General features: G+C 45.8%; 1 protein-coding gene and 3 long non-coding RNA genes across 4 annotated transcripts; 1 reads left to right on the top strand and 3 right to left on the bottom strand.

Annotated features, from left to right (window-relative positions):
• Positions 1–8,309: 8,309 nt before the first annotated feature.
• LOC142862555 (uncharacterized) lies at positions 8,310–34,604 on the bottom strand. The gene is made up of 3 exons (XR_012913628.1): positions 34,087–34,604; positions 9,230–9,440; positions 8,310–8,964 (listed from the first exon to the last, which is right to left on the bottom strand). It is a non-coding gene; the product is annotated as an uncharacterized LOC142862555 (long non-coding RNA).
• Positions 34,605–47,059: 12,455 nt separating this feature from the next.
• Positions 47,060–51,046, bottom strand: LOC105884760 (uncharacterized). Its single transcript, XR_001160350.3, has 4 exons — positions 50,921–51,046; positions 48,627–48,761; positions 48,333–48,524; positions 47,060–47,451 (listed from the first exon to the last, which is right to left on the bottom strand). It is a non-coding gene; the product is annotated as an uncharacterized LOC105884760 (long non-coding RNA).
• Positions 51,047–51,154: 108 nt separating this feature from the next.
• Positions 51,155–112,616, top strand: N4BP1 (NEDD4 binding protein 1). The gene is made up of 7 exons (XM_012788979.2): positions 51,155–51,535; positions 89,254–90,944; positions 98,531–98,661; positions 99,985–100,081; positions 103,106–103,213; positions 105,122–105,229; positions 108,290–112,616. Exons 1-7 carry the CDS (start codon positions 51,338–51,340, stop codon positions 108,645–108,647), a joined length of 2,691 nt encoding a protein of 896 aa, XP_012644433.1. The 5' UTR covers positions 51,155–51,337; the 3' UTR covers positions 108,648–112,616.
• On the bottom strand, positions 105,226–110,711 carry LOC142862601 (uncharacterized). Its single transcript, XR_012913664.1, has 3 exons — positions 110,654–110,711; positions 106,754–106,861; positions 105,226–105,534 (listed from the first exon to the last, which is right to left on the bottom strand). It is a non-coding gene; the product is annotated as an uncharacterized LOC142862601 (long non-coding RNA).
• Positions 112,617–144,179: the final 31,563 nt, after the last annotated feature.

Below are 144,179 nucleotides of genomic sequence, written 5' to 3'. Positions count from 1 at the left end.
CCCTTAGCCTGGAGGAAAAGTCTTCTTGTAATTTCAAAAATCCTCTTGCTCCCTGCCAAATCTCCACCCTGATGCTCCCTTAATCCAGTAGAGACAGAAGTGATCCCTCTCCTTGAAGTTAATTTAAAACCTAAACATGAATCCAATCTGATGCACCAGTGACACTCGAGGCTCCCTCTGGGCAGCTTCTCCATTACTCCTGATGGCCAGCCTTGGAGTGGAATTACTTCATTCTGCCCAGTAAAGTGCAGGGAGTTTTTCCCTCTCTGAACAGCAAGCACACACTGCAAAGACATTCTGCTTCTATAAATATGCGTCTCTAAATGTTAAAGGGTTAGAGCAATTTCCAAAGGTCTCTGCCTCAAAGGAGCCCTCAGATGATATTTAATTTAACTACTTTTGCTTTGAGAAGTGAGGAAACTAAAATGTAAGAAGTGGAAATGCTTCTTGGTTTTATGTCAAAATATAGGCTTCTAGATAAAATAATGTAAAGAGAATTTTCTGTTATTAAACTCAGGAAAATGAACACAAACAGCTCAGCCAAGGAGGGCACAGTATAGGATTTTTGTAGGGCAATTGGAGGAAAAACTATCTCCTTTTAAACCCTTAGCAACTGTCAAAGACACTTTTGTTGATAAAAATCACTAAAAATCTCTCTCTTTCCTTTGGCATTCAAAACTGAACACTAAATATAAACATGTCATGGCAAGTTTAAATATTAACTTCTTTCATGATGCCCCCACGGTGTTTCCAGAGCAAATCCCTCTGAACAGGGGAAACAGAACTTTGTAAAGATTTTAAAAATAAAGAGAGCTCACCTAAGTGAGGCAAAGTCTGAAAACAGGCAAATGATCGGCTTGTCATTTTGTATTTGTAACAACATTTGAATGAATTGACATACTTTCAACCCAAGTCACCTCAAGGACTTTAATTGCTTAACCAGCAATTAAACCATTGCTCCTGTTCGATGTATTTGGCGTGTTGGTATAATTCTGAATCTGACTCAGTATCTCCGAAGACAAAGAATGCTGGGGACAGCTGTCTCAGGGTTCACAGAATGCTGAATAGAGAAGGTAAAAGCATGAATGGGGTTTGGTAACTCCACAGTCACAGGTGCTATACCCTGCAGAGCTCCAGTGGACGCTATTCATTTAGACCACAAGGCAAATGGCGCCCCCTTGCGTTCTACAGTGCACAGCCCGCGCGACTGTGCTTGGCACATTTTGTAGTAGGTTGTTGTCTTTGGTTAGGCTACCCAGCATGGAAATATTCTTCCAATTTGAGGGGAACCCAAACCACAGGGAGGCAGGAGCCAAAATCCCATGATGGTAGCCAAAGAGGATGTATATTTCGACTTCCCCAGTCCTTGGATCGGTCCCAGACTCATTCATTCAAAGTAAGCCAAACCAGTGTTCTTGCCCAGAACTCTAAATCTAAGAGGGGTGATGCAAAAATGCAGGCACAATGGAGATAATCGAAGACAGCAGTATGGAGCTGACAGCCCAGCAGTGGCGGGTGGGGCAGGACTACCATATCACTGTCCCAGGGTGCCTAGGTGGGGAGGACAGAATCCAGCCCACGCTCCCCTCGCCAGCTCATGCACCTAGCGTGTGGTGGCAAAGCAGGCGCCTTGCACCTTTTTCTAATTCACATAAATGCACAGCAGTGGTCCTGAGCTGGGCTCAGGTGGAGCAGCGGCAGCACCGTCTACTCCAGGGGCATAATCCTGGCTGTGTCTTCAGCCGCACAGCCTCCCTAGGTCCCTGCCCTCCAGCTCTCCAGCGGAGTCTGTGACCTCCCACTCTCTTCCATGACTTCACTCTTCTGCTCAGGTTTGCAGAAATCAGGGTCTGCTGTTTCATGTCTGTCACCTGCCTAGAGGACCCTGACTCCACACCCTCCTTGCCAGCCAATCCCATCTTGCTGTCACCTAAGGGCCCCTAGCAAAGCCTAGACTTAACAGGGTGTGTGAAATTATAAGGGAAAGAACATGTTGGATGAAATGGTTTCTCCATTACCCAGGATCAGTTTATACTGAAGTTTCTACACAGACAAGGATTAGAGACCATCTATCCCAAACCCTTCACTTGGCAGATGAAAGCCAGAGGAAGCAGGTGAGTTGTCAAGGTTGCCTAGCCAGTGAATAATGGCTTCCGTAAGACTCGCTATCTCAGCTTTTTAATTGCATTATTTATGTGGGCACCGAGATGTGGCTAGAGCTAAACAAAAAAGGGGTGTCAATTCATCTCACCAAGCTGTGCCCAAATGCTTGCAGCATGCTTTGCTAAAATCAATTTTGCCTCCAAACTGTAACGCTGGCCCAGAAGCATAACCCTGATTTATGAAATCTTAAAAACAATGTTCTGAGAGATTTTCACTTTAAAAAATTAATTACGATTTACAGAGTGGAGACACCTCCTCTTGTAGTCACAGAAGTGAAACAGTCACGATCCCACAGGTGGAGTTGGTATATGCACGAGTGAAGGCAGCAGGCAGCAAAGACCTGGCATAGGGACTGCCACAGACACCCACAGACATCCATATACAGCCACATACAACCACATATAGCCACATACAACCAAAGACAGCCACATACAGCCACAGACACCCACATACATCCATATACAGCCGCATACAACCACATATAGCCACATAAAGCCACAGACATCCACATACAGCCACAGACAGCCACAGACATCCACATACAGCCACAGACAGCCACAGACAGCCACAGACAGCTACAGACAGCCACAGACAGCCACAGACAGCCACAACATCCACAGACAACCACAGACAGCCATAGAGAGTAACAGACATCCACAGACGGCCACATACATCCACAGACAGCCACAGACATCCAAGGACAGCCACAGACAGCCACAGACATCCACAGACAGCCACAGACAGCCACAGACATCCAAAGACAGCCACAGACAGCCACAGACGGCCACAGACATCCAAAGACAGCCACAGACAGCCACAGACAGCCACATACACCCACATACAGCCACAGACAGCCACAGACAGCCACAGACATCCAAAGACAGCCACAGACAGCCACATACACCCACATACAGCCACAGACAGCCACAGACAGCCACATACACCCACAGACAGCCACAGACATCCAAAGACAGCCACAGACAGCCACATACATCCACAGACATCCACAGACAGCCACAGACATCCACAGACACCCACATACACCCACAGACAGCCACAGACATCCACAGACATCCACAGACATCCACATACAGCCACAGACACCCACATACATCCACATACAGCTGCATACAACCACATGTAGCCACAGACAGCCACAGACAGCCACAGACAGCCACCCCTTTTGGAACAAGCGGAGCCTGTGTCCAGTGAGTCTGTGCATGGTGCAGGAGTGAAGCAGTCGTGGAAACAGAAGTGGCTGATGCAGGTGATTGTTTGTCTCAGTGACTTAGTTCAGAGGATAGAGGGCACCAAGGTAAGAAGGAAAACATATTTTCCATTTTCTCAATTATGCAGTTTGTGTTTCTTAGGGAAAAATTATACAAAATTTCATTGAAAGAATTTTCAGCCACTAGGTCTCAGAAAGAATAGGAAATTTCAGCTCCAACTTACAGATCTAAAGATGGAGGCCTGGAAAGAAGGCCATAGAAGCCAGAGCCCCTCTCAAGCTTTGTCCAGTAGCCCACGGTGTCCTTTTTCTACTGAGAGACAGATGGCAAATATTCAGGCTGTGCAGGCCACACAACCATGGCCACGCAGCTCTGCCATCGTGCTGAAAGCAGCCAGACACTCCAACTAATGGGCCGGATGTATTCCGATAAAACTTTACTGATAAAACAGGCAAATGGCCAAGTTTGGCCCACGGCCATAGTTTGCCAGCCCTCTATGGTTGATCAGAGCATGCTGTTCCCCATCCTCCAGCACCGCGCATTCCATTGTCACAGACTCTTTAACCACTTCGGTACCAGCGTCGACGACAGCCGACTGCCGCAGATGGACGGCACAGCGACTGCAGCCGACAGCCGCGATAGGACTTTTCTAATTTTTCATTTATCAAAATAAAATCGTGAACATTTAAAAATAACGTAATGAAACATACGTGTGTGTGTTACCTATTCTGATTTCCATGACAAGGAAAGCTGCCCGTGAACTGAAGCCGCCGTCAGTGCTGCCAAGCGCTCCTCGGCCGCAGGAGCGAGCCGCCCGGCCCGCAGCAGACCCGGCCCCGCGCGCTGTGGGCAGGGCCGGCCGGGAGCCCAAGTGGTTAGACTCGGCCTTGAACACCTTTCAGTTGGTAACATCGTGTCTCAGATCCAGACGCGGTAATTACTACAGGAGGAGGCAACATCCCGTTTTTCTAAATTATTACAGGAAAATAAACCTTCCCAACACATGCAGGGCAATCTTCACTTACTGTGAGGGCAAAGCCTCCCTCGCTGCCCCACGCGCCCCTCAATGCGACAGTGTAACGTTGCGGTCCCATCCACAGAGCTAGCCGCTGACATCTCACCCCCGGCCAGCCGTCTCGCAGTGACAACGAGAAAATAACTTGTCGTTCTGGTAATGGACTAACTGCATATAAGTGTCTGTCATGATGAAAATTAGTCTCTTCCATTTCAATTTATTTTGTCAACAATCCAAATGAAACCCAAATATATTCTAACACCACTGCATGCAGACAAATACGGAAGAGAACTTTAAAATGAACCTCATCATCATACGACTAAATATTTACATTAAAAAAGATTCTCTCTTCTGGAAGACATCCCAGCTCTACTGTTCTCCCTGCCAGTACACCTGCAGCTTTTTGTAGCTAATTAAGGAACTCCAGAAAGCACATTCGAAAGGGCCCCAGCAAACAAATGCACACGCCATTAATTAAACAAGCAGGAGCAATCACCCGGACTTGTAATTGGAAAATGTGCTTCTTTTCTGCATTTTAAGGCAATTACATTGATTTGCAAATGTTTTTTGATAGTTTCTCAAAAGAGAAAGTCAGTGAGCTGCAGGCTCTGGCTGTCTCTAGCAGGCGGGGCAGATGTTTGGGAAAGGTTGGAGGTAGGAGGCAACATCACCCAGGTTCCCTGATTAGGTCCTCCGATGGCCTTCCTTTCTCTACAGAAGACTGTGCTAATGAGAAGAGGAAGTTTAAGTTAAAAAAAAAAAGTGCTAATGGTACTTAAAGATACAAAGTACAGTCTTCAGGGCTCTAATTGGGGTTGCACTGGTCAAGTGTGTGCAGAGGTAGCCTGCAACCAAGTGGTCCCCGCTTGCTGAGCTTGCACTGTCTGAAGAGCCAGTGTTGGGAGCGGGAGGAAGGTGGAGAAGGCCATTGGTGAGGGGAGCAAGGAAACAAAGTCGCCTGGAGTCTCTCCTATGCTCTTGTCCTTGGGCCGGCAGCAATGTTTTAGGGGAACGCAGTCTTAAGTAAAATTCCCTTATGGTGGGGTTATTGAGCACTCCAGCATCCCGCTCTGGGCTTCCAGACGCCATGGGCTCCAGGGGCCAGTAGTCAGGTTACTACGCTGCCACCACCCACCCTCTCCCTTCTGCTGGTACGGAGGGCGCTTGAGGGAGAGTGGAAAGCTGGAGGGAGGAGAAAGGACTTGCTCTGTCTGCTTCACTGGGTCCTGCTGGCGTCACTCAGGGATGGCGCTTTGCCCCAGCAGCAACACTTGGCCCCATTCTCCACCTCCTTCCTGCGCTTCTAGAACTATCCCCATTGCATCCTCTTCCCCCACCCAGATACACCTGCACCAGCTGGCAGCAGCCCTTCTCAAAGTTCTTTTCCTTTTACACATAAAATAATAATAATAATAAGGAAAACAAAGAAGTGGACAAAAATACTAGGCATTTGAAACCCAGGAGAATAAAAATGGCAAAGTTGGCACTCTCCCTCAAGCGCCCTCCGTACCAGCAGCACCCAGCAGGGAGCCGCCGGCAAAGGAGAAATTACTTTGCAGACTCTCAGCCCCACATCGCAGAGGGGAGGGGAGAGGGTGGGTGGTGGCAGCGTAGTAACCTGACTACTGGCCCCTGGAGCCCATGGCGTCTGGAAGCCCAGAGCGGGATGCTGGAGTACTCAATAACCCCACCATAAGGGAATTTTACTTAAGACTGCGTTCCCCTAAAACATTGCTGCCGGCCCAAGGACAAGAGCATAGGAGAGACTCCAGGCGACTTTGTTTCCTTGCTCCCCTCACCAATGGCCTTCTCCACCTTCCTCCCGCTCCCAACACTAGCTCTTCAGACAGTGCAAGCTCAGCAAGCGGGGACCACTTGGTTGCAGGCTACCTCTGCACACACTTGACCAGTGCAACCCCAATTAGAGCCCTGAAGACTGTACTTTGTATCTTTAAGTACCATTAGCACTTTTTTTTTAAACTTAAACTTCCTCTTCTCATTAGTACAGTTGGCTCACACCTATAATCCTAGCACCCTGGGAGGCTGAGTGGGAGGATTGCTTGAGGTCAGGAGTTCGAGACCAGCCTGAGCAAGAGCAAGACCTCGTCTCTATTAAAAATAGAAAGAAATTAGCCTGGCATGGTGGCGTGTGCCTGTAGTCCCAACTACCTGGGAGGCTGAGGCAAGAGGATGGCTTGAGCCCAGGAGTTTGAGGTTACTGTGAGCTAAGCTGATGCCATGGCACTCTAACCCAAGCAACAGAGTGAGATTCTGTCTCAAAAAAAAAAAAAAAAAAAATGGTAAAGTTATTGTCCAACAAGTTGGGATTTACATTTAAAAGTACTAAAGAGGATTAAGATGGAGTGGTATACACATTAAAAGTACAAATGAGAAAGACAATATTATAGATATAAATACACATGAAACAGGGAATGGTTAAAGATAAAACAGAAAGTACTAGAATATAACGGTTAGAAATATATAAAACTTAAAAAGGGCAAATATACTTGTCCTTCTCAAAGTTCTGCTTCCCAGCTCCACGGGCCTCTCCTCCAAGACTCTAGGTTCCAGTAACCCCATCCTCTTGCCTGTCTTTCTCAAGCCCCATCTCTGTCCGATCAGCCTGCTATTCCAAAACGCCTCCACCTGGGTAATCTACAAATAACAGGTTGGTCTGCCGCAGCTCTGGAGGCTGGAGGTCAGGGTGAAGGCCCGGCAGAGGCCGTGCCTGCCGAGGGCTGCTGCCCGCCTCAGGGTGGCGTCTTGTTGCCCCCGTGCCTTCGGGGGCCAAGCGCCTGCTCGCACTCGGTGCCAGCGCCGAAGAGCAAAGAGGACAAACTCTCTCCCTTGATAAGACACGGATTCCATCGTGGGCTGGAGCCGTGGCCGGTCACACGCCAAGGGCCCCACCTCAGCGCCATCGCCGCACTTGCCTTCCTAGCTGCCACCTTTGATGTCTCTGCATTTGCTTATGCCTTTTAAGTCCCGTCAAAAGAGATAATTTAGTTTAGAGAGAACTCATGATTTTTCCCCTGACTTGACTCTGACTGATTCAATGTTTGACACCAGAAGTGACTCCAGGAAATTGATCCTCAAATACAGGATTCTGGGATTGGGTTTGGTCATGTCCTTGGCCGTGAATGCAGTGCCAGAGTCCTCGAGAAATGGGATGTTAGTAACGGTCACCCATGGAGGCAGTGGCATCACGATTAATCAATTATCACCTGCAGCTGATCATGATAGATTGTCTACTAAAGCAGCTGCCTTGGGGACCGAGCGGCCACTGCACATGCCTGTGAAAGGAGTGACAAGGAATTGCAGGAGCATCACTGCACTGAAGGGGCTAAGGAAATGAAAGCTCAGTGCTTTAAATTCTTAGCTTAAGTCATGGTCAGAGACCCAGAGAGCTTCCATGGCAGCCTTAAAACAAATTCTTGGCTGGGCGCGGTGGCTCACGTCTGTAATCCTAGCACTCTGGGAGGCCGAGGCGGGCGGATTGCTCAAGGTCAGGAGTTCGAAACCAGCCTGAGCGAGACCCCGTCTCTACCATAAAAATAGAAAGAAATTAATTGACCAACTAATATATATAATATAAAAATCAGCCGGGCATGGTGGCTCGTGCCTGTCGTCCCAGCTACTCGGGAGGCTGAGGCAGGAGGATCGCTTGAGCCCAAGAGTTTGAGGTTGCTGTGAGCTAGGCTGATACCACGGCACTCACACTAGCCTAGACAAGAAAGCCAGACTCTGTCTCAAAAAAAAAAAAAAACAAATTCTTATTTCTTATAACTGCAGATCCTATCTCAACCAAAACCAACCCTAGAACCTAATTGTATAAGTTGCTGATCTAGCATTGAGTTGAATTGCCAGACTCACCAAGTCTCATATGTAAAAGTTAAGGCATTTATTGGGAAAAAGTGGGACCCTGAACTTAAAATAAGGATATCTGGTTGGACTCACATGAATTGAGGATCCTAAACTTGATCTTTCTGAGCCTCTTTTATATAGAAAAGAGCAGCACCTCCTCCTGTATCTAAAAGGCGAATCTTCCCTTGCTGGCAGATCTTATAATACTTTACCTGGCCTCTTGCAAGGGTAAGCTCATTTTCCTCAAGACCCACCTACCATTAGTTATCTACTGCTACACAATAAATTCCTGTAAAACTTAGTGCCCTAAAGCATTAATAAACTTTTATTATCTCTCCCAGTTCTGTGAGTCAGGAATTCAGAAGTAGCTTAGCCGGGTGACTCTGGGCCGGGGTCTCCCATGAGGCTGGAGTCAAGGTGTCAGCTGGGAGATAATCCAGCCGCAGGCCTGAGTGTGGCCTGCAGGGTCTGCTCCCAAGACGGCTCATGCTCACAGCTGGAAGGCTGGTGCTGGCTGCGGGCGGGGACTCAGCTCCTCATCACACAGGCTTCTCCACAGGGTCACCTGGGTGTCCTCAGGATATGAGGGCTGGCTGTCCCCAGAGTGAGTGATCCGGTGCAGCATGCAATGCAGCCACAGTCCTATCCCGAGCCACAGTGGCGGGCAGGGTAGACACTCCCCCACGCGGTGTCCTGGTGGAGAAAACTCTACTAAGAAAGGAAAATGGGGTCCATGGAGCCTGTCAGATGCTGTCTCTCAGGGATATGATCTGGAATATTTGTTGGACAGAGCCCAAGTCCTGAAGGTGCGCAGAGCAGGGGTGCCTTGAAGCAGCAGGCAGCTGTGAGCCAGCTGACGTTTGCAGAAGCAGGGGTCACAGGAGGAGGGAGATTCACAGGCGGGGGTGTCAGTGACGGCAGAAGCAGCAAAGATGAAAATTGGGAGGCGTTACATTACCTTAAGGTAGCAGATCTGCAAATTCCAACTGAGGCCAACGAGGTCCTGACAATGGAGAGGCCTCAGAACCTTCCATTTCCTGAACTATGTCCCACTCTGGCTCCTTGAGAACTCCTGGGGGACAAGTTTGAGCTTCATCTCCCTTTTCACCAGGTGCATGCTCACTGTAAGCCTCCCTGCTGTGGTGATCTTCGCAATCTATTCCTTGAACCTAAGGCAGCCAAATGAACCAGAACTTAGAAGCAAATAATGCACCTTAGAGATACACAGCTCTCAGCGCACTGACGTTCAATTCCCACAACAGTGTGGAGAGGGCGCAGCGACAGCTCCATTCCACAGAAGAGGCAACTGAGGCTCACAGGGATCAAAATAACTGGCCAAGGTCACCCAACTGGTAAGGTAAGTCAGGGTAGAGCTCAAGTCCAGTTCTGTCTCCCTGCCCAGTGCTCTTTCCGTTGTCACCACCACATGTATACACAAATGAACTGTAAGAGGCACTTGGCCACTGAGTACCCTTCACGTGCCAAACACGTCCCCAGAATTCATAAACAGCAGGGATGAAACAAGAAGTGCAGCTTCATGGAGCTTCCATTCGTGTGTGTGGTCACTGAATGAAGTGAATCCCAGACATAGGGTGTATTCTGGAAGCCTGCCAGGAAATCTGCCTCATTGTCCGATAACCTCAGCACCTCAGGGTGTGTATATATGATCATTTATTATTACATATCATTTTATTTATTTATACAAATAATTGCTATTATTGCATGTCATCATTATAGTCCCGACAGCTTAGACAATTCAAACCGGACTCCACTAACTAGGTATAAAATTTCAAGTTACTTGACCTCACGGCTCCGTTGCTTCAGGTGAGGATGTGGGTAAGAAGGGCGCCCGTCTCACAGCGCCGTTGTGGGGCTCAGGGGATGGGGGCACATAAAGTGCTACACAGCAGCATCGGCACATGGTGAGAACGTGCTTATTAGTACAAGGATGAGTGGGATTTCTATGGCTATTATTAAAATGATTATTATTGAAACCTGAAATGCAACCTTCTTTTAGGTAAATTTTAGAGACTTGCTTTTCCACAAAAAGACTGAGCCCAGGCAGAACTGGCCCTGCCTGCGGCTTGCTGTGTATGGAGTAAGCCGCTTTCCCTCTCTAAACCCCATCAGCTTACCCACACACTGCAGAATGCTAGCATCACGTCCCCAGTGTGCTGAGAGAAGCTAAGCAGTGCATTTTACTTAGCACTGCAACCAGCATGTAGCAGACATTAAATAAGCAATCCCTACTGCTGTCATCTTCATCATCATTCTTACCTGCAAACTCTAATGGGCGGTACCAAAGAAGATTTAATTTTGAAAATATGCAGATTTTATTAGGATAATAAAAATTGTGGCATGTTACATTATTAGATACTATTTGCCCACAGTCCTGATATAGCAGCTATGAGAAATGTTTAGCCCATAAGAGAATTTTAGATTAATTTAATTAATTTCAATTGATTTTAACACATTACCAGAATGAAGGACAAAAACCATATGATCATGTCAATAGATGCATAAAAAGCATTTGACAAATTTCAACATCTTTTCATGTTAAAAACAAAACAAACAAACAAACAAAAAACTCTCAACAAATTAGATACAGACAGAATGTACCTCAATGCAATAAAGGCCATACATGACAAACCCACAGCTAACATGATACTTAAAAGTGAAAAGTTGATCTATGGTCAGGAATAAGACAAGAATGCACTCTCACTACTTCTATTCAACATAGTACTGGAAGTCCTTGCCAGGGTAATTAGGCAAGAGAAAGAAATAAAAGGCATCTAAATTAGAAAGGAAGAAGTTAACTGTCTCCGTTTGCAGATGACATGACCTTATATATAGAAAAACCCTAAAGATTCCACCAAAAAATTGTTAGAACTAATAAATAGCTTCGGTAAAGTTCCAGAATATAACATACAAAAACCAACATACAAAAATCAGTAGCCTTTTTTTTTTTTGAAACAGAGTCTTGCTCTGTTGTCTTGGATAGACTGCAATGGCATCATCATAGCTCATAGCAACCTCAACCTCCTGGGCTTGAGCAATTCTTCTGCCTCAGCTCCCAAGTAGCTGGGACTACAGGCATGCGCCACCATGCCCGGCTAATTTTTTCTATATATTTTTAGTTGTCCAATTAATTTCTTTCTATTTTTAGTAGAGACGGGGTCTCCCTCTTGCTCAGGCTGGTTTCGAACTCCTGACCTTGAGCAATCTGCCCGCCTAGGCCTCCCAGAGTGCAAGGATTATAGGCATGAGCCACCATGCCCGGCCAAAATCAGTAGCCTTTTACACAGTAAAAACTATTCAAAACACAAATCAAGAAAATAAACCATGTACAATAGATACTAAAAAAAAAAAAAAAAACTTAAGAATAAACCAAGGAAGTGAAAGACCTATAAACCGCTGATGAAAGAAACTGAAGAAAACACAAATAAATGGAAATCCCGTGTTCATAGGCTGGAAGAATTAATATTGTTAAAGTGACCATATTACCCAAAGCAATCTACAGATACAATGCAATCTTTATCAAAATCCCAATGACATTTTTCACAGAAATAGAAAAAATCCTAAAATTCATATGGAACCACAAAATACCCTGACAAGCTACAGTAATCTTGAGAAAAAAGAACAAAGCTAAGGCATCACACTACCTGATCTCAAAACCTATTACAAAGCTATAATAAGCAAAACAGCATGGTTATGGCATAAAAACAGATACATAGACCAATGGAAGAGAGAGCCCAGAAAAAAATCCATGCATTTACAGTTGATAGACTTTTCACTAAGGTGTATCATTTGCAACAACATGGATGAACTTGGAGGAAATTATGCTAAATGAAATAAGCCAGGCACAGAAAGGTAATCATTGCATGATCTCACTTATTTGTGGCATCTAAAAACATCGAACTCACAGAAGTAGAGAGTAGAATGGTGGTACCAAAGGTTGGGTGGGAGACAGAGGGAGATGTTGGTCAAAAGATGCAAAATTTCAGTAAGATATCTATTATACAACATGGTGACTTTGTAATGACAATGTATTGCATTTCTAAAAAATGCTAAGAGTCGATTTCAAGTGTTCCCACAACAAAAAAACAAATATTCAGGCCGAGGTGGGCGGATTGCTCGAGGTCAGGAGTTCGAAACCACCCTGAGCAAGAGCGAGACCCCATCTCTACTATAAATAGAAAGAAATTAATTGGCCAACTAATAGACATAGAAAAAATTAGCCGGGCATGGTGGTGCATGCCTGTAGTCCCAGCTACTCGGGAGGCTGAGGCAGTAGGATTGCTTGAGCCCAGGAGTTTGAGGTTGCTGTGAGCTAGGCTGACGCCACGGCACTCACTGTAGCCTGGGCAACAAAGTGAGACTCTGTCTCAAAGAAAAAAAACAAAAAAAAAAACACAAATATTCAAGTATGTAAAATATTGCATATGTTAATCATCCCAATTTAACCATTCTATAATGTACACATAAGTCAAAACAACATGTTGTACACAATAAATACACACAATTTTTGTCAATTTATAAATAAATAAATAAAATTAATTGATTAATATGTTGCCCTGAAAGAAAAACATTCAAGACCCCTTTCCTTTCTTCTCTCCATCCTTTTCTTCACTTGCCCAGGGAGGAGGAATTTCCATGGACTAGTCAGATTTGTGAACATCGACTGGGCTAAAGAGTGCAGACACCTGTGCTAGCAGGTCTGTGCACGTGAGCTGAGTGCCTGGTGGAAAAACCCAGCTTCCTGCTCGCCTCCGGCCTCCTCTCCCACGGGGCACCAGCCCGGCGGCGTCGAAGCCAGCCTGGTGCCGGACACTGGGGACCCGCATTCTCTTCCTCGCATCTCCACCCCTGAGTGACGTCTTCTGGCTCTGGAAGGGGCGGCATGGGTCAGCCTTTCTTTTCCACGGTAACTGCTGAGCCTCGAGTCCTGACACGGAGGGGCCACGCGGGCAGAGCCGGCCGCACTCCCTGGCACCGTCGGGAAGAGCAAGTGGAAGGACGGGTCCACACTGCGCGGTCCGGCTGGCCGGGCTCCTCTGCCTCTGGAGGGGGTTGCCACTGTTCCTTCCCCGAGTCCCGCTGGGAGAGAACGAGCAGACTTTGGGTTCTCCTGGTTTATTGGCCAAACTTTACCTTAGTAACATCTCCCACCAGATTTCTGACAGAATAAAAATAGATGGATATAAAATGCAGTTCCTGCCCCTGAGGGGCTCACACTCTGATGGCGGGAAAGAGCTGGTCTAGAACAGGCCTCCAATGCCCTCTTCTGCCTGCGGCCCTGAGAGGGTCTCGAGCCCCAGGTGGGGCCTGGGTTGGCAAAGGCTGGCGCCCTGGGCGTCTGTGTGGACAAGAGCCCCTTGACAGCCCACGTTGCCTAAGTGACATCAGCAGAAAATACACCTTTGTCATGTCCAACCACCAAGATTTCAGAGTTGTTTGTTAACTTGGCACAGCTTAGCCCATTCCGCCTCTGAGGTTCAGGCTTAGCTTCAAAGACACGGAGCTTGAGTATCGATAAAGTCTCCTCAGAGTCTAACAATCCTAATGTCTTAAATGACATTAGTCCAGGGGCCTAGGGGCCATAGATCCTGAAGAGACAGGACCTAGTGACAAAATGTAGCAGCCATAATGCAAAACGAACTCACCAAGTCACCAAAACAGAAAAGCAGCATAACAAAAAGTGTATTTCTAGAAGACACCTCTTGCTCAGATGTGAAGGTGGACTGGAGGAGGAGGGACTAGAGGGGTGGAGAGCAAATGACAGCCTGAGAAGGACAAAGGTGTGGGAAAGGTGGAAAAGGAGAGGCCAGAAAAGGCTGCTGGAGGAACAGTAAGAATCCCGGCAGGGTTGGGGAGGACGCCCTGGAGATGCCAGGCAACTGAACTTTGGCTTTCCTTTGCCCGTATTCCCAGAGTTCTCAAGTCAGTTATCTTCCCTGTAGCCATCCTTTCCTTGCCATCCCACAGGCGCACCCAAGCACCACCTCCCCCAGCTGATAGAAATCTTACAGCTCATCACGAAAGAGTGGGAAAAACAATGTATGTTCACTCCAGGAGCCACTAAATGTTTTTGAGTAGGGGAGCAACAGGATGAAACATGACAAAACCAGGAAGAAACAAGATAAAACAAATAGCAGGGATCCATTAGGCAGGTGGCTGGCAGGTCTCAGGGGGTGGATGTTACAATAACCAGTAAGGGAGCAGTAAAGGACTAAACTGAGGGGTAGTAGTAGAAATTACAAAAAAAATAAATAAATAAGAGAGAGAAGATTCCATTTCTACTTCCAGCCATGCAGGAATAACAGTATCTAGACTTACCTTCCCACCATAAATAATTAGGAAACTGTAAAAATATATGGAGCAACTATTTTCAGATATTAGACAATAGGCAACCAACGACTGTGACTATTAAGTCCTCCATGATGGTCCTGGTGACAGACCTGAAGACCGGAAGGAATCAAACAAGGTGAACTCCATGATCACCACTGCTTTCTGCCTGGAAGGAATCAAACAAGGTGAACTCCATGATCGCCACTGCTTTCTGCCTGGAAGGAATCAAACAAGGTGAACTCCATGATCACCACTGCTTTCTGCCTGGAAGGAATCAAACAAGGTGAACTCCACGATCGCCACTGCTTTCTGCCTGGAAGGAATCAAACAAGGTGAACTCCATGATCACCACTGCTTTCTGCCTGGAGTCAATTTTTGGTGGTACAGGAAAGGGAACCCTAAGTCAGGCACAGTGGGTATTGCTGAACTGAGAAGACAGGTTGGAGTTTGGGGAGGCTAAGGTAGCTGAAATCTGTGGCGCAGCATATCAAGGAAGAGAAGCAATAATATCAAGGATCTATCAAAAAATGAGTTCCAGGCCAGGCGCAGTGGCTCATGCCTGTAATCCTACCACTTGGGAGGCCCAGATGGGAGGATAGCTTGAGCTCAGGAGTTCAAGACCAGCCTGAGCAAGAGCGAGTCCCCATCTCTGCTAAAAATAGAAAAAATTATCCAGGCGTGGTAGCACACGCCTATAGTCCCAGCTCCTGTGGAGGCTGAGGCAGGAGGATTACCTGAGCCCAGGAGTTTGAGGTTGCTGTGAGCTATGATGACACACGGCACTCTAGCCCAGGCAACAGAGCAAGACTCAGGTCTCAAAACAAAACAAAACAAAACAAAAAAAACAATGAGTTCCAATATCTGCATGAGAACTTCTTTGAATCTTTGGCTAGATACCAAACTGTGTATGGTGAGACTCCATAAAGATGGAAAAACAATAATTACTAAAGGGCTATAAGCCAGATAATCCCAGAGCTCACTCTGGGCCTAGAATTACTCAGTTCTCACCAGCAAGAGTGTAGAGACCTCACTGAATTCACAAGGTCTTGGAGAGAGGGCCCAAGAGGATCAGGACATATTAATGGGGCTAAACTAATCCTAGAGGAAAGGCCAATCAAGATTCATCCGCAAAAAATTTAACAACAAGCCTCAAAAGAATCAAGCTAATCTGCAAGTAATTTAACTGCCTGCCAGGACAAAGTCCAACACTCTTTAAAAACTCATAGCAAAATCCAGTACTTAATGATGCAAAATTTGCAATATCCAACATTTAACACAAAATTATCAGACATGTGTAGCAGCAAGAAAATGGAATCCAAAATAAGAGTAAAAAATTGAACAATAGAAACAGACCTAGAAATGCCAAAAAATTATGTAATTAACTAACAAAGATGTTAAAAGAGCTTTTACAAATATGTTCAAAATGCTAAACTGGCTTTTTAAGAAGCATAAACATAAGGAGGAGAGAAGTGGAAGTTATTTTAAAAATGAAACTGTAAGAGATGAAAAATACAACAGCTCAAGAGAAAATCTCACAGAATGGGAATAACTGCATACTAGGTGCTGCAGAAGAAAAAAATAATAGTAGAAACTAACCAAAATAAGGTGCACACACACAAAAAGAAGACTGAAAGAAATGAAGAGATCCTCGGTAACATATATAACAATATCAAACAGTATAATGCAGCCATCCCCAACCTCTTTGGCACTGGGGACCATTTTCATGGAAGACAATTTTTCCACAGAGTGGGTGGGGGATGGTGCAGAGGGGGCGGGGCATGGTTTTAGGATGATTTGAGTGCATTACATTTATTATGCACTTTATTTCTATTATTATTGCATTGTAACACATAATGAAATAACTATACAACTTGAAATAAAGCAGAATCAGTGGGAGCCCTGAGTTTGTTTTCCTGCAATTAGATGGTCCCATCTGGGGGTGATGGGAGATAGTGATACCCAAAGTGTGTTATTTATGCCTAGTCCACTCCATGATCTCTTTTTGGTTGCTGTTACTGCAGAAAGCCCTGCTTCACAAGGATAGGATGTTGGAAATGGAAGCAGATTTTTCAGTGCTTTTGTGGCAATCCCAGGATATTCTGCCTGACTTTAATCCAGGACATACAGAGATTTGAATTTGTCTCAAACACATTTCTAATGCCACCGTCATTTGCGATCTCAAGCAGTTGATCCTCTTCTAGCATGGACAAAGTCGATTCACCTGACTTATTCACAAATGGGTGGCAGATCCGTTCCTTCTCAGTTCTGGGGTCTTTGTGGTTGGTAAGCAATGCTCAAACTCTTCTGAAAGCTGAGACAGGTGATCATGCGCCAGCTGGGAGAAAGAAGGCCCTGGCTCAGCCTCTTTCAAAACCTTTGATAATGTTTAAAACATGTCAAAAATTCCAATGCTCACTCATCACCCCCATAATTCCAGTTTGAGCTAGATGCAATTGTAGCCCCCAGCTTGCTGGGGAGGGGCAGAGAAACCAGATTTCCAGCACACATCTGGGATAGTGCCCATCATCCTACAGCTGGCTGCTATAGGACTGAGCCCTAATTAAAGTGCACTCCTCACAGGTTCCTGCCAGTGCAGCCTGCCTGACAAGGGCCCCACCCTCTCTGGTCATAGGCCCAAGGTGCCATTTTGGGATTTTTAATCTGGGCAGTTCCCTGCCTTCAGTCTGAATGCAGCCTGATGCGGCCCCACCCAGCTGAGGAGAGACAGGGGACACCAAGATTTTCTACCTGCTCCTAGGATAATTCCCACTGCCCTGCTATAAGCTGCAGTGCAACCAAGATGCAAGTGGACAGCAGTCCATGTAGCATCTTGCCCATGCTGTTTGCCTGGAAGAGGCCCCACCCTCTCAGGTCACAGGTCCAAGGTGCCATTTTAGGAGTGTAAAGCTGGACAGCCAGGGAAGGGACATGAAGACAAGAATTTCCCCTCTTCCAACCACCCAATGCTGTGGACATAGCCACCTCTGCTCTCAAGCATAAGCTTTTGGTTCAAGTGAGCTGTTCTGGGCTTCTGGGACAGGGAGGGCAGGTATACCTCGAATAGTACCCTGCTCACTGCACCTGGTTTCTGCACTGATGGTGCAACTCATTTCCCTACTTTCATGAACATTCAGTGTTTTTGCACCTGTCATGACCTAGAAATCTTAGCCCGGTCTCTACTGGATGCACAGCCAACACCTCCCAGAACCCACTAGGACCACAGCAGCCTTAGGGGACCAGCGGGTCCTGGGGGAACTGTAGGACAAGGGGGAACTTGAAGACAAAGCTTTTGAATTAACCCAGTCAGTCACAAATACACACAAAAAATCAAGAAAAATGAACAAAATCTCCAAGAAATACGGAATTATATAAAATGACCAAATGTAAGAATTATAGGTATCCCTGTGGGAGAAAAAGAAAAAAGCATGACAAATATATCTAGGTGAATGATGGAGGAAAACTTCCCTGGTCTTGCTAGAGATTTAGACATCCAGATATAAGAAGGTCCATGAACTCCTAGAATATTCATTGCAAACAGGACATCACCAAGGAACATAGATATCAGTCTGGCCAAAGTCAAACTGAAGGAGAAAAGTAAGCTGCAAGATGAAAGCATCTAGTAACTTACAAAGGAAAACCCATCAGGCTAACAGTAGACTTCTCAAGAAAAACCTTATAAGCCAGAAGGGATTGGGGTTCAGAAAACCCATCAGGCTAACAGCAGACTTCTCAAGAGAAACCTTATAAGCCAGAAGGGATTGGGGTTTCATCCTCAGTCTTCTTAAACAGAAAAACATTCAGCCAGAATTTTATATCCTGCAAAAACTAAGTTTCATAAATGAAGGAGAAATAAAAGCTTTCTGAGATAAGCAAATACTAAGGAAATTTGTCACCATTAAACCTGTTCTACAAGAAATGGTCAAAAGTGCTCTAAACTGAAAAGAATAGTCAATATTCACCAGTGTAAAAAACACTCAAAAGTAAAGACTCATAGCTTTTATAAAACAGTAACATAAGGAAGAATATAAAGCAATGAGATAACAATGAACATAATGACTGGAATGGTATCTCACTTATCAATATTAACATTCAATGTAAACAATCTAAATGCCTCCACTGAAAAGATATGCATTGACAGAATGGATTTTTGAAAACACAACCCATGTCCAGGCACAGTGTCTCACGCCTTTAATCCTAGCACTCTAGGAGGGCGAGGTAGATGGATCGTTTGAGCTCAGGAGTTCAAGACCAGCCTGAGCAAGAGCGAGACCCTGTCTTTATCAAAAATAGAAAAAATTAGGTGGGCATGGTGGTGCATACCTGTAGTCCCAGCTACTCAGGAGGCTGACACAGAAAGATCGCTTCAGCCCAGGAGTTTGAGTTTGCTGTGAGCTAGGCTGACACTATGGCACTCTAGCCGGAGCAACAGAGTGAGACTGTGTCAAAAAATTAAATAAATAAACACAACGCAAATATCTGTTGTGTCCAATAAATCCATTTAACTCATAGTCACATAAACTCAAGGTAAAAGGGTGGGGAAAATATTCCACACCACTGGAAATCAAAAACAAGCAGGAGCAGCTATTCCTTATCAGATAAAACAGACTTTATATCATAAACACTAAGACAAAAATGGACATTACATAATGATAAAGGAATTAATTCAACAAGAGGATATAACAATATCATATATACAAGCACCTAACAATGAAGCTCCCAGATTCATAAAACAACTACTACTAGAAGTAAGAAATGAAATAAATAGCATTTAATAATAGTGGAGGAATTCAAAACTCCATTGACAGAGCTAGACAGATCATCAAGGTTAAAAATCAACAAAGAAACACTAGACTTAAATGAGACTCTAGAACAAATGGACCTAACAGAAATTTACGGAACATTCTACCCAATAAATGCAGAATATACATTCTTCTCATCAGTACATGAAACACTTTCCAAGATGGATCATATGTTAGGCCACAAAACAAGTCTCAGCAAATTTTTAGAAATCAAAATCATATCATGCATCTTCCCAGACCACAATGGAAAAAAACTATAAATCAATTTCAAAATTCTCAAAACTACACAAATATATGGAAATTGAACAACCTGCTGCTGAATGATCTTTGAGGCAATGATTAAAGCAAGATGGAAATCAAAATATTTTTGAATTGAGGCTGGGCCTGGTGGCTCATGCCTATAATCCTAGCACTCTGGGAGGCCAAGGTGGGAGGATGGCTTGAGGCCAGGAGTTCAAGAACAGCCTGAGCAAGAGTGAGACCCCATCTCTATTAAAAGTAGAAAAAATTAGAGGACAGAGGGGAAGGAATCAAGATGGCAGACAAGAAACACCGCCAGACAGAGTGTCTCTGCAGAAAACACAGATTCCAGCAGAAATTAGAAGAAAGACCCAAGAAGACGAGCATACATTGGACGAGGGTCAGAAGGAGGGGTACCTGAGACCACGGGAGACTCCACAGGAGGAGGTTGCAGAGGAGAACTGGAAGCAGAGAACTCCAGAGCAGCCTACAGACCAGCGGGAAGGGTAGGTGGAGCAGTCAACTTTCCCCTCCTCTGCATCTCAGACTGCTGGTGGGCTCCCCAGTGGGTGGAGAGACCTGTGGACACTAGTCCAGAGACGGCCACCACCAGTGACCAGTAAGCCAGTAGCGAACGCAGCACCAGGCTCCCAAGTCCCTCGGGGCACCTCCATGCGCACAGACCCGAGCCACGTGGCAGGCACCATACTGCCTCATTCTCCCCTCCCCGGACCCTACCCATGGCTGCTGAGAGAGACAATATAGACACCAGCCAGAGGCACCTTCAGGGAATGGGACCTTCCCTTTTGGGGCCCTATAGCTGACTGAGGGGAACTCAGATGGTCAGCTCCCTACCCGCAAGCCCTCCCAGGTACTGCTGGCATGGTGAGCCCAGGAGAACAGGGCAGACCCTGAGATTAAGAGACATAGACCCAGCTTGGACTTCCCATGGGTGAATTGGGACTGGCACTCCACTCCCTGGTGGGGATATAGGTTGAACTCTGGGGCCCAGAGGTCAGACTTGCAGACCAGATCCCATGCACCCAGGTCTCGCATTGCCCGGGGCACAGAAGGGATATAGCCGAACAGCCTACTGAGGTATGTGTGCCTTCAGGGTCAGATCAGTGTCATAGAGGGCAACCCTCCTCCCAAAGGGAGACCGTGTGCCCAGCCCAGGTGGCATTCCTGCAGGAAACCTCCCTGCCGGCATCACAGCCAGGGGAGGCCCGGTGGTGTGATGTCTGGTCTGCTGGAGGAGGCCCAGGAGTTGGGGAGGGTGGAAAGAAGCCACGGAGTTGGGGAGGGTGGAAAGAAGTGAGGCCTGCTCCAGACTGCAGGTCTCAGACAGCCCCACTACACACATAGACTTTCTGACTGAGCAGAGCCATTCCAGCCCCTCCCTGACAGCTTTTCCTGGAAGCAAAGAACAGAACTTTGAACTCTGCTAATGGCATTGGTGGTGCCTGAGGGCAGGCTTACCCAACCCATATCCACCCAGACTTACTCCTAGACCAGCCCTCACTGAGGGGGAGAAAAGGACACACCTGGAAGTCCCAGGGCCCCACCCACCACCTGAGGCACTGGAGTGCCTCTCTACAGGAACAAGAGCTGGTTACAGGACACCAAAACAACAGCGTAGCCTGTTCCTCCAAGCAAGCACCACCTACTGACAGGGAGGACACTCTGCACAGCCTTTTCATGGCACCTACTGACTCATCATACAGGGAGTGGTCAAATTTCACCCACAGACACCACCTACTGGCTCAGAAACTAAACAAGGTGTGTCAATACCCAAATGAAAACCTAAAGAAAAGAAATAACAACTGATTGACATGGGAAGAAATCAGCGAAGGAACTCCAGAAATATGAAGAACCAACGGGAATCACACCCCCAAAGAGGAGCACTAGCCCCTTAGAAACGGACACCAACCTAAATCAGGCAACCAAAATGACAGAAGAGGAATTTCGAATGTGGGTCATAAGAAAATTCAACAACCTGCAAGAACAACTCAATAACCAACACAAAGAAACCACAAAAAACCTCCAGGACCTGGAACAAAAATTCACTAAAGAAATCGATACAATGAAGAAAAGTTTAACCGAACTCCTGGAAATGAAGAATCAATTCAGGGAACTACAAAATACAGTGGAAAGCCTCACGAACAGGGTAGAACAAACTGAAGAAAGAATCTCAGAGATTGAAGATAACACCTTCCAATTAAATAAATCAGACACAGAGATAGAGCAGAGAAACAAGAGAAAAGAGCAAAGCCTACAAGAGATGTGGGATTATGTGAAGAAACCTAATCTGAGGGTCATAGGGTTACCAGAAGGGGAAGAAGACAACACTCAAGGGTTGGACAAGCTATTTGAAAATATAATAGAGGAAAATTTCCCAGGCCTCGCTCAAAATCTCGATATACAAGTTCAAGAAGCTCAGAGGACCCATAGAAAATTCAATGCAAACAGGAAGACTTCATGACATGCAGTCATCAGACTTACCTAAATATCAACTAAAGAGGTCCTTCTAAGAGCTGTAAGATGAAAGAACCAAGTAACATACAAGGGAAAGCCAATTCGAATAATACCAGACTTCTCTACTGAGACTTTACAAGCAAGGAGAGACTGGGACCCAATTCTCACTCTTCTGAAACAAAACAATGCCCAGCCTAGAATCTTATTCCCTGCAAAACTAAGCTTCGTATATGAAGGAGAAATCAAGACATTCTCAGATAAGCAAAGACTGAGGGAATTCACCAAGACAAGACCAAACCTTCAAGAAGTACTCAAAACAGTGTTACTCACAGATCAGCACAATAAACACTCATGAATGTAAATCTACTCAAAGCTAAAGATCAAAGCCCAGATACCACAATGGCTCCAGAGAGAAAACAAAGCAACAAAGTTCAACCAAACATAATGAACAGAAATCTGCCCCACCTATCAGTTATCTCAATAAATGTGAATGGCTTGAACTCCCCACTCAAGAGACATAGGCTGGCTGAATGGATAAAAAATACAAGCCAAGTATCTGCTGCCTTCAGAAAACACATCTAACCTGCAAGGACGCAATTAGACTAAAGGTAAAGGGGTGGAGAGCAATATTTCAAGCAAATGGAAGCCAAAAGAAAGCTGGAATGGCAGTGCTGATTACAGATAACTTAGTTTTTAAATCAACAAAAATAATAAAAGACAAAGAAGGTCACTATATAATGGTGAAGGGTACAGTTCAACAAGAAGACATAACAATTCTAAATATGTATGCACGCAAACTTGGTGCACCCAGGTTCATAAATCAAACTCTACTGGATCTAAACAAATGGATAAACAACAACACCATAATAGTTGGAGAGTTTAACACCCCACTGACAGCACAGGACAGATCCTCCAAACAGAAAATCAACAAAGAAATAATGGACTTAAACAGAACCCTAGAACAAATGGGCCTAACTGACATTTACAGGACATTCTACCCCAAAACCACTGAATATACATTCTTCTCATCAGCTCATGGGTCATTCTCTAAGATTGACCATATCCTAGGACACAAAGCACGTCTCAAACAATTTAAAAAAATAGAAATTATACCATGTATCTTTTCAGACCACAATGGAATAAATGTAGAAATCAATCCTAACAGGAATCCTCATTTCTACACAAAGTCATGGAAACTAAACAACCTTCTGCTAAATGATCACTTCATAAGTGAGGAAATCCAGATGGAAATAAAAAGATTCTTTGAACTAAACGACAAAGGTGACACAAGTTACCAAAACCTGTGGGACACGGCTAAAGCAGTCCTGAGAGGAAAGTTTATCTCCATAAATGCCTATATCCAAAAGTCGAAAAGATCACAAATAGACAACCTAATGAATCGTCTCAAAGAGCTGGAAAAACAAGAACAGACCCACCCCAAACCCAGCAGAAGAAGTGAAATTATTAAGATCAAATCAGAACTAAACGAAACTGACAACAAGGAAACTATACAGAAGATTAATAAAACAAAAAATTAGTTCTTTGAGAAAATAAACAAAATTGACAAACCATTGGCTAGACTAACAAAAAGCAGAAAAGAAAAATCTCTAATAAGCTCCATCAGGAACAATAAAGGAGAAATCCCAACTGGTGCCACAGAGATACAAGATATCATTTATGAATACTACAAAAACCTCTATGCACACAAACTGGAAAATGTGGAGGAAATGGACAATTTCTTAGAAACACACAGCCTCCCTAGGCTCAACCAGGAAGAAATAGAATTCCTAAACAGACCAATATCAAGTACTGAAATTGAAACTGCAATAAAAAAAACCTACCTTAAAAGAAAAGTCCTGGACCAGATGGTTTCACACCTGAACTTTACCACACCTACAAAGAAGAACTGGTGCCTATCCTGCAGAAATTATTCCACAACATCGAGAAGGACAGAAGCCTCCTCAATACATTTTATGAAGTGAACATAACCCTGATACCAAAACCAGGAAAGGATGCAACAAAAAAAGAAAACTACAGACCAATATCCCTTATGAATATAGATGCAAAAATTCTCAACAAAATCCTAGCCAATCGAATCCAGGTGCTTGTCAAGAAAATAATTCATCACAACCAAGTGGGCTTCATCCCAGGGATGCAGGGATGGTTCAACATATGCAAATCTATAAATGTAACTCACCATATAAACAGAAGCAAAAACAAAGACCATATGATCCTCTCAATAGATGCAGATAAAGCATTTGACAAAATTCAACACCCTTTTATGATAAGAACACTCAACAAAATAGGCATAGACGAGGCTTACCTAAAAATGATACAAGCCATATATGACAAATCCACAGCCAATATCATACTGAATGGGGAAAAATTGAAAGCATTCCCACTTAGAACTGGAACATGACAAGGTTGCCCACTATCTCCACTTCTGTTCAACATAGTGCTGGAAGTCCTCACTACAGCAATCAGATAAGAGAGCGGAATTAAGAGCGTCCAAATGGGACCTTAGGTGTGAAACTATTAGAATGCTAGAGGAAAATGTTGGAAATAATCTTCTAGACATTGGCCTAGGTAAAGAATTTATGAAGAAGATCCCAAAGGCAATTACAACAGCAACAAAAATAAATAAATGGGACCTGATCAAATTAAAAGGCTTCTGCACAGCCAAAGAAACTGTCAAGAGAGCAAATAGACAATCCACAGAATGGGAGAAAAATTTTGCAAGCTACACATCTGATAAAGGGCTGATAACTAGAATCTATTTAGAACTCAGGAAAATCAGCAAGAAAAAATCAAACAACCCTATCAAAAAATGGGCAAAGGATATGAACAAAAACTTCTCAAAAGAAGACAGAATAATGGCCAACAAACATATGAAAAAATGTTGAACATCTCTAGTCATCAGGGAAATGCAAATCAAAACCACAATGAGATACCACTTAACTCCAGTGAGAATGGCCTTTATCAAAAAGTCCCCAAACAACAAATGCTGGCATGAATGCATAGAGAGAGGAACACTCCTACACCGCTGGTGGGACTGCAAACTAGTTCAAGCTCTGTGGAAAGCAATATGGAGATACGTCAAAGTGATACAAGTAGATCTACCATTTGATCCAGCAATTCCACTACGGGGCATCTACCCAAAAGATCAAAAGTCACTTTATGAAAAAGACACCTGCACTCGAATGTTTACAGTAGCACAATTCACAATTGCAAAGCTGTGGAAACAACCCAAGTGCCCATCAATTCATGAGTGCATTAATAAAATGTGGTATATGTATACCATGGAATACTACTCAGCTTTAAGAAACAATGGTGATATAACACCTCTTGTATATTCCTTGATACAGCTGGAAGCCATTCTACTAAGTGAAGTATCTCAAGAATGGAAAAACAAGCACCACATGTACTCACCAGCAAATTGGTATTAACGGATCAACACCTAAGTGGACATATAGGAGTAACATTTATTGGGTGTCGGGAGGGTAGGAGGAGGGAGGAAGGGACGGGTATATACAACCACAACAAGTAAGATGTGCAACATTTGGGGGATAGACACACTTGAAGCTCTTACTCGAGGGGGGAGGAGGGCATGGGTAATATATGTAACCTTAACATTTGTACCCCCCCAATATGCTAAAATAAAAAATAAATAAATAAACCATGAAGGGAGAAGGAAAAAGAAATAAAGTGTTAGGACAACAGGGATCGTTGCCCATCCACCCTTAAGTCAGGCCACGGAGAAGGCCACACCCCTATGTGGGCTGCATTCTTGGCTCCCATCTCTGCTGGGGTCACTGCCAGGAGCTGGGAACTGCCCCTCTTTCTTTACACTACCAAGCTCTGTTAACACTGTAACACTCGCAGGAGTTACCAAGAGGATGTAAAACATGACAGAAACAACTTCACGTCAATACCGAGGGAGGACCTTACTATCTATACATTATGTGAATCTTGCTTTAGCACATTAGGGGAGGGGGAGGCAATGTCCCTGACTAATAAGGAAAGAGGAGAAGCTCCACTGTTCCCCCTTTTCCAAGTCCACTGTTAGCAATAAAATGCCCTTTTTAAAAAATTCAGAAATTTATAGTTAGAAGAGAGTAGTTTGAGCCAGAGTAGTTTGGTTTTAGTCTGAGTGGGTATTTCTCTATAGGCTCCAAATAGTTGAATGTCTGAGAAGGTAACTATCTAGGAGGATTCATGAATAAAACAAAATAAAAAATAATAATAATAATAAAAAGAAAAAATTAGCCAGGCATGATGGTACATACCACTAGTCCCAGCTACTCAGGAGGCTGAGGCAGGAGGATCACTTGAGGCCAGGAGTTTAAGGTTGCAGTGAGTTACAATGTGCCACTGCACTCTACCCAGGGTGACAGAGCAAGATTGCCTCAAAAAAAATTTTTTAATTGAATAACAATGGCAACACAAGCTACCAAAATCTCTGGGATACAGTAAAAGTGATGCTAAGAGGGAAGCTCATAGCACTAGATGCCTACATAAAAAAGACAGAAAAATCACAAATTAATACCCTAATTCATACTTCAGGCCACTGAAAGAACAAAAGCAAACCAAACCCAAAGCTAGCAGAAGAAAAGAAATAACAAAGATCAGAGAAGAACTAAATGAAATTGAAACCAAAAAGACAATACAAAGGATCAATGAAATGAAAAGTTGTTTTTTGGAAAGATAAATAAAATCAACAAATCACTGACTAGACTCACCAAGAAAAGAAGAGAGAGGATTCAAATAAGCTCAATCAGAAATGAAAAAGACATTACAACTAATATCACAGAAATACAAAACCTCATCCAAGACTACTATGTACACAAACTAGAAAATCTAGAGGAAATGGGAAAATTTTGGGAAACAAGAAATTCCTAAGCTTGAATCAGGAAGAAGTAGAAATATCAAACAGACTAATAATGAGTAGCAAAATTGAATCAGTAATAATAATAAAAAATTTCCTAACAAAAACAAGCTGAGGACTAAATGGATTCACAGCTGAATTCTAAGAGGATTACAAAGAAGAATTGGCCCCTATCCTAATAAAATTGTTTCATAACATTTAAAAAGAAGGAATCCTCCCAAATTTATTCTATGAAGCCAGTATCACCCTGATACCAAAGCCAGAAAAGGGCACAATGACAACAAAAAAGGAAAACTATGGACCAATATCTATCATGAACATATTAATAGATACAAAAATTCACAAAAAATATTACCAAACAGAACCCAACAGCACATCAAAAAAATAATTAACTATGATGAAATGGATTTCATCTAGGGATGCAAGGATGGTTCAATATATACAAATCAATAAATGTGATTCAGCACATAAACAGAATTAAAAACAAAACCATATGATCATTTCATTAGATGCAAAAAATAATTCAATAAAATCTACCACCTCTTCATGATGAAAACCCTTAACAAACAACATATAGAAAGAAGATATCTCAAAATAATAAAAGCCATACATGACAAACTCACAGCCAACATCATTCTGAATGCAATGAAGTTGAAAGCATTCTCCCTAAGAACTGGGAAAAGGCAAGGATGCCCACTTTCACTACTTGTATTCAACATAATACTGGAAGTCTAGCCAGAGCAATCAGGCAAGAGAAAGAAATAAAGGGCATCCAAATCAGAAATCAGAAGGTCAAACTATCCCTGTTGGCCGATGATATGACCTCATATCTGGAAAACCCCAAAGACTCCTCCAAAAAACTCCTAGAATTGATAAATAAATTTAGTAAAGTCTCAGGTTACAAAATTAATGTACAGAAATCTGTAGCATTTCTAATATACTAATAACTACCAAGCTGAAAATCAAATGAAGAACTCAATAACAATTACAATAACTGCTAAAAAGTAAAATACCCAGGAATATATTTAACCAATGAAGCAAAAGATCTCTACAAGGAGAGCTACAAGACATTAATGAAAGAAATCATTGCTGACACAAACAAATGTAAAAACATCCCATGTTTTCATGGATTGGAAGAATCAATATTGTTAAAATATCCATTCTGCCAAGGTGATTTACAGATTCAATGCAATTCCCATCAAAATACCAATGTCTTTTTTCACAGAATTAGAAAACACAAATTAGAAATCCTAAATTTCATATGGAATAAAACAAAGAAAGAGTCTAAATAACCAAAGCAATCCTAAGCACAAAAAAAAAAAAAATCTGGAGACATAACATTACCTGACTGCAAATTATACTAGAAGGCTTATAGTAATCAAAACATCATATGACTGATATAAATGCAGACAGATAGATCAATGGAACAAAATAGAGAACCCAGAAATAAAACCATAACCTACAACCAACTGAACTTCAACAAAGCACACAAAAACATACATGGGGGAAAGGATGCCCTATTCAATAAATGGTTCTGAATAAACTGGACAGCCACATGGAGAAGAATGAAACTGGATCCCTGTCTCTCACTATACACAAAAATTAACTCAAGATGAATTGAAGACTTAAATGTAAGAGCTGACACCATAACATTTCTAGAAGAAAACCTGGAGAAAACTCTTCTGGATATTGGCCTAAGCAAAGAATTTATGACTAAGGCCCCAAAAGAAAATTACAACAAAAGCAAAAATAAACAAATGATACTTAATTACACTAAAAAGTTTCTGCTCAGCAAAGGAAATAATCAAGAGAGCAAATCAACAACCTACAGAATGGAAGAAAATATTTGGAAACTATATATCCAATGAAAGACTAAGATCTAGAATCTGCTAGGAACTCAAACACATCAGTAAGAAAAAAATATATAACCCCATTAAAAAGTGAGCAAAAAAAATCCACAGACATTTTTCAAAAGACGATAGACAAATATCCAACAAACATGAAAAAATGATCAGCATCACTAATCATCAGGGAAATGCTATCTAAAACCACAATGAGATAGTCCCTTAACCCATCAGAATAGACATTACTAAAAAGTCAAAAAAGAGTAGATGTTGGCACAGATGAGGTGAAAAGGGAATGCTTACACACTGTTGGTGGGAATGTAAATTAGTACAACCTCTGTGGAAAGCAGTATGGAGATTCCTCAGAGAACTAAAAGTGAACTTATCATTTGATCCAGCAATTGCACTGCTGGATATCTACCCAAAGGAAAAGAAATCATTACATCAAAAAGACACATGCACTTATATGCTTATTGCAGCACAATTCACAATTTCAAAGATATGGAATCAACTTCAATGGCCATCAACTGATGAGTGGATAAAGAAAATGTGGTATGTATTAAATATATATAAATATTAATATATGTACACACACCACAGAATACTTCTCAACCATAAGAAAGAATGAAATGTCTTTCGCAGCAAGTTGGATGGAATTCTAGACTACTATCTTAAGTGAAGTAGTTCAGGAATAGAAAAACAAATACTGTGTGTACTCACTTATACGTGGAAGCTAAGCAATGGGTCATACAGAGTGGTATGACAGACTTTGTAGACTGAGGAGGGGAGAAGGTGTGGGGGTAAGGAATCAAAAATTACCTATGACATACAATGTATACTATTCAGGCAACAGGTACACTAAAAGCTCTGACTTCACCACCATATAATTTGTCTATGTATCAAAAGACCACTTGAACCCCAAAATGTATTAAAATTGACAAAGAAAAAAGAAGAATAAAACAAAATAAGTAAATCTGATGAATTAATGCCTATTGCTCAATTGGTTCCAACCCCACAGAGGGACAAAGGTTTAAAGTAAATAAATAAATACATATTAAAACACAAATAAATTAAGTATAAAAGTATAGAAAAAGATATATGATAAAAATACTAAAGATAATAAAACTGGAATGGCTATGTTAATATCAGACAAAGGAAACTTCAAAACAAGGGCTATTAATAGGAAGATTTTATAGTGATGAAGTGCCAGTCTATCAATATATAATAATTCTAAATTTTTATGCAATCTATTACTGAGCTTCAAAATATATGAAGCAAAACTAACAGAATTGAAAAATAAAATAATTCACAATTATAATTGGATATTTTAACACTCTTGTCTTAATAATTAATAGAACAAGTAGACAGTATATTAATAAGGCTACAAAACTCTTAACACTTTCAATCGACTGGACATAATTGACACAACTATTCCACCCAAGAACTGTGGATTACACATTCCCTTTCAGGGCATATGGAACTTTGAACAAGACAGACTATATGCCAGGCCATAAAACAAGTTCCAATAAAATTTGAAGAACTGAAGTTATGCAGAATATATTCTCTGACCACAATGGAATGAAATTAGAAATTAAAAACAACAAAATATCTGAGAACTCCCCAAATATTTAAAAATTTTAAAACCACATTTCTTAATAATACATAAGTAAGGAAAGAAATCAAAACAGTTATAAGCAAATATTTTAAACTTAATGAAAATGAGAGTCAGGCAAGGTTGCATACAACTGTAGTCCCAGCAACTCAGGAAGCTGAGTTCAACCTGAGTTCAAGCCTGAAGCCAGTTCAACACTACAGTTAGCTGTGATCCTGCCTGTGAACGGCCACTGCACTCCAGCCTGGGCAACACAGCAAAACCTCATCTCCACAGAAAAAAAAAAAAAAAACTTTAAACTTAATAAAATTAATAAAATTAAACTACAACATATGAAACATATGAAAATTTGATACAGCTAAAACAGTACTTAGAAGAAAAGCTGTAATTTTAAATGCTTTAAAATCAATGATCTTAGATCTCCCCTAAGAATCTAGAGCTTCACTTCTTATTAGCTCCCAAATTTAAAACGAAAATGTATAAAAATAATTATAAATCTATGATGATGGATACACAATATATAAAGGTGTCCAGGCATGGTGACTCATACCTGTAATCCTGGCATTCTGGGAGGCCAATGTGGGAGAATCACTCAAGCTCAGGAGTTTGAGACCAGCCCGAGCAAGAATCAGACCCTGTCCTATAAAAAACAGAAAAATTAGCTAGGCATGGTGGCACATGCCTATAATGCCAGCTGCTTGGGAGGCTGAGGCAAGAGGATCACTTGAGCCCAGGAGTTTGAGGTTGCAGTGAGCTATGATGACACCACTGCACTCTACCCAGGGTGACAGAGAAAGACTCTGTCCCACACAAAAAAAATACATATATATATATATATACACACACACGCGCGCACACAGATATATATGTATGTGTGTAATTTGTGACATAAATAACATAATGGTGGGGGCAGAACTGTGAAGGAGTAGAGTTTTTGTATGCATTCAAAATCAAGTTGATATCAATTTAAAATAGACTGTTATAAGTTTAAGATGTTATATGTAATCTCCATGATAACCACAATAAAAATAACTATGGAATATACACAGAAAGGTATCAAATTGAGTCATCACACAAAAAAAAATAAACACAAAGGTAGACAGTAATGGAAAAAATGAGGAATGAAATGCTGTAAGACACACAGAAGACAACAAAATGACAAAATTAAATCCTTCTCTATGAGAAATTACTTTAAATGAAAATGAATTAAAGTCTCCAATCAAAAGGCATGGGTTGGCAGAATGTGTGTGTGTGTGTGTGTGTGTGTGTGTGTGTGTGTGTGTGTGTTTAAGAAAGCCATGTTCCAACTATATGGTATCTACCAGAGACTCGCTTTAGATCCAAAGAACTCACAGGTTGAAAGTAAAAGGATGGAAAAAGATAATTTGTGCTAACAGTAACCAAAAGAGAACAGGGGTGGCTATACTAATGTAAAGGAAATAGACTTTATATCAAAAAAACTGTTGTAAAAAACAAAGAAAGACATTATATATTGATAAAGGGTCGGTTCACCAAGAAGATATAACAGTTATCAAACATCAGAGCTCAAAAATATATGAAAGCAAACACTGATAGACTTCAAGGGAGAAACAGATGGCTCTACAATAATAGAGGCTTCCACCTATATACCCACTTTCACTAATAGATAGAACTGACAGATAAATAAGAAAATAGAAGACTTGAACAATACTACAAACCAACTGGATCTAAATGACGTGTACAGAACATTTTCTATACAAAAAAAGCAGAATATATATTTTTCTCAAGTGTACATAAAACATTATCCATAATTATGTTAGACCAAAAAAAGTCAACAAATTTTAAAAGATTAAAGTCATACCAACTCTCTTTACTGATCACAATGAAATGGAACAAATCAATAGCAAAAGAAAACCTGGAAAATTCACAAATATGTGGAAATTAACACACTCTTTTTTTTTAGACAGAGTCTCGCTTTGTTGCCCAGCCTAGAGTGAGTGCCGTGGCGTCAGCCTAGCTCACAGCAACCTCAAACTCCTGGGCTCAAGCGATCCTTCTGTCTCAGCCTCCCGAGTAGCTGGGACTACAGGCATGCGCCACCATGCCCGGCTAATTTTTTCTATATATATTAGTTGGCCAATTAATTTCCTTCTATTTATAGTAGAGACAGAGTCTCACTCTTGCTCAGGCTGGTTTCGAACTCCTGACCTCGAGCAATCCACCCGCCTCGGTCTCCCAGAGTGCTAGGATTACAGGCGTGAGCCACCGCGCCCGGCCTAAACACACTCTTAAACAACAAATGAGCTATAGAAAATCAGAAGGAAAATTTTTTAAATATCTTTAAACAAAAAAAGAGAAAATATCTTTATACAAAAGAAAATGAAAACACAACATACCAAAACTTATGAAATGTAGCAAAAGCAGTGTTAAAGGGAGAAATTTATAGTTGAAAATGCTAATATTAAAAAAGAGGAAAGATCTCAAATCAACAACCTAATTTTATAACTTAAGGTTCTAAAAAACAAGAACAAACTAAACCCAAAGCTAACACAAGAAAGGAAATAGTAAAAGATTAGAACAGAGATACATAAAAATAGAGAATAGAAAAACAATAGAGAAAATCAATGACACCAAAAGTTGGTTTTTCAAAAAGATCAGCCAAACTGACAAAACTCTGGTCAGGCCTGGTGGCTCACACCTGTAATCCTAGCACTCTGGGAGGCCAAGGTGGGATTGCTTGAGCTCAGGAGTTTGAGACATGTCTGAGCAAGAGTGAAACCCTCATCTCTACTAAAAATAGAAAAAGTAGCCAGGCATCGTGGCATGCATCTGTAGTCCCAGCTACTCGGGAGGGCTAAGGCAAGAGGCTCACTTGAGTCCAGGAGTTTGAGGTTGCAGTGAGCTATGATGATGCCATTGCAGTCTACCCAAGACAACAGAGCGAGACTCTGTCTCAAAAATTAAAAAGAAAAAGAAACTTTAGCTAGATTGACTAAGAAAGAAAGAGAGAAGATTCAAATTACTAAAATCAAAAGTAAAAAGTGGAGGCATTACTATGAGTTCCACAGAATTAAAAGAAGGCTATAAGAGAGCACTATAGCTCACAGGAAGTGCAGTCAAGAGTTTTCTGTAGGACTTCCATGACAGCGTTCCTGGGACAATGATCAGTCAGCACATTGGTCACGTGAGAGAAAGTCAGTGCCAAATGTAGTTTCCCTACAGGGAAAAGCGAAGCCGGGTTACACAGGTTCCAGATGAGTAAGAAATGGAGAAGAGAGCAGGGGACAAGATGGCCAACTAGAGATCACTTGCCAGACCGCCCTGGAGGGAAGATAGGATTTCAGATAAAGGAAAGGAGACACCGAGCAGGTGAGGATCATAGAGACAGGAGCCGGAGCCTGCTAGGATCTCACAGAGGAAAACTGCGAAGCAGAGAAGGAAGAAGATACAGGAAAAAGATGTTGGAGAGAATCAAACCAGAGAGGCTCCAAGCCCAGTGAAAGGGTAAAGGGGGATTCCTGTCACCCCTCCACAAGCATTTGGTGGCCAGCGGGCTACCAAGTTTCCTGGAGGCTTTTCCACTCCCATAAGCCCAGGCACAGTGGCACACACAGCACAGCGGGGGGAACTTGCCTGAGCCTGGAGCTTGGACACCCCAGGAAAGGCCCCCTCCAAGAGGAGTGTCGGGAGCGTCTGGAGAGCTGGCTTTCTTCCGCTGAGATGCTTCCTCCCGCCGGCCCGCCGCTGCAACCGGGACAGCAGTTCTTGGCGAGAAGCTGTCCCCCGGTGAGCACGTGCTGCAGGCAGAGGCTTCCACGGAGTGGGTCCCGCACGTTTCTCCTTCGGGGTCTGCAGTGGACCCAGGGTTTCTGATTTGGGAGCTCCCTGCCCCCGGCATCTTGCAGAGTCACACACCAGCGGGTCAGACAAGCAGACCAGACCCCATCCCCCACCCCTGGACTCACGCAGGTGGCTGGGGACACGGGAGAGGTCCAGGAGTTGGACTCGGGTGGCAAGGAAGCCCACACGGACACATCTGATGAGAGAGTGCCGTGGGGCTCCAAGACGTGGCGAGCTGGGAGCGAGAGCCAGACCCAGGAGAGCACGGCTCCTGAGGCAGGGACGGCGCCCTGAGCCCCTGCAAGGCCGGCGGGGCCCACACTGGGCGCACTAGCTGCTGCAGGCTCAGCGAGGACGAGTCTGGCAGAGAAGACGCTGGGGGCCAGTCTGGATCTACCTGCAGTAGCCACTTGCCATCAGTCTGTCTTCTTTGGTGCCATATCTGTTAAGTCCATTGGCACATTCTCTTTGTCTTTTTTTACCTTTAAAAAATTGATGTTTTATTTTCACATTTTAAAGAGTGCAGTAAGTATTTAGTAAAATTATAAATTTAAGGATAGCTAAATTAAACCCCTACACACTTAAGGGTAATCAATGGAATAATGAAAGAGTATATTATGATTTAATAGTATCACCATTAATGACCTCCTTTTCTTCAACTAAAATATCTGGGGTAGCAGATCATTGGCACATTTTCTTAATCAGCTTGTTCATTTTCTTGTTGAGTTTTAAAAGCTCTTTGTATATTTTGGATAATAGTCCTTTGTCAGATGTTTCTTTTGCAAATATTTCCTCTCAGTCTGTGGCTCGCGCTCTTATGCAGACACAGAAGTACATGGACATGTCGGGATGGCCCTGCCAGATGCCATCAAGCATTAGGATGACCCGCCTGGCTGCCTCTCCTTCAAAGGTCTGCCGCCCAGGGGACAATGTGCCCGTCAGGGGGCACAGGAATCCAGTTAGCTCAATATGTTATATTTCGTATGGCTTATCCTTTGACCTCATTAAGCATGGTTGGCAGGATAGTAACTAGGGCTGACTCCAAATATTCCAGTTCTCTCTCCTCCCAAGAACCTGCAAGGATTGCACTTTCCCACTGCCATGGTTTAGATATGGTTTTCTGGGCCCACCACATCTCATGTTGAAATTTGACCCCAGTGTTGGAGGTCAGAGGCATCTGGATCATGGGGGCAGATCCCTCATGACCTGCTTGGTGCCATCTTGGCAGTGATGAGTGAGTTCTTGCTCTATTAGTTCCCACGAGAGTTCCCATGAGAATTCCCCTGAGTGGTTGTTAAAACGAGACTGGCACCTCCTGCTTTCTCTTGCTTCTTCTCTCACCATGTGATCTCTGTACACCATGACTCCCCTTCACTTTCTGCCCTGCGTGGAAGCACCCTGAGGCCCTCACCAGAAGCTGAGCCGTTGCTGGCACCAGGCTTCTTGTACAGCCTGCAGAACTGTGAGCCAAATAAACCTTTATACATTGTAAATTGCCTAGCCTCAGTTATTCCTTTAGAGCAACACAAATGGACTAAGACACCGATACCTTTGAAATTAGGTGAATCCATGTGACTTGCTTTAGCCAATGAAAAGTGGGTGGAAGGAACACGGGTCTCCTCCAGGGGGAGCTTAAAGACAGCAAGGGATTTGCTGTGTCCTCTTCGTCCCTCTGTCATGACTGAGATGAAGACTCCACCACGCTGAGTCCCTGAAAGGCAGTGACGAGCAGAGCCTCTCTGACAACCTGTGCCAGGCATGTAGCATAAATGAGAAATGCACCTTTATGTGAAGCTACTAGAGACTTGGAGGTCATTTGTTACTGTAGCAGAACTTAGCTCATCCTGACTGATATAGTTAGTGTAAGCCAGTCCTCTTGAGAAAAATGTTTGGAAAAGGAAAATAGAAGTTCTGAACCAACGAGCTGAGAACCAGACCTCGAAGCAAAGTAATCAGTAACTTTTAGTGGCTAACTAGCTTCATTCCTGTTCTTCAATTTGCAACCATTGCCATTTGAAATATTTATGTAGCTTGATTATAGCAGCTAACTCTGGGATGAAGTCCATCCTGTATCACCCCACACAAACCAGCTCTCTGTGGGCCATGTCCAACCGACTGGCATGTTCATTTGGCAGTGTTTAAAATTTTTAATTTGATACAATTGGAAGATTTTTATACAAAAATATAGGTTTCTGGCTGCTCAGAAGAGATTAGAATATCCAGCCCCCTTTGCCCTGCATTCTCATATGACTTGAAGCAAAATCAGAGCTAGCCGCTTCCGATTTTGGAACTAAGGACACAAAAATGACACAGTCCTCACCATCTCCTATTGTTTAACCCCTGTTGGATTCATTCATTTATGCCACCTTCCTGAACTCTGAAAGCATTTGAGTCTGTGACCTCTATGTCTACTGCCATCTCTTCGCCCTTACATGCACGCGTGCACACACACACACACACACACACACACACACACCCTTCCTTCCAGTCACACAATCCACCTTATATCTTCCCAAACATCCTCTTTCACTCCTCCTAGCCTTTGCAGTCTATTTCCTCTGTCTAGAATGCCCTTCAGCATCTCCACTGAAATAATCCTGTCCATCCATCAGCTGTCATTTTCTGGGGCAGTAGACACCTGCCTCAGCACCCATCCACCTTCCTGCATGTCCCAGACTTCCCTGGAGTCAGAGGTAGCCATGTATCTCAGTTCTGGCAAATGGGATGGAAGTGGACGTGTGTGGTGTATTTCCAGGAAGGCCACCTAAGAGCAAACGTATCTCCTGGGACTGGTGTGCATGCCACCTGCCTCCTCCCTCCGCCTACCCTCCCGCACAGAGAGTGCACCCTGTTGTTACTCCTGGCCTCCTTCAAGTCTCTTCTCAAATGTCACCTCTCAATGGGATATTTTCTAACTGCCCCACTTAGAATATTGACCCCTCTCCCTGCCCATCCTCCTGATCATCCTTTCCCTGCCTGTTTACCCCATGGCATTTACTTTTTAACGTATTATGTAATGCACTTATTTATGTTTATTATACATTATCTTCTCCTGCATTAGACTAGAACCTCAGTAGGGCAGGGAATTGTCTGTGTTTTTGTCTTTCTTGTTACTTGTGTATCCCAAGTGCCCAGAATGGAGCTTTGATAGACATTAATAAAGATCTTGAATGAATAAAGAAACCTCATCCATTCCACGTCATTCAAAACTCAGACAGTTTGAAAGATTCAGCATTATGTTCACTTTCCGTTAAAATTAAGTCCTCTAAACTGTCTCTGCACATCAGCTCAATTCACCCTCTCTGTTCCCCAGATACTACCTGCACCTAAGGCCCATGGTTTGCCTCTAGCTACTGCAACAGCATCCCGTCTGTTCCCAATCTTTGCCCCTCCAGCACTCCCACAGACAGAGGACTTCGCTGTGTCACTGCCCTGCTTAAAACCTTTCTGTGGCAGCCAGGTATGGTGGCACACACCTGTAGTCCCAGTACTCAAGAGGTTCAGTGGGAGGATCACTTGAGCTCAGGAGTTCAAATTCAGCCTGGGCAACATAGCAAGACCCCATCTCTAAAATATATATATATATATATATATATATATATATATATATATATATACTTTCTATAGCCCCCCATGGCCCTAATGCTGAAGTCCAAACTCTAAAGTGCCCCATGAGGCCTTGCATAATCCGGCCCCAACTCCCACCATGCTGCTTCTCCTCACCCCCAGCCCAACATCCTCAGACCCATGGGACTTCTCCCTGCTGGCCAAAGAGCTCTCCTGCAGACCCTTACCCTTTCTGTTACTTCTGCTGAAAATGCTTCCCCGCCTCTTTCACCAGGTTTGTCCCTGCTGTCCTTGGGGCCTATGTACCACCTCCAGGAAGCCCTCCCAGCTGCTCCTCAGGCTGGGTGAGCTGCCCTGTCTCTGCAGTCACATTTATCAGCCCATGCTGATCTCCGTCAGCTTTTCTGACTTTGCCATTAACCACGTGAGCCTTGAGGACCTGCACTGTCTTATCCTATAATCCCAGTGAGGGTACAGCCTCTACACTTACTTGGGACTTTGCACGTAAGACAGGAAGGGAGGTAGGAAGAAGGATGGAGAAAAGCAGAAAAGAAGGAAGGAAATTATTGGGTCGCAAGTGCTCAGCTCTCTTTCCGGGCATGTGGTAGGGCTACACCCCTCCACCCAACTGAGCTCATGTATAACATGTGAGCCGCTTGGGCCCATGAAGTAGGAGCGAAAGTGGCATGTGTCACTTCCAGGCAGAAGCTAAAGGGTCAGTCTGTGATCTCCACACACAGCCTGCGATCTTTCCTGCTAGGTCGCAGCAGCACATGTTGGGACAGTCTCTGGTGGCCAGGCCCCTGAGTGACTAGGGCCAGCACAGCCCCGGCCGGCCTGGAGTGGACACACAGCACTGATTGAGAGAGCCGCTGCTCTTTTGCACTGCTGGGCGTCTGGGGTCTATTGTGAGCATGTCTTTTCTGATTGGTGCAGTTGGTTTGAGGCATCGGGGAAGTCACAGCATGTTACCCTTCTACTCCCTGAGAATGTCAGCCCCACCTTGGCTTTCCCACTGCCACCTAATTTAAGTTCAACTTTATGTTTTCTGAGGGTCTCCTTGGGTCCTTGCAAGGATGCTCCAAGGTAAATGGGTCAAACATTGTCCCCTAACCTACAAACCCAGGAGAGGGACATGAACGACTGCCTGGCACTGCCCGGAGAGCAGAGAGGGTGCTGACGCTGGGCGCAGGAGCCCTGACCCCTCACACACAGCGCAGTGCTTGGCTCCAGTAGATAAAACAGCAGGCCTAAAAGGAGTCTGAAATGTGGGGCTGCACACTAGAAATAGGCCCTTCTCTTGTTATAGAGGAAATCCATAAAAATGGTTAGAATCAGAGACAGGCTGCTCCAATTTCTGTCCCAGCTCCAGCCTTCACAACCCAGCGATATTGAGCAAATCGCTCCATCTCTCTCAATCTCCATCCCCCAGCCCTGTAATGCGGTGATAGCGACAGCACCTACTGCACACTCTCGTTGTGAGTTTTACATAAACTCATCCACGAGGAGGGCTTGGCATGGTGTCTGGCAATCCTCATAAGACTTAGCTGTCACTGCCTGCAAGGCAGAAATGTTATCCTTAACCAGCCGCCTTCTAGAACGGTAATGCCAGGGCAGTGCCACAAGGTGGCACTGTTGACTCTGGCCACCCTTCCTAAGTCACTGACGTTTCATTTCTCCAAGCACCACATTGGGCAAGAATGGAGGGAAGACCCAGAAAAAGATGACAGGCGGGGCACTCTAGCCAAAAAAAGGTCTTCCTTGTCACATCAAAAGTGCTGAAATTGGCCGGGCATGGTGGCTCACGCCTGTAATCCTAGCACTCCGGGAGGCTGAGGTGGAAGGACAGCTTGAGGTCAGGAGTTCAAGACCAGCCTGAGCAAGAGAGACCCTGCCTCTACTAAAAATAGAAAAAATTAGCTGGGCATGGTGGCATGCACCTGTTGTCCCAGATACTTAGGAGGCTGAGGTAGAAGGGAGGATCCCTTGAGCCCAGGAGTTTGAGGCTGCAGTGAGCTGTGATGTTGCCACTGCACTCCAGCCTATACAACAGAGTGAGACCCTGTCCCACAAAAAAAAAAAAAAAAAAAAATACTGAAACGGCTTCATTCGTTCATGTCTGCTCTGTCTTCTAGCTGGGTCCGCAAACCTCAGAAGAGGTTGAAGGGGCTGATAAAACCAGGCTGTCTGGCCCCACCCCCACACCATGGTCATAATCGGGCCTGGGAGTCTGGTGGAGAAGGGTGACTGAATTCACTGCTGTAGGTCAGGTCTTCTTGGACTTTAATGTGCTTACACATCACCTGGGCAGCTGGTAAAAATGCAGATTCTGATTCAGCTCGTCTGAGTGGGGCCTGAGAGTCGTCATTTCTAGAAAGTTCTCCGCGAATGTTCCTGCCGTGCGTCCATGCACCATACGTTGAGTACCAAGAGCCTAGAGGACCTGGCCCGTTGCCTGGCCGAGGAAAGCAGCGTGCGCTTGCCGAGCACTCACTGCGGGCAAGCTCCTGGCGAGCACCAGTGCAGCCAGCCCTCACAGGAGCGCCGGGAAATCAGTGTTACTGTCCCTGTTTTGTGGGTGAGAAACAAAAACACTAAGTAACTACGGCTGTCACAGCTAATCACTAGCAGAACCAGGACTCAAATACAATGCCCTTCTGTTAAATCAAACGTTACTGTTTTGTGTTGGGTTAAAGTAAACATGATCTAGCATTCCCTCCCCGACTTCCCAGGACAAAGAGGGCAGGCCACCGAGGCAGCGTAGTAGTGGTAAAGAGGGCAGGTTCCAGAGCCAACCCACCTGGATTCACAGTCTGCCAGGACTTTGTTGAATTGCTCAAATGGAGAATCGTAAGAGCACCTACTACCGGGAGTTGTCATGAGGATTAAGCGAGTGACTGAATAAGGTGCTTAGCAGGGCACCTGGCACACGGTAAGTGCTCAGGTGTTGCCTGCACCAAGGGCGTACGACCAAGGACAAACGATCTCCACTTTGGGTGTCAGGGAGCTCACAGTCTAAGGGGGAAAAGTGCTAGTGGAAGGGCCGTCAGCGTACCCAAGGGGGAGATCCCCCCATACGGCACAGCTAGAGGCACCCCCACATGCAACTTACATGAGTTCATCTGTACGTACCTGCTCCTCTTCCCCAAAAAAGTATACCTTGAATGCCTCCATTCACCATCCATGCAAGGAGCCCAAAGAGGGTTTGGACGGAGGCTGCAGCCCTGCTGGGCTCTCTGTTCCAAAGCCCCGTGTGGCAGGAGCTGGCCGCAGTGTGGACGCTGCAATGTGCAAAGACACTCGACTCGTAAGCCCTGCTGGGCTCTCTGTTCCAAAGCCCCGTGTGGCAGGAGCTGGCCGCAGTGTGGACGCTGCAATGTGCAAAGACACTCGACTCGTACCGAGTCTTCTAAGTGCAAGCTGCTGCTTCGTGTGGCGCCGCAGCAGGGACCCATTCCAACGGTGGGGAAACAGCATCCCGTTTACTGGGAGAGGTGGCCAGTCTCAACAGATGGTTCTGTCCATTTTCAAGGGTCTATGACACTTTTTACTTCGTAGTTGCCATTTAAACCCGGGGTAAGTTGAGCTTGCTCATCTGGCTTATAGTAAACAACCCCTGTCTTCAAGAGACTGGAAACAAAGTAAATGCCCAGCAGTAGAGAGTGGTGAAAGAAATGGTGGTAGATATTGTACAATGGTCTTCTAGAACAGCTATAAAAAAACTGGGGGCTCTTGGTGTTCTGATAGAGAAAAATCTCCAAGATACAGTGTCCTATGAAGATAACATGTTGCAGACTGATATGGAAAGTTTTCTACTCTGTGCAAAAATGGAAGGGAGAGATGCATTTGTATTTACTTGTGTACACTTCAAAAAATGTGAAAAGATCCACAAAAAACAGATAGCAATGATTACCCCTGGGGGCCCACTAGGCAGCAGGGGACAAAGACAGGAGAGAACTCTTCCACTGAATGCTTTTTTAAAAAATTTAATTTAAAAAAATAACAAATTTCACCATCTTAACCATTTTCAAGTGTACAGTTTGATAATGTTAAGTGTATTTACATTGTTGTGTAACAACACTAAATGCATTTTAACACTTCTGTAAATTTTTGAACCATACAACTGTATTGCCTATTTTAAAAATTAATTTAAAAATCACTATGCCAATTAGCTGGGCATGGTGGCGCATGCCTGTAGTCCCAGCTACTCGGGAGGCTGAGGCAGGAGGATCGCTTGAGCCCAGGAGTCTGAGGTTGCTGTGAGCTAGGCTGACGCCACGGCACTCACTCTAGCCTGGGCAACAAAGTGAGACTCTGTCTCAAAAAAAAAAAAAAAAAAAAAATCACTACGCCCAAATACATCACTGATGTCTCTCTCAGTTGAGTAAAGATTTATATATATTAAAAAAAAACCACATGCTTGTAAATCACTGAACTGAATTCAAATCCTGCCCTTACTATTTACTAGCACTGGGAAAATCAAGTTAAAGTCTCTAAGCTTTCGTCTCCCTTTTCTTCAAAATGCACATAAAAGCGTTGCCCCTCAAAGCACTGTCAGGAGCATTAACTGAGAATTCTTGCAAAGCACAGAGCACAGGATCTAGCCCAAAGTATGCTCTGAGTTCACAGTGACTATTATTTTTTTCAGTGCACCAGGAAAAAGGCTGGACAAAAGGGATGGCTTTGAGCCAGGGTAGGGGTTCTCGACTTCTGGAGCACCAGAAAGAGAGCACAGTGTCCCAAATAAATTGCACCGAGTTTCTGACGCAGCCTTTCCCCGGCGGCTCTCTCCGCGTCCAGGGTCCCACTCAAACCCCCTGGGCCGGAACCTAGCAGAGGGGCCTGCGCCTGCCCTAACACTGCCCCTTAAGCTGGGTGCGTCTAGCTGAGCAGGCTGGGGCTGAGGCGTCCTGTGCCCGGGCTCTCCCCTCGGCCTGCAGCCCCGAAGCGCCGTGGCCGCGCTCGCCGCTCACGGCCCGCAGGTGCGCTCCGGCGGCGGGAGGCGGCAGACGTCGTCGCCCTGGACAGAGAGAGGTTCCCAAGTCATCACCAGAGACTGTTAAGAAAGAGCTTTGGGGAGCCGCTTCGCCTCCTGGACCGGGTGGGGGAGGCGCGGGGGCCGCCTCCCCACACTGACACCGGTCACCTCTCTGCACTCCAGCGGGGCGGCGAAAGCAGAGCGCGGTGTCCACCTAGCGGCGCCGAGCCCCGGCGCGCCCGCCTCCGCCGCCCCCGCGCAACGGGGAAGTGAGGGCCGGGCACAGCCCGCCGCCCCCGCGCCCGGTGCCTGGAGGTGCCTGTTGCGAGCTCTCCTCCCAGAGAGAAAAGCCAGCGGAAAGGGGCTGCTGCCGCCACCACCCTCCTCGCGGCTCCTCTCAAGCCCTCCGGCCGGGCTCTCTCTGACGGCCGCACTCGGCGCTGACTTTGCGGCCCAGGCGGCCACCTGCGCGCGGGTGACCCGGCCCGGTGCGCAGCGGGCGCCGCGGGGACAGCAGAGGCCGCCGCGCGACTTTCCCGGGAGAGCAGGGGCCTGGGGCGCCCAGGGCTCGGTAAAACTGGGCGCGCGCGGTGAGACCCCAAGTCGTTTCCGGTGACTCTACGCCCGCTCTACGCAGCAGGGCTGGCCGGAGGGTGAGACCGAGAACCTGTCAGTGGCGAAATGGAGTCTCCTGGCGGGGATGCCCGGGACCCCGGCGCTGGCCCCCGGACACGTGGACTTCCCCAAAGGCCTGTGCTGTTACACCCGCGCTCAGGACGGGGCCTGGGTCCTGAGACGCCGAGCGCGTGCGTCCGCGCCCCGCGCGGTTCTGGACACGCCTACACGCCACCTGAGTTATCGCGGGCTTAATATTTTCCTTACAATCAACCTCTTTTTAAAATTACATATAATGATTAGGGAAACAGTTTATTGCTATACAAACCGGAAGCCCAGCATTTCTTGCCAAAACAGAAGAGAATTGTAAAATAAATACGCAGCAGTTATGATTTCTTAAGTCTGGCTGTTTACTACTAAAAAATCATCTTATACGCCACCGGTGGTTGTGTTTTCCACGCTTTAGGAAAAACTCGGATTCCAGTAGAACCTCCTCCAGGAATTCTGAATGAAGTTAAGCAAAAGATGGGAGAGAGAGGGGTGACACTTTTGTCCCATTGCCAAAAAGTGAAGCTTGGCTGAAATTCTGTACCCTGTAGCTACTCCCATGGCCTTCCTGCAGAATGCACATACGTTCGGAAACTGCAAGTTATTTTTTACTAGGAAGCTGGAGGGGAAGGGTGGAGACCTGGCTTCCTGTACGCCTGCCTCACCCTGAGCTCTGATACCAAGTGTGACGGTATCACAAAGTAAGGAGGTCCCTAGAAGTCGCAGCCCTGTGTCTGAGGATTGATGCCCTCCCACATCCTTGTTCTGCCCCAGCCTACTGCCTGCTGTGGAGGCCACCTACGGATGGGGCATGGGCCAGAACAGCAGGCAGGATCTGGGTGTCCTCGCTAGACATGGCCCTCCCCAGACATGGCCTCAGTGGGCTTGTTGTTAAAGAGGTCTGCCCAGACCAGGCACTGGTGGCTCACACCTGTAATCCTAGCACTTTGGGAGGCCAAGGCAGGAGGATGGTTTAAGGCCAGGAGTTCAAGACCAGCCTGAGAAACATAGCAAGAACCCATCTCTACATAATATAAAAAAATTAGCCAGATGTGGTGGTGTACACCTGTAGTCCCAGCTACTCCAGAGGCTGAGGCAGGAGGATTGCTCAAGCCCAGGAGTTTGAGGTTGTATTGAGCTATGATGATGCCACTGCACACTAGCCTGGACAACAGAGCAAGACCCTATCTCAAAACAAAACAAAAAAATAGATCTGTTCACTCTAGGTTAAGGTGTAGGGAAAGATAACCATGGGACTATGGGCAAGGCACTTCCCTCTTGAGCTTGGTTGCCTTACCTATAAAATAAAGAGGGTGGATCAGACAGGGCCTTATGGTTAGAGCTATCCCTCCCCAATCCCTTCTCCAGACTAAGACTCGGAGCCGTTAGAGGTTTAAATTGCTTCCTAGCCACTCCTGCCTTCCAATGCACACAGGACTTTTGTAACAAGGTATATAGATAATCTCATCTCTTTGAGAACCAGGAGACTATGGTCAAGTAGGAGGAATACCCTCCTCGCTCTGTCCTACAGTCCTGGAATGCAGAGAGATTACTTGTCCCTCTTGTCTTAGAAATCTTTAGATCAAGAAGTCCCAGTCGTTGGTCCTGGAAAGTACTTGAACTAGCCTGGCATAAATTTGGGTGTGGGAGAGTTCAAGGGGAACCAAGGCATGCCTCTGCCCCTGTGGCTCTGCACGGGGTCTTTAATATTGCACACCTGCTGCGACAGTTCTGGCTCTGTCCCTTCCGAGTGGTGGGAACTTCAGACAAGTTATTTAACCTCCCTAAGCCTCAGTTTCTTCATCTATAAAATGGGCTTAATACCTACTTCACAGAATTGTTTGTGGGGGCTAAATGAGATGATTCATGTAGAGTCAGCTAATCAACATTTGCTGAATACCTACTATTCTAAGTGCTTGGTGCATAGCCCAGTTCCTTGTACAGGGTATGCATGCAAGGAGAATTTGGAAAAAGCAATATAGGTAGGTAGATAGATAGATAGATAATTTTTTTTCTGTGCCACAGCAATTCCATCCAATCTCCTTTCTCCTACAAGAAAGGGGTTGGGCTTCCTCTTGGCATGGGAGCTAGATTCCAAGCAGCATTGTTCCACAAGTAAGCATTCCAAGAAAAGGAACATAGAAGCTGTCAGTCATCCTAAGAATTGATTTTGGAAGTCCTGGAACAGCACTTCTACTGAATTCTGTTAATCCATGAGATCATGAAGCCAGCCCAGATTCCTGACACAAAGAGAAGCCTGTGCATGCCAGGAAGGAATGAATTGTTAAGGGCCATCTTGGGAGACTGCCGAACACAGACAGGGAATAGAATAGTCGGTCCTCTAAATCCCAGCAGCCATTCGTTTATTCATTCATTCGTCATCTGTCTTCCCCTCTATATCTAAGTTCATAAAAGCAGACACTTTGCTCTGTTCACTGGTATATTCCCAGCACTTATAACAATGTTTGGCACATTGTAGATGCTCAGTAAATATCTGTTGAATGAATGAATGAATGAATCAATCAATCAAGTAATGAGTCATCCAGTTATCCAAACCAGCCACAGGAAGTTGAGTAGGCCAAGAAGTTTTCATGGAAGAAAGCAGGACTTCAGCTGGGCTTTAAAGACAGGTAGGCCTGGCAAGAATGTGCTGAGCTAATGAGAGGCAGTGATGGCTAGTGGGCACATTGCCTAGTCACTTGCTTGGTGGTCACACAATCAACCAGGAACCTTAACCCATTGTTGTCCTACACTCAGGGGAGCATTCATTAGATTTGGGGTGTGTGTATGTGCATGTCCCATGGGGAGTCTGCAACAGGGAGGAGGAGGACACTGAATTCTCACCAGCTCAGTCCCAGGGATTGGGCTTTCTCTGAATTTGCACTGTAGACCAGTGATTCTCATCTTGGGACAATTTTGACATGAGATAATGTCTGGGAACATTTTTGCTGTCATCACATTTGGGGGGGGGGCGATTGTTACTGGCATTTAGTGAGTAGAGGCTAAGGATTCTGCTAAATATCCTACAATGCATAGGACAGGCCCGAACGTTAACTGCACCCCTGTTGAGAACCCTGCCACAGAGGGTGACAGGGAAGCTGGCATCAGAGGCATCCAGGAGCCGGCAGGCAGCAGGCAATCTCTGCAGGAGCACTTGCCCCAGAGCTGTCTTCCCACCTAAGATGCCTGAGTTTTATAAATAGCTCCTCTCAATATTGTAGCAGTTCTAGCAGTTTGAATTAGTGTTAGAGGAGTTTCAATACGAGGGATAATAAAATTTCAAAGGAAATATAAAGGGAGAGAAGAGACTGGAGCAGTCATCAGGTCTTCCTGCAGCTAAGGAGAAAAAAGCCCTCCGCACTTGGAATGCAAGATTCTATCAGCAAAATGCTCTCAAATTCCTCCTCTCAGTCTCCACTCCAACTTCCTGGTCCAAGCCATCAGCATCTCATGCCTGGGCCAAGACCTCTCAGTGTGCTTCCTGGGCTCCCTCCACACTTTCTCCCCCAGAGAAAGGAGAAGGATCTTAGAGCACAAATTAGATGACACATTTGCTGATTCAAAACCTGGCAAGACTTTATTTTTTTCTCATTGTATTTAAAAGAAAAGACAAAATCTGTAATTGTTCCACCACATTCTGGAAGATTTGGCCTCATTTATCTCTGGGAGCTCCAGGCCTCAGGGTAATCCAGCCATGGAGGGTTGCATGCAGGCCTGCTTTTCATTCAAGCTCAATCCAGCCTCCAGTCACGGCCCCCATGGTCTGATGGTGGAGATGGACCTGAATTGATCATGTCACACGAGCACACATAAAAATGGCCCTGCTGCCATGAGTGAGGGCCACAGTGCCCCAGAGACTATGGCAAGGAGATTTGGCTCATGGGAGAGACCAGTGAATGAATTCTGGACAAAGTTGCTCTTGAATGGAGTTTTGGAGGATGAGGAGTTAACTAAATAAAAAGAAAACAGGAATAAAGAACAGCATGTACAAATGCCCTGAGGTGGTACAAGCTAGGCTAAGTGGGGAGAAATTTAGAGAGAGGCCATAGAGGTGGGGTAGGCAGGAGAGAGATCTTGCAAGGGCTACAGATCAAGATAAGGAGTTTGGATTTTATTCTGAGCCTATAGGGAAGTTCATGGAGTGACTTAAGCAAGGCGCTGCCTGATGAGATTAGTAATTTGAGAAAATCACTCTGCCTGAAGCATCAATATTTGTAAATAATTTCTGTACAAATAATATTTGTAAATAATTTCTCCAAGTCTTGTAGCAGTTGCAGCTCTTGAAATTTAGAGAGATTGCGGGGCAAGGTGACTCACGCCTATAATCCTAGTACTCTGGGAGGCCAAGGCAGGAGAATCCCTTGAGCCCAGGAGTTTGAGATCAGCCTGAGCAAAAGCGAGATCCTGTCTCTACTAAAAATAGAAAAGATTAGCTGGGCATGATGATGGGTGCCTGTAGTCCCAGCTACTCGGGAGGCTGAGGCAGGAGGGTGCTTGAGCCCAGGAGTTTTAGGTTGTGCTGAGCTAGGCTGATGCCATGTCACTCTAGCCTAGGCAACAGTGCGAGACACTGTATCCAAAAAATAAAAAAATTAAAAGTAAATAAAAATAAATTTAGAGTGAGGCCATAAAGAGTATGAAGAGGCCCCACAGTCGTCAAAGGGAGAGATGATGGTGGCTTGGACTGGTGACAGGGGATAAGAGAATTTGAATGGTTTGCAAGTTTATTAAAACTTGTGTGTGGTTACAGCACAGTTGTATTCCTGTTTCTTATTCTAAAGGTCTACATGTGATTACACCAAATATACAGAACCCAGAAAGACACACCAACCTGGACACTGCTGGCCAGAGAGTATCCTGAGGCTGTTTGTCAGGTTGCGTGGGCATACTGAGCAGCATTCCATATGCAGGTCTGTCTGGTTTTGACAGCATCCCAAGGCAAGTGGGGTCCAAGCATTGAAAGGTTGGTCACGAGAACACATTATCTCCTCTTGCTCATTTTTGCACAAGGGCAGAAAGGGGGCTGGGTGCACACACAAGCTTGTTGTCATTACAGCATAGTACATAAAAGTCTCAGCAGAGTCAGACTGTCTGGATTCAAATGCCTATTCCTACCAACACTTACCAGCCCTGTGGAACATTGCAGAACCTCGCTATGCTTCTGTTTCCTTTAAGATAGGGATGGTAACAATAGCAACCACTGCTGGAGTTTTAGGAGGCCAATAAACAAACACTCTTTCTAATCCTTCTGACTTCAGAACTGAGGGAAAAAAGCAAACATAAGACAAGCAGTGATCAAAATAACATCTCTATTATTCACAAAAGCTGGACTGAAGGATGTGGTTGAGGTGAGGATTCTTCACCCAGTCACCAGCACAGTGAGAAACTACAGACAGCAGATAATAGAGCATACTCTCTGGGGGTACGGTAGCCCCACCCAGCACTGAGCCTTCTTAGAAAGTCACCAGACAGAGAAATCTTCCTTATTCTCTGGGGAAGAGGCAGATGAAAGCTAGATAGATATATTTCTCCACACTTGCCCCCCCTCGGAGTAGAGCAGGGATCCCCTCTCACCTCCCACTGCCCTTGAAAATATGAAAAGGGACAATTTGTGATTCTCTCAACACCATTTTATGGGGTTAATACAGGAACTAGAGAAAAATATAGGTAAAGTATCAGGAATACGGACTCCATAAAGTTCTCATCCCTGGTGTCAATTGTTCTGGGTTGGTAAGATCAGATAGACAGGCGAGGCTGGTTGACTGAGGGAAGTTGTGGTTCAGAAACTGAATGAAACAAGGGAGTTCTTAAAGGGGGATTTATCTCTCTCTTTCCTCCCTGTTCCCTATACTCAGGAAACCTTAAGAGTTCCCTAAAGGGAAATACTGACCAAATATGAACTGGCAAGCCTTCCAAACACAGGAGAAAAAACCCAAAGCTGTGTATTTTTGGTGATACATCAACACAGTTACTTACGAATACAGTTTGAAGGTCCAGCTTTCTTTTAATGGGTGTGTGTATGCACTACTTCTGTTGTTTTAGGGTGAGATTTGGATTAGAAGGGAGAGGGAAGGGCTGTTGCATATTTTTCACGGCGGCCTCCCTCCTCACCTCTTACAATTAAGAAATTAGGAACCGCTGCCAGGAAAGTCACTGGGAGCAAACAGGAACCAGCCCTGGGAAAAGCCCTCTCCAATTACTGAACAATGGCAATTCTATTTAAGGTGTGTTCAATGAGGAGACAGGAAATAACATGTTGTGCTGATAGCATACCTTACTGATATACTGCAGTCCTGCATGCAACATATCAGCAAGGCCACACTCACCACCTGACCCTCCTCAGCCAATCCTAGGCCATCTACCTGATGGAGCAAGACTGCAGGTTGTGTGGACATCAGGGAAAAACCCAGGGGAGCAGGAAGCTGTTGGTCTGTGAGCCTAGTGGTTCTCTTCCCTGTGCTGAGTCACCTCTCACTGGGGTACCAGGAGACCACACCAGCCTGAGTTTCTGAGACATATGGAAACCCCCGGCAGCTGGGATCCCGGACAGTTTTCACCTCGGGTAATCCCTCTTACCAAGCCCATTCCCCCTTGGCATTTCCAACTGCAAGGTCTTTAGATCCTCTTTCTACACAAATGGAGCAGGCTCCTGGGCTCACAAGTTCACTGTGGTTGCATAATCCAAACTAAGATTCTCCATGAAAATTGAGCCTTAAATATATTGCTAATTTAGCAATAATAGTTAATATTCAGTGAGTATTTACTGTGTCAGGTACTATATTAATTGTCACAACAGGAAGTAAGTACTGTTATCTACATTCCTCTACAGATGAGGAATTAAGACATAGAAAAGTAACATTCCCATGACTCCTAACTATCTACTATATCCACAATATTTAGCGCAAGGGAAGGAATCTAATACTTTATCTTCCATAATCTGTTTTCATGGACTCAGAAAAATGCAAAACCCGGAAAAGACCTTAGAGATAAGTGAGTGTAACCTTTCATTTTACAGGTGGGAAAACAGACCCAGGGAGCGGTTAGGGTTTATTCGTCCCCACCCACCTCCACTTCAGTGCTTTCCCATAACACATTCCCTGCAGAACAGATCACTCTCCTGAATTTAATCATTTTTCGTTTTCCAATTCTCCATACGTATGTCCATTTTCCTCTCTTCCTGTTACTATTTTTAGCAAGAGAAATAAGGAAGGGAAGGAAGGATGGAGGGAAGGAGAAAGAAAAGAGAACTAAAGATCCAATCTGCTTATCAGTTAATGCAAACTAGGTAATTCAATTGCTAGAACCCTGGTTTGAGCTTCAAGATGTCTGAGGTCAAATCCAATCACTGTGCGACACTGGGTCAGTCTCCTCTCCTGGCTCTGAGTCTCAATTTCCCCAACTGCAAACTCACAAACGTACATCTACCAGACCACCGGAAAGCCTTGCACCCTCATCGAAGAAGGCCTCCTGAGCCGTCGCTTTGCCCTCAACCAACATGGTGACCGCGAGTGACGTCGACTTCCGTCGCGCTCAGCCTACGGCCCCTTCCCCTAGGGGGCGGCGAGCCTCAGTGACGGCTGCGAGCGGGGCGCATGCGCGGCGGCGGGCCCGGCCCGCGACGGCGGCGGCGGCGGCGGCGGCGAAGGGGCGGAGGGGTTTGCAGCCGGCAGTTGCTAAGCTGCGGCGGCCGAGGCGGGATGGTGTAGTCGGGCCTGCGGGCGGGCGGCGGAGCGCGGGCGGGGGCGAGGCGGCGGGGCGGGCAGGCGCCGCCCGACGGGGTCGGGAGCCCGGCAGCACGCCGAGGGGGCGGCGCCGCCGCGGGAGGCCGCGCCCGCCATGGCGGCCCGGGCGGTGCTGGACGAGTTCACCGCGCCGGCCGAGAAGGCGGCGCTGCTGGAGCGGAGCCGCGGCCGCATCGAGGGCCTGTTCGGCGTGAGCCTGGCCGTGCTCGGCGCGCTTGGGGTCGAGGAACCGCTGCCCGCGCGCATCTGGCTGCAGCTCCGCGGGGCGCAGGAGGCGGTGCACAGCGCCAAGGTGAGTCCGGCGCCGCGCCCGCGCCCGCCGGGCCCTGCCGGGCCTCCGCTCGCGCGCGGTCTCCGGGCGCCGGCCGCGCGGGGACGCGGCGAGCGCGGAGCCGCGAACCCGCGCGCTCGGCTCCAGAGCCATGTGACCTTGGGCTGGCGGTTTCATCCCGGGGCCTCAGTTTCCCCAAGTGTACGGTGGCACTGACGAAAGCCGCTGCCTCCGAGGGCTGTGGCGAGAGTGATGAGCGTGTGGCGTGAAGCCGAGAGCTCGGCGTCGGGCGCGGAGCGAGCGCTGTGAAGTTGCCCGCCGTCTGCCCCCAGCCCCGATGGTGCGCACGGCCCGCGGCCGGGCCCGCGGCCTCCCTGCGCCGCCTCCCTGCGCCGCCTCCCGGCGCTTTCTCCCGCAAGGCCTCCGCTGCAGGGGTCCTGATCCCTTTGGGATTGCAGTTCCCCTTGAGACTTGAGAAAAACTGTAATAGTAGTAAAACGCTCGGCGAATATCAAAGAGAAGATACTTCATAGCAGTGTTAAAAATAGCATTATTCGTTTTATAGATGTTCTGTACAACTAGCATTTATAGAATGCCTATAGCATATCGGACGTTATGCTAAATGTTTTAGAAGGAATATGCAGCCCTGAAGAAATCTAATGAGGTAGATTTTGTCCTCCCCACCTCCCACTTCTTAAAAATTAACAGCTGGGGAAACTGAAACTCTAAATGGTGACTCACCTTCTGTCTAAATCAGCATTTCAGAGTTTTACCTTCTCAACACCTCCACTACTTCTCCCTTCCCAAGCCAGAAAACAACAAAGTTTGCCTTCCTTCCAGGTAACCAACTTTCTCCAGGTTTTCCTGTCTCCTATGTAGGGCAGTAGGATCCAGATGTAGGGAGTGTGTTTCCAGAGCCCTTGCCTCCCGAGTGATGAGCCCTCTCTTCAAGGCAGTGAAGGGGCCTCTCTTTTTGACCTCCTTCACAAATTTCACAGGGCTCTGGAAGAATCTGAGTAGTTCTATCTCCTGACGTTCTTAGATTTAACAACAGCAGCAAAATCGTGGATGCTTGTCTTTAACATGTTTAGAGGAGATGGGACGCCTAGCTGTATAATTCTTCTCCACAGCTTAACTTAAAATATTGCAGATGTTGAATCAAGTTTGCTTTCCTGTGGTTAATATTTTTAATCATTCGGATTTCAGAATGATTAAACTGGTCTAACTTCTTCCTATTCCCCTCTTTTCTTCCCAGCTATTTAATATCTTCTACTCCCTGGGGCTAAAAAGCTTGACATGACTAAGTCCTGTTAGTTCTTCTGGAAGTCTCATATACATTCATTCCTCTCCTTTCCATCACCCTTGCTGCATACAGTTAAGATCTTCATTCTTGGTGTGTCCCCTCCCTCCTGTGTTAGAGTACTCTAACTTGCATTAGAATAATCCACAAAAAGTCATTCTGCCCTGGGACATACTAGGGCCTCCTGTCACTTGTCCTAATTCCTCCTCTGCCTTCAAAATTGCTTATTAATCCAACCCTACCTTATTTTTCCAATGTTCAGTTTTAGCAGCTCTCAGTTTAAACCTCCACTGTAGTTTCACTGCCTTTGCTGTGTGTTCTGCCTGCTCCCAGTTCTGCTTTTATTCAAGATTCACCCCAAGTACAGAAAGTGCTTCCTTTGTTCTGCAGAAAGTCCTGCCAGACTCTCCAGTTGTCTTGGCTGTCCCTACCACACAGTTTAGCCTAAGCTGATTGGGAAAAGTGTCTTACAATATCATAGTAGTATTTGTCCCTGTTTATCTTTGTGATGTGTTTACTCATAATTCAACCCTGCCAGTTGCAAGAAATGCTTTTTTTCCCCCTCTTGAGAGTCATGGGTAAGAGTTGAATGCACAATCAGGGCTTTTAGTTCTCGTTAATTTGTTTTGGAGTTTGTTTTACCTTTTTTTTTTGGAGGAAGAGAAAGCCGTTAACTTGATTTTAAAAATTAAGAACAGGAAAGCAAACTTAATTTAGCATCTGTAGTATTTTCAGTTAAGCTGTGGAGAGGGAGGTTTGCAGGAAGGAAGATGTAGAATAAAAAAGAATTTTTAAACTAGCTGGCATAGTCTCAGATCAAAATAAGATGAAGTCAACTGTTCTCCCACCAAGCGGTTTACTTTGTTTTTTTGCTTTCAAAATGTTTATTCACTGCTTTTAGTAAATGCTGGAGTAGAAGAGAATGTGGAGATTTAGTTAAGTCTCCAATTATTCGGGATAGGTGAGATGGGAGTTAACTGTTAGAAGGTGATAATGCCCAGGGAGGTTGAAAAATGGCACTGCTCTATAAGGGTGGCCACTTTTGTTAAAGTGGAAATTTCTTGGAGGAAGCAGCACTTTAGCTGCGCTGTGCAGAGCCAGGAATATTCCCAGGTACCTAGCATTACAGACATGTCATGAGCAACATCCTAGAGAGAGATGAAGCCTGAGGACCCAAATGCCAGGCTAAGGCCATTGGGATATATTCAATAGGGAGTCAGTGAGGGTTTTGAGAGGGAATGGATTTGCCTGAAACTCTGTGTAGGATAATTTGGAGGCAGAAAGACCTAACAGTGGAAAGAACACTGTTTCAAGTTAGAGTTGGGCATGAATGGGCGGTGGGGTGCAGGGTTTTCACCAAGGACTTGGCAGCTGAGTGGAGGTCAGGATTTAGGGGTAGGTCTTAAGCCTGGTGGCAGGAAAAATGGTTGATTATGTTGTTTGACCTGTTGTTGGTGGTGGGACTACCAGGTAGTGGACATCTCACGTGCCAGGAGGTATACTAACTGTTGCTCCTTGAGCTGGAAGAACCTGCAATCTAGTAGGGCAGACAAACATGGAAACAAATGTTACAGTGTGATACATGTAACAGTTGAAGTGTGTGCAAGGTAATACAGGAAAGGAAGGGTTGCTCTGCCCTGCTGGGTTCTAAAGGATGAATGGGAGTTTGCCAGAGGACAGTGAGTTCCTGGCAGAAGTAAGAGCATGTGCAGAATCACAGGGACATGAAAGAGTGCGGTTTTATCACAGATTCCTCAAGTGTAGGGGGGAGAAAGGAGCAAATTGCCAGAGATGGAAAGGGACCTCCTGAAGAACATGGGTTTTACTCTGCAGGCAGGCAGTGGAGAGTCATAGAAGAGATGTCAGGACATGAGAGACTTATTTCTAAAAATGCCTCAGCGTTGACACCTCTCAGCTTGTGCTAATCAGTGTGTGCTGCTGCTAGTTTGCGATGATGTACAAAAATTGGAAGTAAGTGTTCAGCAGCTTTCCTGGCCATTTGACATTACTGCAGGGGCTAGAGAGGCAACGTCTGAGAGAGAGAGGAAACCCAGAAGAGGGCATTCATTGTCCATAGGGGACCCAGAGAGAGGGGCTGAAGTCAGTGGTGGAAGGCATCACAGAAGCAAAGGAGTTTGAGGATTAAATTTCAGAGGAAATGAAGGTACTGACTAGCTCTTGCCTCATTCACAAAGAAAGAGATTAAAGGTGCAAAAAGCAGGGTGGGATCTTCCCAGCCAGGCAGTGGTGGAAAGGGATGAAGTTGAGGAGATTCAGGGATAGGTAGTGAGATGAGTTGGAACACTTCTTTTAGATCAAAGGACCACAGACTCCGGGGACCAGGTGGGAAGGCTGTAGGAAGTGGCTGTGTGATAGGGAGGAGGGCCTGTGGTGACCTAAGGCAGTCTGCCTGTCGAGAGGGCAAATGTCTGTGCATATACTATTAGCCACTTACACAGTTTGGGCTCAGTGCTGTCTAATCCATTATCCAAGAGAAGCCAGGAGTCTGTTCCATTATGTGAAACCTGTTGTATTTTGTTCTAAGTGGCAACTAATTTATGTTTTAAAAACCATACACATTGTGAATTATATTAATAAAAGTTTTCTTTTTAAAGGATATATTCTAAAAAACAAAACAATAGCTATGTATGCTAAGCAAAACATGTCAGTGGACCAAGTTCAGCTTTTGCACTGCCTTTTTAGGATCTCTACTTTATTTATTTATTATTTTTGAGACAGAGTGTTACTTTGTTGCCCAGACTAGAGTGAGTGCCATGGCGTCAGCCTAGCTCACAGCAACCTCAAACTCCTGGGCTCAAGCAATCCTCCTGCCTCAGCCTCCCAAGTAGCTGGGACTACAGGCATGCGCCACCATGCCTGGCTAATTTTTTCTATATATATATTAGTTGGCCAGTTAATTTCTTTCTATTTATAGTAGAGACGGGGTCTTGCTCTTGCTCAGGCTGGTTTCGAACTCCTGACCTCGAGCAATCCACCTGCCTCGGCCTCCCAGAGTGCTAGGATTATAGGTGTGAGCCACCGGGCCTGGCCAGGACCTCCACTTTAAATGATAGGAAACAGGATTAGTAAGATACACGACTATTTTCCCACTTGAAGAAGAAGACAGTTGAAGACCCTGATGGCCTGCATACAGTACAGTCTCAGTAAAGTAGAATACTAGTTCATCCCCAGGGAGGGAGGGTGAGAACTTAAAAACAGTGGAATGTGTTAAGTGCAGTGGAACTGCTGGAAGTGTATTGGAAAAGAAAGACCCAGAAGATTTGTGGGAATGAAGTAAGGGCCAGGGAGGTTAGATAACATGAACTTTTAAGTGTAACTTGAGGCAGAAACTCAAGCAGCTGATATCCCCCCCCCCCAGGGGTTAATGTTGCCAGCACACAGGGACTGGAGGTGGAGGGGCTAAAGTGCTATTGAGCAGAGCAAAATGGGCCTCGGGACATGTTTCTGAATGGGTCAGCCTTCCATTAGGACAAAGAGGCACGGGAAAGCTGGAGAGGTATAATGAACTGTGAGAATGAAGGAAGGGGCAAGACCTTAGACCCTATTCCCTCCTCAACTAAGGGAGTCACGGACACAAGGTCGAGTAAGTATTGGAGAATTCTGGAGGTTGTAATTAGAGGGATTTCAGAGATCAGAGTCTTGGATATGAAAGAATTCTGAGGGCCAAGGAGTGCTTCAGTGGTTGTGGGCAAAGCGGAAGTGTTCTTTCATCTTAGAAAAGTGAGAAGATAAGAGGAGATGGAAATGTGAAATATCTGGAGATAACCCAGTACTGAGCTCCACAGCAGGAAGTTGGGTGCTAAAGTCAGAGTCCTGGAGGTTAGCAAAGAAAAGAGGAGTGATTGGCAGTAAATGGCTTGGCTACTTGTTCTGTTTGTCTCTCCGTGAACTTTTGGGGTGTTGAATTTGCTAACCATAGCTGCCCGCCAGTTGATGTTTTGTTTCAAGCATTACCTCCTAGCAGTGTATAGTCACCTTGAGGCATAGCCAGTGACCTGCCAAGAGTACCAGCTGGAGGACTTACAAGGACAGTAATTGGGAGGTTTAACTAGTCTTAAAACATGGAAATTACAGTACATCCATGAAACTAAGCCAATTGTCCAATCCACTTTTAATTTGTGAGAAAAAGAGAGGAAAAGAGGGTCTTAGAGCTAGTAATTGACCTTTTCCCAGTTTTTACTTACGTATTTGTGGAGTAAGGGAAGAAAAAATGTAATTCAAGTACTAGTGACCTGTTAGCAGCACTGACTTCGGAGGGTTAAAGTTGATTCTGTATTGTTTTTCTTTGGTTTTGGTTAGAAGAGCTTAGTGCCTGGTTTCATCAGTGAGTTCTTGAACAGTTGATTTGTTCATGAAGAAAATAATTCATAAGTGTAATACTACTGGGTAGTGACATGGAGTTTTTGTTTTGATTTTACCAGAAAGGAGTTCGTCAGCCTTTTTGTACTTCCTAGAATGATATTTTTACTCAGTACGCTTGTGAAAAATCACCTTCTTAAGAAACAATAGTTTGTTCAGTTTCTTATGGCTACTATTTGGAGGGGTGTACTGGTCTATGTTGAAATAAGGAATGCTCACACTGTGTCAAAAGTGATTGCTCATGACTAGTTTCCCTTCCTTATTTATTTTCCAGCCAGGATTGCAGGGTTTTGATTAAATCAAGGACCGCATCTTGTTCTGTGTTGGCTTTTTACTAAATTGGTATAATCATATGAGATTAGAGGTCCTGAGTTTCAAAAACAAAAATATAAGGGGAAAATCCTTGCAGTGATTAAAGAACTTTTTTAAAAAAATCAGTTTTTCGGGTAGAAACAACATGAAGAGAATTTTTTTGCTTAAAGGATCTGAATTTTTTAAAAGATTCCTTTCAACTTAAGGAAGGTTTTGTTTGGTCTTAGTGCTGACAGAATTAGTAATTTACATTAGTTGATGAATAAGAGCTGCATGAATAAATTCACAGCTGAATTTTCTGCATGAAAGTCATTTATTATGCCACCTTTTGGTTGAAACTGGTTATATACCAGTCATCTGGGATCTTTCTCCATTCTTAAACCAACATATTTAATTTGCATTTATGTTTCATTATTGACTCTCCCATTTAAAAAGTTAAGATAATGCAGTTGCTACTTTGTTGTAATAGGTTAATGCAGATTGATGTATCTATGTCAGGTAGTGGATTTGCCTGCAATAATAGAAGGCTATAAAAAAAAGGATTTAGTTTTCTTTCATTTAAGAAATTTAAAGATAACAACAATCCAGGGCTAAGTAGTTGTTAGGCACCGTACCCTCATGGTCACAAATGATTGCTACAGCTCCAGCTGTCAGGTCTCTGTTTCAGGAAAGAAGAATGGAAGAGAAAGTAACATCTTTCCAGAAAACCCCAGTAGATTTCTGCTTACCTCTCGTTGTCCATAACTATACCATGTGGCCACTACTAGCTAGTATCAGAGGGAGCTAGGAAATGTTCGGTTGTAACTAGGCGCATTGTGCTACCCTTAACAAAATCTGGGTTCTGTTATTAAAGAAATTGAAAGTGGATGTTGGTAGACAGCAGGGCTGCCACATCACATTATCAACTTTTTAACATACATCCTCAATCCTTGCCATTTTTTGTTTTGTTTTAATAAATGGGGATGTTAACAAAAAAGGTTGCTTCTTATTTTCAATTTTTTTTTTTTTTTTATTAAAATGTAATTCTTCAAACAGCATAAGGCAGGGCACCGTGTCTCACACCTGCAATCCCAGCACTCCAGGAAGTTCAAGACCAGCCTGGGCAAAAAAAGAAAAAGTAACCAACATGGTGGTGTGTACCTATAGTAGTCTCAGCTTCTCAGGAGGCTGAAGCAGGAGGATCACTTGAGCCCAGGAGTTCCCAGCTGTAATGAACTGATTCCCACCACTACACTTCAGCCTGGGTAACAAAGAAAGACTCTGTCTCTTTAAAAAAAAAAAAAAAGTGAGCATATTTATTTAACTTATTTTTGAGGGAACCAGCTGCATTGAAACTGGTTCAAGGACCATTGGGGGGAATTAGTATAGGTACTAAAAAAAGAGAATGTTTGAATAAGATTGCTAGGATGCAAAACTGGTTAATGTCCTTCTGAGAATGTGAAGTACAGCCCCACCCCTTTTAGCCCCTTAGGAATTTTGACATAGGGTTTAAAAACAGAGTTACAGTTTCTTGCTTAGGAATCAACTCTACTTACTGCAGCTGTATTTGCAGTCCTTTTCTTGTGACCACTGTATCAGGTAGGGGGAAAAATGAGGTTACGGGGAAGAAAGGAAAAATTATAGTTGATATGCCAGTATACTCCTCAAATATCCCAGTCCTCCAGACTTTTACCTTTATTCCGTCTACCCTTATTTTCCTAACTGTAGCCTCTGTTAGGACTTTATCAACAGGTTCTGGTTTTATAATAACTAGGAAGGGGAAGGCATTCCATAGCCAGAATAACATCCACTCTCCTAAAACATCTGGGTAAAGGAGATACAACTTGACAGTAAGCCTGTTTAAACACTCCAATTTATATAATCCTGGCAGCCCTTTTTATGTCCTCCCAGGGCTTCACCAGTGGATCTTGGGACCACGGTGTGTGGGGGACCCATATGGGAGAGTTTCAGGAGTTTCTCTTTAGTACCTCCTGACCATTTTTATCCACTTTGCGTCTCCAGCACAGGGGGCCAAGCAAAGGGACCCTTACTTACTTCGGCAGTCCTTATCTTGATTAGTCTGCCTGACTCTTGTCCTGGGCAATTTCTTGTCAGATTTCTCATTATATTCTTTGCCTTCTGACTTGGAATTTCTCCAAACTGGAGTAAAGTTGAGGGACCAGCAGGATCTCTCTTTGGTCCCCCCACCTTTGATAGTGTTGTATTAAGATCTTTGTTTTTTTTGTTGTTTTTTTTTTTTGAGACAGAGTCTCACTTTGTTGTCCAGGCTAGAGTGAGTGCCGTGGCGTCAGCCTAGCTCACAGCAACCTCAAACTCCTGGGCTCGAGTGATCCTTCTGCCTCAGCCTCCCGAGTAGCTGGGACTACAGGCATGTGCCACGATGCCCGGCTAATTTTTTTTTTATATATATATCAGTTGGCCAATTAATTTCTTTCTATTTATGGTAGAGACGGGGTCTCGCTCTTGCTCAGGCTGGTTTTGAACTCCTGACCTTGAGCAATCCACCCGCCTCGGCCTCCCAAGAGCTAGGATTACAGGCGTGAGCCACAGTGCCCGGCCAAGATCTTTGTTTTAACCTCATCAATTTCTATTTTATTCACCTCTTAATAACCATCTAAAGATTTCCACCATGCTGGGATGAGCCCTGTGACTCTCCCCTTTCTTCTTAGTTTCATCCCAACAATATTTTCTTCATTTACCTTCTTTCTTTTTTTTTTTTTTTTTTTTTTTTTTGAGACAGAGTCTGACTTTGTTGCCCTGGCTAGAGTGAGTGCCCTGGCGTCAGCCTAGCTCACAGCAACCTCAAACTCCTGGGCTCAAGCGATCCTGCTGCCTCAGCCTCCCGAGTAGCTGGGACTACAGGCATGTGCCACCATGCCTGGCTAATTTTTTCTATATATATTAGTTGGCCAGTTAATTTCTTTCTATTTATAGTAGAGACGGGGTCTCGCTCTTGCTCAGGCTGGTTTTGAACTCCTGACCTGGAGCCATCCGCCTGTCTCGGCCTCCCAGAGTGCTAGGATTACAGGCTTGAGCCACCGCGCCCGGCCTATTTACCTTATTTCTTAATGACCATTTTAAAATACTCACCTCTCTGGGAGGAGTCTTTTTGCTCCCCTCATTCTCTTACTAATTAACTTGATGTTTTTATTAGTATCTGTAAGAACCAGAAAGGGAAGCTGAGACAGCAAATCTGATCAGGCTTCCTGAATTCCTTTTCAGTTTTGCAGCAGTAAGATTGTGTCAGGGTTCCACATTAAAAGGGTGCTCTTAACCACAGCATGTACCATGACCTGGGAAACAGGCATATTCAGTGGGTGGATATCATGGCCATAAAGCCAGTCCCGCAGCCACTTCATCTGGAGCGTTCTACTTGGCATTTATAGGGGGAGTTGCGCTGTCCCCCTTCTCAGGGTAAACATACTTTAGGGTGGCTTTTATCCAGTCTGTCAGGCTGGCTGTTCCCTCAGGAATAATCTCCTGTGTGCCTGTATCACATAGCCATCTGTGATTGTTCCATAGTGAGCTGTGAGTCCTGCATCCACCAAAAAATGCTCTTGCACTCTGTGGCATTGTGCAGAAGCTCATATACCCTAAATCAGTTACTCTCAAAATCTCCTTTAGTAAAGGCTCTTTACTAAGGAAAGGCTCTTTTACTTAGGAAGTTCATGCCAGTTTACAAAATGAGACAATTCCTTCACACTATACCCTTGTAGGAATCTAGAGAATTCCCCCCCACCCCACACTCTGAAGGTTCTCTGAACATCAGCTGACACAAGGGCAGATTAATAGGAGAATGAGCCTACAAATTTATTGAAATAAGGTGATGGTGAGAGATCAGAGTGGTTCCCCCAACTTCCCAATGGAACATAGAAACTTGTATACTCTTTTTCCTAGGGGAAGATGGAGATAGTGAATGTGGACAGAATGAGTGGAGTTAGAACACAGAAATTAACTTGTAAATGAGTCTCTTTGGAATTCGAATGAACCTGAGGGGCAGGCATACCTTGTGTCTGAGACCATCTGGGGTGCTTGCATTCTTCAGTCTTTTCTGCAGTAAATTTTGAGATGGCAAGGAGGGGATGGAAGGCAATTGGATTTCTTTTGGTAAGATTTTCTTGATTGGATAAGGAAATTCCAGAGAGTCCTTTTAATGTTCAAAAGCAGTCAGCATGCTCAAGTGTCATATTTTGGGAATTATTTTCCTCACCCCAATACCCTGTAGTTTCTCTGTTTTGCCCTTCCCCCACATTGACTGCCTTCTTGGTAACCACGGGTCTTAGAGGTACTTTCTGTGTGCATAATTTTTCCCTTGGGGGTCAGGGTTGAGTTTGGAGGCCAGAGTTCATTCAGACTGTTACAGCCCAACCAGGTCCCTTGCCCAATGCCTAGTGAAGACGAAGGCACTGAGATAGCAGGGGTTGCAGCAGAGAAAGAGTTTTATTTCATAAGGCACCAGGTAAGGAAATGGGAGTAATTTCTCAAATCCATCTCTTCGAGAATTTTGGGTCTGAGGTTTTTAAAGGTGGCTTGGCAAACGAGGGGCTAGGGAATTGGGTCTGCTGATGGGGGGGGGGATGAACTTATAGAGTTAGGATGCAGAAATTATCTTCTCAGTTGGGAGGTTCCTGGGTAGGGGATGTCAGGGCTGTTAGATCCATTCCCACGCCTGTCTCTGGTCTGTAGGTCCTTGGAATGCAGAGTCTGAAAAACACCTCAAAGACCAGCCTGAAGATTTACAACAGCAAAGTTACCATAGAATCACAAGTCGTGGGATTTACAGTAGCAATGTCACCTATAGAGGTAGTGAGAGGAGTCACAAATCTTGCTCCCATGTCAGGGAGGGTAGTGCCATTAAGCAGTGACCAGTCACAGCATCAAGGGAGTCAGAGGACAATGGCTGGTTAACTTCTGGCATCTATACTTTTATAAAAATCAGACTTTGATTTCAATTTATACCTGGGGGCTCTACATTATTTTAACATGGATGGTTTCAAGACGGCCTGAAATCCGAGCTTTGATTAGCAGAAAGATCCATCCCAGCACTCTTTTACTTTCATTTTGCTATTACAGATGACAATAGACAAATGATTGTATAGTTTGCTTTTTTTCTTATTAGTTTGTATTACCAAACCAAACTGGGGTCTGCTCACCTGAAGCAGCAAAGCCAGACACTGAAGCCGATAGTTGCAGTGGGAGAAAGAGGCATTTTTATTGCATGGTGCCATTATCGAGTACAGACAGTTGACACTTAAGACCCAAATTCCCAGATGGCTTACAAGCCAGGGTTTTTTAGGACGGCTGGGTACATGCAGGTTATGCATTGGCCTAGCCCCAAAAGGCAGGATATCCTGAAGTGGGGGGCCCTGTGGTCATAGGTGAAATCAGAGATTCTTGGAATGTTAAGATGGATGTGGTAGCCCCGCCCCCCAGGAGGAAATGTAGAACAAAGAAGGGTTAGAGTTGAATTCCTCAGTTCTCCCTTATCTGCAGTTTCCATCTAGTTGGTGTTTCTGAAAAACTGCTCAACATATGTCAAGATGCCATCTTTTAGTTTCCATGGGGAACCAAAGCACCTTGTGGCTCTGGCAGGCTTGGAGGGCCATTGTTCTCATTAGGTTGCCCATTACTTTTCAAGGCTAGCCGGGTACCTGGAAATTCCCCTGAAGGGATTCTAGAGTTTCCTTTATTTCCGTGCTTGGGGAGGGACCAGCGGATTCTTGAGAGGTCCCTGTTCCATTTCATTTGCATCTCCTTATGCATCTGGTGAACCAGCTCTGCAGGAGTTGTTGGAGCCATCTCTTAATTCCATTGGTGACTTTTACCATTAATAATTGATTGCAGCACAATTGCTGCTCTGTACCATGAGCAACTACGTGACCACCCAGGAACCCAAAATGTTTCATCTCTAACCCTTTTATCCTTTTTCTTCCCAAACCACATTTCTATGAGCTGGAGTTGTTTTAGCAAATCCTAATTCTGACACCAATTCTGAGAATATAGGAATAAACTCAGTTTCTCCTAGTGTACTCTTAAAACATGCTCATAGAATAACACCATATGTGTGTTGGGGGGAGGGATTTCCCCATATATCAAGCAATTGACTGCAGCAGTGAATACCAGCTAGTGTCCTCCAATTCATTTCCCACACTGTCTAACTAGATATAGCATCAGATCCCACAGGTTGAGGGCTCAGACCCTCAAGAATACCTCTTACTTCCAAGGCCAACCACAAGACCCCAGTTTCACTTGTGCTTCTGACTGGCTATAAATTGGAATTCCCACAACCCCTTCTTGTATTGTTTAATTTGCTAGAGCATATCACAGAACTTGGGGAAACATGTTTACCTGTTTACCAGTTTATTATTAAGGATATTCCAAAGGCTACTGATAAGATGCGTATGGTGAGGTATGGGGGAAGGGGTGAGGAACTTCCATACCCTCTACAGGTGCACCACCCTCCAGAAACCTCCACTTGTTCAACTTTCTGGAAGCTCCTGAACCCAGTCCTTAAGTGCCACGGTCCCCAATCCCAGGGCCATGGCCTGGTATCAGTCCATGGCCTGTTAGAAAACGGGCCTCATATCACTGCCTGAGCTCTGCACCACCTCCCTACCCACCCTACCCCCACCATGACACCCCATGCCCCTACCCTCGGTTTGTGGAAAAATTGTCTTCATGAAATTATCTTCCCTGGTACCAAAAAGGTTGGGGACCACTGCTTTAGGATTTTTATGGAAACTTCATTACACAGGCATGATTAATTAAATCACTGGCATTGGTGATTGGCTTAACCTCTACGGAGGTTAAGGGGTGGGGCTGAAAGCCTCAACCTTGTAGTCCTGCTTTGGTATTTCTAGTGACCAGCACTTATCCTGAAGCTACCTGGAGACTGCTAGCCATCACCCGATTCATTAGCATACAAAAAGACACATTACTTTAAAGAGTCTAAGGATTTTAGGAGTTAATGTGCCAGGAAGGAAATAAATATTTCACAGTCCTATAGGGTAATGAAACCATGTTTTGGGGATTGTCTTTTATACCAGACTATTTGTCAAACAAAAAGTACATTCTCAGGTACGCACTTTGACTTGTGTTGAAGGCTGGGTGTCCCCAATCTATAGATTGTTTATTTTTTTTTTTTAAAGTACATTCTCTGAGAGCAGCAGTCCCCAACCTTTTGACACCAGGGACCAGTTTCATGGAAGACAGTTTTTCCATGGGAGAGTATTGGGGACTACAGTCCTAGAGCATACATTGGCAAACTTTTTCTGTAAAGGGCCAGATAATAAATATTTGAGACTTTGTGGACCACACAAGGTCTCTGTCTTATATTCTTTTTTGTTTTTACAGCCCTTTAAAAATGTAAAAATAAAAATTCTTACCTTAGAGTCTTTATATACAAAATAATCCCAGAAGTGGATTTGCACTGACCAGTCTGGTGGCCACTACCACAAGTGGCTGTTTATATTTAAATTAATTAAAATTCCATGAAATTAAATACTCAGTTCCTCAGTTGAATTTCAAGGGCTAAGTAGTCACATTTAACCAGTGGCTACCAATTTGGACTGCACAGATAGAGAACGTGTCTATCATTGCAGAAAGTTCTATTGGACAGTGCACCCCTAGAGTATCAAGTAATCCTTGATTTGGCCTGCTAGACAATACTCTGCTATTACATCAAAAGAACATGCTGCCCTTCTTTTACCTTATTTTCAGGGTTTTTGTAATTTTTGTTCATTGTGCCCCCTCGTCATCATAAATAATACCCAAAGGTTATTCTTGACCACACCCGCATACAGACTAGCCTTGTTGTATTTGGGTGAAGACAGGAGGTGGTAGCAGCTAGTAAGGCTAGAGAATTTTCCCTTGGAAGTTTCATAAGGAATCATAGATTATGCTTTCAATAGCCAGGTGATTTTTTATTTATTTTTGTTTTTAACTGTTCTTATTGGTGCCTCTATTCTAAAGCTTGGAAACCTCCAAAAATCAAGAAAATTGTCTCAATCTGTAGTATGTGTACATTTGGATGAATTCCTCTGCTCAGAGTTCACAAATGCCAGGAAGTGACTTTCTTTAAAGGGCATGTAAGGCTGAGACTGCACCATAGAACAGGCTCCAGGCCAGTTTCCTGAGCACTGGTTCCACATATGAGCTGCAATTCTTATTCTTTAATGGTGGCCTTCCCCTACCTGATTCAGTAAGATTCTTAGACTCATCATTCCAGTTATGGCCTGCATTGCACAATCAATTTAATTCTATCTCAGTAAGAAGGAGGCCAGATTCTTAATGATATTATGCAGGTAACTACATTGCCATGAAAAGGGAAGAGTCTCAGTGAAAGTATAATATTTGCAATTCCTGAATTTTGAAGGATCAAGGAGAACACTTAAATGTTTTATTTCAATTTGTAAAAGCATAGCTTACTAAATTAAAGGTTAAAAAAAATGAATGAAAAAGGGTTTCTCCATATGCCTGATAGAAAATAAACAGGCTTTAAAATAAACAATGTTCCAAATAACTGCAGTTGGATTTCTTTCATTAATTCATGCAATCTTGTTACTTTTGTTCCACTGGATCTTAGGTCAGTAGACTGCTTTTAAAATGCCATCTGTATCACAAAAGGTCCCCGAAATCCCAACCAAGTCCTTTATCACAGTCTAGCAGTTGTCTAAGGCAGCAGTCCCAGACTTTTTTCGTACCAGGAACCAGTTTCATGGAAGACAGTTTTTCCACAGACCGGGGAGGGCTCAGGGGGATATGGTTTCAGGATGATCCAAGTGCATTACATTTATTGTGCACTTTATTTCTATTTTTATTACATTGTAATATATAATGAAATAATATACAACCCACATAATGTAGAATCGGTGGGAGCCCTGAGCTTGTTTTTCTGGAACTAGGCGGTCCCATCTGGGGCAGTGGGAGATGATGACTGTAAATACTGATGAAGCTTCGCTCACTCGGTGCTGCTCACCTTATGCTGTGCAGCCCAGGGGTGGGGACCACACAGGTTTAAGGGATGTCAGCTTAAACTCCAAAGTCTGTAGCCCTATATATAAGTCAATCTCTTGAAGTATCTCATTAAGAATGTCTGGTACACAAAGTTCTGGAGGTGTCGTCCTTTGTTGTAGACCCACTTTCTAGCTCGTAGTCGATGGCAGAGCTAAAATCAAGGAAGAGAGGAAAGCAAAAAACAGTTGTCAATGATAAGACTAGATAACTAGTCAGTTTATACAAACGCCAGCAATATCAGGATGGAAGAGAGTTAAAAATCCACTGGAGTACAATATACAGCTTTGCTAAGATTTGATCAATGTTAATCTGAACAGTAAGAATATATTGTGGACATTGACAAGGCCAGTCTTCTTTTACATGTGTAGTCTCTAATAAAAGGTAGAAGTTTTTACTTGTACAAAAGTATCCAGAAAAGACCAAGCTTCCCCTTTGATTTAACACAACCTAATAATGTTAAGCTATTTAAGAAGTACAGAACACCTTACAAAAATTAATTTGTTTTAGCATTCTCCTTGTTACAAAGTGAAAAAACAAATCTTTGTGATTTCCCGGGGACTTTTGGGATCCACCAAAGATCTAGGTGTAAAAGACACACAGAGTTGCATAATAGTAATCGAAATGACTAGCTGATATATGCAGCAACGTGGTTGAATCTCAGAAATACCATGGTAAGTGGAAGAAGCCTTACCCAAAAGAGTATATACTATCATGATTCTATTTATATTACGTACTAGACAAGGGTAAACTATTACGTAATTATGGTGGAAAAAGAATAATTAGGACAAAACAACTAGAAAAAGAACACAGACCAGGTATTAGATTAAAGAATTATTGTTTATTTTGTTGGATGCAATAATTACATGATAGATATATTAGAAAGCATGTGTATGTGTGTGTGAAAACTACTCAGTGGCTGGGCACAGTGATGTGTGCCAGTAGTTCCAGCTACTCAGGAGGCTGAGTGAGGAAGATGGCTTGAGGCCAGCAGTTCGAGGCTGTAGTATGCTATGATTTGTGGCTATAAATAGCCATTGCACTCCAACCTGGGCAACATAGCAAGACCCTGTCTCTAAAAAAGTAATAAATATTTTAAAAAGTAAAATATTATACTCAGTGTCTGTTTCACCTAGAAATTAACCACATATCCAAAGAGTGCCCATTGATTAAACTTTAATATCAATCCACCCAAGGTCTTAAGGTTAATTAGGGATCTTGGAAGTTATGCTTAAGCTGACAACTTAATTCAATAAATTTATATAAATTCAATTTAGGTGAAATGTGATTTTATATTTTTATAATCATAAATATATCTGAGTAATATTAGCTTACCTGATCAGTAGTAAGCCAGTAAAGTTTAGGAAGTTTAATCTCTTCCTGAGAAAAAAATCTTATTTTGGAAATCTTATTTTAGAATACATTATATTCTATACTGGTAAAATCAGAGAAAGGACATTTATTTTTAAATTAATATTAAAATAATAAAATAAGACTGCTTTGCCTAAGAATTATTTTACTTACATGAATTTGGAATCTTAAAAACAAATGATTTTGAAGTATCACTTCTGTGACTCTGTGTGAGAGAGAGAGAGAGATTGAGAGAAGAAATGGGGTCAGCATGTTGCCCATGCTGGCCTTGAACTGCTGGACTCAAGGGATACTCCTGTCTCAGCCTCCTGAGTAGCTGGAACTGTAAGAGCATACCACTGTCCCTGGCTTGGTTTTAGGTTTTTTGTCCTTAAAAGGGTACCATATTTCATGTATTAGATGTTTCGTTTCTTTATTTTTTAGGAATTCGAAGAATATAGTGTATTTGTCTAAGAATATAGATGTTGTAATTTTCTGTCAGCCAGTTAGAACAGAAATTCTTTAACACACTGACTGCCATGAGAGTTGTTATTTAACTTACAGTAGTTTTCAGCCAGGGCCTCATAAAATATATATAACTCACATGTCTCTTTACCTATTGACAACTGAATTCTAAAACTGTGGATTAAATGAATAGAAGTCAATAAATTTCATTTTCTATTTATGTCTACCTTTAAATTACATTTAAGCCTGATAAGAAAAACACTTTACCCTTAGGAACTATTTTTGAAGTTTTCACATTACTTTTTATATAAACTGATTTTCAAGTTTTATATTTTTTATTGATGTAACAAGTTTGTCATTATATAGAAAGGATTGTTTTGTTTTCAAAGTTTTTATTCTATTTCTTCAATAAAACACCATGGTCTCAGAAATTTTTTTCAAGTGTGGCAGTCAATGTGTTAAGAAACTGTATAATCTAATTTATTAAAACCCCCAGAAGTAGGGATACATTTCACATTCACACCATGAAAAATAAAGGTTTTTGTTATTTATAGTCACAAACACTGAGAGAACTTTCAGCTTTGGTTCCACAATCTTAGCCACAGGTCAAAAGTATTAATAATTAAAAAACACATAACTGGTCCAGATTTCAAAAAAGCTGTCCTCCCTTCTCTGACTTCATTGGTCCTGAGATGATGTGATCTTGCACAAACAGAAAAGATTAAAAACAGATTTTTTTTTTTTTTTTGGAGATAGGGTCTTTCTCTCCCAGGCTGGAGTTCAGTGCAGCCTTGAACTAGGCTCAAGTGATCCTTCCACCTCAGCTCCCAACCCCAAGTAGTTGTATTACAGGCATGTGCCACTGTGCCCAGCTAATTTTTTTTTATAGTATTGGGGTCTTGCTGTGTTGTCCAGTCAGGTCTCAAACTCTGGGCCCCAAGTTATCCTCCCACTTTGGGCTTTCATAATGCTGGGATTACAGGTGTGTGCCAAGCCTTAAAAGTAGATTTTCTTGAAGTCTCATATCTAACAGAAAATAGAATCCCTATTCTCTATCTGACAGATCACCATGTGATCAGACCATAAAATCAGATTCCTAGCAGAGATAAGTTATAAGCCATACATAGACCAAATTCATGTATACAAAGGATGCTGTTGAAACTGGCCAAGTGTTCCATATCTGCTGATCTCTGGGCCAATGTGGAAAGGAACGTGGCTGAGACCCATAAAACAAAAACACAGTATCGGAGGAAAAGAAAACAACAGAAGTAAACTTCTCTAGTTCTCTTACTGGTTGGTATTCACTCTGGGAGTCAAAATGAGACATACTTGGACTTAAACAGCCAAGGAGGTGGCCTTTTTGGGCCACTCAGTTTAATAGCTTCAGCAGGTGAGTTCCTTTGGGCATGTCAGTGGGTCCTACAATATTGCCAAAGTGCAAAAATTTTTTTTAAGTGGTAACCATGAGCCAGGTGCAGTGACTCATACCTATAATCTGAACACTTTGGGAGTCTGAGATGGGGGGATCACTTGAGGCCAGGAGTTCCAGACCACCTTGGGCAAGGTACTAAGACCCCATCTCTACAAGAAAAAATGCATGTGATAGTGCATGCCTACAGTCCCAGCTGTTCATGAGGCTGAGGTGGGAGGATTTTGTGAGCTGGGCATTTGAACTTACAGGGAACTGTGATAGTGCCAGTGTACTTCAGCCTGGGTGACAGAGCAAGACCCTGTCTCTTTAAAAAAAAAAAAATTATAAGCATGACTTCCTGACAATCAGGTAACTCATGAATTAGGGGCCAGCAAAAATGTAAAAGTGATTCAAAGAGCATTTGAGATTTTCAAATTTGTTTATTTTTTTTAATTGGCAGATACAGTTTTATGCATGAGAGCACTTAACATCCATTCTCTATCATTTTTCACAAATACGACATACTATCATTGACTATAGTATATGTATAGTCACCCACTGTACATTAGACCTGTTGAACATATTTCTCCTGTGTAACTGTAGTTTTGTGTCCTTTGAACGTCAACCCTATCCCCAATTCTGCCAGCCTCTGGTAGCCACCATTTGACTCTTATGAGATCAACTCTTTTAGATTCTATGTCAGTGAGATCGTATGGTATTTATCTTTCTGTGCCTGGTTTATTTCACTTAACATAATGTCCTCCAGGTTCATCCATGTTGTTATAAATGACAGGATTTCCTTTTTCTTTATGGCTGAGTGGTATCCCATGGTGTATATGTACTACATTTTCTTTATCGTTTATCCACTAACAGACACTGGGGTCGATTCTGTATCTTGGCTATTGCAAATAGTGCTGCAATAAACATGGGAGTGCAGACATCTCTTCAGCATACTGACTTAATTTCCTTTGGATATATAACCAGTATGAGATTGCTGGATCATATGCTAGTTTTATTTTTAAGTTTTCAAGGAATCTCCATACTGTTTTCCATGATGGCTGTATTAATTTACATTTCTACCAGCAGTGCACAAGAGTCCCTTTTCTCCACACCCTCACCACACTGTTGTCTTTTGTCTTTTTGATAATAGCCATTCTAAAAGAGTGAGGTAATATTTCATTGTGGTTTTGATTTGAATTTCCCTGATGATTAGTGATGTTGAGCATTTTTTCATATATACCATTCTCCACTTGTGTTTTCAGGGCCCCTACTGGGTGCCTGAAACCTTTCATAGTACTGAACCCTGTATACATGATTTTTTCCCTATGTATGCATCCTATGATAAAGTTTAAATTATAAATTAGGCATAGTAAGAGATGAACACCAAAAATAGAAAAGTTATAACAGTATACTATAATAAAAGTTAATGTTTTTCTTACTAAGTGGAGAACTTTCATATTTGCACTTTACAGCTTCTCTTTGGCATATCTGAATTGTCAGTATCAATACTCTTGCACTTTGGGGCCATTATTAAATAAGGACTGCTTGAAGACAAGCATTGAGATAACACAGCAGTGATCTGATAACAAGGCAGCTACTAGTGACCAGCGGGCAGTTAGCATATACAGCCTGGATACGCTTGACAAAGGGATGATTCACATACCCGACAGTAGGAGATTTCATCATGCTACTCAGAACAGAGCACAATTGAAAACTTATGAATTATTTCTGGAATTTTTTTTTTTTTTTTTGAGACAGAGTGAGACTCTGTCGCCCAGGCTAGAGTGAGTGCCGTAGCGTCAGCCTAGCTCACAGCAACCTCAATCTCCTGGGCTCAAGCGATCCTCCTGCCTCAGCCTCCTGAGTAGCTGGGACTACAGGCATGCACCACCATGCCTGGCTAATTTTTTCTATATATATATATATATTAGGTGGCCAATTAATTTCTTTCTAATTTAATAGTAGAGACAGGGTCTCGCTCTTGCTCAGGCTAGTTTCGAACTCCTGACCTCGAGCAATCCGCCCGCCTTGGCCTCCCAGAGTGCTAGGATTACAGGCGGGAGCCACCGCGCCCAGCCTGGAATTTTTTATTTAGTATTTTCAGAGCATGGTTGTCCTTGAGTAAGTGAAACCATGTATGGGGGTAGGTGGGAATACCATTTGTATGTCTTCTTTTGAGAAATGTCTGTTCAGGTCTTTTGCCCATTTTTTAATTTGGTTATTTTCTTGCTGTTGAGTTGAGTTCCTTATATATTTTGGATATTAACCCTTATCATATGTATGGTTTACAGATATTTTCTCCCAGTCTGTAGGTTGTCTTTTCCCTCTTGTCGATTGTTTCATTTGCTGTGCAGAAGCTTTTTACTTTAATATAATCCCGTTAGTCTATTTTTGCTTTTGTTGCCTGTACTTTTGAGAAACAACTTAGTAGTTTCATAGTTTCTGGTCTTAAATTTAAGTCTAGTCCGTTTTGAGTTGATTTTTGTATATAGTGTGAGAGAAGTGCATACTTTCATTCTTCTGCATGTAAATATCCAATTTTCCCAATACATTTATTGAAGAGGCTGTCCTTTCCCCATCGTGTGTTCTTGGCATCTTTGTTGAAAATCAATTGGCCATAAATGTGTGGATTTATTTCTGGGTTCTCTGTTTTGTTCCATTGATACATTTTTATGCTAGTACCATGCCATTTTGGTTACTATATCTCTGTAGTATATTTTGAAGTTAGGTAGTCTGATGCCTCTAGCTTTGTTCTTTTTGGTCAAGATTGCTTTGGCTATTTAGGTTCTTTGGTTGTTCTGTACAAATTTTAGGATTGTTTTTTCTATTTGTGTGAAGAATGTCATTGGTATTTTTTTTCTTTTTTTAGAGACAGGATCTCTGTCACCCAGGCTGGGGTGCAGTGGTGCAGCCATAGCTCACTGCAGCCTTGAACTCCTGGGCTCAAGTGATCCTCCTCCTTTAGCCTCCCAAGTAGCTGGGACTATAAACATGCACCAAGATTCTCGATGAATTTTTTAAAAAATTTTTCTTGAATTTCTGTTTGGGTAATTTAGTCATTGCTGAAAGTGGGGTGTTGAAGTGCCCTCCTGTTATTTTATTAATATTGTTGTGTGTGTGTGTGTGTGTGTCTTGCTCGCTTGCTACTAATATTTACATTATATATTTAGGTCCTCTAATGTTGCTTGCATGTATATTTAAAATTGCTATATTCTCTTGCTTAATTGAATTGACCCCTTTATCATCACATGATGACCTTCTTTGTTTCTTTTTACAATTTTTGACTCAGTCTATTTTGTCTAATGTAAGTATAGCTTCTCCTGCTCTCTTGATTTCCATTTGCATGATACATCTTTTCCCATCCCTTTACTTTCAGTCTGTGTATGTCCTTACAGATGAAGTGAGTCTCTTGTAGGTAGCATATGGTTTGATTTTGTTTTTTAGCCATGTGGTCATTCTGTCTTTAGATTGGAGAATATAATTCATTTACATTCCAAGTTACTATTGATAGGTAAGGACTTACTAGTACCATTTTGTTGTTTATTTTCTAGTTGTTTTGTAGAGGATCTGAGTATCAGCGATAAAAAAGGTGTGTTGGAATAAAATTGCTCAGTTAGATGCAGATTAGCTGATATCTTACAATGTCGTCATAACCTTTCAGGTTACTTTTCTACCAGACTGAGAAAGTTGGCATCTCTACCAGATAAAAATCTGAATAATTTGTAGCTTCACAGTCCAGACCTTAATCAGTAATGAATGGTGTGTCACCATTCATTAAGGTCATCATTCATAAAGGTCTATTTCCTAGAGAATTAAATAATCTTTGGGTGGGCCAAAGAGAGTGCTCCCTTGTGATTGAAAGGCCATCCTTTTGCCTTATGTAGAAGTATTTGATAATTTCTCTTGATGTTATTTAAATTACTAAAGTGGAACACTCCCTCCTGCCTTTTTTGCTCATTTTGGCCATTCTCACTCTCTTAAACAATGTTGACCACATCGCTGATACTAGGCTGGATGTCAGCCTGTGTTCCCAAACCTCCTAATTCTGTTCTGACATGTGTTTGTTAGATATTTATTGATTTGTTCAGGGTTTCTCAACAGTGGCACTACTGACATTTTGGGCTAGGTAATTCTTTGTTGTGGGGGGCTGTACTGTGGATATTTAGGAGCTTCTCTGGCTTCTACCCTTTAGATGCCAGGTGCATCCCCTCAATTGTGGTAACCGGAAATGTCACCTGACATTGCAAGATGCTCCCAGGAAGAGCAAAATCAGAGTTGACAACGAGAGTTAGATGAAGAAGGCCAGTCCTTGCGCTGAATACATTTATAGTCTAGTAGAATTATGATATGCTGTAGTTTGATAATGAGATACTGTTGTGTGTAGAAAACAGATTAGTACACACACACTTTGGATTTCTTGGAACGTGCTTTTAGATAAGAATGGAAGGAAGAGAAGGTTAAATTAGGTTGCAGAAATAAAACATGTTAAGTCCAAATCACCAGGGCTTCAAATATGGTTCTTAGTATCTTGAACATTAATCCTACACAATGAGGAGCTTTAGAAAGTTTTTGAGCAAGGAAGTGAAATGGGTGTTTTCAGAAATATCTTTGATATTATAACAAAGGAATGGATGGAGTGTGACAAGACTTGACAGTAGAAAGAAGAGTTCAGAGTTAGTTGCAGTGTTCATATGACTGTAAGTGACTGTGCTTCATTGAAAAGTAACTTGGACACGGATGGAGTGGGGGAGAGCTGTGAGCTCTGATTCAGACCTGTTAAGTTTGAGGCACTTGTGGGATAACCAGGTGGACATTCTCAGGGGGTAGTCTTACACCCTAACAAAGTTTTAAAGGTTAGAGATGGAGATCTGGAGTTATCACCAGAACAGTAAAAGTTAGCATTAGAGCTTGAAGAGTTAATTTATGAGAGTGTAGTTGAGGGAGAGGGCCAAGAAAGAATTTTGGGAAATAACATTTAAGGGACAGTAGAAAAAGGTACCAAAAATTTTGGGAATTAATCAGAAGATAACAAGTAAAGTCAGCCAGTGGTATCTCAAGTGTTAGAGAAGAGAACTTGTCATGGAGAAGGTGTTGGACAGTATCATGCTGCTTATAGCCCAAGCAGTGCAAAGAAGGGGACTTTGGGTTTGGCCTTAATTGTCAGTGTTGGCGTTCAAGAAAGTGTTTTGAGTTTGAAAGGGAGCAGAATCCAGATTTCAAAGGTTTGACATTGAAATGGGCCTTAGACTACTTTTTTTCAAAAAGTGTGAAGGTGAATGGACAGAGATGGAATGGTCCTGTGCATAGGCAGTGGGGCCGAAGGAAGTCTTCTCTTTCAGTAGGATCCAGGAAACCCAAGCATGTTTGTAGGCAGAGAGACAGCAGTGGGTAAAAAAAGAACAATAATGCCTGGAGAAAGGTGGAATATAAGGACATGATAGATATTTTAGAGATGAAATTGAAAAAAATGAACAGAAAGCAAATATTGAAAGTATATTGGAAACATGGCTAATATGGGCATTATTCGTTTTGTGGCACTATTTTTAAAGATGACCAGATAGAGACCTGTTATAGATTTGTAGATTAATGATGTTAAAAGGGTTGTATATTTAGGTGGTACTTCTAATTCGTGTATATGCTATAGGGCTCATGTTAATATCTAAAAGTGGTATTCTTTTCTTTTCTGTTAGAGATAATATAGAACACCATTTATACAGGAGTCTCCTAAATACTAAAAATATTCTTTAGAATCCATAAGTGTGCAGCCAGAGTTGAGAAGTACTGATCTGAACCATTTAAAAAATCTGTCTGTAATATATTAAGAGCTTCTTTGCCTGCATAGTTTTTCTTTCCTCAATGATTGTGGTCGACTTGAACATCCTCTGTTATATTATAGCATGGCACAGTCATGGTCCTGGTAGCTGGCAAAGTATGTTATGTTAGATCTAGCCCTGTCAGAGCTGGTCTGGTTGCTATGGTTTCTAACCATTGTGTCTGCCTTACATTTTTTTGAGACAGAGTCTTGCTTTGTCGCCCCTGGGCTAGAATGCAGCGGCATCATCGTAGCTCGCCACAACCTTGAATTCCTGGGCTCAAGCAATCCTCCCACATCAGCCTTCCAGAGCACTAGGATTACAGGTGTGAGCAACCACGCCTGGCCCTTACATTTGTTTTTGCATCCTGTTTGTCAGGTATCGTTTGCTTTTTATGTGATCTGCAGGTAGCACCCTATCTGTTTTTGCTCTGCTTGCAGTCAGCTGCTTCTAAGAATATGTAACCTGGGAGAAGCTGACAAAGCCTCTTAAGTGTGTACTAATACAAAGAGATAGTAGATGGTGAATAGTGGTGTGGAGAAACCTTTTCCCCAGGTCAACCCTGCGGGCTTGCTGCTTTGATAATTTCTGGTTTTAGCTATGTTTTGAATGGCAGAAGTTACTGGAGCTTCTCTCTCAATATGAAATGTTGTGAGAGAGTTGAGAAAAGTTGAGTTTGAAGAAAGTAAAATAATAGAAATGAAAGGGACCTTATTTTATATCCCTCTCCCCCCTCCTTTTTTTTCCTTCAAAGCCTGAGTAAAGTAAAACAGTAAGAATATTGCAGGATGGAGGAGACAGTTTATAACTAACATTAAAAATGTTCAGATAGCAAATACAGCCAAATGCAAATGATGGATATTTGGTTCTACAGAATCTTTCCTATCAAACGAATGATGGCCAAACATCTCCTAAAATGTAATACTTACACTGTTCTCTTGTGAACTTGAGTATAATTGTTGCTGCTCATACTTCATGAGAGCAAATCATTAATGAAAACAATGAGCCTGCATCTCAAGGGACACTTTCTTGGGGGCACACCAAAAACAGGTTTTGTGCATATGAAGCAATTATGACTTTTTGTACAGCTCTTTCCCAAAACTATGCAATTAATAATGCAGTATTAGTTTTAGTTACTTGAGGGGATAATATCAGACAACTCTGCCTGTGTTGGGCATGTCTCTGCAGGTCTTCCCAGCACTTCCACGCTGCTCCTATTAAAGGAGACATAGTAGCCTCTCCTCAGGACATTCTGTAATGTTCTCAGAGGAACTGACTTTCACTTAATTTGTTTTCCCTCCAAAAGGTAGTAATCTAAACAGTATCTGGATATATCCCCTGAATATCACTTTCTGTGAAGGAATCATATATGCTATGAAAAGTAAATGCATTTGTTTGTAGATAGCCCATTGAGAATTTTATAAAATGAGTTTTTTCTAAGTTCAAATGTATAAAATTGACTTACATTGATAGAAAATATAGGGACTTAAGGATTATCATTAAAAAATTGAAATCATTCACTAATCTTTTACAGTTACTTATCTGCCTCAACATCCAGTTTAATTTTACATTTTCTTTTGGTTGCATGGTATTGAGAACATATGAAGTCCATACAATTAGTTAGGGATATAATAGTTTTGAACAGCTCTTCTTGTATAATACTCTTCAATTAAACTGATCTAGAAAATTAACAGAGAAGTAATCCTTGAAGTTTGTTCCAAGGATGAATCACTCATCGTATTTCATAACTGCTGACATTCCTTATCTCAAATATGGGACAACAAACAAGCAAAACTCAAAATTGGGGCCAAAACTCAGTAGCGCATCACAGCAAGTTATGCATTCACTTTTTAAATTTTTTAATTAAAATTAGAAGGTGGGAGTGTACCAAAATAATGTATACACATGGATTAAAATAGAAAATCATGGCCAGGCACGGTGGCTGATGCCTGTAATCCTGGCACTCTGGGAGGCAGAGGCCAGGAGGATTGCTTGAGCTCAGGAGTTCAAGAATAAGACCCCGTCTCTACTAAAAATAGAAAAAATAGCTGGGCATCATGCATCATGGCATGCACCGCACTCTACCAAGGGCAACAGAAATATCTGTCAGAGAGAGGGGGAGAGAGAAAGAAAGGGAAAGAAAATTAAGTAGCACTAAAAGGTAAAGAACAACAATCTCTTGCTTCTAACCCTCCCCAGCGTCCTAGAAGCAACTACTTTTTACTGTCTTTAGCTGTTCTGATGATTACCTAAATAATTATAAATTATGTGCAGTTGACCCTTAAACAACATGAGTTTGAACTGTGCAGATTTATATATGGATTTCCTTCCACCTCTGCCACTCCTGAGACAGCAAGACCAACCCCTCTTTTTCTTCCTTCTCAGCCTATGCAATGTGAGGATGATGAGGATGAACACCTTTATGATTATCCACTTCCACTTAATAAGTAGTAAATAAATTTTCTCTTCCTCGTGATTTTCTAAATGATTTTCTTTTCTCTAGCTTACTTTATTATAAGAATACAGTATATAACATACAAAATATGTGTTAATTAACTGTCTATATTATTGGTAAGGCTTTTAGTCAGCAGTAGGCTGTTAGTAGTTAAGTTTTTTGTTTTGTTTTTTTTGTTGTTGTTGTTTTTTTGAGACAGCATCTCACTCTGTTGCCTGGGCTAGAGTGCCATGGCATCAGCCTAGCTCACAGCAACCTCAAACTCCTGGGCTCAAGCAATCCTCATGCCTCAGCCTCCCTGGTAGCTGGGAATAAACCACCATGCCTGGCTAATATTTTCTACTTTTAGTTGTTTCGCTAATTTCTTTCTATTTATAGTAGAGATGGGGGTCTCCCTCTTGCTCAGGCTGGTCTCGAACTCCTGACCTCAAGCAGTCCTCCCAGAGTACTAGGATTACAGTCGTGAGCCACCACACCTGGCCATAATTAAGTTTTTGAGAAGTCAAGTTATTTGTGGTATTTTTACTGTGCTCAGGGGGAAGGTTAGTGCCCCTAACCCCTGCCTTGTTCAAAAGTCAATTGTGGGGGTGGGGAGGCAACACACGTAACCTAAACATTTGTACACCCATAACATGCTGAAATTTAAAAAAAATCAACTGTACTGCTGTTCCTTACCAGTTTTAGGCATTATTCACTCTATTTAAGATAGGTGAGACAAAAACTATCCCTATTTTACCAATGTAGTTTTTTTGTATTTAAAACAAGAAACAGGCCTTATATAATTATAACTTACATAAATGTTACTGCAGAGCCAAGTGCTATACTACATTATACTTTCTTTCTGGTACAGCCTTTAATTTTTCCTGGAATTTTTATCTGCTGTGTTTTTCTCCACTTGTGAAATTTGCTTCATGTATATCTCTAATATTTTACAAGTATTTCTCAATGTCATCTATTCATTTGGTCTCATTTTCTGGGAGAACACACCTTAAGAGCCCACTTCCCTCCTCCAATCAGCTGGTTCCTCAGCTTGTCTGCTGTACAGCTATAATCTTTGGACTTCTCGCTTGCTATTCTTAGATTGTAGTACTCATTACTTCATCTCCCATATTTTTGGTGAACTTCACTATCAAATATTTCCCTAAGAAAAAGGATCCATGGGAGTTATTTTCTGGGCTTTTAGCATGTTGAAATATCTTCACCCTATATTTGATATGTAATATGGATAGGTTTAGAATTATAGATTGAAAATTACCTTCCTTTAGAATTTTGAATGTATTACTGCCCCCCACCCCCAATTATCCAGAATTGCTTTTGAGAATTTGTGACTTTGATGTCATTCTTTTGTGTGGCCTGTTACCACCCTGCCCCCAGGGTTTCTCTTGTGGGTCTGTTGAAAGTAATCATGATTAGGTATTCTGTGGGCCCTTTCAAGTTGGGGTCTCTGTCCTTTAGTGCCAAAAAAGTTGTAATTTTCTCACTAATTCTGCATGAGGTCTTATGTATTTTAGTTCCAGGAAATGAGTTTGTGTTATTTCTTTTTTTTTTTTTTTTTTTTTTTTTTGAGACAGCGTCTCACTCTCTTGCCTGGGCTAGAGTGCCATGGCATCAGCCTAGCTCACAGCAACCTCAAACTCCTGGGCTCAAGCAATCCTCCGCCTCAGGCTCCCGAGTAGCTGGGACTACAGGCATGTGCTACCGTGCCTGGCTGATTTTTTCTATATATATTTTTAGTTGTCCAGATAGTTTGTTTCTATTTTTAGTAGAGACAAGGTCTCGCTCTTACTCAGGCTGGTCTCGAACTCCTGAGCTCAAGCAGTCTTCCTGCCTCGGCCTCCCAGAGTACCAGGATTACAGGCGTGAGGCACCACACTGGCCTCCTCATCATAGTCTTAATTTGCCAGCACTCCTATTATGATTTGTTTGCTTTTCCTATCCTTATCTTCCTTCCCTTCCCTTCTTTTTGCATCCTGATTCCTGTTTTGTGAGTTCACTATCATTCTGTATCTGTTTAAAACTTAAAATTTTATCTAAGTTTTCTTTTGTACCCTGCATTACCTAGTTTCCTTTAGTTCTCTTTACTCTGTGTTCTGCTTTATTGGTTTCTTTTATATTTGGGCCCTATTTCCAATATGGGTGTTCTTTATGTTTCATACTAAATCTGAAAAGCCTGTTGGAAGCTCTGTGTTGGGGCAGAAGCTGTTGATATGTAAGCTTTACCTTGGGTGAATTAGGGAATCGGCCCCTCTTTGAGAGTATTTGTTTTGGAAGTCTTTACCTGGAGAAAAAAATCTCTTCTCTCCAGCTCGGCTAAGTGTTGCTAGCAGCACACTGAGGAAATGGGATCACTTTTCCGTATCAAAGTGGCCATACAATGTCTGCCTTATGTGAATCCAACCATTCACTTAACTTTTGTGAGACGGGCAGCATCACTTGTATTAAAAGGGCAGCAGAGAGGTTCTTCCTAAAGTAAGGTAGCTGTGAAACCTGGACAGAATGCATACAGCAGCTGTTTGACAACACTGAAGAGTAAATAGTAGCAAATGGATTGGAAAAGACCAGGATTCAAAATAACCACCAAAGCAGGGAGAGTTTCCCATTTTTTCCAGAACTGAATACAACACAGCTAACCTGGAAGTGGAAATGGCTACCAGGGCACAGAAAGAGCACGAGGAGAAGCCCTCTGGTTTTGGCTCAAGGGACAGAAAAGGGAACACCTAAACCAAAAATTCCTGTGTTTTCTTTTTCTTTTCTTCATTCTCATGCACTCCAGCCCCAAACAGTCATGTGGTAGTGATGGAAGCTTGAAGAGCCAACATTCTGAGGGAAGACAACCTTTCTCTCTGATTAGTAGAGTTGTGGGACCAGTCTCCATTGATTTTTCTCTCTTTGTGTTGTCCGGCTAGACCCAGGCACAGCTGCAGAAGTGTAAAGCAGAGTGGAGTAACAAAGCCCTAGCCCAAAAGAAGAGCCTCGGGGAAACCCAGAGAGCACCAGGTAGATTGCAGAGGGAAAGGAGCTCAGGAAAGTGAGCCATAAAGTTGTTTATCATCTCCTAGGCTCATCCCTAAGCTACACATGCATAGATCTCTTTCATCAGCGTAAGAAAGGTTTCTGAGAGCTGAACTAACAAAGACCACCATCCACGTCCCAGAGTGGCCATATGGTGGCATACATATGGGACAGATACAAATAGCATTGTAGAGACTTTGAAAAACTGAACTGACACTGGAACCACAGCTCACAGAAGACAGATTGCAGCTTGCGCCTGAATCTAATTAGGTCAGCTCTCTTCTAAAACAAAAAGGTCAACATTCATAGGATTTAAACAAGACCCAGTCTCATAATATTTCAAAATAGATACAATACAAAATTACTTGGCATATGAAGAACTAGGAAAATCTCAGTTCTTATGGGTAAAAACAGCAGATACCAGTGCTGAAATGACACAGATGTTGGAATTATCTGATAAAATAGTAAAATGTCTATTATGGAAACACAACAGGCAATCAGAAATATTCTAGAAACCAATAGAAAAGTTGAAGGTTTCAGCAAAGAAATAGAAGATAGAAGAACCAAATGACAAAGTGAAAATTGAAAAGTTTAATAACCTAAATAAAAACTTACTAGATGGGCTCAATTTTAAAATGGAAATGGCAGAGGGAAAGAGTCAGTGAACTTGAAGATAGAAAAATTAAAATTAATCTGAACCTTGGAGTGGGGGTGAGAAGAGAAGAAAGTGTGTGGTGCTAATAAAATATTTGAATAAATAATTGTTCAACACTTCCCAGATTGGGCAAAAGATGTAAACATGATGATTCCAGAAGTTCAGTGAACACAAAAAGAATAAACCCAAGGAATTCTACACCCAGATATGATACAAGCACACTGCTGAAAAATGAAGACAAATTAAAAATCATGAAAGCACACACAAAAAAACACTTACCACGTGGGGGACCATGGAGGCCAGAAGGAAGTGGCATGTTTTAAGTGATGAATGAAAAGAGCTGTTAACCCAGAGTTCCCTGTCCAGTGAAATTATCCTTCAAGAATGAAAATGAAATAAAGCATTCTCAGTTGAAGAAGAACTAAAGAGAAGTCATTGCCAACAGTTTGCTCCAAAAGAATTCCTGAGGGAAGTTCTTCAGACAGAAATGGTAAATATCTGGGTAAATGTAATAGGTTACTTTCTCCTCTTGAGTCCTTTAAAATGGGTTTGATCATTGACAGCAAAAATTATAACCTTGTCTGATATGATTTCAAATGTATGTAGATATAATGTATGAGACAGCTATAACATAAAGTGAAGAAAGACAGTAAAAGAGCCAAGGATAAAGAAACCTATATGATGGTGTTCTAAAATTTGTACCCATGGGATTTGAATTTATAGAGGTAGGTGGCTGATTTGGACAGCACAGAGAGATCGGTGCCATTGAAGGAGAATTTATATTTACTCAGAGAAGGAGATTTGCCACACCCTGCAGGGCCACAAAGGAAGCATCTGGTTTGGGTCAGGAGACAGAAGCAGGGGTAAGGGAAAGCCTAGGCTGGAGACTTTATTAGGGTTTCCATGAGAAAGGCAAGGCAGGGAGGGGTAAACAGTTTAACACATTGACTGCCACAATAGAAAAAAAAAATGTTTTTCCTTGGAGCCATGGAGTTTTATTATGAAAATGGAATAAACACTTCAAAAACAAAATGATCCTTTCTAATTTAATGAAAAATTTATTATTTTTTATTGTTTTCTTTGCATGAGTTATATGCAGTTAAATTGTCAATATTAATTGTAACAATAAGAACATCAACAAGTAAGATTTTCAGGAACCAACTGCAGGGTTTTGCCCAGGGGGCCACCTACACATAACATGTATGCTACAGCATGGCAGCCCCACACAGCTCCCAAGGTAAAGAGACATGTGAGTTACATATGCTTCATAAGGCCCCAGGCTCAAAACAAACATGAGTTAAATACAGCCCACATGGCAGTTAACGTGTTAAGATTGGCTAGTTTGAATAATCCCAACAGGCTTTATAGGGACCATCACTAATTGTCTGGTACCTGGCCCTAGGTTGATTTAAAGTAAGATAATATGGGCTTGGTGTGTGAGTTAGATAAGGATCTGAGTAGGGACAGGGCACTGGATCCAACAGTCTGCACATGAAAGGCATGCTCCAGACAAGCTCTCCACTACCCCTAGAAATTAGCTAGCCCTGGGAAGGGCAGTCTCTCCCCGGGTCTGAAAGGCCTGCAAAGATGTGAGAACATCATAAGATACAGAAAATAAAAAACATGTTTAGTACAGATGGTAAGGTTTTATGAAATGATAGGATATTGATTATAAGTGGACTGTGAAATTATGGATATTGTAATTGCTAGCATGACTACTTAAAAAACTATATGAATAGATATAGTTTAAAATGCAGTAGTTAAATTATAATACTAAGAATGTTATATAATGCAAGAGAAGTCCAGATAAGGAGAACAGGAATCAAATATAGGGAACAAACAGGAAACAAATAAAATGGAAGACTTAAATCCAGATTTACCAATAATTACATTAAAAACAGATAGTAAATAAAAGAGATTGTCAGAATGAATTAAAAACATATAACCCAACTATATGGTGTCTTTAAGAAACTTATTTAATATTTCAAATACAATAATATAGGTTAAGTTAAAGGAAAAGCATATATCATGCAAACGTTAATCAGAAGAAAACTGGAGTGACCATATTACTATCGGTCATAGTAACCTTCAGAACAAAGAATAAAGAGAGAGACATTACGTAATAAGAGGGTCAATTCAGGAAGACTTTATATAACAATTCTAAATGTGTATATTCCTTACAGTAGAGTTGCAAAATATGTGAAGCAAAAGCTGACAACTGAAAGGAGAACTTGACAAATCCACAATTATAGTTGGAGACTTCAACACTCTTCTCTCAACAATTGATAGAACCATTAAACAAAATCAGCAAGGATCTAGAAGAACTCAACATCACCATCAACCAACTGGATCTAATACCCATTTATAGAACATTCTACTCAACAACAACAGAACACATTCTTTACAAGCATCCACAGAACTATTAAGATAGACTTTATCCTAGGCCACAAAACAAATCTCAGTAAATTTAAAAGAATTCAAATCACTTTGTGTTCTGATGAAAGGAATCAAACTAAAAATCAGTAACAGAAAGATACAGGAACATCTCCAAATACTTGAAAACTAAACAAGTAAACACTTGTAAATAATTCATAAGTCAAAGGAAATTTTGAAAAATGCATTAAACTAAAAACAAAATACAACATATCAAAATTTGGGGATGTTGCTAAAGCAGCGACGAAGGGGAAATTGATAACACATGCTTACATTAGAAAAGAAAAGGAGAGAGGATGCAAATTACTAATATCAGGAATGAAACAGTGTGTTATTGCAGACTGCAGACATCAAAAAGATAAGGAAATACTATACACAACTCTACATTAATGAATTTGATAACTTAGGTGAAATGGACAAATTTTTTAAAAGGCACAAACTGCCATGACTCACCTAATATAAAATAGATGATTTAAATAGCCTTATCGGTATTAAGGAAATTGAATTAATAATTTTTAAACTGCCATAAAAGAAATTTCCAGGGCAAGCTTATTTCACAGGAGAATTCTACAAAATGTTTTCAGAAGAATATCAATTTTACACAGTCTCTTCCAGGGAATACAGGAGGAGAGGACACTTCCCAACCCATGTACAGCCAGTATTAGCCTGATGCTAGACCCACACAAAACAGAACCAAAAAGGAAAACTATAAAGTCCTTTACGAATATAAATGCAAAAGATGCATAAATTCTTAACAAAATATTTACAAATACAATTCAATATATGAAAGAATTACACACCATGAGCATGCAGGGATTATTCCAGGGATACATGGCTGGTTCAGTATTCAAAAATTAATGTAACCCACCATATTAACAGGCTGAAGAAGAAGAAAAAAAATCGCAGGATTGGCCGGGCACTGTGGCTCACGCCTGTAATCCTAGCTCTTGGGAGGCCGAGGCGGGCGGATTGCTCAAGGTCAGGAGTTCAAAACCAGCCTGAGCAAGAGCGAGACCCCGTCTCTACTATAAATAGAAAGAAATTAATTGGCCAACTGATATATATATAAAAAAAAAATTAGCCGGGCATGGTGGCGCATGCCTGTAGTCCCAGCTACCCGGGAGGCTGAGGCAGAAGGATCACTCGAGCCCAGGAGTTTGAGGTTGCTGTGAGCTAGGCTGACGCCACGGCACTCACTCTAGCCTGGGTAACAAAGCGAGACTGTCTCAAAAAAAAAAAAAAAAAAAAAAAATCACAGGATTATATTAATTGATGCCATAAAGCATTTGACAAATTTCAATGCCCATTCATGTTCATGTTCCTAGAAAACTATGTAGCTTCCTCAGTGTAATAGAGAACATCTATAGATGCAGTAAAAATATGGTATAATCTTAAGAAGGAAAGGAAGGAAAGAAAGAACAGAACATCTACAGAAAATTTCCACCTAACATCATTCTTTATGGTGAAAAACTGAACGTGTTTCTCTTTAGATCATGAACACAGCAAGCATGTCAGCTCTCACCACTGCTCTTCAACATAGTGCTGGACTTTCTAGCCACCGCAGTAAATAAAGAAAATAAAAATATAAGTAATAGAAATCAAAAAAGAAGAAATATTTGTAGATGTAGATGGCATAATTGTCTGCATAGAAATTCCCAGAATTTCTGCAGACTATGCACAAAAAAATCCTTGAAATAAGTGAGTTAAGGAAGGTTGTAGGATACATGATCAACGTATAAAAATCAATTTTATTTTTTATACTAGCAATGAACACATAGGAAATGAAATTTAAAATACAGTACCATTTATAATCACTCAGAAAAATGAAATTCTTAAGTGTAAATCTAGCAAAACATGTACAGGACTTGGTATGTTCAAAACTAAAAATGCCTATGAAAGAAAGCAAAGATCTAAATAATTGGAGAGATGTACCAGGTTCATTGATCAGAAGACTCAGCAGATGTCATTTACCATCCAAATTGATGTCAGTTGCTGGCACAGTTGTCAGCACAGTTGCTGACAAAATTACAATAAGATATTTTGTAGACTGTAGATAAGATGATTCTAAAATTTATATGGAAAGGCAAAAAATAATAATAATTAAACAATTTTTAAAAGAACAATAAAGTGGGAGCCGTCACTAACCAATTTCAAGATACCATACAATCACAGCAATCAAAATGGTGTGTGGGATTGGTGCAGGGACCGTTACAGAGATTGATGGAACAGAATAGGGAACCAGAAGTAGGGCCACACAAGTATGGCCAACTGATTTTTAGAAAGGTTCAATTTAATGGTGAAAGGATAGCCTTTTTAAGAAATGGTGCTAGAGCATTAATATCCATAAGCAAAGACAACCTAAACTTTATATCTTATACAAAAGTCTACTCAAAATGGATCATAGATTTAAATGTATAACTTAGAAAACAATATAGGAGAAAATCTTCAGGACCTACAATTTGGTGAAGGGAAAAAAAATCAATAAACTGAACTTTCTTAAAATTAAAAACTTGTCACAAAGCACCCTGTTAAGATTCTGGGAAAACAAACTATAGGCTAGGAGAAAATGCCTGCAAATTACATATCTGACAAAATACTAATCTAGAATATATAAAGAACTCTCAAAATTCAATAGTAAAATACAAACAGTCCAGTTAAAAAATGAACAAAAGGAATAAGCAGACATTTAGCCGAAGAGGGTATATAGATGGTAAACTAAACATACACTTAACCATGTGACCCAGCAGTTCCCCCCCGCCCCGCCCCCCGGCATTTATCCCTGAGAAATGAAAACTTGAGTTCACATAAAAACCCACGCTTGATTGTTTATAGCAGTTTTATTTGTAATATTTCCAAACAGGAACAACTAAAATGTCCCTCAGTAGTAGATGGTTAAAAAACTGGTTCAGACGTACCATGGAGTACCATTAAGTGGCAACAAGGAATGAATTATTGATACATGAAACATAAGCCAACTTCAAAAGTCACATGTTGTGTAAATTCCATTTACATAAAATTCCTGATGTCACAAAATTATAAAGATGAAAAAAGATTAGTGGTTGCCAGGAGCTAAGATGGAAGAAGGTATGAGTGGGTAAGCATGACTATAAAGGGCTAACATGAAGGAAATGTTTGTGGTGATGGAATAGTCCTGTATCTTGCCTAGTTTCACGTAACCACACATGATAAAATAGCATAGAACTATGTACACATAATGTGTCGATATACATGTCCTGATTTTGATATTATAATTATGTAAGATGTAGTGATCAGGGGAATCACTGGATGAAGAGTACATAGGATCTTTAGGTACTACTTTTGCAGCATCTTATGGACCTATAACTATTTTGAAATAAAATATTAAAAAAAAATTAAAGCCACAACCTTAATGCAACATAACTTCAAGCAAGTGATAGCTACCTGTTGCCTGTTTGAAGATCTTCAGGGATGCTGACATCAGTGTTTAACACTGCTGCACTTTCAGGAAAAAGAGATGATAAGTTTATTGGAACTTTGTGTTTAACTCAGTTACCATGGTGACAAAAATAGCAAACTGCCTTATTAAGAGACAGAGCTCAGCTGTTCAGCACCAGTTATCCCTGTGCTTCACCACCAAGACTGCAGGCACTCCAGGTACATTCAAAAGGATGCAGGGAGCCAAGAAATCATACCTGAATATCATACTCTTAGGTAGCACTTTTTCTCTGTGACATTTTCCTCATGTATCTGGTATTGATGTTGTAGTTCCAGATTATAGATGCATAAGGAATAGGTATACACATGTTTGAATGTAAATTCTAACTGAAGAAGTGTGGCCATCAGTGTAGTAACTGTATAGTAGGTGCAAACTTATAAAGCCTCTGACTGGTCCCGCACAGGTTGAACTTTTAAATAACATCATTTTTGGTAATACTATTCTAATTTTAGTTTGTAGATCAGGTATCACCAGGCTCATTTCTTACAAATGTCTGTCCAGAATGGTTTCACTAATACATAACAATGTTATTCATATTTAGTAAGTACTTACTGTGTGCAAGACACTATTGTCAAGACTTTTACATTCATTCCCTTAAAACCCCTGCAATTGCACTATCCTTATCTCTTTTACAGTTGAAGAAACTGAGCCTAGAAGGATTAGGTAATTTGAATCATTCATATGGCTGGAATTTGAGACAAAGACACTGACTTGAGAACCAGTTGTTAACAGATATGTTTCACAGTGTGTGTGTGTGTGTGTGCATGCGTGCGTGTGCGCTTGCTTCGCACTTCTGTCTCCGGTAGCAGGCTAATCGTTAAAGTTCCCAAATCCCTTTCTTGCCACTTGCAGGCCTCTTTCAATACCAATATCTGAGGATGTCTGTAATGTCCAGCATTTTCTCGTTCTGTTAGGTCTGCATTTAATTTAAACAGGCTGGTCTTCTTTAGAAAATAGGCATAGAGTTATTATATATAGGATATAGATTGTTCCAACCAGCTGGAAATTTTTTTTTTCTTACATCTTACTCTTTCTAAGTGCCTTCAAGAAATCTGGAGACAAAGAATGGTTTTTGTTATATATGGAAATCAAGGGTAATAGTAGCAAAGCTAAAGTCAAGGCTTGTTCTGTAGTGAATCATTTGATTTGATTATTTTATCTCTTGATTTTGTCATGGTAGCAACTGGTAACAAGCAAAGATGTTTGTTTTTTGTAGATGTAAATAAATCCAACTTTGTAATTACATGTGTAACTTAGAATGTGTCGTAAGGAGCTTTTGTAAATCGATCTAATTTCTTTTTTTTTTTTTTTTTTTTTGAGACAGAGTCTCACTTTGTTGCCCAGGCTAGAGTGAGTGCCGTGGCGTCAGCCTGGCTCACAGCAACCTCAATCTCTGGGGCTCAGCGATCCTACTGCCTCAGCCTCCCGAGTAGCTGGGACTACAGGCATGCGCCACCATGCCCGGCTAATTTTTTGTATATATATTTTTAGTTGGTCAATTAATTTATTTATATTTTTGGTAGAGACGGGGTCTCGCTCAGGCTGGTTTCGAACTCCTGACCTTGAGCAATCCGCCCGCCTCGGCCTCCCAAAGTGCTAGGATTACAGGCGTGAGCCACCGCGCCCAGCCAATCGATCTAATTTCTTATGTTCTCTTTCTTCATAGGAATATATTAAAGGAATCTGTGAACCTGAGCTAGAAGAAAGAGAATGTTACCCCAAGGCCATGCACTGCATTTTCGTTGGGGCAGAGAGCCTGTTTCTGAAGAGCTTGATTCAGGATACTTGTGCCGACCTCTGCATTCTGGATATTGGCCTGCTTGGCATCCGAGGAAGTGCCGAGGCCGTAGTCATGGCTAGGAGTCACATTCAACAGTTGGTAAAGCTCTTTGAGAATAATGAGAACCTACCCAGCAGTCAGAAAGAATCAGAGGTGAAAAGGGAATTCAGACAATTTGTTGAAGCCCGTGCAGACAATTATACAATGGATTTATTAATTTTGCCCACTTCATTGAAAAAAGAACTTTTGACACTCACACAAGGTGAGGAGAATCTATTTGAAACAGGAGATGATGATGTTATTGAAATTAGAGATTCTAAACAAACAGAGTTTACACAGGATGCTTCCATAGGGCTGAATATTTCCAAAGATGAAATTGTTTTGCAGGAAGATGAAAGAAATAAAGCTGGGACTCCTGTTACTGAGCTTACAAAGCAGATGGACACAATCTTTTCCAGCTCACCAGATGTGCTTTTTGTTCCAATAAATGGTCTAACCCCAGATGAAGAAGCACTTTCCAAAGAAAGAGTTTGTCACAAAAGGAGATCTTCTGATTCTGAAGAAAGACATACCAAGAAGCAGTTTTCTTTGGAAAATGTTCAAGAGGGGGAGCTTTTACATGAGGGTAAGACATCAGTCGGAAATGTAATCATTGACCTATCTGATTCTTCTACTGATTCTGAAAATTTAAGTCCAGATGTAAAAGACACTACTGAGGAGATGGAATACAACATCCTCGTTAACTTTTTTAAAACCATGGGCTATTCCCAAGAAATTGTTCAAAAGGTTATTAGGGAGTATGGGCCATCTACTGAACCATTATTGCTCTTAGAGGAAATTGAAAAAGAAAATAAAAGGTTCCAGGAAGACAGAGAATTTTCACCTGGTACTGTGTGTCCAGAGAGCAACAAAACCAAAAATAAAGGTGTTTGTAACAGCATAAAGGAGTTTACAACAGATACCACTCCAAAGAAAACACAGACTCACACACAGCAAAACATGGTAGAAAAATTTTCTCAGTTACCATTCAAAGTAGAAGCTAAACCATGTACCTCAAATTGCAAAATTAATACTTTCAGAACAGTGCCGACAGAACAGAAACATGAAATCTGGGGTTCAAACCAGAACTATGTTTGTAATGTAGACCTTGAAACAGATGGCCTTTCACCTTCTGTTGCCCCATCAAGTCCCAAAGAAGTCAATTTTGTTTCAAGGGGAGCTTCAAGTCACCAGCCCAGAAGTCCAGCTTTTCCTGAAAATGGTTTGCCGCATCAAGCAGAACCGTTGTTTCCAAATAATATGAAATCTACCTGTGAAAAGCGTTCAGGATGTTGTAACTCTCCTCAGTCTAAGCCAAATTGTCCGCCCCTTTCTCCACCAATGCCACAGCCACAGCTACTACCTTTGGTTACCGATGCAAGGTGGGCAGGACCTTCTGATCATATCGATTCCTCAGTTACAGGGGTCCAAAGGTTTCGAGATACTCTAAAAGTACCCTACAAGCTGGAATTAAAAAATGAACCAGGGAGAACGGATTTGAAGCACATTGTTATAGATGGAAGCAATGTTGCAATTACGTAAGTCCACTCTGCAAATTATTTTATAGTTTTAAATAGGACCCCAAGCAATGTCTCAGAATTACATATGTATATAGGAACTACTCTATGCATTTGTCCAGTTGATCTCTATATCCTTACCAGGGGGATTGTAAGGGACAACCAGCTGGTTGGAAAGGGTTTCATTCCATCTTCTGGAGTTGTGAACTGTGCTTCACTCTGCTGAACTTATATTTCTTTTCTTTTTTTTTTTTTTTGAGACAGTCTCACTCTTGCCCAGGCTAGAGTGTGTGACGTCAGCCTAGCTCATAGCAACCTCAAATCCTGGGCTCAAGCAATCCTCCTGCCTCAGCCTCCCAAGTAGCTGGGACTACAGGCACGTACCACAATGCCCAGTTCATTTTTTCTATATATATTTTTAGTTGGCCAATTAATTTCTATTTTTAGTAGAAACGGGGTCTTGCTCTTGCTCAGGCTGGTTTTGAACTCGCAGAGTGCTAGGATTACAGATGTGAGCCACCACACCCAGCCTGAACTTACATTTCTAAAGACATCAGTTTACCTTTTCACATTACATTGCCTGGTGATATGCCATACAGAGACGTTAAGTCGTTGGGGTCTCAACACTATGAAAACCATTATCTTCTGAATATAAGGATGGAGATTTGGGTGAAAAAAGAGATTTTTCTGTCTTGTTATGCTGGAATGCCTGTTTTCTGTCCAAGAGTATGCAGTGGTAGGTAGTAGGTGGGATTCACGTCTGTTGATAGAGCAATTGCAATTTCCACTGTAAGGAAATTGGTCAGTTTGAACTTTATTGTGGGCCTCTGCTCTTACTAAAAGTTTGTAATATTTGCTTTTAGTGTAAGAGTTGAAACCATCATTTCTATTTAGCCTGCCTTAGAACCCCTCTTAGCATTTTGATTTTATACCTGTGGTGTGGGATTGGGTTTTTTCCTAAGGGGCCGTTTAATATCATGGGTAAGAAGAGTGTGAGGGTCAGTCTCCAGCCCACTGTGTACCAGCTGTTTGATTTGGAGTAGGTCACTTCCTTCTGCGTTTTAGTTGCAGTGGGTTCCCTTTTGACCTCTCCTTAAGGACATCTTTATCATGCCATTTCCACAAGTGCCAAGTAAATTTGCCTTCTTTTTGATAGCCAGTCACCCCATTATTAAAAACTTAGACAAATTAAGTTTGGCAGAGTTTATTTGAGCAAGGAATGATTTATATACCAAGCAGGCAGTGCCCTGAACCAAGAGAAGTTGAAAGCCCCACCTAGTGATGTGGGCAGGCGGTATTTATAGACAGAAAAAGGAAGTGACCTACAGAAACCAGCTGATTGGTTACGGCTCTGCATTTGCCTTCTTTGGTGTGGTCGGATCATTTCTCAACCTGTGATTGGCTGAGACTCAGCTGTTTTGTTTGTTTTTTTATTTTTTTTTAGAAGAGTATACTCTTGTTAGGTTGCAGTTTGTTTACATACTAAGTTCCAAGTTCCCTATGTTTGAACTCAAGATAGGCAGCTTTTGTAATTTTTGTTTTGTGGATATTTTTAATTAGAATTTCTGAATACAAAAGACAATGCAATGAATCCCCATGGGCTCATGGCCCAGCTTCAGCAGTTACCAACTCTTGACCTCACCTGCCTTACACCCTTTTTATTTTGAAGGAAACCTCAATATATTATTTCATATACAACCATTTTAGTATGTATTTTTATAAGTATAAGGATTCTTTTGCTTTTTATTGTTTGAATGAATTACTGATGCTTTGTTTTGCTGTTATAAAGGAAAAGAAAATGCTAACATTTCAGATGTTAGAAGTTTTGAAGATAGGCAGTAAAAATACGTCATATGCTTGTCTTCATTTCCAAGTAACACTGTTGATTGTCATTTCACTTTGCTTCTTTGGCAGCCCTATTGGGGGAAACCCAGCAAATGACCCATAGCTGCATAGCATTATCTAAGTAAAAATGTAAAACTCAATTTCAGTCATCCGTAGATAGTCCAAGCCCAGCACTAGTTCCTCATTGTTATGATTTCTTGAGCCAAATGATGGTAAAAAATTTAGGTCATAACTGTGAGTAATACTAATCCTTTTTCACTTTTCTGTATGTGGAAAGATTTCCCAAATTGGTGTTCAAAGAATAAGAAATGCAAATTAACATAGAATAAGCAGTGATAATGATACTTTAAAAAACCCTTTTGGGGTAGTAACTAGCATATTTCTCAGTGGGGTCACTGTTGGAATTCAGAGTGGTGCCATCTGTCCATGACAGGAAGTACTTTGTATCTCACCCCCCCTTTGCCCACAGTCTTCCTTCACAGACACTGTGACACCCCATATATTTCCTAACACCCTGGAGTGCAGTAGCATTTCTTGAAAACTACTGGTTAGTGCACTAAGGGAAATGTGCAAGCTGACTTTTATTAATGTTTTTGAAAACTGATGATTTTGGGAGGATTTGCATTTTCTTCCAATTCACAGATGTCTCCGTTTAAAAGCAGCACTTTTACAAAAGGATGTGTTCCCCTGAGAAGACATACTTATGCTTAATTTGATGTAGACTGATCTGAAAATATCAGTAATTGAAATTAGCCCTTATTCTAGGGGAGAAACTGCTTTATAGGTATAGGGTTTTATTTTGGAGTGATGGAAATATTTGGGAACTAGATGTACATGACGGTTGCATAGCATTGTGAACTTAGTAAATGCCATTTAATTGGTCACTCTAAAATGGTTATTTTTATATTATGTGAATAATAATTTTTTTTAAGTTAGAAAAAAATCAGCCTTTATTTTCCATTAGTTGCTTCAATATTAAGTGTGAATTAGATCAAATTCCATGAAGGAACTGCTTCGTGTCTATGCTATTCACTGAACTACCCCTAATATCCATAGCCCCTGGCACACAGTAGGTACTCAATAACGATTTGTTGATGAATAAATGAATTAAAGACTTAAAGATAGTTTGGGATTTTTCTTTTCTTTTTTAAGAGACAGAGTCTCACTGTGTTGCCTAGGCTGGACTTGAACTTCTGGCCTCAAGTGATCCTCCCATTTCAGCCTCCTGAGTAGCTGGAACTACAGGAAAGTGCCAGTGTGGCCAGTTTAGGATTTTTTAAGTGGCTTTTTATCACCCATTTGTGATTTCATAGTTGCTATTCCAGTGATCAATTTAGATAAAATTTTAACTGAGGCCATATTTTTAATTCAGCAAATATTTGTGATCTTAAAGCTGAAACACCTGTTATATGTGTGTTGGGCACTGTATTTTATTTTTTAAAAACATACTCTTTATACCTATCGTGCAAGGAAAAAATCATAATCTATGTAGCATGAAATGGTTTAAAAATCTTGTCCAGGGTTGTACAGATAATGAGATTTGGGCCCATAATATCTTTCCCCAGACCCCCACACACCCTGTCCTCTCCAGCAGAAGTTGAGGTTGGAATTTTCAGGCCCTGGCATCACTGGATAATTAAGTCTTGAGTTGCATAAGCACTGGTGAGTAAACCTCACTCATTTGACCCAACTAGTTGGGGGAAGTAGTTAAGAGGAAATTTGGGTTCTTAAGCAATAGGATCCTTTTGTGTGAACCCCGCCCTAAAGCAGCCCAGGCCCACCCTTCCCTGTGTTTCTGCCTTTATTTGCCTATCTAGTATGATGTCTGCCGCTTATATACACCCGTGAGAAATTCCGAAATACCCTACTTAATGCTGCCAATCATGTATATCTTACTTGGTTTTTTTCCCCGTTGTCACCATAAATGAGTCAAATGATGAGTAAGTGGAAATTGTTTGCGGTGTATGGCTAGACAGCACGGTGGTAGCCAAATAACATTTGGCTTTTGTCAGTCTGAAACTGTAGCATAAGAGCACCTGACTTATCTGGGTTGATAATTTTCCATGTAGATGAGATTTTGCCCCTTTGCTTGGTAGAACTATATATTTTAACCATTTTTATGCTAGTCTGTCTTCATCACGTTCCATGGCTGTTTTTATTAAGTGGAAGAAGCTATACAAGGAAACCACTTTTTCCTGGGTAACTGAGAAAGGGGTTTCCACTCTTTCCCCACATGGCCCTATCTGATTCAATGACTGCCACGAGTTTTTGTCAGCTTTGTGGCACCCATCTCTCCTCTGCTTTTGACACTCTTCCTTTTCGTTAACCACTTGCTATCATATGGGAAACAACCTGATTATATAACTTGTTACCAATTATAGGGAAACAGGAGTTTAAATCTCTCTTAAGAGTGTACACACCTGGCCTTCCAGTCTAATCGCTGTTCATTCTGCATTTGGAGCTGGGAGTCCCATAAGTAGAGAGGTGTTATTGTACAAAAACTTGGTATATATACTTTGTCTCTAGGTCAAAATAGAGAGTTGATCTGGGTTTACCTGTCAATAAACTGTTCTGGTTTGATTGCAAAGAGGCTAAGAGACAGTGATGATTAATGTCTCCCTGGTTGGGGTGTTGGACCTGAAGTAGGAAGGAGCCCTAGTGGACCTTCTATTATTTTGAGGACAATAATATTTCAGCTCCACCTGATTTTTTTTTTCCTGCTTTATTTTCTGGATGAATCTGCAGCTCTGGAGAGTTTTCAGAGTATCAGAATGATATGATTTTATCACTGGGAATAACACTTTGGAACTTAGTTTAGAGCTGATGTTTCTAGAAGCTCCATTTATTCCTCTCAGAGCTTTTCCAGGTTTGCTGAGTTTGTCTATTTGTATTTCTGCCCTTTTTGTTCAGTGACCCAGTGGAATGGAACTGGCACTCTACCTCTCTATCCAGTTTGTACTGTCAATATCGATAGATGCATTTAAGGAAAAGAGGAAAAGTAGATAGTTGAAGAACTGTTGAAGAATTAAGGAGGCACTTTACAAACTTTTTCAGTGCATTTCTCTCAGGGGTAATCATTTGGAGGACTAAACATACATATCCCTTGGTTTTTCTAAGAATCAGTAGGCTTAAGGACATTGGTACTTTAAGATGGGAGTCTGCCAACCTCTTCATTTGCCAGCAAATTAATTTCTTTCTCCCCTCCTCCAAAAAAAAAAAAAAAAAACTAACTAAACAAGAATCAGTAGGCATTTGTATTGTGACTTGTCATTTTTAGATCTGTAGTTGACATTAACTTTAGGCCTGTCCTTGTGGTCAAGCAATTAGAGTAATAGATGATTTATTATTTTTTAAAGATTAAAAATGGCCCCCTTTTAAAAACTACCACAGTCTTTTTTCTAGTAACAAATGTCATATTGTTGCTACATTCTTGCCATATTTGAGTGCTTTTAGGATAAATCACTCCTGAATTATTTCTTTAAGAAAAGGTTTGTTTACTTGCATATATTTTCTTTTTTTTTTTTTTTTTTTTTTTTTTTTTTTTTTTTTGAGACAGAGTCTCGCTTTCTTGCCTAGGCTAGAGTGAGTGCCGTGGCGTCAGCCTAGCTCACAGCAACCTCAAACTCCTGGGCTCAAGTGATCCTCCTGCCTCAGCCTCCCGAGTAGCTGGGACTACAGGCACAAGCCACCATGCCCGGCTGATTTATATATATATATATTAGTTGGCCAATTAATTTCTTTCTATTTTTATGGTAGAGACGGGGTCTCGCTCAGGTTGGTTTTGAACTCCTGACCTTGAGCAATCCGCCCGCCTCGGCCTCCCAGAGTGCTAGGATTACAGGCGTGAGCCACCGCGCCCGGCCCGTCTTGCATATATTTTCTGGGATAAGATCCTCTGCAGTTTCTTATTTATGGTTCACTGAAAAAGAGAGTAGACCTTAGCCTCTAAACGGAGTTCGTGAGCAGCTTTTCTAATTCCCTCATGACGTTAGATGTTTATGAGTGTCCAGCCCATTCATGTTCTTTAGGAGCGCAGGTGCACAGGTGCCACTGTGGGGAGTGGGAAGGGCCCTGGCCAGGAGTGCGGGAGCTTGAGTCTCACCCAGCTTGGCCACCTTCTGGCTGTGAACCTGGGCAGGTTGCTCTGTCTCTAAGTGCCGACTTCTCATCTCTCTCAGGAATCTAAATTCATTCTGTCTCTGTGGTTCTGGTGTACCGTACCAGATAGGAAGTCAGAGGAGAGAGAGAAGGCTGATAAAGGGCCTGTGTCCAGAGAGAGATAGCTTGCCAGAAGAGAGACTGGAATTCAGTCCTGCGGGCATTTGAAGAAGGAGCAAGGGAAAGGTACAAAAACATTGTCCACAAAGAAAGCAACAAAAGGAAAAGCTGAGGCCAGGAGGGCAAGATGGCAGGACCATATGGTCAGAACTGAGTGTGTTGACAGATGGTAGCGGGAGGCTCACTTGCCCAGATCCTTTCTGACTAGTCAGATGAGGAGCGGGCCTAGAGGCCAGGCAGAGAATCCGTGTAGGACAGTGCTGTTGAAGGCCTTGAGCAGAATCAAAGGCCTCAGAGCTGCTTTTAGATGTTCGTCTAACTGGCGTTTGCAGGGTGGGTTGGAATTAGGAGAGCCTGGGTTTGACTTGGGGCACATGTGTTCCCGATGGCAGGATTTTCAAGTGAAATAAATACTCATGAAGCAGTTTTGGTGTGTGGTACTAGACATGGAGAGAAGACAGGACTGAAGATGCAGAATTTATTGTCACTTGAATATAGCTGATCATTGAAGCAGTGAAAATAGATTATGCAAATCTTATAAACTGTAGCATCCCAGTTTTAAGATTTTGAGAGATTTTTTTTCTTTCTAATACCCATAGTAGACAAACAAATTACTACCTACAGAATTTTAAACTTAAAAACACTATTCTTTTTTACCCCCACTTCTAGAGAATAAAATTTAAGTATTTGTCTTCCTTGCTTTTAAAATTTGCTACTGTATTTTTGGAAGAGTGTGCATTTTTTAATCCTCTGTTGTTTCTTGTTTACCTTTTTGCCCTGGTTTCTGCTTTCTTCAATAAAATCACTTTCCGTGGCCCCCAGTTACTTTCATTTTAGTCTTGCCTTCAACTTACATCCTGTAAGGTGTGCACTGGGTAGATTTTGCCTTTCTCCAGCAGGGTGGAGCCATCCTGAGGCAGGAGGCAGCTGCTGCCCTGGACATTGCAGTGGTGATAACCATGTCACATTTTCACCCCATTCCTCCATCACAGGGGCAAACATCAGCACAGCTACTAAATTGTTTCTGCTTCAGCAACAAATTTCTTAATAAAATTTATAAAGGTACTTCAGAGGCCAATGATTAGGCAAGACTTAAAAATAGTATTTTCCCCCCAATAGAATGGGCTCTTTAAAAAAAAAGTACAATAAACAAGTATTACCATGAAGTTCACAGCTTCTACCACAGCAGTACACCCGATTAATCAACTAAACAAAATACAAGAAAAGTCGTAAGATTCTGTCTTATATCTTCCACAAAGGGTGCTATGCTGTCTTGGCTTTGCAAAGCAGCAGACTATGCAACTTTATACCAGAAAATGTAAAAAGGGGGGGTGGAATTTTGTTCTGTTTTTGTTTATGGATTTTATCCTTTCATAGTGAACTTAATATGCTTTAAAGATGCTTTATCCACGTGGAAGACACACCTGAAAAAAAAAAATAAAGATGCTTTAAACTAAAATAAATTTTTACTTATTTTCTTATAGCCATGGTCTGAAAAAGTTCTTTTCTTGCCGTGGAATTGCAATTGCAGTCGAATATTTTTGGAAGCTTGGCAACAGAAATATCACTGTATTTGTCCCTCAGTGGAGAACAAGACGTGATCCTAATGTCACAGGTGAGATGAAATGAATTTTTTCAGATTTCTGATTAGATGTTTGATGAGTCGGCTTATAATTGTAACACATGGCTGCTTAGAATAGAGCCATGTGCCATGGGCAGCCACTTTAAAAACAAAATTGTAAATTCATTGCACCTAGTAAAACATCAATTGAAGAGAATATTATAGCATAAGAAATACTTAAGCTATTCTAGGATAGGTAGAAAGTTAATATAATTGGTTTTTTAGAAAGTTGTGTTTGAGTTCATTATATATCACAAAAGTTTTCTTTTTACTTTCTAAAGAGAAAAATATCTTTCCATTAGGCTGCATCTGACTGTTTAGATAGTATTTTGAGGTCACTTGATAAATTTGGCACCTTCAATATGTCTTTTTAACAGTCTGTTTAATAGCTTAATATACATCATTTCTGTTAAACTGTAAAGTACTTTGTGGCTGACTAGCAGGCCACACATGAAAATTTCGAACTTTTTATGAATTATGAAATGTTCCAGAGAAACTTCAGGTTGTGGCGTAGGTCATGATTGGAAGAGAGGTGAAAAGTTTGTGTCAGGCTGCCGAGAGTACCTAGAAATAAAAGGTAGATCATAGGGAGGGAGGGTGAGTACAAGACTTGCCTAATACATTAAACAGGAAGTGAAACTTCGTCACTAGAGAGGTGGAAATGGTCAAACCACACATTTCTCAAGCATTCCCAGCTCCCTCATTTTGAAGAGCATGTTTGTCTTTAACAGCAGGTACATGAGGGATGAGGCAGATCTGCTCATTTTGTGGTTATTTTTGAAATTGGATATGTGAGTCTTAGAATCCTTATATACTGTGCAGTTCTAGGACAACTAAGAGAAGTTAGGAGGCTAGCTGGAGGGAGACTTTGAAAAGGGGACTTTTCTTGGGGTTGGGTGAAACAGCTGGTCCCTCACACTACTTCTAGCCCATAGCTCTCCCCTGTTCCCACCGCCACCCTTTCTTCTAGACTCTCTCATCACTCTCTTTGTCCTCTACGTCTTGTAATAATGGCTCTGAAAAAGTTCTCGATGGGAGGATTCATTAAATATAGGTTTATGGTTTACTTTTCTTAGCAAATGAGTTGAATCTTTTTATGTTTAAAAAATAGCTAAAGTCATTTCATACATTCCGTTTGCCTTAGTATGGGTCTGCTTGATTTTTTTTTTTCTTTCCTAGTAATTTAGTAAAATTGAGTCAGTAGAAAAAAGGTTTTTACTACTCTACAAGTGAAACACTGGGGTGTACTTTCATTTATTTACACATCTGAGAAAATGGCCATTTTCTGAATGTGTATTCAACTTATTCCATCAACAGAACAGCACTTCTTAACCCAGCTCCAGGAGCTTGGAATATTATCTTTAACTCCTGCCAGGATGGTCTTTGGAGAAAGAATTGCTTCTCATGATGACAGGTATGAAAGGCCCTTTTCCTTCCTAAGGTGTGAGTGGGGGAGCAGCTGTGCTAGTGGGCAGGTCCACACTCTTCCATGACTCACTTGACTCAGGGTTGAGAATTTTAACGTTTATTGTCATTAAGGTGATGCTACAGTCTTTGCCATATGGTTTTAGGAACATCAAGAAGAAGCTGTCGAGTTAAGAGGTTTGGTTTGGTTTTTAGTAAAACATGGCTGAACATCAATAAGTAAGAGCAGATATTTAGTTGTAGGCTTTTTTGTACATACTTAAAGTCATGTTGTCTTATCTTAGCCTGGCAACCTCAAAAGTGGTTTTCACATAATATCTATCTCCTCGTGTTCTATTTTTGGCCACTGACTTAGTTTGTCATTGTCATGCCTGAGCCCTCAGTATTTCCTCCACATCATGGAGGATGTCTTAACTGACCCTAGTGTGATAGGAGCAAGCTGCATTTCTTAAGCTGGTATGCCCAGAAAGTAGGTGCTGGTATACCTGGTCACCAACATTTAGTATGCACCTTTTAAATTTGTTTATAAAAACTTTATTGAATAGTAACCAAGTCCAGTGCAATAACTAAGTTGAATGTGCAAAACTAGGTTCTGGGGACATATGTGGTTCAGAAGTATCTCCTGCCCTAAAGAAATTGTGGTCCTTCCCTGGTCTAAGGCAGCCTTAAAAAAAAAAAAAAAGAAAGAAAAAAAAGAAATTGTGGTCTAGAGAAGGCATACATGTAAGTAATAGAGGGGAGTTTTGCCTAAGAGAAGGTTCCAGACTTACCCAGTAGCATGAGGACCAGTTTTTAAAATGCTCCTCATGGTGTGGAATTAGAAGCATGTCTGCCAGTTCTTGGGGACCTCAGTGGTGGCTGCTTAGTGTTTGCTCTCCTACATTTACCCTGTTTATTTTTATCTGGCTCATAGCACTTAGAGCCCCCTTGGTGTTTTCGCCTCAGTGTTCCACCTGAATACTCCCCACTGGAGATAGTGTCTCGCTTGTGACCCAGGCTAGTGAATGATAGTTGAATGAGTAAGAGATAAAAAGAGGGCCTTGGCAGGGGGAAGGGGACTTGGGACCACAGAGACATTCGTTCACCCAAAGGGCCTTCTCATCGACCGCCCCTTGCCCCGCACCGGGCTGCACCGGGCTGGTGTGAGAGGCCTGATCTGATGAGAGTCAGCAGTGACGGGAAGCTGAAAGAGGGCAGCACTCAGGGGAGGGGCGGGGGGGAGGACTGGGGGGCTGGGGTGGAAGGCGCTTCTCGCTCAGCCCAGTGACAGTGGGCAGGGACCCTGGAGGGCTCAGATCCTCTAGCACTGCAGCTTTGTCCTCACCAGCAGGATTTGAACCCATATACAAGTGTGCATACTAAGCTTTAGCTTGATTTATATGGCTCTCTGGGTTATTTTAGAGGACACGAATGTATGTCCTAATTCATAGGACTTGCACTCAGAAGCCTTACTACCTATTTTTATTAACACTTCTGAGCAGACATCATCACTTGCAACTCATGCAAGTTAGAAATAATTTGTAAAATGTTCACTAGTAAGCCAAAGAACTAAATCCTGTTTACTATTCAAGGTTTTCTAAGATTTCTGAAACTAATGAAGTGTGGTGGGATTTTTTTTTTTTTTTTTTTTTTTTTGAGACAGAGTCTCACTTTGTTGCCTAGGCTAGAGTGAGTGCCATGGCGTCAGCCTAGCTCACAGCAACCTCAAACTCCTGGGCTCAAGCGATCCTTCTGTCTCAGCCTCCCAAGTAGCTGGGACTACAGGCATGAGCCACCATGCCCGGCTAATTTTTTCTATATATATTAGTTGGCCAATTAGTTTCTTTCTATTTATAGTAGAGACGGGGTCTCGCTCTTGCTCAGGCTGGTTTCGAACTCCCGACCTCGAGCAATCCACCCGCCTCGGCCTCCCAGAGAGCTAGGATTACAGGCGTGAGCCACCGCACCCGGCCTGTTTTTTTTTTTTTTGAGACAGAGTCTCACTCTGTCACTCTGGGTAGAGTGCAGTGGCATGATCATAGCTCACTGCAACCTCAAACTCCTGGGCTCAGGTGACTCTCCTGCCTCAGCCTCCTGAGTAGCTGGGACTACAGGCATGCACCATAATGCCTGGTTAATTTTTCTATTTTTAGTACAGACGTCAGGTTATTCTCAAACTCCTGAGCCTCGGCCTCCCAGAGGAGGCATGAGCCACCACACCTGGCCTGAAGTTTGTTTTTAAAATTCCCTTTAAGTATTCACTACTGCTAATAAAAGCATTTGTTTTGCAATTCCAATGATTGTCTTAATTTATTGTTTCATTATCTTTGTCTACACTGCCTTAGACAAAAGTAGTCATCCTGACTTGACATAAACATCACATTGTCCTCACAGATATCCTATTGAGAGGGTTTGAACATGAATAATCTCTACCAGTGAAATAGAGTTCTTCTTTACTGTTTAATTCTTACCCCTTTTCGTCACCGTGTGTCCCTTCACAGCTTCCTTTTGAGTGAATCTATAATTTAGGCTAAACAGAAAGATAGTTCTAGACATCTCTTCTTAAATCAGAACAAAAAATATGAACCTATGAAATTAAAAAAAAAACAAGAAGAAGAAGAATGGCAAGACTGGTTTACCAAATAGCTAATCTTAGAACCAAAATATTGTCTGTAGCTTAGCAACTAAAAATAGAATAGTGATTTCATAGCTTGCCAACTCTAATTCATTCTCTGCTCTGGTCCTCATATATTCATATTACCACTACTGATAATGTGACTTTCCTAGAAAAATACATAAATTAGAGATGGGATAATTTGGAAAAAGAATTAGGTTGTATGAAAAATAATTTGTTTATAATCACTAATAATTCAATGATTCAGGTGACAGAGGCTTGACTTTTCTGCTGCTTAGCCTTGGTTAAATTCTTTGGTGATTTTCCTGTGAACAGGATATCCCTTTGTTTTCTTATAACACGGCCTCTCTAAGCCAGGGATGCGTGTTGCTCATTTTAAATTCTCTCCTATTACCACAGGTTTCTACTACACTTAGCAGACAAAACTGGTGGCATAATTGTAACAAATGATAACTTCAGAGAATTTGTGACCGAGTCTGTTTCTTGGCGAGAAATTATTACAAAAAGGTAATATGTTCTTCTTTGTCTTTGGGCAGAAAAGTTTTTGTTTGTTTCTGTTTGCATTCTGTTTGTTTTTTATGTACTCTGGCCCTGCAGAAGCCAAGATAGGGGACCACATTATCAGAAGCCAGGATAGGGGACCACATTATCAGAAGCCAGGATAATAGGGGACCACATTATCAGAAGCCAGGATAATAGGGGACCACATTATCATATGGCTGTGCTGTCCTCACAGTCCACAGGGTGGTTGGTTCCAGCACAAAGCTGTAAAGCCAGCAAGTGATGAGTGTAGGCACGCTGCGTGTGCCCACATGATATCTTCTGAGATGTCAGTGTTTTCTTGCATGACACAAGGGAAAGGCTTTGTGGCAGGGTTAACTGTAACGGGCCACACATGGTCTCCTAACTTCACCCTACCTTGATGCCATGGGAAACTGTGGCAGGTCATTGGGCCTCCCTGTTTTCCTCAACTGTGAAGGGAGAGGTTTGACGTCATGTCACCTGAGATTCCAGCTCTGAAATACTTTGATTCCACCAAGGGGATAGGACCACAAGCTGTGCTGAGTGGATTTCACATCTTGGGAGTCAGGAGAGATTATTTCTACTTTTTAACCTCTGATGCTTTTCTTGAGCTTTTTACAGTCATAGTTTAATCATCTGTATTGAAAACATGTTTAGATATCATCCAAAATAACAAAATTAAGTCAAGAGTTTAGCATTCTGTGTTTGTTTTTGGTGGTACTGTGAATGTGTACATCTGTTGAAAACTGCCTTAAGATCAGTGAACACTGCCTTCTGGACTTTTTGTTAACAAGTGTCACCTGACCAGTTATTTAAACCAAAAAGCAAGAGTATATAGTAGTGCCAGAGATAAGTCACATATGCCACAAATCTTAAAACATGAATAACATACCTCAAACTAAGTATAACTAGTGTATAATGTCACTAGTAATGTAACTAGCACAACTAGATATTTATCTCTGTTGGGGTCTCACAGTTTCCCCTTGTCTGGTCTTTACATTTTGCTAAATCATTACAGGATTTTAGAAAAAGATTCTTTTCTGTAAAAGCCCAGGTGAGAGTTAATTCCTATATGCACTGTGACCCATATTCTGTTAAAAAGCTATTGTTGATAACTGAACCAAGAATTGGCCTTTGACCTTCTGGGCACAGTTAATCAGCCATCAATCTCCTAGGGCATGTTTCTGTTGGATCTTTACCCTGAGCTCATTGTCACTATTTATGGGACACTCATCTGTGCATGTATGGAGGGTTTAAATGCAAGAGAATATGAAATTCATATTTTCAAACCAACCCATTGCTTTCAGAATCCACAAAAGCAAGGCAGAAACAAGACCTGGGCAGCAAGCATAGGCACTTGGGACTTTGGGTTTTTTTTTCCCCATTTTCCCTAGAGTTGATGAATAATGCTCTCCTGACCTCAGATTTTCTTTCTTCATATATCATATTGTTTTCCTTTTTTAAAAGGTTGTTTTCAGTGGGTTTGCCTATGGGCACACTTATTACCAGTTTTATTCAAAGATTAAACCTTCATTGAGTACCTGTTGGGTCCTAAGCTGACAGTCTTTAAATCTTGTTTTTCAAAGTTACAGTAAGAGAAGAAGCTGCTTTCCAAGCTGGGATAGAAATCTGAAAGTCTTTGAAAAATTTGTGATAAAGTTTCTTAAGAAGTCTATTGTATTTTGTGTCCAAACAGAAATTTAAATGGTTTAACTTGGGTGGTGTTTTTTTGTGGTTTTTTTTCCTTCCCCTTTGGGCAGTTAAGCAGTCTTAGAATTTATAGGCTGACCCGACTATTGCTTTGGAATTGGGTAGCTAGTTTGAGAGACTTCTCAGCCTGCAGCAAGGAAGACTAGCGTTTCCCCAGCACTGTAATTATTCTCTGTGCTGCAGATTGCTTCAGTACACATTCGTGGGGGACATATTTATGGTTCCTGATGATCCTCTGGGAAGAAGTGGACCTCGATTAGAAGAATTTCTTCGGAAGGAAGTCTTTCTCAGGTATTTCCTTTTTCAGACTGTCTTGTACTTAAAAAATTATTTCAGATCAGGTGTGATGGCTCATGCCTGTATTCCCAGCACTTTGGGAGGCTGAGGTGATCACTTGAGTCCAGTCAGTAGTTTGAGACCATCCAGGGCAACATAGTGAGTGAAACATCATCTCTCTTAAAAAAAAAAAAAAAAAAAAATTAGCTGTATCTTGTGGCGCATGCCTATAGTCCTAGCTCCTCAGAGGCTGAGGCAGGAGGATTGCTTGAGTCCAGGAGTTCAAGGCTGCAGTGTGCTGTGATTGTGGCACTGTACTCCTGTCAAAAAAATTTTTTTTCTATTAAAGTTAATTGTGCTTTAGTGCAAGTACTATCTTTAAACACTAAAAATGGCATTTTAATTTTTTTTATATAGCACAGGTAAGTGGGAATAAAAAAGAAAAAAAAAGAAAAAAAAATTTTTTTCTTTATATTTTTATTTATTTTTTCTTTTTATTTTTTCACCCAAATCCATGCATACTCAAGTCCCCCCCAAATTTTTTTAAAGCCTTAGATTTACTGCTGGTGTAATGCATATGAAAGCTAATCAAGCAGGCACCCCAGAATTTCAACTGTGGTCCTTTTGGTTTTAATCCTAGGAGAGGATTGGGAGCCAAACTTATTTCGTGGTGTAAAAAGACAAAGCAAATTTTCTATGCTGGTGTGGTCACTTATTAATGAATGCCACTTGGATTCATTATGTATGTGTAAAATGTCTTTATTTTCATTTTTAAAGTCATTTACTTTGAATATATTGTGCTTATATTAATTTATTCAGGAATCATGACCTGGGGAAACTGACAGTTACTTTTCACCTTCCTTGGATGGAAAAGCTAGTATTCCATATTTATCTGAAATTGATTTGATAGTTTAGGTTTTCTTGTTTGGATTGGTTTGTTTGTTTTTAAGAACTTGGTGTAGTGGTAGTTTGTTTTCAGAATTCAGGTAACAGACATTGTTAACTAAAGTTTCTTGCCTATCTAACTGGCAAATCATATAACCTTGGTGACAGACCTTTCTTCTTTTTAAAAACTAAAATAGGCTATACTTCTGTGCATTTTGCAGTAGCTATTTGCATGGGGATGTTGGGGGGTGGGAGGTAAACTGAGAGGAAGACACAGCTGTCCCAGCTTTTCAAGCAGTAAAACTTAAAGCTGATCTCTATTTGTAATAGGAACCTTTGGGATTATAGGTTTGGATTCAGTGGAGGGGGGATTCACACAGGAGGTGTCTTCTGTCTAGGAGACCACCACGATTTTAGCTCCCTGGTCTTGTGAATTGTTTCTCTTTGAGCCTTTGGGTTTTATTACACAGATGAGGACTTAGTTCCCAAACGGCATGCTTCTCTACCCACACCAAGAGAATGGCAGCCATTTTTAACCCTGCTGCATATCAGTCCAGCTCATTTCACTGCCACGCTTCTTAACTGGGAAAGCCTCTGCTGAGCTTTAGGACCTGAGGCCTGTGTGTGAGCATCGGGTCCATGGGGCAGACTTACCAGGAGAAGAGTTCTCTGCTTCCTCCCACTCCTTGAGCAGCTTGGTAGCAGGGTCAGTCCTGCGTGCCCTTTTTCTTCTCACCTAGTGGCTCTTTACAGAGGTCTTAACTAATTTGTTAAGAATTCAGTGAGAGAGAACAAGTGAGTGTGAGTACAGGGTGGGGTGTAACAAAAAAGAGAGAATTTATTGATCACTTCCATCACAAGGGGACTAACTTTTGAAGTTAGTTAAGTTTTGGGGTGGGAAAACTGTTCAGCCAGCCCCATTTCTCAGCTGCAGGCCGAAAGCTTTTAACAGCGCAGATGCCCTCCCCGTGCAGACACACTTGCGCACCCACACGCACCCACGCCTCACCCAGCCTTTGGTGGGGAAGGATAATCCATGAGTCAGTAGGGTTACCTCTCTGCCCAAAGGGGGCCCCTTTTTCTTTCTTTCTTCCTCCCCCCCCCCACTCCCTTTTTAATGAATCTTAAGGACAATGAATAGATACTACTCTTTTTTTTTTTTTTTTTTGAGACAGGATCTTGCTTTGTTTGCCTAGGCTAGGGTGCAGTGGTGTCATCATAGCTCACTGCAGCCTCAAATTCCTGGGCTTAAATGGTCCTCCTGTCTCTGCCTCCCAAGTAGCTGGGACTACAGGTGCACACCAACATGCCCAGCTAATTTTTAAATATTTTTGTACAGGCCAGGTGTGGTGACTCACACCTGTAATCCTAGCACTCTGGAAGGCCGAGGCGGGTGGATCATTTGAGCTCAGGAGTTCGAGACCAGCCTGAGCAAGAGCAAGACCCTGTCTCTACTTAAAAAATAGAAAGAAATTAGCTGGACAACTATAAATAATAGAAAAAATTAGCTGGGTATGGTGGTGCACGCCTGTAGTCCTAGCTACTAGGGAGGCTGAGGCAGGAGGGTTAAGGCCCAGGAGTTTGAGGTGCTCTGAGCTAGGCTGATGCCAGGGCACTCTAGCGAGGCAACAGAGCGAGATTCTTTCTCAAAAAAAATATATATTTTTTGTACAGACTGGTCTTGCTATGATGTATGGTGCTCAGGCTGGTCTTGAACTCCTGGCCTCAAGGGATCCTCCCACCCTGGCCTCCCAAAGTGCTGGGATTACAGGTGTGAGCCAACATGCCAGCCGGGAGGCGGGTGGGCGCCCTCTCTCTAATTTCTCTCAGCCGCCGTTCCTGTGCAGAGTCAGAATCTCCAGAGGAGCAAGACCCCATCATGTGCTTTGAAAGCTCTGCATTAGAGCCGAACAGCCGGATGGGCTCAGTCCTCGTAAGAGCAGACCTGGGAAGGTGGTGCCAGCTCACGAAGAGCTCATCCCGCTACGATCTGTCTAGAGATGGCATCAGTGGAATCCCTCAGGCTTCTCTGTGGGCGGCTGACATCACCGCCGCCGCTGCTGCAATCTTAGGTCTTGCTTTGGAAACCAGGGAGCAAAATACTGAGCCTCGAGGCCAGCAGTAGATACTTTAGAAGGGTTTCTTATTTATCTTATAACCCAACTCACCAGGACTTGCTTCCATTCACAGAGATATGCAGCCCCTACTCAATGCCCTGCCAAATGTGGGCATGTTTGACCCCAGCTTCAGAGTCCCTGGCACCCAGGCAGCCAGCACCAGTCACCAGCCTCCCACCCGGATTCAGGGAGCCCCTCCAAGCCACTGGCTTCCTCAGCAGCCCCACTTCCCACTCCTGCCGAACCTTCCCAATATCCAGCAGAATCTGCCCGTGCCAGCACAGAGATCTTCTGCAGAAACCAACGAGCTGAGGGAAGCCCTTCTGAAGATCTTCCCTGACTCAGAACAAAGACTGAAAATCGACCAGATCTTGGTGGCCCATCCATACATGAAAGATCTGAACGCGCTCTCTGCCATGGTGTTGGATTGAAGGTTGTGCTGAGGAGCTGGGGCTCAGGGCTAGCGATCAAACTCAAGCCGATGCCTGTACCTTATGGGAACTAGCACAATGTGAAGAACCTGTTTCCCAGTGTAAACGCTGTTGTATAGAAAAAACTGTTTTGTGTACAAAAGAAATCTGGGTTTTCAAAACCAGCTTTTTTCTATATATAAATTTTGCTGCTATTACAAATTTAACATTTTCTGTAAAAGGAAAGTCTACATTTTCTGCCTGTTCAGAACTGTTTAATAGCAGTTACTCTTGAGTGTATTTACATTTTTATGTTTTTTAAACTATTTTCCTTAAAGCTGAAAATATTGACAAATGGATATGGTTAGTCTTTCTAAATAAAAAAGAGTTGCTTTCTTAAGGAAAGCAAGATCTCTTAAAGTATATTTTCTTGAGATAAATATGTCATGTCCAGTAACATGAAGTGTGCTCACCCCTTCCAGCCTCCTCTGCCCTCACCCCCAGAGTTAGACTCAGTAGAAGTTGGTTTGCTTCTGTGGGATCTTTTGTTGAAGCCATGTGTGGGAGTGGACCAATGGTGCCACTAGATGGCACTTTGTGCCTAGCCGTTGTTAATGACCAGGGCAAAGTTAGACTCACAGAATAACAGGGCTAGAAGAAATGTCAAAGCTCATGTAGTCCCACCCTTCTTCCCCTTCCGCCCTGCAGAAGAGGAACAGAGGCCCAGAGTGCTGGCCACCCGGACGTGCCACGCCCTTAGCCTCGGGGTGGCTGGGCAGGGACCAAACTCCTCAGCCAGTGCTCTCACACTCGCCAGCCGGGCACGCACCTGTCTCGACTCTAGAAGTCTTAGCCTCTGAAGACCATGGCGAGGTGTAGGGAAGTTTAATGAAGAGCCCCATCCTTGTGGCCGTCTTGTGTCCAGAACCATGGGAGATGTCCTGATGAGGAATTTGTGCAGCTTTGCCAAAAAGCAGTTTTCTATTCTCAAGAATGACCCAAGCCAATAAATAGCATTAGTAGCTCCAGTGGGGTCCCAGAGCCCCTGTATTTATTTTTCCTGTGTTTGTCTCCTTGGTGTCCTCCTAAATAATCTTTCCTGTGAGTCTTTCTCAGAGTTGATGTCTTAGTATTGTCTTTTTTCAGTGTTGCCCAAATCTTGTGTTAGTGAAGTTCTTTTCCTGGGTAATTCTTAACATCTTTACTCTTATCTGGACCTCAAAGGGCTTTGTATTTTACACCTGTGCGCTCCCCATGCTGCTCGTGGTCAATTTCCTGCCTGCCCTGGACCATCTCTCTCTCCCAGCCCCTGAGATAGTGGCTCAGGACTGGGTGTGTTTGGTTCTTCATGGTGAGGGGCCTGGGTGGCATCCCAGAATGTTCCTGCCGGGTGCATTTCCTCTTGGTTTTGTTTGATCCCTGTGTCCCTCAGGACACAGCCGGAGCCCTCTAGGTGGCCAGACTTGTACCTCAGTCATGTTTTTCTCAGATGCCTTGCTGCATCCTAATGTGAAACTGGTTGTCCCCTGTCGCTTTGGGGCAGGTTGCCAGGTCACCCGGCTGTGGAAGTAGAGGTAGAGACTTGAGGCAAGCCTGGAAGGTGGCCTCAGCAGCACAGCAGAGGTGTGAGGGCCGGGCCGCCCTGCAGTGGCTCTGACCTGCTGGCTCAAGGTTCAGTTCAGCAGCCTTGCCAGTCCACTGTTTCTCCTCCTCGCTTTCAGAGAAGAGACACGGGGTGGAACTGGCTGGGCTGAAGGAGTCTTGGGTTTTCCAGGCTCTAGAAGCAACTTGACCTTTGACCCTTGAGTTCTGTAAGCCTTTGTGTTAGTACTGTATCTGAGAGATCTACCTGCCCTATTCCCCTTTCTTGGGCATGGGAAGGAGGGCTGCAGTGGGAGGAGGGCAGAAAAGCATTAAGTGCTTATTACCTTTACAGATGGTAATGAAACAATTTTTCTGAAATCCATCAAATTTAGTTAAATTTAGTATTTAAAAACATAATTATCATCCATTAAAAAAGGACTCACTGGCAGGACACAGTATCTCACACCTGTAATCCTAGCTCTCTGGGAGTCCAAGGCTGAAGTATCGCTGGGGCTTGGGGTTTCAACACCAGCCTGAGTACAGTGAGACCCTGTCTCTCTCTACAAAACAGAAACAAGAAAAATTAAAATTAAATATATTAAAAAGGACTCATCGCCTATTCTCAGCCCCTCCTAGTACCAGGCCCAGTGTTGCTGCTAAGTAAATGTTGTCAGCTGGCCTGCCTCCTGCAGGAGCCTCCACTGCTACCTTGGGCTCCGCAATGGGCTTGCCTGTCTGGTGGCTTTGCAGCCCGCATCTCTCAGCATCCATGTGTAGCTGACAGGGCAGAACATGCCACCCACATTCAACAGACGAGGTGTCCATTGCTGGAGAGAGTGCAGGGTCAGGAGTGGCTGGTGGAGCTGGATGGCGCCATGCCCGAGTTCTTAGGCCGCAGGCCACCGGCTCTGGGAGCCTTTCTGTCTGGCCGTCCACGTGAGACCCTGTGGGCGCCAGTCACGGAAACGGCTGGAAGGCGGCTCGGCTGTGTTGCTGGGGACCCGGGCCTGGTGCGGCTCTTGGTGGCAGTGAAAGGAGAGATGGCACCGGGCTTATGTAGGCTTGTCGTGTTTCTGGCGGAAGGAGGGTGGTGTGCTCTAGACGACTCTCAGCCTGGTACCCAGCCCTGTACCTCAGACCCCCGCCCACCTCCTGCCTGCACTTCTCGCGGGCCTTCCTCATCCTACCTGCCCTGGGTCCACGGCCCTGAGCCCGCTGCCTCTCATCTCCCCACTGGAGTCAGTTCCTCCTGCTCACCTCCATTTCGTTGTCTACCTCGCCATCACACCTGCCTACTTCAGATCCTTCAGGGTAAAGTGAAACCTGATTCCCTAAGAATCCTGTCTGTCTGTCGCTCCTACTTCCTCACGCCTCACTTCCCAGTCTGCACACCTGCACACCCTCCACGCAGGTCTAGGGGAGACTGGGACCGCGCAGTCCCTGTCGTCCTGCGCACACTCGGCAGCCGCAGCTTTTGCTGCCGTGGGCTTTCTTTTCCTCACTTTCTGAGATTTCCCTCTCTCCTAGACGTCTTCGTTCTTTTTTGTCCCCTTTTTTACCTGAAGGTCAGTCCTTAACACCCTTCTCTTTCTCAACTGGCGGCTCCCAAATGTTGGCCCGCCTGCAGGGCCCGTGGCGGGGCGCAGGCTGAGGTGCAGGTTGCGGTGCCCTCGCGCGGCTCCGCAGCAGGGCCTGGGAGTCTGCAGCTCCGGCTCCCGGACGATGCCCGTGCAGGGGGGCCACAGGCCACGTTTTGAGAAACTGCCCTCACTCTTAGGGGTCCAACTCCCTTAACCTCACTGTCCCCCCTTCCCCACCCTGCCCTGGTCCTTTGCTCGCCACTGCCCACTAGCCATGCTCTCCATGGCCGCCCTACCGCCCCAACCAGCCAGCCCCCTCCCTTCCAAGTGCGCAGCGCTGCCAGACTGCTCTTCCAGAAACACATTTCTGGTCACCCTCCTGTTCAGCGATGCTCAGTGGTGTTTGACCCGAGCATCAGGTTCGGCCCCCTGAGCTTAGTACTCCAGTGGAGCCTGCCCACGTGCTCTGCAGCTGGGGGGGGGGGGTGCGCAGGTGCCTGCAGGCTCCCGCCAGGTGTGCGCTGCTCCCAAAGAAAGGGCTTCCTCCTCCCAGGGCCGGCCGAGCCCTCTGCGTGCCCTTGCCCAGTGCTGCTGACTAGAAGCGGCCCGTGTATTCCGTGACTCCACAGCCTTTGTGTCTCGCTTCTGGCACTTGCCGCTCTGGCTAGTGTCACTGCAGCTGATCATGTACCGTGTCTCACCTCCCTTTTTAGACTGTGAGCTCCTCGCGGGCAGGGACCATCTGTGTTTACTCTCTGTATTTCCTGTGGCACCTAGTGCAGTGCCTTGCACTTAGTAGGTGCTCAATAAATGTCTGTCCAAGCGAGCTGGAGGACATTGCCTTCTTGACTGCGGCATGTGGCGGCAGGGCCCAGCGGAGGCCAGGGACCCCCGCCCTGCTGTGGGAGACTGGGCAGGGCGGGCGGCTCTGCCTGGCTCACGGGGTCTCGCTGCTGCCTGCTCCCCGCGCACACTGCGCTGGGCAGACCGGCTGGGGCCTGGCCGTGTGCTCCCGCTCCTGGCAGGGGCTGCGCCAGTCGGAGTTGTTCTCTGGGACTCTCCTCTCCGGCGGTGAGAACCGTGGACAACCTGCCCAGGTATGTGAGAGGCCGCTGTCTGCCCTGGGGGGTCTGTGGCAGGAAAGGAACAGAAACTAGAGATTCCTGGCAACACGAGTTCAGGGTCCTGTTGCCGGGAAAGCCGGTCCTCAGATGTCACCACACTTCCCCTTTTGGTTAAGCTAGTTCCGGTTGGATTTACTTCCTTGAAATCAGGAGTCTGTGAGTGACGTGCATCACCATCCTCAGCAAGGACTAGCCGCAGGTCGACGGGGAGACACTCACTCATGTTTAGAAAGGTCCCCAAGACTTGGAGTGTCCACCCCAGTCAGAAACTGGTGTGAGAGCCCGACGGTCTCTAAGTAACTCAAAACTCACCCTCTGGGCCCCTCAGCGCTCTCTGCCCCCCCCCCAAGCTGTTTCCTGCTGCGGCTCTTCCCGTCCTGCAGTCTTGGTTCCCTGATGGAAGTTCTGTGCTCCGCCCCGAGCGGGGCAGAGGCCAGCGCTGCGCATTTGGAGTTTGACCTTTCCTCATCTAAAATAGGCACGATAAAATAATGCTTCCTACTTCAAGGGTGCCGTGAGGAGTAAGTGTTCATACCTGCGAGGTGCCCAGGACGGCGCCCGGCCCGTTGAGTGGCGGCAGACACCTATGGAAACCTGTTCCCCATCCTTCCAGATCGTCCCCCATCTCTACTGGCCCGAGCCCAGAGAGCTCATCTCCAAGTGCTCAGAGACCTCATCTCCCAGGTTCCGATTGTGCCCCTGCGTCCCTGCAGCCACCAGGAGGGTGTGGACTTAGGTCAGTGCTCACAGTGCTCCTCCTGGAGCCCCAGGAGGGCTGCGGGAAGTCCAGCTGTGGCCGGCAGAGGGCATCGTTCCTTTGAGGGGCTGGCGCCCAGGAGAGCCCAGGCGCCATTGCCGGGAGAGGACGGGAGCGGGCACGGCCACTGCCTGCCTCGCGGCGCCAGGACAGTCAGGCGTGGTGCCCACATGAGCCCACGTCACGTGAGTGCCAGGCAGTTTGTCTCATCTAACCCTCACGACAGTCCCCTGAGCTGGTGTTGTCTCCAGCCTGTGGAGGAGGGAGTTGCGGCTCAGACGCTAAGGAGCTTGGCGCGCTCCAAGCCACCGCGTCCGCGGTCGGGACTCGAATTCCAGTGGGCCGTTCCATCTCCCCGAAAAGCAAAGCTCCCTCAGAGGTGACTCAGCAGCCGGGATGGCGCCTAAGATGGACCCCCGACACCCCAGGGGAAAGAACTGGGGGTCTGTGACGGACGGGTGGAGGCTGCGCCGCGGGGCTGCGGGCTGTGGGAGGAAGCGCGCGCTCCCGTGTGCCGGCCGCCCAGCCGCTCCTGCGGGCGCCCGGAGCTCTCGGCGGACGGGGAAGGCGACGGACGGGAAAGGCGACGGGGCTGCCGCAGCTGTCCGGAGGGTGTGCGTGTGTCAGCCGCTTCCGCTTCACCGGAGGGTCGCAGACCCGCAGAAGGGCCCGGGACGCGAGCCTTTCTCTCAAGTCTCCATACCCGTGCCGGCCGGGCGGCAGGGATTTGCCAGACGGCAGAAGCGCCCACAGCCCTTCCCACCCCTGCGGCTTGGTGGCTGCCACTGCCAGTCACGGGGCTCTGGGTCGCAGACGCCAGCCTCAGGGGCTTTCCTCACCCGCCCCCATTCCCCAGGGGACCCAGCTTGGCCCCACAGCCGGAAACCCAGTCTGGGGTCAGGCCTGGGCAGGCCCTGCCCTCCCCACTGTCCCCAGGAGAGGAGGAGGAGGCCTCCCCTGAAAAGAATGTGCTGTCTGCCCGCCTGTCTGGCTCCAGGATCAGTCTAAGGTTTCAGCCACCAGAAAAGGCAGCAGGAAGGAGGGCCTCCCGCAGCTGGCCCAAGGCGCTGCAGATGCTGTTTTGCTCCCATGATTTCCCCAAACCAGTGTCCTCGACACCAGCGGGTCCCTCTCCGCTCACCAGCTCCTCGGGAGGGCAGGCCCCTGCGCGGCCGCTCGACCAGGCTGAGGGACGTGGCCGCTGCTGGGCAGCAGAGGCAGGGCTGGAGCCCAGCCCCACCCCCTCTGTCCACCACTGACCTTGAGCAGCCACTGCATGCAGGGGGCGGTGCTGGGGGGAGGCAGCCAGAAGGGCCCCTTTTCTGAAGGCCCCCATGCCCGGCCAGCCCCTGGGTGTCACCCCACTCTGACTCTTACTGCTACTTGACCTTGAGCAAGTTGCTCAGCCTCTCAAAGCCGCAGGTTCCTCATCTGTCGTGGGAGAGACGCTACTGCCCTCAGAGCTGGTGGCTTTCAGCGCTGGCCGTGACCAGAGTCACCGGAGGGAGCCCTGACAGTGCTCAGCCCCGGCCACACGCCAGGCCCCGGAGAGCAGAGCGTCTGACGTCCGTGTTTTGTGGTGCGCCCATGCAATCCCACTGTGCCCTCAAGGCTGGGAACACAACCCCACTAAAGAGTGGCTGCAGCTGGGCCAAACCCTAAGACCAGGGTCTGGTCCCAGCCTCCGTCCCTCTCCTGGCATCCCGCAGGCAGGAGGGCGCCTTTGGGCCTGAGCGGCCCCTCCTGGCCTTGGTGCTTTTCCAACCTAAGATGCCGCAGAGGCCGGCACGGCCTGAGGAGCTGGCGGGGCCAGAGGACCCCTTTTGGCTCCTCCTGTGTCCTGGGCGCCAGCCGTGGCTGTGCCAGCTTGGTTGTCCCTCCGACCCCCAGCCCAGCGGTGCGTCCTCACGTCCTGGCAGAGGCTGGCTCTGGTCACACGTGGGGACGATTTCTGAGCGCGCAGGAGGGAAGGGAGCGACTGCACTCCCGGCGCTTGCAGGCTGCTTCCGCTGAACCGACACACTGCGCTTGCCACGCACACCCACAAAGCCATCGCTGTCGCAGGCGCTCACGGGCCTGGGCGGCGGCCACCGCGGAGAACCCCCATTCCGCGGTGTGTGCAGAGGCCGGCCGGGGGTGGGGGGTGGCCACGACCGTCAGCCGTCAGGGGAGGCAGGACCCAACCCGGGTCTTACTGCCTGTCGGTTCTTTCTGCTGCCTCCGCAGAAGACGCCACTGTTTTCCTTCAAGCGTTTCCCGTTGCCCAGCACTCCTGGTCCACCCCAGCCCAGGGCCTGGGAGTCGAGGACCAGCCAGAGCGCCATGCACCTGCAGAGGCGGGCCGGGGCAGAGTGCCACGTGGCTTGTTGGCGGGTGCCCGCTGCAGGGAATGCCCGCCCCAGCCAGCCCTGCTCCTGTCTTCTCAGTCGAGCCCGCTTCTGCAGCAGCACAGTGCGAGGTGGGGGGAAGCCGAGGCAGGGGCTTTCTGTGACCAGCAGAGCCGACCCTGGGCCTGTCTCCACTCTGTCCGTCCGAGGACTGGCTCAGGAAGCCATAGCTGGCGGGCACCGGCTCATCGCCGGAGGTCAGCAAAGCTCCATTCATGCTTCCAGATGCTCGACGGGCAGCGGGCAGGGCCACTGTGGGGCCTGGCAGGCCCACTGGGCAGGGGCAGTGCTGGGAGTGTGCCGGGGCGGAGGAAATGAGGCAGGCTGGAGGGTCAGGGGCTGCGGATAAGCACACTCCCACGGGGGGACAGCAGGGGGAAGGGAAGGCCAGGGTGGGGACCTTTTTTCCAAGGAACTCAAAGGTTTCTAGAGGCTGGAGAGGTCAGGGAAGAGGGTGTGACTATGTCCTAACGGCTGCATTCTGCCTTTTGTCCCTGGGGTGGGAGGCCGGCCAGGTAAGCACTCTGCTCTGGAGAAGCCCTTCCCCTGTCGGCGTTTCTGCGCCTTGTGACCGCTCTGACTCCAGCCCTCGCTGACTCTTGGAACAGGAGGGCAGCCTGAGTTTCCAGCTCGCCCAGCCGCACTCCTGCAGTGTGGGCAGGGGTGGCAGGACAAGGACGGGCTCAGCACTCCCTGCTGAGCTCCGAGCGTCTGTCCTCAGGCCCAGCCCGTCAGCAGCCTGTGGTGGCCCAGCGGTGGCACGTGCTGCCTGGTACCAAATGGCCAGGGCCAAATCTTCCTGAGCCCCCGGCTGGGCTGGCTCCTCCACAAGAACCCGCAGGGGGTGCCTCTGGTCTCCACTCGAGTCCGCCTTGAAGGGCAGGACCAAGGGCAAGTCTGTCCTTCTGCCTGCTCGACGTCTGGTTCCTTTATGGGAAAAAGACAAATTGGCTTTTTTTATGGGCACAGATTCATTCCTAATCATGACTTAATGTATTTATGACTTCTATTCTAGAGAATCCTGTCACTACTCAGAGCCTTGGTTTCCCCTGTCTGTACGCTTGGTCACCCTTGCTTTGCCAGATAATACTGTTTGTCTTTTTTTTTTTTTTAAGACAGAATCTCACTCTGTTGCCCGGGCTAGAGTGCCGTGGCGTCAGCCTAGCTCACAGCAACCTCACACTCCTGGGCTCAAGCGATCCTTCTGCCTCAGCCGGTAGGGTAGTTGGGACTGCAGGCGCGCGCCACCATTCCTGGCTAATTTTTTATATATATTTTTAGTTGTCCAGCTAATTTGTTTCTATTTTTAGTAGAGATGGGGTCTCGCTCTTGCTCAGGCTGGTCTCAAACTCCTGAGCTCGAGTAATCCTCCCATCTCGGCCTCCCAGAGAGCTGGGATGACAGGCATGAGCCACCGCGCCCGTCCCACGTAGTGCTGTTGTCGGTTTATATCTGGTAAGCCCTGTGTAGCTAAGGAGGGGCTGGTTCCTTTTCCTTTTGTGAACTTTTTTGAGGTGCGATCGACACACCCGCGTTGTAAGCAGCCAGCTTGCTGAGTGCTCGCAGGCTGGACACGCCGTGCCAGCAGGACCCAGAAGAGCAAAGAGCATCCCAGCTCCCGCGTGCCCCTCTGTGGGGCGCGGTGTCAACGCCATTACAAGATGGCGCCTGTTTCCGGCTTTGCCTAGAGCAGTAAACAAGTTCAGGGCACGCGCAATTGTCGGTTACCCTGTGGCGCAAGCATGCAAATGAAGGATCCTACTATGGACCAATGCTTTGGCGGCTCGACAGCTGAGCGGCCTATCCCAGCTTAGGGGTTGTGCTTCTGGGGTATATAGCGGCCTGCGTGCTGCCGGGCTGGGTCTTCCGCATCATGTAAGTCTAAAGGGAGCCCCATTAAAGCACTGTTAGAAGAACTCCAGTTGCCGCGTCTTCCTTGCTGGCGAGGCGGGCGCGACACCCCTCAGCCCCACCTCCCTCCAGAGCCGCTGCAGCCTCCACTTCTAGCGGGCTTCGAGGAGGCTTCCCTCGCCTTCCTCCTGCACGGGCAGAGCAGGGCCCTTTTGAAAAGGAGAGAGCAGAGTGTGGAGGCTCCCGGGCGCGGCGCAGGGGACACCTGGCTGCGCGGTGAGGAGAAATTGCGCCCACCACCCACGGTCTTCGAAGGGTCCAGATCCACCGAGCCCCAGAGCTGGGGGCCCCTCCCCTAGGACAGTGACCTCCTGCCCAGGGGGACCCAAGAGGAACCTCCACGAGCACATCTGCAGAGAGCCAAACAGACACGGCTTTCCAAGAACAAAGGCAGCTCTTCTCTTCTCTTCTCTTCTCTTCTCTTCTCTTCTCTTCTCTTCTCTTCTCTTCTCTTCTCTTCTCTTCTCTTGTCTTCTCTTCTCTTCTCTTCTCTTCTCTTCTCTTCTCTTCTCTTCTTCTCCCCTCCCCTCCCCTCCCCTCCCCTCCCCTCCTCTCTCTTCTCTTTTCTTTTTCTTCTCTTTTCTTTTCTTTTTTTCTTCTCTTTTCTTTTCTTCTCTTTAAAAACTATGAAATTGTCAGAGCCACGTGTCCAGTTGGTGGACGAGAGAAAAGTAGCAAAAGGAAGGCTGTTTCAATTTTTCAGTCAGAGCAGCTAGAGAATGGCGTGCATCCGGCCTGCATGCCAGGCCTCCCTGAGGAAGGCGCCCTGCACCAGGTCACGCGCCACCTGCCCGGAGCAGAAACTGCCTCCAGCCCAGGCACCGCCGCCCTCGGGAGGGCGGTTGGAAGGCACCGAGGGCGAAGCCCCTCCTCCTGCCACCCACAGCCAAAGACTCCCGGTGCGGGTCCCAGCTCCACTGTGGACTCCTGTGGTCATGTCCCTCTCCCTCTGGGTGTCAGTGCCCCACTGTGTGACACGTGCGGAAGAGTCCCCACACTGCGCTGGGCCGGGCGGCCGTGAGACCCACGGCTCTAGAAGTACTGTGAGACCGGAGAGTTCCCTGGCACCAGCTCCAAGCCACCTCCTCCAGGAAGCCTCCGAGGAGCCCTGCCCCACCCCGAGTACTTCAGCCTCTGCTGTGGTTTCTGGGGCAGCGTCTATGTTCAGGCGCAGGGAGCACCAGCCGTGAGCCACACAGCGTGGCCTGGGCCCTCGTGGAGCTGCGGCTTTGGCCACTGACGTCGCCAGCATGTCCCTCACTCGTGGGGGGTGCTGTGCGTGGGGTAGTCAGCAGGCTGCACCGCAAATCTCTCAGGAACACCGACAGCGTCTGCAGAAGCTGGGTGGCGCCAGGCGGCGGGCGGCGGTCACTGCTGTCCAGACACCCGCTCCCTCGCCGCTGAGCCACAGTCCAGCCCCAGCCACCGTTCTGGCTCCCCCAGGTCTCATGGAGCATCCGAGGACAAGCCCTGCCCTCCAAGGCCTGCAGCTCTACCCTTTCCCCATGCCTGGAATTCCCTCTTGTCATGCAGAGCAGAGGAAGCCAAGAGCAGGAAGAACAAGCGAGGCCTCCTTAGAAAACAAAGCTACACACATACTGACCCAGCAATTCCGAGGTGTCTACTTAAGAGGATGAAAACATATGTCCACAAAATAGACCGTACAAGGATGTTTTTTTGTTTTGTTTTGTTTTTTTTTTTGAGACAGAGTCTCGCTTTGTTGTCCAGGCTAGAGTGAGTGCCATGGCGTCAGCCTAGCTCACAGCAACCTCAAACTCCTGGGCTCAAGCGATCCTTCTGCCTCAGCCTCCCGAGTAGCTGGGACTACAGGCATGCGCCACCATGCCCGGCTAATTTTTTATATATATATCAGTTGGCCAATTAATTTCTTTCTATTTATAGTAGAGTCGGGGTCTCGCTCTTTCTCAGGCTGGTTTTGAACTCCTGACCTTGAGCAATCCGCCCGCCTCGGCCTCCCAGAGAGCTAGGATTACAGGCGTGAGCCACCGCGCCCGGCCCGTACAAGGATGTTTATAGCAGCCCTCTCCCTAATAGCCAAAGCTGGAAGCAATCAAAGTATCCAACAAGTAGATGAGCGAATTATCTAGCGGTAGAACACCCTCACGGTGGAGCAGCCCTGCAGACACTCAGTCCAGCATGCGCATGCGCATGCAGCCACACAGACAGAGGCACCTGCGGATGAATCGCACAGGCGTTGTGCTGAGTGTAGAAGCGGGCCAAGGCTGGGCACCGTGGCTCATGCCTGTAACCCCAGCACTTTGGGAGGCCAAGGTGAGAGAATTGCTGGAGGCCAGGAGTTTGAGACCAGCCTGAGTGACATAGCAAGACACGGTCTACAAAAAATAAAAAATTAGCCAGGCATGGTGGCGCATGCCTGTAGTCCTAGCTCCCCAGGAGGCTGAGGCAGGAGGATCGCTTGGGCCCAGGAGTTTGAGACTGCTGTGAGCTGTGATGACGCCACTGCACTGCAACCTGGACAACAGAGTGAGACCTTATTCCAAAAAAATGTAAAAGAAGGAGCCAGACACAAAAAGTACACACTGTATGATTCCATTTATATGAAGTTCCAGAACAGGCGAAACTATTAATATATGGAAACAGCAATCAGAACGTGGTAGGCAGGAGAGGGGTATGAGGGGACTTCCTGGGATGGTGGAAATGTCCAGTGTCTAGTTCTGAGTGATGGTTATATGGGTGTGTACAATTGTCAAAATGCTGAACAACTAGGAAATGTGCATTTTTATGTACGTAAATAATCCTTTAATTTTTTTTTAAATGATTAAAGCTGAAAAAGGATGGAAAGAAAAGGAGCAAGAGCCCTCAGGGCCATGCAGGGACACAGTGTCCTGGGTTTCCTGCCAGGGCCTGCCCCAGGCTCCAAGGAGCTTGTTTGTCCTCTTAGAAGGTAGCAGTTTCCAGGCCAGGAATGTGAGTGTCCAACTTTGTCATTTTCACAGGCACATCTTCAAACAAGGAGGCCAAGATGGGGTGGGGGGGAAGGACATGTGGAACTACTTAAAGGTTCCTTAGCTGCAGCCTAGGAAAAAGGCTCATTGATTCTTTGAATGTTTATTGAGCATCTACTATGTGCCAGACACTGTGGCAAGCACTGGAGATGCAGCAGTGACCAAAAGGCCTGGTCCCCGCCTCATGGAACTCACTGGGAGAAACAGACATTGCACAGCTAGTCACACCGGCCGCACCGTGTCCTCCTAGGGCGAGGACTCAGGACTCAGGAGGAGCGGCTCCAGGAGCTACGAGATCACGAGCCTAGGGTCTTCACCTCGCTTGGATCCGGGGAGGCCTCTTGGGGCCCTGAGTCTTGGACAGGGAGAAGATATTAGCCAGGCCAAGCATGGAATGAGAGCATCCTGCCCCCAAAGTCACAGCACAGAGAGGCTAACGCAGGAGCCACCAACTCTAGGACCTGAGAGGCCCAGGCAGGTGACAGTGAGCATGGAGAGGGAGAGTGTGGCACACCAGCCACTGTGGGCAGGCGAGGGGCAGCAGGACACTGGGACATGGCCACATGCTGGGCAGGAGGAGAGCTGGACGTCCGGTCATCGACCTGTAGGGTCACAGGCCTGGTGCTGCTCTATTTTCTCATTTCCCAAGAAAACTTAGAAATCTGGAACTTTTAACATATAAACTCAAGTCACTTTTTAAATCTTGACTCAAAATTCTTACTCACTTCAATAGATTTAAAGCAATCCCAATCAAAATTTCAGCAGGATTTTTTTAAATAAGAATTTATAAGCTAATTCTAAAATGTACATGAAACAGCAAAGGACCTAGAATATATAAAATCAGTTTTCAAAAAGAACAACCAAGTTGGAGGACACTTTGCCAATACAATGCAATACAAGCTACAATCGTGAGGACGTCCTGTCACTGGCGAAAGGATGGACACGTAGATCAGTTGAGTCGAGGGCGGTGTGCAGAAATGTGCTCACACAAATATGATGGAGTGATTTTTACCAAAGTATAATGACAATTCAATGGAGGAAGGCATGGTGGCGCATGCCTGTAGTCCTAGCTCCCCAGGAGGCTGAGGCAGGAGGATCGCTTGGGCCCAGGAGTTTGAGACTGCTGTGAGCTGTGATGACGCCACTGCACTGCAACCTGGACAACAGAGTGAGACCTTATTCCAAAAAAATGTAAAAGAAGGAGCCAGACACAAAAGACAGATGTACCATCTGTCTTTTCGGCAGATGGTACATCCGTGCAGCAGGTGGACTCTCGGATCCCCCAACACCCTGCCTCCTGATAGTCACACCTTTATGGACCTCTCCCCACCGAGTGTGACTTGCTTCTAATCCGTGGGACATGGCAGGCTATGGGATGTCATTCTCATGATTGTGTCACTGTATTTAAGATTCTGTCTTTCTAGCCAACTGCTCCCAACTGGCCTTGCTGGCTTGGTAAAAAGCAGTCATTGGCACAGGCCTGTAATCCTAGCACTCTGGGAGGCCGAGGTGGGCGGATCGCTCAAGGTCAGGAGTTTGAAACCAGCCTGAGCAAGAGCGAGACCCCAACTCCACTAAAATAGAAATAAATTAATTGCCCAACTAAAAATATATAGAAAAAATTAGCTGGCTATGGTGGTGCATGCCTGTAGTCCCAGCTACTTGGGAGGCTGAGGCAGAAGGATTGCTTGAGCCTGGAGTTTGAGGTTGCTGTGAGCTAGGCTGACGCCACAGCACTCTAGCCCAGGCAATAGAAGGAGACTCTGTCTCAAAAAAAAAAAAAGAAGAAGCGGTCATGCATGGGAAGCCCACATGATAAGGAATTGCGGGACACCTCTAGGAGCTGGCCCTCTGTCCTCCAGCTGCAAGGAGATGAATTCCACCCACAACTGAATGAGCTTGCAAATGGATTCTCTCCAGTCGAGCTTCCAGATGAGAACACAGCCCAGCAATACCACTTGCGGCCTGGGGAGCCACTCAGAAGAGGGCGTGGCTAAGCTGCGCCCAGACTCCTGACCCACAGGAATTGTGGTGTAATAAACATGTGTTAAGCTGCTAAGTTTGGGTTCATTTGTTATGCAGCATAAAAAACAATGCAATCCATAAACCCAAAAATGATCCTCTACTCATACTCACACCGTATACAAAAATTAACTAAAAATAGGTCCTGTCTAAATGTAAAACTCTAAAATGTAAGGAAAAAAAGAGAAACTATACAGAGGTGTGTATATCTACAGGCGGTGGCTAAGACGGTAGCCGTGGTGGGGGTGGGGAGGGCCCATTCGTGGCCCGTCAGGGCCAGAGCTGTGCATGGTGGTGTGGGGACCGCAGCAGCCTCGGCTCCAGGTCTCGGGCCCCTCCTGCTCTCAGCTCCCAGTCCCTACACATTCTTCCGTGTGGTCCACGTCGGACTGGCTTCGTTGATGCCAGCCCTTGGGTCGGAGTCCTTTGCCCAGGCTCCTTCATGGGTGGCTGAGCAACCTTGGGATGCCGGTGCCCACTCCCAGCCCGATCCGCATCCGCCCTCACGCACAGCCTCCAGGACGGCTGCCAGCCCGGGCTGCGGGAGGGACGCTGGACAAGACAGGGACACATCAGAAACCTCTCTCTCTGCCTCGGTCTCCTCTGCTGCCCAACAAGGCGCTGAGTCCCTCCGTGCCCATGTCCTGAGGTTCTCCAGAGACGGACCCATGCCAGAGGTCCCGTGGTCCCTCCGGGCCACTGGGCCGCAGGCCGAGGGAGCGCAGCTTCCCGGAAGTCCCGACAGAGAAGGCCGAGGCCCATCTGTGGAAGACAGGTGCGCGGGCGGCGAGGGTGCTGGGAGTGCCTGGGGAGGGCGGCCCGTCCCTTTCTAGGAAGCTGCCCAGGGAAATGGGTGGCCCAGCCCCATTGACAACCTCACTGACAACCGGGCCAGGGGCTCCAGGGGGAGCCGATTCATAAGCACTTGCGTGCGGGCGTGGGGGCCGGGACACGGGGCTCTCGAGCAATGACAGGGGAGGGCGCTTGTGGCCCCAGCAGCGCTTGTGGAGGGAGGCACCAAGGGGCCACTAGCGGAGTTGCTTGTGCTGCCATGGCTGGTCCCAGCCCTGGAGCAGCCACCGCCTGCGCTCCCACCTGTGGGCAGAGCCCCAGGGACCAGCACTCCCTCGGTTCGGACAGCACTCTGCCGCCCTCCCCGCCCGGGTCTCAGTGATGTCCGCGCACGCGGCCTCGCCAAGCACAGAGGGTCACCCCAGCAGCGGGTGGGGGGTGTGGGGTAGGTAGGGATTGTGACTCCCGGATGTCCTAAAGTCATGGGAGCTGTTTCCAGAAATGCCAAAGGTAAATGTCAGTTCATTTCGTTCTGTGGGCTCAGGAGCATGCCAACATTTCCACCACGCTGGCAAACTAGAATAAAGAAAACTTGGACTTGTGAAGTGGACCCCAACAAAGTGGCCTGCCAAGGCCTCCACCTAGTTTGTGCTGTGTCTGGGGAGACCCGCCTGGCCCTCGGAGAAGAGCTGGGGCGAGAAGACAAGGAGAGGCGGTGGCAAAGGCCCCTCAGCTCGCCGCCAAGTGAAGGCTGCCATGGCGATGGAGGAAAGAGTTTGGGGGGCGCCTGCTCCGTGTGCTGTTTACCCCGTGAGCTGCCGTCCCCGCCTCTTCACTCGGGCCTCCCGCTGCCTGCCGCCCTGTGCCGGCACTCACAGGAACTCACAGGTGCCTGTGCCCTAATGGACGGGCGACAGGGGAGCCCGGAAGGCTTCCTGGATGAGAAACTCGGGAGAGGGTGTGAAAGGACACAAGCCCAGGGACATGCAGAGGGACAGCACCCTTCCATCCCTGGTGGTGCTAGGTCCAGGTGGAGGTGGGCATGTGAGCCCAGCGCTGCCCCCCACAGCAATTAGCAAGGTGTGTCCAGAAGGATGGCAAAGGATCCCAGCCAGGAGGGAGGCCACCAGGTGGACCAGAGTCAGGCAGAGCACCGGAGTCGGAAATTCTCCCTGCTCGGTGGCTGTCAGTTCCACCCTTGCCTGCCACCTTCCCAGCACACACCTCACTGCCACCTGCCAGTGCTGAGCTTCCTGCCCAGCGGGAGCAAACAGGAGCTTCCTGCAAGTATTTGAGCTCCACCTCTAGGTCGCAGGTGCAGGCTCCTGCCTCTTACCAGCCTCGTTCATTCGTTCAAGGCTCATGTTTTGTTTCGAACACGGAGCCAGACACTGTGCTCACTGCTGGGCACGGCAGACAAGGTTCCTGCCCTCACGGGGCTTACGTCCCAGTGGGGGAATGAGGCATTACTCAAACACATATACACAGGCAAGATGACAGCAGTGCCACATGCAAAGAAGAGACAAGTAGGGTGCTGTGCGCGTCTGACCAGGGCGGGGCAGGAGCAGGAGTCGGTCTGCGCAGCCGCTGCTGCGAGAGGAATCCTCTCCAAACGGAGCGGCTCAGCAACAGCCATCACCTATGGCCCCTCACATTTCTGTGGGCTGGAAATGTGGCTGGCTGTCTCTGCCCCGGAGTCTGGGGATCGGCTGGGTGCCGGGACCGCCGGAAAGCTCATTCCCTCCCGCGTGGCCCAGCTGCAGCTGTCTGGAGCTGGAGTTAGCCGGGTTCCGGAAGGAGCATCCTGGCCGAGGCACTCGCAGGTGGGACAACCTGCGGGGAGGAGAACATGCTGCGTGGGGCAAGACTGGGAGAATGCACACACATCGGTTCCTCCTGTGTCTGAGAACACGCGTGCCGGGAAACAGCCAAGAGAAGACCGATCACAGCCACGGCGCGAGGAAAGCCCCAGGGGGCTGGCTGGGACTGGCAGGGCAGGGCCAGCCGCCGCGGGAGAGGCGGCTGTGGCACCAAAGCCAGCGTGACCAAAGGCCTGGCCACGAGAAACCACTTGACCTGTTAAGAAACCTTGTCAAATGTCTACAACGGGCACAAATCCACCCGAGGCACTAAAGGAGAAAGAAATGTCACATTTCTTGGCAATTCTAAGTCACATTTCTTTCTAAACCAATTAACTCCGTTTGGAATCCCTATTGGCCTCGGTTGCAGAGGCCCAATACCAGCCACGTGCCATGGCCTTTCCCCTGCCTGTGCTGTGCAAGGACTCCAGGACTTTGCCATCCGGGCCCTAAGGGCAAGGCCCCACTTCCTAGCTGGGATGTCCCCCTGCTGGGCTCCTGATTTGAAGGCAGATGTCTCTGGGCCCAGGACTGCCACAGGGCCGTTGTTGAAGCTGTCAAGGACAGGACATCACACCACTGCCACCCATGGACCAGTCGCCTGCAAGTGCTGGGTGCCAGGTGAGGGGTGCCAGGTCTCCACACAGGGAAAGCTGCCCCTTCCTGGAGGCCAGCTCCCTGTGCGGGGCCCGTGCTCTGCCCGCCTCTGCAGTCCAGTGCAGCAGTCCTGCCGCTGGGCCACCACGGTCACCAGGCAAAGCCTCTCGGAGCAGCTGTGCCTGAAAACCACAAGCCCTCATTTCCTCCCCTGGGCCTGGGTCACAGGCCTGACACCGCACCCTGAGGGATGCGCTGACATGCCCGTGGCATGACAACAGTGCAGAGTCCCAGGTCACGTGTCTCAGGCAGTCGTCCTGCCGCAGGTCCTGAATGAGAGTGTGGGGGGTCTCAGTCTCCCCAGCAGCGGAGGGCAGGGCAGGCCCAGCCATCGGAGATGCCGCGCGCATGCGGCCGAATGCAGCAGGCACCCTGTCCACAGGGAGGGAGCCGTGGTCCTGGGCCTGCCCGGCAGGGCCTGACAGTCCCGCCAGCTGCTCCCAGAAAGGGAGACAGCCACACCCAGGGAGAGTGGCCTCAACAGCCGGGCCAGCCTTCCAGCAAAGGCTGCTTTTTCTTGTCTTCCTATGCAGGCTTCCAAAACAAAACCCAGCAAGCTCTGCCCAGCTGCCTGGTTGCCCCTGCAAGTTGCCCATGTGGATGCCAAATGAGGGCACCTTCCCCAGAGAGCCCAGGGATGGATCTCTGCCCCCAGCCAGGAGCCAAGGCTGCTCTGGAGGGTGGAGGCGGGGGCGGATTTTAAGAGCTGGATGGCTCTGTCCTGGGTGAAGTCTGGTGGCTGGTGCTACCTTGCCATTTCCCTGCCTGAGGGACGAGACCACAGCCTAGGGCGCGGAGTCCCCAGCAGAGCCTGTCTACCCTGGCCCCTGAGCTAGAATTCTGCCCTGGACTTGTGGCCAAGCCTCACTGACAGGGGAGCTCTGAGCCTGCCCCGAGAACGTGAGTGGCCTCCACGTTTGGAGCCCAAGATTCTCTCCTCTTCTCAGCCACCCTTGTCGCCCCTCTCCAGTGGGTTGCTTCTGCCTCTAGGTGTCTACCACACCACCCCAACACAAGGCAGACTCCCCCTTTAGTGCAGCTGCCTGGAGTCAGGGGGTCTTTCCACTGGGGGACCCTGGACACGCTCTGGTTTTAAGGGCCGTGCCAACCTCACCAGGCTCCATCTTGGGACAGTCAGGGCATCCCACTTACCAAGTGCCTGCCGTGTTCCTGTTGGTGCACAAGGCGACATCCACATATATCTTACTGAATCCTCACTTCACCAGGGAGTAAACCGAGGCTCTGGATTCAACTCAGGTCTGCGGGCAGCACAGCCTGGGCACTCTCCCCAGGGCACACCCATTCCAGTGCCACCAGCCCCCGGCCCAGCTGATCGACACCCTGCCCTGCCCAGCTTGGGCATTCTGCTCTCGAGGTGCCCCCTCTGGAGGAAACAACACCCTGTGAGGTAGGACCGGCCTCCCAGGAGGAGCCCTCTCAGCCAGACACCCGGAACCTCCAGGCCTGGGCTGGGGATCCCCAGGTGGTTTTCCCATGCCGTGGTCTAGTTCCCTCTGAATGCTGCACCCGGCCCGCCTCCCCCTGGGTAGAACTGGTGACGCGGAACTGGGCCCCACCTTACTCCCCGTGGACCGAGAGACTCCCAGCAAGCCTCTGCTCCTGACATCCTTCCCCAGATCTCGAAACTGGGGCTCCCTCCAAGCAGATCTCTCCCCCGGACCCCCAGAACGGCTGATTCCTGGGAAGAGCCAGCTGGGCGTAGGTGGAGCTGGCTCCTGAGAGGACGCCTGGGACCCCTTGCCTTACGGCTCTGTCCTGTCCGTACTCCCCTCGTGTCCCTGTGACTTGTCTCGGAGTTGGCACTGGCGGCTGTTCCACCACCAAGACTCGAGGCGTCGGGGCCCACCCCCGCCTCCTGCAGCGTGCCCTTCGCTGCCCCTCCGGGATGCCAGTGTGGGTCACGCTGGCTTGAAAAGCAAATGACATCAACCAAGAAAGGTGCGTCGAGAGCCTAGTTTCTGCCAAGAGACACAGATGGCCATGCCCTCAACTTGCCAGTTAGGTCTGGAGACGAGCGACCAGGGCAGGAGCGAGCTGGCCTCGGGGCCCCAGGCCTGGCCCGTCTGCCAAGCCCCAGGCTAGTGAGTCGCAGGCGTCCCCTGCAGGGGCTCCCTGTGCTTCAGGGCAGAGTCCAAGCCGTAGTGGGGACTCCACCCTCCCTGGGCCTCTGGCCTGGGCAGTGCTGGGTCCCCTGCAGAGACACGTCCCCACCCCCAAACGGCCTCGGTTCCCGCAGCCACCCTCGGGCCCTGGGCGTGGTCACCTGCAGACGGTCCCAGGGCGGCGCCCGCTTGTGCAGCCCTGCCTCTGACTTTCCCAGCCACCACTGCCGAGTCGCCTGGGATCTCTGAAGACGCGGTGCGTGGTGCCGGCCCCAGTGGCCGGCGTGGCCCTCGGACAGCGGCCTGGGTGCAGCCACCCTTGCGTGTCTGGCAGGCTCCCGGCCCGGCTCTCGCAGGCTGGGCGGCCCGGCGGCCGGGGACAGCCCAGGGCAGGCCTGTCGAGTCCTGCAGGAAAGGAGGGAACTGGCTGCTCTTCCTCTGATTTTTTTTTTTTCAGTTTTTAAGTTAATACGCTTTATTTCTTAGAACAGTTTTAGGTTCAGAACAAAAATGCGGAAAGTGCAGAGTCCCCGTGATCGTCTGCTCCCACGCCCGTGGTGAGTGATACTTTTTTAAAAAAATATGTATCAATTATAAATAATTAGACAAAAATAAAGAAAAAACAAGAACAGGAAAACTGGTGCGCCGCTATTGACATAGCACCATCACCCCAGGTCCGCGGGTGACTCTCGTGCTGTGCGCTCTGCGGGCTTTAAGGCACGGGTGGTGACCACGCCCACCACCAGGCATCATGCGGAACTGTCCCCTGCCTTGCAGTCCCGCTGTGACCCTCCTGGTGGTCCTTCCCACCGGAACCCCTGGCAGTCACTGATCTTTCACTGTCTCCATAGTTTTGCCTTTCCCAGATGTCTTGTAGTTCCAATCGTACAGCAGGTCGCCTTTTCAGACTGGCTTCTTTCACTTAGCCATGTGTATTTGCGTTTCTTCTGTGTCTCTTCAGGGCTTGAGGCTCATTTCTTTTTAGTGCTGAGTAACATTCCGTTGTCTGGATATGCCACAGTTTGTTTATACATTCCCCTACCGGAGGGCAACTTGGTTGCTTCCAGGTTCTGGCAATTATGAATAAAGCTGCTAGAAATATCTGTGTGCAGCTTTTTGTGTGGCCATAAATTTTTAGTTCCCTTGGGTAAATGCTCAGCAGTGCAAGTGCTGGATTGTATGGCAAGATAATGTTTAGTTTTCTAAGAAACTGGCAAAATGTCTTCGATGTGTCTGTGCCAATTTGCATTCCCACCGGCAGTGGGCGAGGGTCCCTGTTGATCCACGTCCTCAGCAGCATTTGGTGCTGTCCTTGTTCTGGAGTTTGGCCATTCTAACAGGTGTGTAGCGGTGTCTCATTGCACTTTTAATTTGCATTTCCCTGATGACATGTAACGTGGAACATCTTTTCATATGCCACTTGCCATCTGTCTGTCTTCTTTGGTGCCATATCTGTTAAGACCACTGATGCATTTTCTTAATCAGCTTGTTCATTTTCTTGTTGAGTTTTTAGAGTTCTTTGTATATTTTGGATAATAGTCCTTTGTCAGATGTTTCTTTTGCAAATATTTTCTCTCAATTTGTGGCTTGTCTTCTTATTCTGTTGACATTGTCTTTTGCAGAACAGAAGTTTTTCTAATTTAAGTGAAGTCAAATTTATCAATCATTTCTTTCAAATTTATCAATCATTTCTTTCATGGGTTGGGCCTTTGGTTTTGTATCTCAGAAGTCATCACCGTACTCAAGGTTATCTATGTTTTCTCCTATGTCATCGTCTAGGAGTTTTATAGTTTTGTTACATTTTACATTTAGGTCTATGATCCATTTTGAGTTAATTTTTGTGAAGAGTGTAAGGTCTGTGTCTAGATTCGTGTTTTTGCATGTGGGTGATCAGTTATTCCAGCAGCATTTGTTGAAAAGACTATCTTTGCTCCATAGTAGATTGGTAGATTGTATCTTTCAAGGAAGGAGTCCATTTCATCTACGTTATGAAATTGGTGGGCATAAAAGTCATTCATAATATTCTTTATTATTTTTTTAATTCATGGGATCTGTCTGTAGTAATGTCCTCTCTTTCAGTTCTGATATTAGTAATTTACTTTCTTTCTCTTTTTGTACTAGTTAGTCTGGCTAGAAATGTGTCAGTTTTATTGATTTTTGCGAAGAACCACCTTTTGCTTTCATTCATTTTCTTTATTGATTTCCTGTTTTCTATTTTGTTAATTTCTGCTCTAATTTTTATTTATTTATGTTTTTTATTCCTGCTTAGTGTGAATTTAATTTGCTCCTCTTTTTCTAGTTTTCTAAGGTGGAAGTCTAAATTATTGATTAGAGATCTTTCTTCTTTTCTGATACATGCATTCAAAGCTGTATATTTCTCTAAGCACTGTTTTTGCTGCATCCTATAATTTTTTTTCTTTTTTTTTTAAAAGCAAATCTTTTTCACCATCCTATAATTTTGATAAGTTGTATTTTCATTTTCACTTAATTCAAAATATTTTTTATTTTCTTGAGAGTTCTTTGACCTGTGTGTTATGTACAAGTGTGTTGTTTATTCTGAAGAATTTTGGGATTTCCAGTTATCTTTGTTATGGATTCCTATTTTAATTCCACTGTGATCTAAGGACAGAATGATTTCCATTCTTTTAAACATTAAGGTGTTTTCATGTCCCAGAAATGGTCTGTCTTGGCAATTGTTCCATATGAGTTTGAGAATAAGCTCCTACTGTTGCTGAAGGAGCCCATAAATATCCACTGTAGCCACTTGGTTGGTGGCGGTGTTGAGTTCAGCTATGTTCTTACTGCTTTTCTGTCTGTCGGATCTGTCCACGTCTGAAGAAGGAGGTTGAAGTCTCCAACTGCAATCACGTATTCATGTATTTCTCCTTGAAGTTCTACCAGTTTTTGCATCACATATTTTGATGCTCTATTGTTAGACTATACAAGTTAGGGATTGTTAGGAGAATTTACCCCTTTATCGTTCTAAAATGCCCCTGTTTACCCTGACGACTTTTCCTGCTTTGAATTCTGCTCTGTCTGAAATTAATATAGCCACTCCTGCTTTCCTTTGATTAGTGTTAGCATGGTATATTTTCTCCATCCATTTATTTTTAATCTATATGTGTCTATATTTGAAGTGGTTTCTCGTAGACAACATAGAGTTAGGTACTGTTTTCCACTGTGATAGTCTCTGTCTTTTAATTGGTGCATTTACACCATTGACTTTCAAAGTGATTATTGATATAATTGGATTATTAGCTACCATATTTGTTACTGTTTTTTATTTATTGCCTTTGTTCTTTGTTCCTATGATTTTATTTTCTCTCCTTTCTTAGTATGTCAATTATCCTTTCTTTTTTTTTTTTTTTACCTTTTTTAGTTAAGGTAAGAGCTTGCAACATAACATTTACAACTAAATCAAGTCCACTTTCAAATAACGCTACAACATTTCAAGGATAGTGCAAATGCCTTATAGTAATGAACTATTCCTAATCTCTCTCCTATTCCTTGTTTCATTGTTGTCATGAATTCATTTCATTTAAACATATGTAAGTGCACATTTATACACACACAGACAAGTGTAAGCATACATAATCAAATGCATTGTTGCTGTTTTGCAATCATCTGTTAAATCAATGAAGATTAAGAAAAATAAAAGTTTTTGTTTGGCCCTCTCTTATGCATTCTCTGACGTTCTTCCTTTCTTTACATAGATCTGAGTTTCTGACTCTATACTCTTTTCTTTTCTTTTTTTTTTTGAGACAGAGTCTCACTCTGTTGTTGCCTGGGCTAGAGTGCCGTGGCGTCGGCCTAGCTCACAGCAACCTCAAATTCCCAGACTCCAGTGATCCTCCTGCCTCAGCCTCCTGAGTATCTGGGACTACAGGTGTGCGCCACCATGCCCGGCTAATTTTTTCTATATAGTTTTAGTTGTCCAATTAATTTCTTTCTATTTTTAGTAGAGACAGGGCCTCACTCTTGTTCAGGCTGTTTTCAAACTCCTGACCTTGAGCGATCCACCCACCTCGGCACTCCCAGAGTGCTAGGATTACAGGGGTGAGCCACCGTGCCCAGCCATGACCCTATACTCTTTTCATCCTCCGTGAAGAGCTTTTTAACATTTTTTACAAGACAGGTCTAGTGATGCCAAATTCCCTCAATTTTTGTTCGTCTGAGAAAGTCTTTATTTCTCCATCATATTTGAAGGACAATTTGGCAGGTACAGGATCTAGGCTAGTGGATTTCTTCCCGGCACCTTAAATATTTCACTCAGCTCTCCTCTTGCTTGGTGGTCCCTGAGGAGAATTGAGATGCAATTCTCACCTTCGTTCCTCTGCAGGTCAGGTGTTTCTCTCCTCTGGCTTCTTTCCAGATTTTTCCTTATTATTGATTTTCTGAAGTTTGAATGTAATATGCCTAAGTATAGGTTTTGTTTTGTTTTAGTAGAGACAGAAGGGGTCTCACTCTTGCTTAGGCTGGTCTTGAACTCCTGACCTCAAGCGATCCTCCCACCTCTTCCTCCCAGAGTACCAGGATTACAGGTGTGAGCCACCACACCTGGCCAGTTGTGTTTTTGTTTTTGTTTTTGTTTTTTTTTGTTTTTTTTTTTTTTTTGAGACAGAGTCTCGCTTTCTTGCCTAGGCTAGAGTGAGTGCCATGGCGTCAGCCTAGCTCACAGCAACCTCAAACTCCTGGCCTCAAGCAATCCTACTGCCTCAGCCTCCCGAGTTGCTGGGACTACAGGCACGAGCCACCATGCCCGGCTAATTTTTTATATATATATATATTAGTTGGCCAATTAATTTCTTTCTATTTTTATAGTAGAGGCGGGGTCTCACTCAGGCTGGTTTTGAACTCCTGACCTTGAGCAATCCGCCCGCCTCGGCCTCCCAGAGTGCTAGGATTACAGGCGTGAGCCACCGCGCCCGGCCTGTTTTTGTTTTTCATTCATCTTGCTTCACGTCCTCTGATCTTGCTGAATCTGTGGTTTGGTACATAACACTAATTGGGGGAAATTTTATCATTATTGCTTTAAGTATTGTTTCTGTTCCTTTTTCTTCTCCTTCAGTTATTTCCTTTACACGTATTATACACCTTTTATAGTTGTCCCACAGTTCTTGGATATTCTGTTCCGTTTTTGTTTTGTTTTTTCCTAGTCTTTTTTTCTGTTAGCTTTTCATTTTGGGGAAGTTTTTATTTGGGATATCCTCAAGCTCAGAGATTCTTTCCCTCCTGTGTCCAGACTACTAATGAGCCAGTGAAAGGCATTCTTCACAATGGTCTTGGGCTCTAGCATTTATTTTTGATTCTTTCTTAGAATTTCCATCTCTCTGCTTACATTAGCCATCTGTTCTTGCATGTTGCCTACTTTTTCCATTAAAGCCCTTAGCATATAAATCATAGTTTAAAAAAATTCCTGGTTTGATTATCCCAACATTTCTACCATATCACACTCTGGTTCTTATGTTTGGTCTGTCTCTTCAAACTGTTTTTTCCTTTAGTGTGCCTTGTCATTTTTTGTCACAAGGTGGACATGATGTACTGGGTAAAAGGAACTGCAGGAAATAGGACTTCGGTATCTGGTGGTGAGGTGCGGGGCAGGGGAGGCACCCTACAGGCCCGTAATTCGGGCTCAGTCTTTGGCGGGTCTGCTCTCTGGACTGAACTTCCTCTGTGGGCTCAGCACACCCCTCCCCCATTAGGTGGGCGGGGTGGCTATGGGGTGCTAGAATTGGCGTCTCACTTTCCAGGTTAGTTAGGCTCTGATGACACCCAGCAGGTTAAGATCTGGTTAAACAGTTTCTCCTGAGGGCAGATCTTGTTATGAACAGAAAAATCTGATGTTTTTTGAGATGGTTCTTCTTTCCTTTCCTCTGCTAGAAGCACAGGGGGATTTTCTCCTGCATTTTCTGTGCAGACTTGGTAAAGCTCCCACAGGTAGATTCACAAAGAGTAGGCCCCCGTGACTGGGCCCCCGGGTTTTTCTCTGTCAGACTCGTCCTCCCTGAGCCTCCAGCAACTAGTGAGCCACCGCTCGGGCTTCCCGCCGCACCGACTCTGAGAGAGGTTTCAGGTCACCGTTTCTGCCTCAGTAACTCTGCTTTCCTGGGTTCGTCTCTCTCCTGTCTGGGGCAGCGGTTTGCCCTGTGATCTCGCCTGTTGGATGAACCTAAGAAAAGTCTCTGATTACTCAGTCTGTTCCGCGGCTTGCTTGTTTGCAGACTGTGTGGCGGCTTCTCGGCTCCTCGCTCCCTCTGCCTTCTGCTGCCCGTCCTCCAGCCGCCGCCCCCACTCAGGAACAGGGCCTGCAGGTGTCTCCCCGGGGAAGGGACAGGTGGGAAAGGTAGGAAGTGACGGATGTATGCTGGGAGGTGAGGTTGGACCAGTGAGATGGACTTGAAGGCAACACAGGGACGCAGTGCCATCCCACCCCCTCCTCTCCATCCTTTGCCCCCACGCCTTCCCATGGGAGGGCAAATTAAGCCAGGGCCACACATGCTGCCTGTCAATCGGGAGCACTCCCTCAGCCACCCATCCAGCCCGGGCTCCCTGCCCACCTTTCCTTGTTAGCGTGGAGTCGTGATCCACATAACTCAGACAACCTGACCCCCAACGTAGGCCAGGATCTTCTGTACCCAGTCATGGAACAGAGCCTGGCATGTGGAAGGTCTTCAATACATCTTTGTCGCATACATGGGAGCCTAGAACCATGTTCCTTTTGTTTAGTGCATGTGGTTCATGCTGTGATCAAATATTCGCTGGGACGCTTACTTAGCGTGCCCCTCTCTCACCCTAGGCCATGAGGACTTACTCTTTCACAGCCGTACTCCCTGCACTGAGCACAGCGTGGCATCGAGCAGCTGCGCAATACATATTAGTGAGTGGGCGAGTAGATGAGGGGCCGAGTCCCGCCAGCAGCAGGGTGCTGAGGAGCCGTGTCCTGCCGCGGGAAAGCTGGGGGGGGTGCGCAGGTACAAGACAACCCTGCACCCAGAGGCCACGTTCCCGTGGATCATGCCAAGGTGCGGGGTTTGCTCGGTGCGTGCACTGGGATGACGGGGAGGGGCGTTTCACCCCAGTCTGCAGCTCTTGTCAGAGGCAGGCCTGGGGTGGGGGAGAGCTTGCCGGCGCCAGACACCGCAAACAGTCACATTCCCAGCAGCTCCTGACTCCTGCGGAGGTCGGGGCAGGTGGCAGCCCACCGCCCCGCCGCCAGCACCGCAGACGGAGATGTCCCCCGCCAGGGTCAGGGCCTTGGGGACCGCAGGCTGGGAGGCTGGAGGGCGGGCTCAGGGAACTGAGCGGAACGGTGGGGCTCGAGGGCGGAGGGAAGGCGAGGCTGGGGCTCCTGCCAGGGAGGCCTTGGACCTCCACCAGCCCTGTGGAGCCCCTGCTGGGAACTAGACTTGTCATGGGAATCTGGACGGGCAGAGCTGGGAGGACCCACGGACTTACGGCACGGATGGGAAAACGGGCCTGGAGTGGGGAAGACACCAGGCCTGGAGTGGAGACCAAACAAAGGCTCACAGAGCCCCATGACGGAATGGCGGAACACTTCCTGGCAGCAAGGACAAAGGTCAACAGCTGCACACACAGCATGGGGAGCCTCACGATCACAAGGGGCACGCACGGAGTGATTCCACTGTCACAAGGCACAGAACCTGGCAGGACCCTTCCCCAGTCCTGCGGGAAGTCAGGACAGCAGTTCTCCTGAGCAAGGCAGTCAGGGAGGGGATGGGTGTCTTTGGTTTGTACAAATTTTCAAGTTGCACACATATGATATGTGCACTGCGCAACCTGTATGTCATGCTTCAAATTAAAGTGATTGGATCAAACGCAGCTGCCTCCGGCACAGGGCGGCGCCCTTCCTGCAGACAGCCCGCTCTCCGCTGTGCGCTTGCAGAGGTTTGGTGGCAAGTAGGAGAGCCGCCTGGCCAGCAGGCTGAGGGCACAGACTCTGCAGCTCAGACAGGCTGGTGCAGAGCAGGGAGGGCGGGAAGCGAGGAGCAGGGGGAGCCCAGCGCGGCCCCTGACGGTTTGCAGGCTTGTGTGCAGACCCCAGCGCAGCCTTCTCAGGAGGGCACACGCGGCCCTCGCTCGTGGACGCTGGTGAGAATGGCTTTTTTTCAGTTTAATAGAAACTGACAAAGAAGCTGAGCTTCTCCGGGGTCCCCAAGGTGCAGAACGGAGACAGCAGACACAGGAAAAGCCGGGGTGAAAACCAACCAGAAGAAAGCAAGGCCCCCAGGAACCTGCCCAAACCTGAGGAAGAGCTCCGACTCCCCAGAGCAGGGACGCAGGTCCAAGCCCGGCTCGTCCGGGCCGCGTGGGTCAGATACTGCCCCGCACGCGCGCGCGCGGGCGCGCGCGCACACACACACACACACACACACACACACACACACACACACACACACACACGACACAGCTGTGAGCTGCGTCTCTTGGGCGGTGGGATTGGGCGTGAGTCACTGCCTTGGAGAGGAAACTTGAAAAGCCCCAGGGCCAGAGCAGTGGCGTGTCGGTGTCCTCTCGGCATGGCTGTCACACCTGCCACTGGCCAACCCCAGCCCCGGCCCGTGGAAGCAGCTGCCCAGGGCGGGTGGCGGAGAGGCTCGCGGCGCTGCTGCTGTCGGGACGGGGATGCTGGCGCCTGACCCCTCAGCCCGGGACGGGCGGCTGGGCGTGCGCGAACCCAGGCTCCAGGGGGGCGCCAGGCCCCTCCGTACTTGCGCCGCCTTCGGCAGCAGCACCCGGACCCTGCGCCCGCCCGGACCGCAGCCGGCCTCCCCGCAGCCGGCCTCCGCGCTTGCCCAGGGAGCTTTGCGGCTGCCCCTCCTCCCTCCCTCCCTCCTCTTCCTCTCTCCCTTCCTTCCTTCTTTCAATTTTAAAATTGTATTGTAATAAATACCAAAAATTACCCAAAAGAATGACGAACATAAAAACCTCTCAACTCCCACCCTCCCTGAAATGATCACCATTCTGGTAACCATCTTCTTATTTTTAAAAAAATAAGTATTTTGTAAAAAACTATTTTTAGGTTCAATTCCGGTTTATTGTGAAGAAAAGTTGTGAAGACAGTGCAGAGTCCCCACGCACCCCACGCACTGCCCCGGCCACTGACACCTCCCTCCACCCGGGCGCCCTTGTGACAGCCGGCGAACCAGCGCGGCGATTACTGACGCGGAGGCCGGTCTGTGCTCAGGTTTCCTCAGTTTCTCCCAGTGCCTCTTTCCTGTCCCAGGACAGCCAGCACAGCTCGCTGCCGGGTCTCCGCGGCGGCTCTGACCCCGCTCTGCCGACCTCGGCTGTCTCAGGGGACCTGGGCGCGGCTGGGCGCGCCTCCGCCGGACACGACCCCGCGCGCCTCCGCCGGACACGTCCCCGCGCGCCTCCGCCGGACACGACCCCGCGCGCCTCCGCCGGACACGTCCCCGCGCGCCTCCGCCGGACATGTCCCCGCGCGCCTCCGCCGGACACGACCCCGCGCGCCTCCGCCGGACACGTCCCCGCGCGCGCCTCCGCCGGACACGTCCCCGCGCGCGCCTCCGCCGGACACGACCCCGCGCGCCTCCGCCGGACACGACCCCGCGCGCCTCCGCCGGACACGTCCCCCCGCGCGCCTCCGCCGGACACGACCCCGCGCGCCTCCGCCGGACACGTCCCCGCGCGCCTCCGCCGGACACGTCCCCGCGCGCCTCCGCCGGACACGACCCCGCGCGCCTCCGCCGGACACGACCCCGCGCGCCTCCGCCGGACACGTCCCCGCGCGCCTCCGCCGGACACGTCCCCGCGCGCCTCCGCCGGACACGACCCCGCGCGCCTCCGCCGGACACGTCCCCGCGCGCGCGACTCCGCCGGACACGTCCCCGCGCGCGCCTCCGCCGGACACGACCCCGCGCGCCTCCGCCGGACACGACCCCGCGCGCCTCCGCCGGACACGTCCCCCCGCGCGCCTCCGCCGGACACGTCCCCGCGCGCGCCTCCGCCGGACACGTCCCCGCGCGCCTCCGCCGGACACGTCCCCGCGCGCCTCCGCCGGACACGTCCCCGCGCGCGCCTCCGCCAGACACGTCCCCGCGCGCCTCCGCCGGACACGTCCCCGCGCGCCTCCGCCGGACACGTCCCGGGCTCCTCGCCGCCGGCGGGGTCGGGGAAGCAGGTGGAACCCGCGGGGGACGGCAAGCCCGGCCGGCGCCCAGGCCGCAGCGCCCAGGGAGAAGGACGAAGCCAGACGGGGTGGCCTAGGGTGGCACCGCCCTCAGGCTCCTTGGCCACGTGACTCCGTTCGTGCGGGGACTGGCGGAGCGCAGCCTGCAGAGCTCACGAAGGGCCGCGATTAGTGACAGCGCCGTCGTCGGGCTGCTCTGGCGTCAGCACTGAGGCAGGAGCTTTTGTTAGCAGCCCTGGAGGCTGATACGGGCCCATTTCACAGACGAGAAGCAGGTTCACCGAGGCCCAGTGACTTGCCCAGACAAGCCTTCAGGAATAAGAAAACAGAGATTTAAGCCCCGACCTGCCCCGACTCATGCCAAGCTTCCTCTGCTACGCCACCATCCACTCCTCGCGCAGCCACGGCCGCCGGTCTCGCTCTTGCGGACGGAGGAACAGAGAGGAGGTGCCTCAGCCCTCGGGGCCACCGGCACGAGGCCCTGCAGGAGGCCCAGGTGTCCGACCCGCCCAGGGCCAGCGGGGACTGGGTGGGGGCTGGGGCCTGGGGTGCCGCCAAGGGGCACTTGTCGCTGGCCCGCGGCGGCGTTGGCGGGGAGGCCTGTGTGTGCAGCCTTCCCCGGCCCTCTGGCTGCCCGCGTGCGCCGGAGCGCCCAGCCGGACTCCGCAGGCCAGGGACAGCTCGCCCCGCTGGGCACCGGACAGCTGGGGCCTGAGGGCCCGCTGCGAGAGCTCCCACGGGGCGGGGACAGGAGGCCCTCATCACTTCTCTTGTGACACTCAGCGGCTGCCCCGGCCCACCAGCTCTGCTGCGTCTCCAGCCTCAGGGCCCCACCCGACCCCCGCCCTCAACCCCCGCTGCGCTCCCACCCCGTCCTGTCCCCAGCATTCGCGCGGGAGTCCCAACCCCAGGAACCGCAGAATGCGGTCTCCTTGCAGCGAGGGGTGTTGAGGCGTAGCTAGTCAAGGCGAGCTCGCGTGAGCCGCGCAGTCCGAGGTTCTGCGTCCGGCCCCTGGCAAGCAGCACACACCTTGTCGCCCACCCGGCCGAGTCCCCGCTGAGCCCCGGACTGCGGATCTGGCAGCGAAGACCAGGAGGCAAGAGCTGCAGCCTTCTGGGGCTTTTGTCGCAGTGAGGAAGAAAGGCAGGCGGGTAATTCCATGCTCCGACAGGGCCGCGAGGAAGCAAAACAGGCGGGACACTCTTCCCGCCTTCTCCCCGACCCCCTTCCCGCTCTTCCTAGAAAAGGGAAGGAGGGGGAGGCCTCCGCACGTCCCTGCTGCCCTCCCGCCTGTCCAGAGTCCTCTGTCCCATCACGGGAAGTCCTGGAGACACAGCTCCCCTCTCCCGCCTACTCCCTCTGCTCTCCTGCCTCCCCTGCCTCAGAGGGGCCAGCCTCCTTCCCACTGTCTACACCCCACCCCTCCCAGCCCCCACCTCCCGACTCACCACCGCGCTCTCGGGGCCACCAGGACCCTGCCTGTCCCCTTTTCTCCTGTGCTGGCTTCTCTTCTTGCTCCTGTTTCTTTTCTTCACTTTTTTTTTTTTTTTTTTGAGACAGAGTCTTGCTCTGTCGCCCAGGCTGGAGTGTAGTGGCACGATCACAGATCACACAGCCTCCAATTCCTGTGCTCCACAGATCCTCCTGCCTCAGCCTCCTGAGGGACCACAGGTGTGAGCCACCACACCGGGCTAATATTTTCATTTTTTGTGGAGATGGGTCTCGCTATGTTGCTCAGGCTGCTCTCAAACTTCTGGCCTCAAGTGATCCTCCTGCCTCAGCCTCCCGAAGTGCTGGGATTACAGGTGTGAGCCACAGCACCCAGCCTTACTTTTTACTTTGAAAAGCTTCAAGCCTAAAGAAAAGTTGCAAGAATAATACGATGAATACCGTTATATCTTTTATCAACATTTACCAGTTGCTGACATGTTGCCACTTTGCTGTATCTCAGTGTCTATACTCGTATTATCAGTATTATTTGTTGAGCCTTTAAACCGTTAGAGCCTCATGATCCATCACCCTTAAATACTCAGCTGTGTCTCCTAAGAATAGGACATTCTCTTACATGACCACAATGTAAACATCAATTAGGGAAATTTCATATTGACACACAATTGTTATCTAAAATATAGTCCTTTGTAGCAATTTTTTTTTTATCCAAAAGCCAAACTGGGATTGCATTGAGTTGTCACATCCTGGTCCTTCACAGAGCCACCGTCCCTGAGGGCTGTCCACCGCCACTCCCCACCCCCTGCGACTTCAGCCATCACCTCTCTGCAGCTGTGCCTCCTCCTCTGCTCGCTCTGACACCAACCTGTCCAGCCCTGCTCCGCCCCACCTCCACTCTGAGTGGTTCGCTTGCTCCTGCCTGCAGCCTGGCTCCCCAGAGCAGTGCTCCTGTCCATCTGCCTCCCCCGGTGCCAGGCCCGGTGCTTGGCGGACGCACCGCGGAAGACGGGACAACACTCTCCAGGGATCAGCCAGACCTGGATTTCAACTGTGGCTCCATCAGCTTCTGCTGCTGTGACCTCCCTCGAGTTGTTCAGCGGCTGCTCTGAGCTGATGCCCTACTATGGGGTCTCTGTCCGTCCTGTCTTTGAATGCCTGGCACCCAGCAAGCCTGGAAGGAAGGGAGGGAGGGCCATCTGTAGCACCCTGTAGAGCTCAAAAACTAGGAGGACAGTGGAAATCCACAATCAGCTCCTGGACACCCCTGTGGCCTCCACCCCTGTGGCTCCACACAGCCTGACCCCCAAGCTTGGTGGGGAGAGAGCCCCAGGTTAAGGAACACACACTTAAGGACACAAGAGAACACGTGGGTCTGGAGCGAGCTCCCCAGATGGAGAGGACTTAGACACCTTTGAAGGAGACCCCGCCCATCATTTGTCCAGAGACTTCACAAACATGTACCTGGCCACAGTTAGGCCAGCAGGAAACACCCCCTCCCTCCCCATGGAAGCACCGGGATCCCATCATCTCAAGCCCCCCTGAAACCTGCACCCAGGCTGGGGGGTCTGAGGCTTCCCGCCCCCAGCAGCAGGAAGGACAGGATGCCTGCGAACACGGTTTTGGGTATCAGATTCCTCAGCAACATCTGGATCCAGTTTAGCTGCAAACACTGAAAGGGAGGCCTGGCTGGCAGCCAGCACCCCGCAGGGGCCCAGCCCGCACGCCCTGCTCTCAGAGACAGGGTTGCAGAGGACTCCGCTCAGCCCCACCTAGCCCCCTTGTTCCTTTCAAGCTCCCTGGGGAACGGGGGGCCACTCCCTGGCAGCCCCATCTTGGTCTCCAGTGGACCTGTTTCCCAGCCTGCCTCTCAAGTTTTCCAAAGCATCAGTGACTGCCACCCTGACGTGGAGGCAGGAGGCTGGAGGCCTCTCTGCCTGCGTGAGGTTTGGGTTCCGAGGGTGCCATCTCCACCTCGTGCCCATGCTCTCCTCCACACGCACGCACCTTGCCGCTCTCTGCACTGGACTCCAGCACGCCCTGCGCTTGGAAGCCCTAAGCTCTCAGAGCAGGCCGGACATCCAGCAACAGCCCTCAGGGTGCAGAGGGCGCAGGGATTTGGCAAAGGTCAAACAGCAAAGCAGGTCACGGAGCACCAAGCCATGAAGGCATAACACTTACTAATAATGACAGTGACATTGTGTCACTGGGCGCCTACTTTAAACCAGATGCCTTGATGGGTCTTTGAAATATAGCAGTTCTTTCAAGCTGGGTAAGTATTTTGCCCAAAGCACATACTTAATAAGTGGTAAAGCTGCAGTCAGACCCAAGTGGGCCTGACATGGAATTACAGGATTCCTCCCCTGCAGCTCCCAGTGCCTGAAATTCCGCCGCTAAGTCTTCCCAAGCTCTGTTGTTGAGAACATAAATGGTCCTGGCAAGTTCCTGCCGTGAGCCATTCCTAGCCAACCCCTGAAGGGCAACAGAAGGGGGAACACCAGACCGGGCTGTGGAGCCTCCAAGAAGGAAGCAAAAGGGGGTGGGACACGCTGTCCAGCCTTCCCAATTTCTCAGCCTCAGAGTTTCGGATTGGAAGTTGAGGCCTCCTGAAAAGTCCTTCCTGGAGAGATCTCTGAACATCTCTCTTCTGCGGGAAGATGTCATGTGGCTGTGCTACAGTGGGACTGGGGCCCAGGGAGGGGGTGTTCATGGATGAAATCGTTCTGGGACAGCTCAGTCATTTTTACCAAGAGATTTTCAAATGAACTTCCTGTTGACCCAGCCTTCCTATACGACCTCCATGCTGAGCTTAAAGCCCTGTAAGCACTAGATCCTTAATAAAGAAGTAAAAAAACAAGTGACCAAAGGCTATGTAGAGATTGATACCAAAGACACGTGACTGTCTAGGCAGTACGAGAGACTGTTAAGTTACCAGCGTTCATCCTCATCTTTCCTTTTTTCTTTTTCTTTTTTTTTTTTTGAGTAGATACATGTAGAGAAAGCCATTGTTCTAGCCACTGTGACACTCACCCCTTCTTTTCACAGCGACAACCCTGCTCTCCCTCCTGCAAAGGGGCCTGTGCATCACAAGCAGGGAGGACTGCTGACTGGGACTCAGCCTCTTGGAACCCTCCCACCGAGACAGTGATTGGCACAGGGATGAACACGTGACTCAAACCAGGCCAATAGGATTCAGTTCTGAGACTTTTTGTTGGAACTTTTGGGAAAGAGAAACTCTTTTTCACAGATGTGATGAAGCTAACAGATGAGCCTAGCTGTCCACGGCAGCCCCCACCCAGCTCCCCAGCGGGGAGCACTGCCTCCTTCCTCGTCACGGAGCACGACGTGCGCAGTCCTGGCAGAACGCCTCCCGACTCTCGCCCTGGCTGCTGAGGCTCGGCCTTCATTGCCCCTTTGGGTCCCCTATGCCTTCCAGACCCATCTGGCCCCACGTGCTGTGTGGCTTGATGAGAATAACGCCGACGTGGAACTGGGAATCCAGTGAGGACTGGCAAGATGAGGTTTCAGGGAAGAAGGGTTGTCCCTCTCGCTCTTGGTGGGAAATCAGGCACCGATGGCTTTGGACAGCGTCCAGGTTCTTCTCTCCATTCCCGATAGCTCTCGAGTGTGTTGAAAAGTTCCCTTGGGGAGGGCAGGGAGGGCAAATGGGGGTCAGAATGCTTCCAGCTGCAGACAGGAAATGCGAGACTGTCATAAATGCAGCTGGAACGAGATAAGACCTCTGAGCCTGAAGAACTGAAATGCACAGATTGGCTTCAAGGGAGTCTCTGGCAGGGTTAGAAGCCAGAGGTTTTGCTTTTTACTCTAATCAAGAAGCAGTTGGTGCAAAATAGCAGAACATAAGAAAAAGAACATGTTCTGGACTGGGTGAGAACCAAAATTAGCCAGAAAGTGCTAAATGTACTTCTAAATCCATTTGTTTTAGATTCTGCTCATGAATCTGATGGAAACTTCAGGGAGACACAAGCAGGGGGCGGGGGGTCCCCACAAGTTCCCACCTGCTCCATGTTCACTTTCAGCCATGACACCTGCAACCAAGTGCTGAAATCACAGGATCCCTAATGAAAATGTGTCTTAGTTGTAGTGGCAGCTGGTAAGAGTTGAGACGGTGGATCCATTAAGGAGCAGCCG

Source organism: Microcebus murinus, chromosome 20, assembly GCF_040939455.1.
Source record: "Microcebus murinus isolate Inina chromosome 20, M.murinus_Inina_mat1.0, whole genome shotgun sequence".
NCBI lineage: Eukaryota > Metazoa > Chordata > Mammalia > Primates > Cheirogaleidae > Microcebus > Microcebus murinus.
Note: the sequence above shows the minus strand (reverse complement) of the source record. Positions and strands in the feature narration are given on the sequence as shown.

Coding starts and splice junctions, on each gene's coding strand:
- N4BP1 (XM_012788979.2), top strand. CDS start 51,338: ATGGCGGCCCGGGCGGTGCTGGACGAGTTCACCGCGCCGGCCGAGAAG. Junction 100,082..103,105: donor ATTGCTTCTCATGATGACAG/GTATGAAAGGCC, acceptor CTATTACCACAG/GTTTCTACTACACTTAGCAG. Junction 105,230..108,289: donor CGGAAGGAAGTCTTTCTCAG/GTATTTCCTTTT, acceptor TTCCATTCACAG/AGATATGCAGCCCCTACTCA.